Genomic DNA, 144179 nt, shown 5'->3' on the forward strand with positions numbered 1-144179 from the left:
ATATAGATAGATAGATAGATAGATAGATAGATAGATAGATAGATAGATAGATAGATATGGAGTTGGGAGAAGGCAGATGTTTTACCCAGCTTATCTGGTGTGAAGGCATGGGATGTTGCAACCTTGATGAAGCTAAGCTGGTCTAGGCCTGGTCAGTTTGTGGAAGGGTGACTACCTGGGAACCCCATGTACATTGATTCTTGCATTGAGCAGGGGGTTGGACCCGATGACCTTGTAGGCTCCTTTCAACTCTACTATTCTATGATTATGATTCTATGAAATTAGATAAAAGATGCAGGTTGAGTGTGGTCCAATCCACCCATGGAGGTTACATTTGTGCTTTTAATCAATGTGTTTTATTATTGTTCTAACCGAGATTTGTTTAAGAATGGAAGCCACCTTGAGTGCCATTTTTCTTGGTAAAAAGATGGGGTACAAGTCAAATTCATAAATAAATAAATACCATTAGCAAATAAATTCTGACATTAAACTACATCTTTAAATTATACTCTCTCTCTAGTTAGATAGGTTGTGTGTGTGTGTGTGTGTGTATTATTCTTAAATTGTGAATTTAAAAGTATATAAATTTATATATAAAATTATGTCTGTGTGTAAGAGTGTGTGTGTGTGTGTGTGCGAGCGTGCGCGTTGTGAGAGATCAGTTATAAAAATTTAACGTATATTATATAAATGAAGAAAAATCAAATCTCTGAGAAACACCAGCCTTTTTCATATCTTACGATGAGGTACAATTGTACGATGAGGTACAATCGTAGGTTCACTTGGCACCTACATTATATACCTTTAGATGCCAGGTGAAGACCTTTTTATTCTCCCAGCATTTTAACAGTCTATAAATAAATTTTAACTTGGTGTTTTAAATTTTGCATTGCTGGTGTTTTTATCTGGTTGAGCTTTTATATTGTATTTTATATTATGGTTTTATTTATTTATTTATTTATTTTATATATATTTTATTTATTACATTTATATACCGCCCCACAGCCGAAGCTCTCTGGGCGGTTTACAACAATTAAAAATAGTAAACATTAAAAGTATACAAAAATTAAAAAAACATAAAAACAGTATAAAAACAACAGTATCCATTTAAAAACAACAATGTTGTTTTATACTTTGAATGGTTTTAATTTTTGTGAACCGCCCAGAGAGCTCTGGCTATTGGGGCGGTATAGAAATGTAATAAATAAATACTGATCGTTCTCTCTCCTGTCTCCCGTGCGCATTCAACATAATACGTGCAAGAGCCTGCCTTTTCTCAAGTTCCCATTAACAGATATTATACTCATCCAGTTTATATGTCCCCATTAGTCACCCTTTTTCTAAACTCAAAAGCCCCAAACATTTCAGCCATTCCTCATAGGGAAGGACCTTCAGTCAGCCCCCTGATCATTCTGGTTCAGCATTGTCTTGGTGGTCGCACATTCTCTGCACCTTTATCCTTTTGGAAATATAGCAACCAGCACTCCATCGTCTTTCAAAGTGCGGCCTACACCCATAGGTTTGTACACATTACAAATACGACAATACAGTACGACAATGGAATCAGTTACCTAGGGAGGTTGTGGGCTCTCCCACACTAGAGGCCTTCAAGAGGCAGCTGGACAACCATCTGTCAGGGATGCTTTAGGGTGGATTCCTGCATTGAGCAGAGGGTTGGACTTGATGGCCTTGTAAGCCCCTTCCAACTCTGCTATTCTATGATTCTGTGTTATGTTAAAGTGTACAGTACGTTGAAGACGTACAGCTCTGTGTCTGTTTTTGTTTCAAATGTGGGGCCCTGATCCAGATTGAGGCCACAGGGCTATGGGGAGGGGGAGAGGGAGGTTTAATATTTTCCTCCCCAGTCACTTCCCACTCAGAATCCTCCTCCCTGTGCAGCTGTTAAAGGGGGTGGGCTCCATTTGTGCCAAGGATTCAGAGGAGCAGCTGGGAAAGGTGCACCTCCCATCTCTGTGTTTTGTTTAGAATAAAAGAAAAAAGGACACAGAGGTGTTCACAATGCCCTTAACATAATGTGTAGTTTGACTATAAGATACAAAAGTTGCTTCCACTGGATTCCATCTGGATTTAGAGTTCTGCATTTGCGGCATGCCTGGCCCATGGTGTTTTGCCAACAGAAGTGACCATCAAATGGTGCACCCTTTCTCCTACTTTCCAAGCTGTAGAGAATGGCCGGCAACTCACAGCTCTTTCTCCTCCAGCCATCCTGCCATGCCCCACAATAAGCTGAGCTGCAAGCATCTCACAGTGTGGCGTCATGTCATGGCCATGCAAGATGGCCTCAAAATTATACTGAGTCCATGGGCTCATCTACACCAAGCAGGATATTATGGGGCAAGATGGAAGATGGCCCTGGTTGGGCTCAGTTTGGACTCACCTGGGGTTCATCTGCACCAAGCAGGATATTCCACTATGAAAGGGGTATATAAATGGCAGGATCTACACTACTGCTTTACACTAGTACCGAAGTGCACTGACAACTGTTGGGGCCCATTGACACATACCATATACCACTTTCATAGTGCTATATCCTGCTTGGTGTAGATGTGTCACAGGCCCCAACAGTTGTCAGTGCACTTCAGTACCACTATAAAGCAGTAGCGTAGATCCTGCAGTACACTTCAATGCCACTCTAAAGCAGTAGTGTGGCTCCTGCCTTTTATATACTGCTTTCATACCACTTTCATAGTGGAATTATCCTGCTTGGTGTAGATGCGCCCCAGGTGAGTCCAAGCTGAGCCCAACCAAGGCCGTCTTCCATCTCGCCCCATAATATTTTGCTCTGAGGAAGGATGTACATGTCCTTCCTCAGAGTGAAGCATTATGGGATGCGATCTGAGATGGCACCAGGCCTAACTAAGGAAGCACCACCATCTTTGCATTGCAGAGGTGGCAAAAAGAAGAAGAGAAAACACCTGATTCCACCCTTCTTCTCATGACTGTCAATGTACCTGATCTTTCTAGGCCTGACTCTCTGACCTGCAGATCCACTCACAAACCTCTCTGAGTGGAAGAGTCTGACAGCAGTTTGCTGTGGCTCTGACTTTCGATTCCTGTTTCCCCGTTAAACCAGCCCCGAGATTTCCAACTTCAGTCCTCATCACCAGCATCTTTCAATTCTTGCCAAGTAATTAGGCTGCTCTTCCTGTCTTCTATCAACAGTAATAACCTTCAGTAATTGCACAATGCTTTCATATTTTCCTTCTTTTTCATCAGCCCACTACAGGGATTAGTTCCTCATTTGCATCTTTTTGGGGAGAGTTTAACCAAAGTCAATTTGTCATCTTTACCTCTCTATTTATTTCATTAAGTGTCAGGATAAAATGCAGTTCCCGGAAGGCCGTTCTTGGTCTTTCAAGTGCTGTCAGTGCTGAGTTTTTCCTTCTCTCATGCCGAGCTGCTTTTCCCCCAGGCAGTATGGGGTCAAGGGTCAAGAAACGAGGAGGAGGTAGGCGCACTGCAGGGTACCTTGAAAGTTACGATGTAAGGGCAGAAAAAGAGAGAGAAGTGATTCAAGCTTAAATTGTGCAGGAATCCAATGTTACGAAAAAATCTTAGGGCTCATCTACACCAAGCAGGATATTCCAGTATGAAAGCGGTATATAAAAGGCAGGAGCCACACTACTGCTTGATAGCGGTATCGAAGAGCACTGCAGGATTTACACTACTGCTTTATAGTGGCACTGAAGTGCACTGACAATTGTTCGGGCCCACGACACATCTACACAAAGCAGGATCTAACACTATGAAAGTCGTATGAAAGCAGTATATGGCATGTGTCAATGGATCCCAACAGTGGTCAGTGCACTTCAATACCGCTCTAAAGCAGTAGTGTGGCTCCTGCCTTTTATATACCACTTTCATACCACTTTCATAGTGGAAGATCCTGCTTGGTGTAGATGAGCCCATAGACTTATAATAGAGATGGGAGAGAAATGCATTCAATTCCACACTCTTGAACTACTATGCGAACCAAAACTCACTTATCCTTCGAAATTTGCACTTATCCGAATTTTCCAATGGATTTCTCCAGTTAAAATAAAACTGTACAAAAATGCATATATTGGGGAAATAACATAAAAATGCATTATATTAGGAAAATTTATTGAATAGTCTGGACCTCTGTTTATGCATTGTTGTTTTATTGTCATTTGTATTTAAATGTTTTAATATTACAGTGGGATTAATTATATTTTTAACTTCTGTATATTTCTATTTATGTTATAATTGTATATGTTTTAAATTTGCAAAGATGGCTTCAGTCCTAGTATTGGGGAAAAGGCAGGAAATAATAATAATAATAATAATAATAATAATAATAATAATCATAATATTGCTTGCAAAATATATATAGGGTGATCATATGGAAAGAAGGACAAGACTCCTTTATCTATAGCAGTTGTATAGAAAAGGGAATTTCAGCATGTGTCATTTGTATGCATGCAGCACCTGATGCAATTCCCTCTTCATCACAACAGTTAAACCTGCAGGAGCCCTGTCTTCTTATGTATCTGGTCACTCTAGTTACAGTAGAAAAAACAAAGCTCACAATTTGAAATGGACACGAGTTGGAAAAAGTTTTGATGTGGGATTCGGAGAAGCTCAACAACCTCAAGTTTGGCTTTATTCGCACATTGCTACTGGCAGGTGAGATGGTGGGGGAAATAATCCAGTTTCTGTGTTGATCCATTTCAGAGAAAGTGTGTGATCATAGGATGGATGCTCCTCCAAACATAGAAAAAAAATCAAATAAAAATCCATACATATAGAAAGCCTGTTGACCTACAAAGCTTTTCACTGTCTAGCTCCTTCCTATCTCTCCCCTCTCATCTCACACTATTGCCCCGCTCGTGCTCTTCGCTCCTCTGATGCCATGTTTCTCGCCTGCCCAAGGGTCTCTACTTCCCTTGCCCGGCTTCGTCCATTTTCTTCTGCTGCCCCTTACACCTGGAATGCTCTTCCAGAACATTTGAGAACTACAAATTCAACCGCAGCTTTTAAAGATCAGCTAAAAACTTTTCTTTTTCCTAAAGCTTTTAAAACTTGATTTTGTTCTGACTTTATACTGTTAGTTTTACCCTACCCAGTGCCGGTTTACCCTACCCTGTGCTTGTTTGCATTCTCTTCCCCTCCTTATTGTTTTATTATGGTTTTATTAGAATGTAAGCCTATGTGGCAGGGTCTTGCTATTTACTGTTTTACTCTGTACAGCACCATGTACATTGATGGTGCTATATAAATAAATAAATAAATAAATAATAATAATAATAATAATAATAATAATAATAATAATAATAATAATGTCAAGCAGGGTTGGTTTTATTTGCAGGGAATTGTATCCTTGGTTTGTTTGGAGGATTAGAAAAGCCACATAACCTAAATGGGCCCTGGCCAAACATTTAAAAACAGAGAGAGAAATGGCTGCAAAGGTCCTTGATGTCCTTCAAGCCCACACTTGAGTGACTCCACTTCAGCCCTTGGTGAATTATTGGTTTCAGTTGCATCACGACTCTTTGGAGTTTCCTATTCTGGGGTTCCCTGAAAGGCTGTTAAAGATCAAGCCTCAATTGCACAGCCATTCTTAGCACCTAAGCAACACCGAAAGCACATTCCCCGGGAGTAATCTCTCTTTGTCTGGCAGCAATTAGACCGCTTTCAGGTCAGACTACTGTGTGCCTGCTTGTTTGTTTATGTACACTACCGAAATTCTTGGCAAGCTTTGAAATTAATGGCAGCCGGTATTAGCTCAAAGGATATTTATGGGGCACCTTTCAGCGTGTATGATCTGGACGTGCTCGAAGCACAACAAAAGCTTTTCCACAAATAGCAGCTGACGTCATACGCCAGCGTCTGGACTGTGCCACTTTAGATGGCATTTGGGGGTGGGGGGTGGGAGGGGTGTCTCAAATCCTTGACTGCTCCCCCAAACCAACCAAAAATAAAATTCCATGAAAATAAAAACCAACCCTGCTTGATATACTAGTTTTCTACATGCATGGATTTTTATTTGATTTTTTTTTCATGGTTCGGAGGACTAACCCAGAAACTGGGGTGGAGGGATGTAAATCTGCCAGTAGGGATGTGCGAATCAGCCAAACTTGAGTCGTTGGTGTTCTCCGAATTCCACCTCGAAGCTTTTTCCAACTCAGGTTCGTATTGAATTCTGTGCTTTGCTTTCTCCTTGGCGCGGAGAATGTGGATAAGCAGACGTTTTTCTCCTTCTCTCATAATACTAGAACCCCATGGGGTCATCCCATGAAGCTGATGGGTGGGACATTCAGGACAGATAAAAGGAAGGAATTCTTCACACAGCACATAGTTATACTCTGGAATTCACTACCACAAGATGTGGTGATGGCCACTAATTTGGACGGTTTTAAGAGGGCGTTGGATAAATTCCTAGAGGAGAAGCCTATCAATGGCTACTAGCCCTGATGGCTAGGTGCTACCCCCAGTATCAGAAGCTGTAAGCCTATATACTAGTTGTTTGGGAACACAGATGGGAGGGTACTGTTGCACCATGTCCTGGTTGTGGGTTCCTGGCCAACGGCTGGTTGGCTACTGTGTGAACAGAGTTCTGGAGTAGATGGACCCTTGGTTTGATCCAGCATGGCTTTTCTTATGTTCTTTTTGCACTAAAATCCAGGTGTTGTTTTGTGCACATTTTTAAAAATTATGCAGTTTTCTGCCATTGATTAAAGTGTGTTTGTGCATATTTTTCACAAGTAGACTTTTTTCATGTGTTTTGGAATATGTGGATTTCAATCTCAGATCGCATTCAGATCAGTGTTTGGTTCTGAGAAGTGCAAACTAGGTAAATTCTAGTCCAAAATGGGCTGACACATATTTCTTATACGTGCCTACCTTCTGGTAGTGAGACCTAAATCAGCATGGTACAATAGCTAGAACACTTGGACTTTGACATGTTAGCACCTCCATTTTAAAGATTTAATGCACTGGGTGATGAGAATGATGTCTCCTTGAGACTCTGGGGAACTTTTGCCGATCAGTGCAAACAACACTGTCCTAAATCAGGGATTTAGTTACATCTGATAAGGCTAGAACCCAATGAGGTCATCCCATGAAGCTGATTGGTGGGAGATCCAGGATAGATAAAATGAAGTACTTCTTCACACAGTGCAATGCTAAACTCTGGAATTCACTTCCACAAGATGTGGTGATGGCCACCAATTTGGATGGTTTTCAAAGGGGATGGACAAATTCCTAGAGGAGAAGGCTATGAAAGGCTACTAGACCTGATGGCTATATGTTAACTCCGGAATGAGAGGCATTATGCCTATGTTCACCAGTTGTTAAGGATCATGGATGGGAGGATGCCATTGCACACATGTTCTGCTTGTGGGTTTCCCATGAGCAGCTGGTTGGCCACTGTGTGAACAGAATACTGGACTAGATGGACCCTTGGTCTGATCAAGCATGGCTTTTTATCTTCTTATGGGAGAACCAATGGCCGTTGAGATGCTGTTGGACTGCAACTCCCATTATCCCTGGTTGTTGGTCATGCTGGCTAGTGATGATGGTTGTTGGAGTTCAACAAAAGCTGGATGATCATGGGTTTCCTACCCCTGGGCTGGATGGACCAACATTCTCTGACTTGGCCTACTGTGGCATCATACATTCGCAGGGAGATTGCTCATCCTGGCCACATGCCTCCCTAAAACCACCTTGCTTTCTTGATCTGCATCTTTCTGTCTGCCTTTCCAGCTACGTAGAAGGCTACTCCCCTCCTTTTTCATGTTTGTGCCTTTCCAGCTACACCTTTTCCTGCAGGACTGAAGCCAGTCCAAGAGGCCAGACCAGGGTACAAGAAAATGGCCTGGAGGCCAAACAACGCCCATAAAACAAACCAGTCGGCAGAGAGCAAGGAGGATTCCAAATCCAAGTTAGCAAGCAAGGATACCCTGAGCACATGCAGAGTGCCAGGTTCTCTCAGTGGCACTGAAAATCCCCAGTAGATTTCTCTGTGAAACTGACATTAGAAGGCATGCGGGGGAGATCTCTCAAGCCAGTTTGAAAACCTTCCTCAGCGACATCGAGCATGGCAGACGAGTGCTCCAATTAGCAGGTGCAGCACTATCATCCTCCCCACCCCACCCGCTTCCCTGAGACACTGATGGAGTGTAGACCATGTGTAGGCAAGTTGTTCCTGGGACATCACGTGACTCACCACCACAGCCCTGGAAGGCGGGGCTTCAGTGGAGGGAGGGATCGTGTGAGGCAGGAGGAACTTTCCTTTCAGTGGCTCAGGGAGAGGGCAATGCAGAGGCAAGCATGGCTCTGCTTCGCCTCAGCCTCTTGCTTCTCTTGGGGGCTTGCTCAGGGTGCAAGCATCCCCTCTGCCGGTGCTCGGACAGGATGGCCTTCATCTGCCAGGAGAGCAGGGTGACCTCCGTACCCCGGGACATCCCCAGGAATTCCACGGAACTGTGAGTAAAGAAGGGGGAGCAGGCAAAGACACTGCCAAGTTCCACCACAGCTTTGGCTCCTGCCTGGGCTGATTCTGCTTTGATAAATAAATCCGGCCGGCCACTTTTTAGAGGAACTCCAACAGGGGTGGTTGACTCCTCCATGACCACTGGAACTCTTGACCATGCCTTCCCCCCCCCAAAAAAAAAACCCTACATTTTGCGATGGCTGAGGTCGGGAAAGATAAGGCGCTGGCTCTGATAAAGTTTTAAACTAAGTTTCCCTTGGTGGCAGCAAAAGGGTTTTCCCCCGCCCTCAAAGTAATTTATGTTAAAAAGCCTGGCACATCTTCCTAAAAGCGCTTGTTTAATGAGTGCAAGTAAAACTGAACAGAGTGTGGTTGCCAAAGAACAGCACACTGAACAGGAGAGTTGGAAATCTGGCAACATTTTCATCTGGGGAAAAAGAGCAAGCTACTAGCTTCTATGTAGAGATGCTATGTGTGTGTGTGTGTGTGTGTGTGTGTGTGTGTGTGTTTTCCTTCACAGCAAGAAGTTGGTGGTTTGCAAGTGTGCTTGCAGGGTACGCTGCGGAGTTTTTCTTAAAAGGCAGATGGGGAGGGGGAGTCTTAGATTAAGTTTTAAAAAGAAAACAAGCAAGCGGTCCTTATGGAGTGAAACAGAATGAGAACAGCTAATGAGAATAAATGGAGACAGCTCACTGGGTTAGATTTCTCAACTGCAAGTCAGTTTCTTAAAGTTCCCATTTATTTCACACAGACTGACACAGCCAGAGTTTTTTTATCGGATGTTCCCCCCCCCCCCACCAGTTCTGTAACACAAAGACTGCCACTGATACTTAACCATGTCATGGCTGAAATAAAACCATTGAGGTTTGTTCCTTGCCTTGAATGCACACTGCGGCTTCTCAGCCTGCCTATCAAAGTCATGTTAGTAAGAATATGGGCCAGTGTGATGCAGAAGAAGCTGGCATCACACGATAGACCTTGAAAAGGTACCTTGCAGTGCCATCCTAGACATGTCTCAGACGCAAGTGCCATTCAGCCCAATGGGGCTTACTCCCAGATATGTGAGTATAGGATTGCAGCCTTAATAAGACCACATCACTTAAGCATAATTACAAAGGATCTCCGCCCATGTCAGTGTAATTTTATGGAGATGGATTATCAGCAGTTTAACAAGGGAATGAACCCTGGCGAGCTGAATTTATTCCTCAGGTGGAAGATCTAGGCAAAGATCATATTCAGAAGCAAAACTCATTGAGGTTACATACAACAAAATGCATTTTACAGAATACATACAAAAAAGTTGTTTATAAAAAAACTGTCATTGCTCTGATAATATTAAATTGCGTAGCTTGGATAGCTCCTTTAGAGTTCTGGGTGGTTCTGATAGAAACCCAGGCCATTCCTACACCTGCTGTTTTCCCAAGTATCATCCCGGGATCATCCCTGTGCATGCAAATGACACACAGGGGATCCCAGGAGCAGACAAGGACGATCCCTCCATTTTCCTGGGATAATCCTTAGGTGTAGAAAGGGCCCTAGAGTGGATTCATTGCCCCCACTGACATCACAGCCACCAGCCTCCACTGATTCCTGACAATTGGCCTTGCTGGCCGGGGCTGAGAGGAGTTGGTCCAAAATGTCTGGAGGGCACTATGTTGGGGAAGTCTGCATTACATCTATTCATGTAAGAAAGGGCAAAAATAAACAGGTCGCTTGGTTTGTCAGAGAACTGAAAGTGAACTGAGAGAGACTTTAGCTCTCAGTGGTACAACCCAAACCTCTGCCTGGGTTGCACCACTTCAGACTGCAGGTGCGGGGCGGGGGTCTCACAGGATTAGAAAACTAGCACATCAGAGAGAACGCTAGGCTCAGTGAAGGCTGGTGGCTCCAATTTCGGTGGGGCTGTGAACCTATTCTGGGTTTCAGTAAGAATCAGCAAGAACTCTAAAGGCACTATCCAAAGTGCTGAATCCTAACCCCAAAATAGGTTCAACACCTTCGATATCGCCTTTAGAGTTCTGACTGGTTCTGACTGAAACCCAGAGCAGATTCGCAGCCCCACTGATATCGGAGCCACCAGCCTCCACTGGCATCCTATATACCAAGAGTGAACTTGTTTTTTGAGCACCGTCCTTGCCCAAGAGGGAAGCATCAGCAGTCTTGTCAGAATTCACCAGTTTGCAGAAGTATCTTATATATTTTTAAAAAATGTTAAGGGAAAAGTTAGGGTAAAACAGAACTAGAGAACATCCAAAATAATTCAATGGAATAAAGGGATGAGATCTGAGGATGCTGATTGGGGGGGGGGGGGTGTAGCTTTATTCCAAGAAGAAGCCCTATGAGGATCAATCTTTTTCAGCAATCTCTGCAAGCACTTATATTAAAACGAAAAACCAACCCCTGAACTGAAACACACAGGGCTACTGGCTCGGGATGAATCTACATATTTTTATCAGCTTCTTGAGACTTCATTTCTTTATTCCTGAGGAAAAAGTTTAAAATTCTAAAGGAGGGGAGCCCAAATTATCCCCATGGAGTCAAGCATGTTCAGCGGCCACAGAATACTGGCTTCCTGTGGGAAGGGAGGGGGAAGAAAACCGAGGGAGGGGAGTGCAATGGCATATCTTGGGAGAGGGCCTGGCTGGCCCGAACCCTGAGCATCCTGTTTGTTTTGTTGCAGGGCCCATGTGTACCCATGAACTTTTATTTTTCTATAAACTTCACTCTTCCTGATAATAAACCCCATGGATAGAAGAGATCTTTGTTTTCTTCCATTTGTGTGGAACCTGTCTGAGTCATTGCTCAGTGTGGTGTAGTGGCTAGAGTGTTGAACTGGGAGTCAGGAGATCTCGGTTCTAGTACTAAGATTGCAGTGCCTGAATTTGCTTTCCTTTTCCCCCTCCTCCTCCCTCCCAATCCCCTTTCCTTTTGTGTCATGTCTTTTAAATTGTAAGCCTGTGGGCAGGGACTGTCAAGAAATACTTTTGTAAGCTGCCGTGAGAGCCTTTTTTGGCTGAATGGCGGCATAAAAATGCTTAAATAAATAAATAAAATAAATAGTCCCCACTTGGCCATGGAAGCTCACTGAGTGACTTTGGGCCAGTCACAGACTCTGAGCCCAACCTACCTCACAAGATTGTTGTTGTGAGGATAAAACAGAGAGGAGGAGGAGGACGATTATGTATGCCACTTTGGGTTCCTTGGAGGAAAAAAGGAAGAATATAAATGTAATACTAATACTAATACTAATACTAATACTAATACTAATACTAATACTAATACTAATAATAATAATAATAATAATAATAATTCTCTAGTCCTGAGGACTGTCTAAACATCATCTTTACCTCATGGTGGCTGTGAATCAGCGCTGCATCGGTTATATGATGCAGCCGCTGATTTGCTGCCTCCACAGGGAAATAGACAAAGCTTCTCATTGAAAAAATCAAGGATTTACCCTGACTTTTCCTGCTGGAGCGAGGTCAGCACAGCTCTTCTGCCGTCTGTCCTTGCTCTAGTGTCGAGCTGGGGCCATTCTGGGGGGGGGGGCGACCTCTGATTGGCCGCTGGAAGCCGGGCAAGGCGCAGGGGGCAGGCCTGGCATGACCAAGGCCCGCTGGAAAACCCGCGCTGCCTCCTTCGTGGGGATTACCTGCCATCGCTGGGCAGCAGCAAACTTACAAGATTTAACGGCAGTGAAGCATCAAGGTAGCACGGTGACAGCAGACTAGTTTTGAAACATTTTCCCCCCTCAGATATTCTGCTTGAGGAACAGCCCACAAATTCTCTTCATGTATTGCTTTAGGCAAAATCCATGGACGGCCTAGAGATTCGCAGATCCACCAACACACACTTGCACACGCACACTTGAGGAAATTTCACTACTACTTACATAAAGTCCTTTGGCCTTCCTCTGAAACACCGTAGATGTTTCACCTGAGAAGGAACCCCCCTAAATCTGCTTCAGGTTTGGTTTGAGGATAAATTCCCCCCCCCTCTGTAAAATTAGTTCTCATCTGTTCCTCTCATCTGTTCCTATGTGAAACTAATCACTCAGCAATCCAAAATTGGAAGAAAGGCAGATGGGAGTGGGAAAGAGATAAAAAGTGGCCATTAATCAACCCCATTAATAAGCGGAGAGTCTCTGTGCCAAAAATATTTAGCAAAGAATGTTTGTGGGGGTTTTAGAATAACTATTTTAGCACAATGAGGGGATTGTGAAGAGCCATGTCACGCCCAGGCTATCCAAGTGGCCCTCGACCCCTGAATCTAGGAAGCAAATTGCCTTGCTGTGACATGGTTGCCTGCCAATAAGCCCAAAGCTAACGGAGGCCAGTCAGAACTCAAAAGGAGCTATCCAAAGTGCTGAACCCAATCCCCCAAATGGGTTCTGACTAGTTCTGACTAAAACCCAGAGCGGATTTACCACCCCACTGACATCGGAGCCACTAGCCACCACTGCACAGAGACACTTATTATTTGTCTATGGCCAAGGGATAGGCAACCTTTTGGGGCCATGGGTACGTCTGGCAATTTGAGAAACTGTCCTGGGCAGCAACACAAAATGGCTGCCGTAAGAGGTGTGGTAAAGGGAAAGTAACATGTCCAAAAGATTGAGCACAAGTCAGATTGGGTCTGAGCCTTTGAACGCACAGTTTCCAGCACCAACAAAAAGGTTACATCATGGCAATCCCAACTGCCAGTAAGAAAATGTGCCTTCTTTTTCTTTCTTTTTTAATGGAAGGGGAAGAGCATCTTGCTGGGTACCAAGAAAGGTATCGAGGGCTACACTGGTAGCCACGGATACCAAGTTGTCTGCCCCTGCTTTAGTCTTTTGACTAACCTTCCCAAATTTAGTGCCCTCCAGACGTGTTGGACTACAACTCCCAGCAACCCCCAGCCAGCCATGGAATTGGGCACCACTGCTAACATCTTATAATTGCAACTCAATCATAGAATAGCAGAGTTGGAAGGGGCCTACAAGGCCATCGAGTCCAACCCCCTGCTCAATGCAGGAATCCACCCTAAAGCATCCCTGACAGATGCTTGTCCAGCTGCCTCTTGGAGGCCTCTAGTGTGGGAGAGCCCACAACCTCCCTAGGTAGCTGATTCCATTGTCGTACTGCTCTAACAGTCAGGACGTTTTTCCTGATGTCCAGCCGGAATCTGGCTTCCTTTAACTTGAGCCCGTTCTTCTGTGTCCTGCGCTCTGGGAGGATCGAGAAGAGACCCTGGCCCTCCTCTGTGTGACAACCTTTTAAGTATTTGAAGAGATTGTTCTGTGAGATTGATCTCTAAAAATTAATAATAATGGGTAAATAGTCCCAGCCAAAGTTAAGCAGTTTTAAATAGAGATGGACACCCCAGTTGGGGGAAAGCTGGTGGAAAACCAACCTTTAGCCCTCCCTGAGGCCATCGGAAAGATGTGAGTGTGTGTTTCTTGAGCTAGAAAACAAGGTGGTCGCCCACCCATTTGCTCTGCGTCTTTCACCTGCCTTGCCCCAACCTATTCCTTCGTTTTGATTAGCTGACAGGAGCAATAGCCATACCCCTCTATTTTGCTCAGGATTTACATGTGTAGACTGGGATCCGAGCTGGCGGTGACCAAACAAGAAAGAGATCTTGGGGTCGTGGTGGACAGCTCGATGCAAATGTCCACCCAGTGTGCGGACGCTGTAAAGAAGGCAAACTCCATGTTAGGCGTTATAAGAAAAGGAATTGAGAGTAAAACTGCCAGTATCATACGGCCTTTATACAAATCTATGGAGAGATCACACTTAGGGCATGGCTAGACGAGGGGGGAAAGTAATATGTCCAAAAGGTGGAGGAGGAGGATCTCGCAATATGAGGATCGTGAGAGCCTCCCCCTCAGTCTACAAGCGGTGTGCGATGTCCCAGGAGGAAGAGGACATTGCGCCCGCCATTTTGTTTTTTGTTTTTTTATCGGAAAAGAGCACATGAGCATTCCTACAAAAAAGTGAGGTGTGTTTTTTTAAAAAAAAAACAAAAAAAACTCCCGCTCCCCCACCCCTCCCCCGATGGGCATGGAGCTCCTGAGGAGCTCCACGCCCCGTGCCCGGTCCCACACGTCCCACAGTCTCGGGATCACCCTGAGACTTCAGGAAAAGTTAGTTTTAAAGGGTAGGGCGATATCCCAGGGAAAGAGAGGGATCATCCCTCCCTGCTCCTGGGATCCCCTGTGCATCATGTGGATGCACAGGGATGATCCCCGGGGTATTGCCCCGTCTAGACATGCCCTTAGAATACTGTGAACAGTTCTGGTCACCACACCTAAAGAAAGGATATTATAGAGCTGGGGAAAGTGCAGAAAAGGGCAACTAAAATGATTAAGGGGCTGGAGCATCTCCCCTGTGAGGGAAGGTTACAGCAACTGGGATTGTTTAGCTTGAATAAAGGAGGCTAAGGGCAGACATGATAGAGGTGTACAAAATTATGCATGGTGTGTGGAAAATGCGGATAGGGAGACATTTTTCTCCCTCTCTCAAAATACTAAAACCTGGGGTCATGCCATGAAGCTGTTTGGTGGGAGATCCAGGACAAATAAAAAGGACTTCTTCACACAGCACATAGTTAAATTATGGAACTCATTACCACAAGATGTACCAATTTGGATGGCTTTAAAAGGGGGTTGGATAAATTCCTGGACAAGAAGGCTATCAATGGCTACTAGCCCTGATGGTTGTATGCTATCTCCACTATTTGAGGCAGTAAGCCTATGTGCACCATTTGCTGGGGAACATGGGTGGGAGGGTGCTGTTGCACCATGTCCTGCTTTGTGGGTCCCTGGTCGACAGCTGGTTGTCCATTGCATGAACAGAATGCTGGACTAGATGGACCCTTGGTCTAATCCAGCATGGCACGTCTTACGTTCTTGTGATCAGTGCACTGCTTTCTTTACTGGAGTTGGAAAGCTATTGATAGCAGTTGCGAGAGTTCCCTGCCCTCAATTAATTTGAAATATTCTTATGAGCTTCACAAGCAACCAAGATCTCAGGAGAAGGTTAGCCCTTTCTACCCAGTAACTATGTGTCTAGACAGGGATGTTGAGAAGCCTAAACAAAAAGGCGGAATGGATGACCCTGAGCGTTGATCTGCTTGCCCAGTTTTACCTCCAATAAATGATTCTTTTAAAACCCACCATCTTGTTGATAGCAAATCCTTTAAAGTGAATTATGCATTGAAAGGTTTGCATTCATCGCCCCGATATTTTTACAAGCAGTTTTGTTCAATTGTTTCTGCCCTTCTGTTCTCTGAAACATGAAAAACAGAGATGGGTACGTTTAGTTTAATTAAATTCCACACAAGTCTGATTTACCAACACATACCTCCTTACCGACCAAGGCCTTCTTAAAATATTCCAAACATTCACCTAAAAGTCCAAATAGGTTTACTTCTGGGAGGGCCCTCCAGCTGCTGTGGCAAACATCAGGTGGGGGCATTTTTAAAGGCATTAAATTCCCATAGTGTAAATCTTTGGGGGTATAGAAGACCCCACCTGATATTCTAAATCTACTTTGAAGTAGCTGCCCAAGCCTCCTCTATTTACTAAATGTTCTGTATTCAAAATTTGCAGGCTCTTGAGATTAGAGGTGTGCTGAAGCTTACCGCAAAGTTATGCTTCAGCATTTGTGGGGGGGGGGGGAGATGAAGAATGAAATTTCTTTAAGTTTGGTGGTGGGAGTGGCGAGAAAGTCCCATGAGTAGGATGACAGAATTGAAAAGGCCCTCTCCTCCATTGCTGCTCACTTCACTCCAGATTAGAGCTGTGCTGAATCTTTCAGAACAGTTCGATTTCAGCCATTTGGGGTGGGGGATGTTTGTGTTAAAAAAAATTTCCTGAGGATAGAGGTAGTGGTGGTGGTGTCAAAGATTTTAGATATTTTCTGAGATTGGGGTGATGTTGGTGTCAAAGTAGTAGTTGTTGTTGTTGTTGTTATTATTATTATTATTATTATTATTATTATTATTATTATTAATTTATTGCATTTTTATACAGGCCAACAGCCGAAGCTCCCTGGGCAGTTCACAAAAACTAAAACCTTTCAAAGTATAAAACAAACAGTATAAAAACATGATATAACATACACATTAAAAATTGATTAAAAACATCTTGATTAAATTGATTAAAAGTTCTTAGACATTTGCTGAGATTGGGGTGACGGTGGTGTCCAAGATCTTAGACATTTTCTGGGATTGGGGTGACAGTGGTTGCCACGACACAGGCTCTTTACAACAGGCCTGTCTGTGGACACTCCCTGCTCAAGCTAAGCGCTACCACTTTATGAGCCTGAGGTGAGGGACAAACATCACCTTTCTACAAACTATGTGGAGAAAGGGGTTAAACAGGAAAATTTTCAGGAATAAAATAATGTGCTGTGAATTATATGTGCTGATGGTGAATTAATGTCAGAACGGGTGTTATATGTATATAACTGCAGAAGATAAATGCCAAGGAGACACGTGGGACTTTTGTGGTAGTAAAACAAACTGAATAAAAAAATATTTCAATGTTCACAAACTTTGTTTCATAATAAAACTTTTCAGACCCTTGTTAAAACCTCTCATCCAATCCTTTCTCTCTTCTCATACACACTTTCGTTTCACTCACACCTTCACTCTTGAACTTTCTTTATTATCAGGATTGTTTAATATACACCAACTGACTATCTGCACACTACGCTCAAAAGACAACCCTCTTTACCCCGATCCTCTCATTCTCGCTCGAACCAATGTACTTTAAAAACACCCACCCCTATCACCTCAGTCATTCCTTTATATATCCTCCTCCCCCCTCCTAAGATATTCAATCTCCACCCAATCAGGTCAACATTCTAAACACAATAGATTTACCAATCCTAGACATACATTAGGGAACTGACTTCTGGGGTGTAATGCCACAGTGGTGTCAAAGCTTTTAGACATTTTCTGAGATTGGGGTGATGGTGGTGTCAAAGTTCTAAGAAATTGCATGGGATTGGGGTGGTGCTTATCAAAGTTCTAAGAATAGCTAATACCCTAGAAGACAGAAGCAAACTTCAAAATGATCTTGATAGGCTGGAGCGCTGCACTGAAAACAGAATGCCAAGTTCTACACATATGAAAAAGAAATCAAATGCACAGTTACAAGATGGGGGGATACTTGGCTTAGCAATACTACAAGCGAGAAGGATCTTGGAATTGTTGTAGATCACAAGCTGAATATGAGCCAATAGTGTGATGTGGCTACAAAAAAAGGAAACTCTATTTTGGGCTGAATTAATAGAAGTATAGCTTCCAAATCGCACAAGGTACTGGTTCCTCTCTATTCAGCCCTGGTTAGGCCTCATCTAGAGTATTGCGTCCAGTTCTGGGTTCCACAATTCAAGAAGGACGGAGACAAGTTGGAGCGTGTTCAGAGGAGGCCAACCAGGATGATCAGGGGTCTGGAAACAAAGCCCTATGAAGAGAGACTGAAAGAACTGGGCATGTTTAGCCTGGAGAAGAGAAGATTGAGGGGGGACATGACAGCACTCTTCAAATACTTAAAAGGTTGTCACACAGAGGAGGGCCAGGATCTCTTCTCGGTCATCCCAGAGTGCAGGACGTGGAATAAGGGGCTCAAGTTTCAGGAAGCCAGATTCCAGCTAATAATGTGGCCTTAGTTACAAGGCCATACTAGTGTACCTGGATATTTAAAAGTGATGAGGAGAAGGAGGAGGAGGAGGAGGAGGAGGAGCAGGAGGAGGAGGAGGATTATTACAACTACTACTCCTACCCCAACATCCTGTTTCCATGTGTGCACAGCAGCACATGAAGGCCATAGCCTCCCACTACTGTTTGCCATTCTCTCAGCAATTGGCATTCATTGGCAGACACAGTGGGTCTACGGCTAATAGCCACTGACAAATCCCTGCGCCATGAATTTATCCACTATCCTACTAAAGCTAGAGCTGAGCTGAACTTTTACGTATGTATGCCCTGGAATGACCCTAGGCCTAGGGCACTTGGGGGCATTTGAAATGGTGGCCAGGCTACCAATGCAGCTACTATTGAAACCACTTGCATAGCAGGGGTAAGAAACTCTTAGAGGGAAATGCCTTGTCCTGTATTCGGCTTACCTGGCCACGGGGATGCTGTGGCGGGGAGGGACAGTGGAGAGAGAGAGGCAGCAGATCGCCGTTGGTGGCAATCAGATGGTGCCGCCTGCTGCTGGTGGGGCTCACAAAGCATTATTAGCCAGGGGGGCGACTTCCCAGCATCTTCAAAGCACCCCTCCTTCCCTTCTAATTATTATTATTATTATTATTATTATTATTATTATTATTATTATTATTATTTCTTACCCACCTCTTCCTCTGGATCGAGGCAGGGAACAACATTGAATACAAAAATACTGTAAAATACAAAAATACAAAAATACTGTAAAATACAAAAATACTGTAAAATACATAAAACTGATTAAAAACGTATAAAACCAGTACATTATTAAAATCTTAAAATCTTTTAAGACATCTTAAAATTCGACTGGGTATGCCTGCTGGAAGAGATCAGTCTTTATGGCTTTTTTAAAAATTTGGAAAGACTGGCGAATCTCTCTCGGCAGGCCATTCCACAGTCTGGGAGTGGCAGAAGAGAAGGTCGTCTGGGTAATGGTTGTCAGTGTGGGCTCTGTTGTTCATCCCTTCGGGCGCCGAGTAAGAATTTTTGCCTAACAATTGGCTGGGGCTGTGAGTCCTTTTGCCTACATCCCACTGTAAGTGGGACGGGAGTGTCTTTGGGCAAATCTGGTTTAGGTTTCAGTTTTTAGGTCAATTGGTCACAGTTTTCCAGGTATGGTGGTAGGGGCAGGCACGGTTAGGGGCATCCAGGATGGTGATCCTTCTGAGGCACCATTTTGGTGACAGGCGATGCCTTCAGAGGCCTGCTGCTGAAGGTTTTGCGGTCCCAGTGGGGATAAATGTTACCTGTGAGGCCAACTCAGTTAGGCTGACCATATGAAAAGGAGGACAGGGCTCCTGTATCTTTAACAGTTGTATTGAAAAAGGAATTTCATTTTGTGTCATTTGTATATATGTGTCATTTGTATATATGGGGAACCTGGTGAAATTTTCTCTTCGTCTCAACAGTTAAAGCTGCAGGAGCTATACTAGAGTGACCAGATTTAAAAGAGGGCAGGGCACCTGCAGCTTTGACTGTTGCGACGAAGAGGAAATTTCTCCAGGTTCCCCATACATACAAATGAGACCTGCTGAAATTCCCTTTTCAATACAACTGTTAAAGATACAGGAGCGCTGTCCTCCTTTTCATATGGTCACCCTAGCCAACTCGCCTCACCCACCCAGCATTTCATGTCCTGGGGTGGGGTTATAGATGCCACCCTGCAGGCATAGAATGTTTTCACCTGATATTCCTGGCATAGATTAGTGGCCTGCCCAGGTATTTCCACCTTGCAGATTTTGAATAAATGTGGACCAATTTTCATACCATACACACATGTCTTGTCTCTTTATTCCCCCTTCCTTTCACCCATAAAAATAGAACCTGTTAATGATGAGCCTCAGCCCTGAGAAACAGTTGGAGAATTTTTCCTCCACATGGAGAAATTTGGTGAAATGGTCGTCCCCATCCACCCACATGGACACACACAATTTTGCTAACCACAAATAGGGTAGATAATTTCAATATGCCCTTTACGCACAGCTCTAATAAAGCCATTGGAGAATGTGGTTATCCCCGCATCTTGTGGTGGAGAATGCCACAATTCAATTATGCATTGTAGGAACTAGTGTGTTCTTTGGATTGTCCTGACCCTGTGAGTCTATTTGCAAAGTGGGCCTTAAGATGAAATGCCCACCCATATAGCAGGGATGCATTAACTACCTCAAGCTGAACAAATCCTGGAAATAACACTGATCCATTCTACAGTAACGAAGACTTATCAGAAATCTCAAGCACAGAGCTTCCTGCGTTCGCGACTCCGACGGGTGAGGAAACAAGGACGCCGTGTACTTGATGAAAGTTCCTTGAAACAAATGCTCAAGACAAATGGCCCCCAAAAGGAACAAACAGTTACTTAAAGACAGATAGAAAAGGCTCTGTAAACAGCATTATCCCCTTTCATCCTCAAGGAGGAAGGGTGATATTTGTTTATCTACTAATTTACTTATTGATTTTCTTTGGAAATCTTATTACGTGAAAAAAAAATGTGGCGCTTTTCTCTCCAAAGCATTTATTGTACGCTCGGGATTCCTCACTCATGGTAATTTGAGGGTGCTTTATATGAGGTTGGTAATGTAGGGTGACCATATGAAAAGGAGGACAGGGCTCCTGGATCTTTAACAGTCGCATAGAAAAGGGAATTTCAGCAGGTGTCATTTGTATACATGTCGCACCTGATGAAATTTCCTCTTCATCACAAAAGTTAAAGCTGCAGGAACTATACTGCAGCTATACTGTGACCAGATTTAAAAGAGGGCAGGGCACCTGCAGCTTTAACTGTTGTGATGAAGAGGAAATTTCACCAGGTTCTCCATATATAAAAATGACACCTGCTGAAATTCCCTTTTCAATACAACTGTTAAAGATACAGGAGCTCTGTCCTCCTTTTCATATGGTCACCCTAGGTAATGGAAGGTTAAGTAATGGAATATACAGAAGAGCAGAGAAGAAAACCCCTTGGGGATTCCAGCTGCTTATGAACCAAGCCTGCTTCTGACCACATAACGTTATATTGATGCTTTTTCGTCACGCAATAGAGTGACATGAAACACTAGGGGCTTACTTTCAGAAAGAGAGAGGGATTTGGAGCTCATCAATGGATAAAGCTTTAATCACCTCCATTATATAAAAGGTGCAATCCACCACCACCACCCAATTGATTCACCCACCCATCCTCTCCTTTCACCTGAAGCACTTGGAACCTCTCATTTTCCATTCTTAGTCTACTTTTCTTCTATTAGGTTTGCAAAAGGAAGAGTATTTCACCATCATGTTACAATCAGTAAATTTAAAAAGAGCTGAGGCACTCTCTCTCTCTCTCTTTCTCTCACTCTCTCATTTCCGCATTTCAATTACAGATAAATGTTAGATCAGTTATAGTCCCCAGGGTCTGCACACAGCATAATAATTTGAAACATGTTACAGTGCACGGGAGATGCTTCTGTACTAGTTTTGCTACTCAGTTCTGCTCTTCCAGGCAATTTGTGTGTGTGCCAATATAGTTCTAGAGTACAGCCTTCTAAAAGGATGGTGCTGGAATTATATTTTCTTTTCACACCAAATTGTTTGGAGGGACGGGAGGCTGTACTTGAGGAGGACACAGTCGATCTGCCCAGCCTAGCCAAAGCCCAAAGCAAGCTTTCCCACGTGGATATCCCGAAGCTGCATGAGGGGCTACAGACACACAAATAGGAGCTGAGTATACAGTTCCCTCTGTTTGCTGATTTACTGCATTTATATCCTGCTTTTCCTCCCAAGATCTGAGGATTTCCCTTCCCTCTCCCCATTTTAGCTTCACAACAACCCTGCGAGGTTGGTTGGGCTGAGAGATGGTGATTGCCCAAAGATCAACCAGTAGATTTTCTGGATCAATGGGAATTTGAAGCCAGGCTTCTCTGATCCTAGTTCAAGATTCTAGCCATTATACCACACTGTCTCTCCTCACGCCCAATCTAGCTACTGGGACTGTGCAGGTGGAGCCCTTTTCACAAAGCAACCCTGGCCCCGTTCAGCTGTTGAAGACAGGGCAGGGACTGAATTCAATCCTTTGCTTTCTCCACTCAACGTGGGCTTACTTAGATCAAGTTGCTGTTGTTGTTGTTTGGAGTGGGGTGGGAAGGCCAATGCTTTAGGACTATGAAGAGATGACACACAGATCAGCTGTTTTGGATGACAACTCCCATCATCCCCAGCTGAGGATGCTGGGAGTTGAGGTCCAACACATCTGAAAGGCCTCAAATTGGGGAAGACTAATACGCATGATGGATGATGATGATGATGATTACTCCAGAGAGGGTAAAACCCCAACCAATGGGGTCAAACTACAAGAAAAAAGGAAGACTAAGCGTTAGGAAGAATGTCCTGAAGGTGCAAGCTGCTCAGTAGTGGGAAAGCGTGCCTCAGAAGGTGGGGGACTCTCCTTCATCAGATGTTTTTAAGCAGGGGCTGGATGGCCACCATGCAGGGATGTTGTAGTAGTGAATTTCTTGCATCAGCAGGGGGTTGGACTGGATGACCTCTGAGGTTTACCAAGTCATTTTGCTGCCTGAGGCAGAGCAGCAAATGATGCCTCCACACACACCACAAGTCAAGATGCACACTATCCAGAACTAGATGAAGTGTTTTGGAACACGAGGCGGAAAATCCCACAAACATCTGTCTCCATCCCTGGCAGCAAAAATACAACAACAATAACCAAGTAAAGCACTAACAATTTGCTGCTCTTTTATGACACCCAAAACCTACAGCCCCAAAGGGCCAGACTAAATCTCCTTCTTTAATCGCAGCCATGCTTGATTGACTTGCTTACTTACTTTAGTGTAAGTGGACACGGACCCAATTCAGATCAGGATGATGGTAACTCAGCAAGGGGATTTCAGCTTCCCCCCACAACCATTTTTGGCCCCCAATCAGCCCCAATGTAATCCAATGAAAGCTGAGGGGGGATCCCCCAGTGAAATCCAATGGAGACCCCTCCACCAGTAGAATCAAACGACTGGATTCTAAACTCCACCCCTTGGGGGGGTTAATTTTGGGCAAAAAATGAAAGGAGGAAAACTGAAATCCCCCCTCCCAAATTGACATTATCCCAATCCAAATCAGGTCTGTGCACACTTACATGAAAGTAAGGGTAGGACATAGTTTGGCCCTGTGGCAACTGTGACACTCTGCCTTGTGGTAGGGCTGGACCTGCTTCCAGCTCTAAGCATCTATGATTCTGTCAGTCCTGAGACTCAGGATAAGGCTGTATGTTGCATGCAGTTCTGTGATTCTTCTTTTCTAACAGGTTTGCTTGCAACACTAGGGTGACCATATGAAAAGGAGGACAGGGCTCCTGTATCTTTAACAGTTGCATTGAAAGGGGAATGTCAGCAGGTGCCATTTGTATGCATGCAGCACCTGGTGAAATCCCCTCTTCATCTAAAGAGTTAAAGCTGCAGGACTCCTGCCCTCTTTTTCATATGGTCACTTTACGAAAGAAGGCAGGGCTCCTGTATCTTTAACTGTTGTGATGAAGAGGGAATTTCTCCAGGTGCTGCATGCATACAAAGGACACCTGCTGAAATTCGCTCTTCATCACAACTGTTAAAGACACAGGAGCCCCATCCTCCTTTTCATATGGTCACACTATGCAACACAAAATAGCAGTTGGTGGCCTCCAGACTGTGGGATTGGCTGAGAGGATCAGCGGAGAGACAGGGCTGCTCAACCTTTTCTCTCCCTGCCTTCTGCCCACTCAAAATGTCTCTCACACAGAGACTCGCTGCTTTCCCATTTGCACAGGCAAATGTAGAGTCCATTTCTTCAGTAGAGGCCAGTGATTCTGACACCACTGGGATGCTGAATCTGTTCTGGGTTTAGACATGGGCCATAGCTAGACCTAAGGTTTATCCCTGGATCATCCAACGGTCAAACCTGTTCACCTAGGTGACACACAGCGTATCCAGTGCTCAGGCAGGGGCAAACCCTGGATGATCCCAGGATAAACATTAGGTCTAGCTGTGGCCTGAATCTGCTCTGGGTTTAGACCAGTCAGCAGTCTAAAGGAGCTACTGGCTCTGACTGAAACCCAGAGTGCATTCACCGCCCCACTGAGATTGGAGCTACTATCCTCCATTCCATATCCTTCGTGTTGCATGGAGAAAAGCTGTGTCTGTGTGAAAAGGATTCAATAATTCCACACACATGCTGCCGCTCTGCTGCCTCCACACTCGAATTTGAAGCTATCCTTTGCGGCCTTGAGTGTATTTTAAAAATAGCCACCTTGGGTGGGGGACGGAACTGCATGTCACATCCACATGAAGTTTGCCCTCTGTGAATTGCAGGACGTTGTCCAATTTAGAATAAAATAGACTTTCGTTTGTTTCCTCTTTGTGATATTCATGAATTCTTCTGGTTCGGAGGGGGAGGGGAGCAGAATTCCAAATTTAAAAGCAGTCTTAATTATTAATGGTACAGATATATTTCTCTCGTTAAAAAAAAAAAAAAAAGAAAAGACTCCAGAACTATTTGCCTTCCATGAGAGGAAATGTTCCATTCACAGAAGTCGTTCTGCTCAAGTTGGGGGTCTCCCCCCTTTCTCCCACACCACAGGTCACCCCATTCAGCCGGCCTCCTGGCTTTCTCTGTGTGGCATTTTCAAGGGGCTGCAGGGGCTGCTATTGGGAAGGAAAAGGAGGGGAGGGGAGGTCCAGCTCAAGCAGTGCAGTTGATCCAGCACCAATCTGGATCCAACCCATGATGTGGCTTCCTTTTTCACCCTTGGAAGCTGCATGCAATAAGCCCAACATTCAATCTCTGCCTGATACCTCCAGTTCAAAATAGTGCAAAACAGGTGCTAGAGAGGAGCGCTCTCTCTCTCTCTCTCTCTCTCTCTGCCTGAATCCCCAGAGAACTGCTGCCAGTCAGGGTGGACAATACTGGGTTAGATAGACTAATAATCTGTTTTCAGTATAAGGCCACCTCACATGTCCAAAGGAATTAGGCGGCCACATTAAGAACACGTTTCTCCCAGCAGGCAGGCTAAACTGGCCTCCTTGCTGGAAACACAGAACAGAACGCCTTCAAGGAAACTCTCTTGCAGGTGCTGGAACAACCCCCGTGGCCTCGGTCCTTATTTTCTTGCTGATAAGACCCGGCTGCATTCCTTCAGCTTGGAGGACATCAAGCAGCCAGATCTCTCCCTAAAACCAAGGCTGCGATCATTTGGCAGCACATAGCTGGAGGAAGGGAGAAAGGAAAGAGGAGGACTAAGAGGAGTCTCAAAATCTTGAGCAAAGAGTAGAGATTTAGGCCAGGCAGAAACAGTGATTTGACCCAGAAATTGTGAAATCGACTCAGTAATTCGTAGGGCTGTGCATCACCACTGCAACCCACTTTGGAGGCCGATTCAGAGCTTCCAAATTGGCCTCAAACCATCTCGGCCAGATCTGGATCTGGTTCAACCCACTTCAGGCTGCTTCAGCCCAGTTTGGTACTGATCCAGATTTGGACCGAAGCGGCCCACTTCGGTTTGAGATTCAGATCTAGAACCGAAGCGGTGCACAGTCCTAGTAATTTGAGGAGGAATGTTTTTTTATGAAAGAGCCCCTCTTCCCCAAATAGTGCCTTCAAACACTTTGCTAAGCTCAGTGGGGCATACTTCTGATTAGACATGCTTAAAACCAGGGCCAGCCTTACTTATTCAGCAGAATGAGGTGGCTGCTTCAGGCGGCAGGAGCTATAGGGGGGGCAGTCATGAGGTGATGGAGAGATGTTGCCCCACTGAAGGAAGATTCACCTGCCAGGCTGGTTGCCTTTTGGGCATGGAATCTTCAAAGCACAACATTATGCAGCTACAGGGATAGTGGAGGACTTTTATCGGGTGCTTTAAGAAGGCAACAGTGGGTGAAATAGAACAGTACTTTCCCTTCCTCTCCTCCTCACTGCATCCTCCCATGGCCCGCTCCAAATCTGTTCTGGAGCGTCCCTCAACCCCCCAGAGCAGATTTTGAGGACTTGTCGAGGCTGCAGGGAGAAAATCACCTCCTCCCCATTCTTGTGATGGAACCGATTGTGTCAGCAGGAGGAGTTAATTGGATACCACCCAGCTATAGTTACGGGGAACGGAGGGGTAGAGCTTTGCATATTACAGAATGTCACTCAAGAAAAGAAAATATCTACAGTTTAGGGATAAACTTGGATTTACTGAGCAGAGAATCTCAGAGAATTATAAATTGCCACCGTGCTGCGATTTAGTTAGTTCTATTTATATCGCATCCTTCAGGGAGGGATGCTTTGACAATAACATTAAAAACAACCCACAATAAAATACAAGGCATAAGTATCTAATAAAACCAATAGATAATCAGTAGGAAAAACAAATAATCAACAGTAGATCCCTTCTTTTCACTGCTTTGGAAACGAACCACTCATAAATGCCTGAGTAAGCAAATGGGTCTTAGGCCACAGCTAGACCTAAGTTTTATCCCTGGATCATCCAGGGGTCAAACCTGTTCATCTAGGTGACACACAGGGGATCCAATGCTCAGGCACGGGTGAACCCTGGATGATCCCAGGATAAACCTTAGGTCTAGCTGTGGCCTTAGTCTGGTGCTGAAATGTTTGTTAATTTGGCACCAGACATACCTCTTGGGAAACAGCATACCACAGTTGTGGTGCCACCATGGAGAAGGCCCTGTCTCGTAACACCACTCAATGCAATTCCCCCAGTGGTGTGACAATGAGACCAACTTCCCCAACAGATCTAAGGACACACTGGTACAGGGAGAGGCATCCCTTAAGAATGTGTTCTGCAGGTACAGAACAGATCTACAAAGTCTCTGCAGTTTTATCTTCTTTTCAAGTGACAAAATATTTGCACTCAAAAAGAACAGGACCAATTTTTCAGAAGGTACTGGTAAAATGAGAGTGATGGTCAAGGAAGACTGCGGAATGAGTAGATTGTTAATTGCATGTTCAATCTACAAAAAAAAAAAGATCTGAACATTCAATACAATTGCATGTATGATTGAGACACCTGCCTCGAAGTTTAGATGTACTCAATTTTAAATTGAGTGCTTGCATTATTTGTTATTTCAGGAGGTTTCTTCAGCATATTCCTCTCTCATTTCTATTGTGAAATCCTTGACCGCCACCAGTAATTGTTTAAGAATCTCTAGCTAGAAGATCTGCTGGGGTGCTTCAAAGAGCACCAGTGTGGTGTAGTGGCTAGAGTGTTGGACTGGGAGTCAGGAGATCTGGGTTCTAGGCCCCACTCAACCATGAAAGCTTGCTCAGTGATTTTGGGCCAGTCACAGACTCTCAGCCCAACCTACCTCACAGGGGTGTTGTGAGGATAAAATGGGGAGGAGGATTATGTAAGCGGCCTTGGGTTCCTTGGAGGAAAAAAGGCAGAATATAAAATAAATAAATAAATAGTAAACTCTGATTGTAAGGGTGTATTAAACCATCATAGTATTATTAATAATAATAATAACAACAACAAAAACAACAAGGACAATAATATTAAGTGGAAGCTATGCAAACTAATTGTGTATGAGATTATGCAAACTCTACTTTTATTCTTCACATTCTTTTAATAAGCCTTTTTTCCTCTTTTGATACTCCAGTATTGTGTACTTTGGGTGATGTTAAGAGATTCAGTAGAGGGAGAAAAGGCAAAGGTTTGGAAAACTTCACATACTCTGCCCTGAATAATAGTTTTCTAACTCTTGCCTCCAAGGTGAGCAGTCAAGATAAGGTACTGGACCTGAGGTCATCTCATTATTTATTATTTATCGTTTGCCGTCATTTGGCAAAGTTCTCCACATCCAATAATCGTTATAGGGTATGTGTCACTGCTGGGGAAATAGGCTCTTTCTGGCTGAAAGGAGAATAACTTCTACAACCTGTTTGAATCACAAATGCCAATTTGTTTCTTGGGTTGAAATTTTGGCTGGGATACTGTCAACACTACGTTTCTACCAAAAGCAGAGTGAATTGTATTGCTGGCGATAAGGAGGACATTAGCTTGCCGCAGAACATTATGAAACGAGTTGCAGAACATTATGAAACGAATGAATAGAAATGACTTCTGAGTGGGGGAAATGTAAATGTCTGTCAAAGGTTCAATGTTGTGTTCTCGAAATTAAGCACCAGGCAGAGGAGGGGGCAGAAAATCCTGCTAGAAGCAGAGAGATAAAAAAGAATGTTGATGGGGGAATGAAGGCTGTTCTTTACCCTTACCTTGCCGACTTATCTATACGTCAGCCACAACATTGATAAGAACACTATATGCTATGTGGGCCAGTAATTCCTAAACTCTGTGCTCCAGGAGAACAACTCACAGGCCATAAGTAATGCATCGTTTAAATACTGAGAGTCTCCTTTGAGCCCTGAGTACCCAATCACAGGGAAGGCTCCCTACTGTGAAACCCTGACTCGTTGCTCTGGCTTTGCCTCCTGCTCTGCACAGGGACAGCCCTACCATGAGGCAGAGCGAGTCAGCTGGTTTGCCATGTCATGAAACAGCAGCAAATTATTAGTTACTTAATTTATTATTGTTGTATATTTACTGGAGGGGAGGGAGAGAGGCACTTGTGGGCTTTTCTGCATCAGGAACCAAAATAATATGACCAGTCTTGGGTACTATGTGTCTTGACCAGAGCCGAGTCCTGGAAGGAACCGGTTGGTCAATCAGGTGCTTGAGGAGGAAGCTATGATCATCAAGGCAAGGGTCTCAGTCAGTCGACAATTACGCCCAGTAAACAAGATTACAGCAAGGCAGAGGTTCCTAGCAGAAACGGAATCAAGGTCAAAGAAAACTGGAGAACATCTAAGGCCTTAGCTAGACCTAAGGTTTATCCTGGGATCATCCTGGGGTCCCCTGTGCGTCATTTACATGAACAGGGATGACCCTGGGACGATCCCAGGATAAACCTTAGATCTAGCTAAGGCCTAAGATAATTCAACGGAATAAAGAGAATAAAGAGACGAAGTCTATTGGGAAAAAAACATGTGTGGGCTTGTTCTAGGGATGGGCAAACTCCCCCAAGTTCTATTTGAGCTCTGTTGACTGGACTCATGCCAACTGCTTGACCCTGGTGTACATGTGGGGCAAGTTGCTAGATGGTCTGTGGGAGCCCAGCAAGAGCTCGCGTCTTTCTTTTCTTTTTGTCCACAAGCTGCAATTTGTACAAATTTGTGGCTGAGAATATTTACAGAAATCAAGATTTGCACAAAATCACATAAACTGCATAAACATGCAGCCGTAAAGGACTATTTATGCCTGCAATTTTGCACAAATTGTGCCATTTACGACTGCAAATTTGTGCAAATCGCAATTTCCATAGATGTTCACAGTCACAGATTTGCGCAAATCCAGATTTGCACAAATTCTAATTTGCACACACATGCACACAGAAAAACAAACAAACCAGGAAACCACAAGCTTGCCCAACTCCACACACCCCAAGTTGAGCCAGTTCAGGAATCCACAAGCTGGCATCCAGGGGGACAAGCTGGCAAAAACTTGCCAAGCTCCACCTCCAAAAACAGATTCCTCAGACATCCCTAGTTTATTCCAAGAAATAGCCCTATTTATTTTGGCCTTGAGTATGGGCTTTCTTCAGGGGTCAGTTTTAATATATATAAAGATAACTGCAGGGAGATCACAGCAGGCATTTATAAATGCTCTTCCAAAACATTTGAGAACTACAAGTTCAATCGCAGCTTTTAAAGCTCAACTAAAAACTTTTCTTTTTCCTAAAGCTTTTAAAACTTGATGTTGTGCGGACTTTATACTGTTAGTTTTACCCTACCCTGTGCCTGCTTACCCTACCCTGTGCCTGTTGGCATTCTCTTCCCCTCTTTATTGTTTTACTACGATTTTATTAGATTGTAAGCCTATGCGGCAGGGCCATGCTATTTACTGTTTTACTCTGTACAGCACCATGTACATTGATGGTGCTATATAAATAATAATAATAATAATAATAATAATAATAATAATAATAATAATATCTTGGGAGAGATCACAGCAGGCATTTATATTTATATTTAAACTGACCCCTGAAGAAGGCCCATACTCAGGGCCTAGACACTTAGGGCTACTTCTTGGAATAAAACCACATAGATATTTTTCCCAACATCCTGAGACTTTATTCCATTAGGAGTTACTAACACCTCAGACAGCCGTCTCCAGGAGCAACTAGGTTGGGGTAGCTCCTTGTGAGAAGGAGTTGTTGTTCCAGCAAGGAGCTTATAGCAATTGAGGCCCTGAGTTGTCTGGTCAGCTCATATCTCTCAGAAGCTCTGCCTCCTACTGGGTACTGACTACAACCTTAAAGGGCCCATGCTCATTTCTGCTGCCTTAAGTGCCTATGCAGCTGAGGGGAGCTGAGAGTCTTTGGGGGCTGAGGTTGATGGGAGGACCAAGTTCTTGGGTCCGGGGAATGCATCAGTGGTTCTGGAAGGTCGTCCTAGGAGTGGGAAGACTGACTGAGTAAGTAAATGGGCAGCCTGAGTAAGTCTTCCACACTATGTTACTGCACCTCCATTTAAATAATAATAATGTCTAAATTTGCATCTATAACTATAAATTATCATATGCAAATTTCATGCAAATTGGTGTCTCATTAAGTCCTCTTTTTTGGTGATTCACAAGTGACCACCTTACTTGGAAGACCAGGTGTGCCCCCATTGGTTTTTCTGGTCAGCTGACTGTATTCAGCCTAGAACTGAAGCTCAGAAGGTATCCTTGGATAGCCCTGTTGGATCAGGCCAACAGGCCATCCTGTTTTAATGAAATCTCCAATTCTAAATCAGTTGATCTGAATCATCAGCTGGAAATGTGATCACCACATCTTGCCAGGAAAGTTCCAAATCTTGGAGAAAGGGGCATCTTCCAATTTATGGGAGGGGGGAGATCAGCCACTTGGAACCCATTTTACAGTTTGACTTTTAGAGAGAGAGAGAGAGAGAGAGAGAGAGAGAGAGAGAGAGAGAGAAGGGAGAAAGAGCTGTGAGTTGGCTGAAGCATCATCAACTTTGGGGTGCATTTGTTCTCCTTGGGGATGTGGGAGCCTTTGCATCACCTTTCCAACATTCTTTAATCTTCTTTATATTGGTCCAATTCCCTATTCTGGGTCCTTAACAAAGCAGAAAAGAGATTCTTCAAACACATTCTTGGAACAGTGAAAAAGGACCAAGGTCTTTTGAACTATCATCTATTTCTGCTCTGAATTTGAGAAAATGGAAGGTTCTGAAGACCTCCATATCTGGAATGAGGAATGGTGAGACCTGCTGAATGTTCCCCTAACCCCATTAGCATTGATGGGATCAGCACGGGTTGTTGAAAAAGAACACAATAGAAAAAACACACCCATTGATTTGAAACCAATAAAGGAACGGTTTTAGGACCTTCTTTTCTCAGTGTGACAGTTGGTATTCATTCCAGTTATCTTATTTCACAGCACTGGGAGTGTGCGGTGATGACAAATGGATCTCAAGATATTGAGAGCTCAATTGCCAAGGTCAATCGTCAAGGGAAATGTGCATGGCCACAAAGAGAACTTTGCTGTTGCATATTTTATTTTAAAAGGGTGTATACAGTAGTTACTGGGGTTAATGTACCAGCCAGCATACGTCCCGGCATTTGTCAGTAATAACACAGCATCTATCACAAGGCAAGGTTAGCCTGCTTCTGTATTCTTAGGAACCACTCTATTTCGTAAATAGGGATTCAGTAGTCAGAAATGCATCTTGTTTGCTAATTCATGAGTAGCAAGTGTCATAATAAAGTTGAATACCCTGTATCAGGATGTTCATGGGCTCAGTCATAGCATTGCATCCAAAGATGTATATTTCTATGTTGCACATGTGCCACACAGATCTAGCTAGAAGTGTTTGGGATCATTTTTGTATCTACAGCTGGATGTTCCAGCACTCTTGAATTTAAATGCAGAAGGTCTTTTTATTATTATGAACTGGAAAGTCTCTCTCTCTCTCTCTCTCTCTCTCTCTCTCTCTCTCTCTCTCTCTCTCTCTCCACCCCCCTCTTTTGTAAGAAACTGTGATTTGGACTAGTTTTAAAAATCATTTATAAAAACTTCTGATAGAATCTACCTGTGTTGTGCCAGTACCATAGGTGTGCACAAGGGGTGTGCCAGGTGTGCCCGGGCACACCCTAATGTCTCAAGCAATAAGCGCTGAACTGAGGGAATCATTGAGTAAGGATCCAGATGCAGTGGGAACAGTTGTCCAGCCACCCTCTGGCTGCTCTGCTACCCCTGCCCCTGACAGCAAACCATTGCTCCCGGCAGCAGAAGTAAAAATGAATCACTCTGCCAGGAGCCACACTTCAAAGAAGCCAGGAGGAGGGCCCCTGAAGGCTAATATCACCTTGTAAGCCCCTCCTCTGGCCAGTATCACTACAAAGCCCCACCAATGCTGGGGCTTGAGGATTATCTCCTCAAACCCCCCCCCCATGCAATGGATCCCCCCCACATGCAATGATCAGGCAAGCTGAACACAGAGTACGACATCATACTCTACAGTGTTTAATAAATAAATGAATAAAAATAATGTCCTTTATGATTGAGTATTCAATAAATGTTGGCTTTTAAAAAAATGAAATTACCTGGGTGCACACCCTGATGAAATGTGCTGTGCATGCCTACGGCCACTACCTCTTTTATTCTACTTGATATGTCCATATGTATTATGCAGAAGGGAAGAACTGGAGTAGGATAATTGCTAAGAGGTTAGGAAACAAGAAAGCCCTCATTTGAATCCTGCCTTTGCTACTTTTTGCCAAAGTGCCTCTCCTTCTGTTCTGGGGATCGTAATAATGCCTAACTATGTACACAGTTATTGTAAAGATAATGAAGCTGAGTTTTTGGTATTCCTGATCAGACAAAGACTGATCATCTGTATAGTGCTGCTTTTATGAACCTAAAACACTGCCTTTAATTTTTAAAGCAGGTGGTAATTTGCCATTTTATGACGCTAGACCATTGTCCTTAACTTTTGAAGGACAATGCCATTTCTTTACCTGGGGCAGGATAGGAAAGCGGTATATAAGAGGCAGGAGCCACACTACTGCTTTATAGCGGTATTGAAGTGCACTGACAACTGTTGGAGCACATTGACACATACCGCTTCCATAACACTTTCATAGTGTTATATCCTGCTTGGTGTACATGTGTCATGGGGCCCCAACAGTTGTCAGTGCACTTCAGTACCATTGTAAAGCAGTAGATCCTGCAATGCACTTCAATACCGCTATAAAGCAGTAGTGTGGCTCCTGCCTTTTATATACCGCTTTCATACCACTTTCATAGCGCAATATCCTGCTTGGTGTAGAGTAGGCCTGGGTTTAGTCTCTGTCATCCTTCCTCAACCCGTTGCCTTTCAGGTGTGTTGGACAGCAATTGCAGAGGACAGGACTTGCACAGCACATCTGAAGGGCAACAGCTTGGGTCTATGTATACTGGGTCTTTGAAATGATATAGAATTTATGCAGGAGCGTTTTATCTACTGAAAAAGGTCTGAACACACACTTTGGGGATAGAGGGTACTGAACTAGACATGGGTCCACTCCTCTCTCAGTAGGCCCTGGTATGTTTACCTTGCTGCTGCAGCAGTATTCTGAGCAATGGTAAGTGAATGTGCCTAGCGACCTTTTGCATTTCCCACAATGCTGCAGACTGTAACACTATATCAGGGCCATTGTGGGAAATGAAAAGGGTGGCTAGATTCACCCACCTGTCACTATTTGGAGTGCTGAGCCAGAAAACTGCCATCAAGGGGGTATCAGCGCAGGCATTAGCAGGGTGGGGTAATAGCTGGCCTAGCCTAGGGCTACCTCTATATCAGGGACATTGTGGGAAATGAAAAGGGTGGCTAGATTCACCCACCTGCCACTATTTGGAGTGCTGAGCCAGAAAAATACCATCAAGGGGGTATCAGCGCAGGCATTAGCAAGGTGGGGTAATAGTTGCCCTAGCCTAGAGCTACCTCTATATCAGGGCCATTCTCCCTTGCCCAGGCTGGTAAGTACAACTGACAGGGCCTTTTCAGTGGTGGCCCCAAAACTCTGGAAATAGCTTCCACCAGGGGTTCATCAGGGCCCTTCTTTGCAGATCTTCAAGAAGCTTTGCTTTCAATATGCACCTGCTTTCATTGGCCTCCCAATAATCTGTTGTGTAATTTCTTTTATTGGTGTCATTTTTTTTATGGTGTGAATGTATATTATATCCTAGTTGCATATTTTTGTGACAAAAATATGACTCTGATGTACTTTCAGGGGTGGAGCTAGAAGAAGCCCGGCAGGGACAGGGGGTGGTGGAGGAAATTCCCCAAGACTCTCACAGAGTCAGCAAAGGACCTTCCCAGGGGCTTAAAAAAACACGAAGGCCATGCTCAGAGACTGTCTCCCCTACACACACATGGGAATGCAGCCTCTGTCGGAGTGGGAAGGAGCACAAGAAGTGACAGATGCAAGAGCTCACCCCGAGTTAAGAGGGAGGAGCTGAAAGGAGGTGGGAGGTGCTCCACCAGGCTGGCTGCCTATCAGAGGCTTTGTTGAGAGGGGAGGTGCTCAGGGGGAAAAAATCTGTTGAGCGTGGTGAGATACCAGTCCATTAGCTGAAAGGCAACTGCTCTGCTTTTAATAGCTTCCTTAGCAAAAGTCCCATTTAGCTAATTAGACCCTCAGGACAGCTCCTAGCCTTCGCAGATGCTTCAGGTGTGAAGAGGTGCTATTAACTGAATGAAAGCATTTTTCTGCATTACACAGCCGGTCTGTGTTGCCTCATACTCAGCCAGAGGGCTTGGAAACCTGACACTTTTCTATTTATGTATTTTTATCCTGTATGTTGCTTTGAGATGGTTTTACTCTTAAAGATGGCCTAAAAGTAATCTTACATAACTAGGGTGTCCATATGAAAAGGAGGACCGGGCTCCTGTATCTTTAACAGTTGTATTGAAAAGGGAATTTCAGCAGGTGTTATTTGTGTATACGGAGAACCTGGTGAAATTCCCCCTTCATCACAACACTTAAAGCTGCAGGAGCCCTGCCCTCTTTTATATCCAGTCACTCTAGTATAGCTCCTGCAGCTTTCACTCTTGTGATGAAGAGGGAATTTCAGCAGGTTCTCCATATATACAAATGACATGTGCTGAAATTCCCTTTTCTATGCAACTGTTAAAGATACAGGAGCCCTGTCCTCCTTTTCATATGGTCACCCTAACATAACTACATAAATATGTCATTTGCATAACAACTGTCCGCCCCTAAAATTGTAGGGATAAACATATTCTTTTTTAAAAAAAACCAAAAAAAACCCAAACTGTAAATGCCGCTCTTACGCAAAACCTTTTTAAGTGAAACTGAAACTTGGCAGGTTGAATCCCCTCAGAAGGGGCAACTATTCCTTCAAATTTCATCTAGTTTTGCCAAGAAATGAAAACGTTATTGGCAGTTCTTTTTTTTTTTTTCCAAAATGATGTAAATGGGTGTAGCACAAACACCCCTGTACCTATTTGTCTGATATTTGGCAACCGCATTCCTCTCATAACAGTTTACTATGCTTGCAAATTTCATTCAGTTCTAACAAATGGGGGAGGGAGGCAGGGACACGGCCAGCAATAGTCAAAGTGAGGCACAAAGATTTAGATTTCCAAAATGAGATTTGGAGGTGCAGGGAATGCTTATCAAATTTGCACATGACACAAAATTGGGTGGGATAGCTAATACCCTGATTCATGGTTTAATTTGTTTTTAGCTGCGTATATTTATTGTTTTATATTGTATGATTTTACCTGTACTCCACCCTGAGATCCTAGTGATATAGGGCGGCATACAAATGTTTTAAATAAATAAAATAAAATGATACCCTGGAAGACAGAAACAAACTTCAAAGTGACCTTGATAGGCTGGAGCGCTGGGCTGAAAACAACAGAATGAAATTTCATAGGGATAAATGCCAAGTTCTACATCTAGGAAATAGAAACCAAAGGCACAGTTACAAGATGGGGGATACTTGGCTCAGCAATACTACAAACGAGAAGGATCTTGGAATTGTTGTAGATCACAAGCTGAATATGAGCCAACAGTGTGATGTGGCTGCAAAAGAAGCAAATGCTATTTTGGGCTGCATTAATAGAAGTATAGCTTCCAAATCACATGAGGTACTGGTCCCCCTCTATTTATTATTCATCAAAGGGCTGTAATTTGTGGTGGGCCGAAACCTTCCCTGTATTTTCAGGAACTTTCTCCCTGCAAAGAGGCTTTTTTCCTGCCTCTTTCACAGTGGGTTGGAAATTTGGAGAATTTTCTCCTTGTGGGGGGGATGGGTTTTCTACAAACCTAGGGGCCTTCTTCCTATTTTTTAGTTTTGTTTAAAAAAACAAACCCCGTTCCCCTGGCATTCAGAGCAGCCCAGCGGTTCTTAGTGAATGCATGTTGGAGACCATGTGACCTCACCCTCTCCTATAAGAATTCAGGAAGAACTCCTGGGCTTCTGAAAATGCCGGGGATATTTTTAAAAAATAAAAAGAAAGAGGACCCCTCAACAACTGGTTACATTTAAAAAGGTATATCGAAATCCTGTTCCCCTTCCCAAGGAGAAAATTCTTCAAAATTCTCAACTCTCCCAGCATCTTTCACCCAAGTTTTCATATATTTTTCCCTACTCCCCACAAAATGCTGAAAACGGAATGGTCAAAATTTTCAGCACAACACTAGTTGTAACAATGTCTGCAGAAATTATTTACAATGGATTGTCTTGTGTTTATACACTGGCAACTAGATCATAAACACAAGACAATCTGTTGTAAATAATTTCTCCAGATATCGTTACAATCCCCTGAAGAAGAAGGTCTAATAAAAAGCAAGAGGCTGAAATGTAACGTGCTTTCCCACAGAAACAGAGAAACCAGCAATTAATTGGTGGTTGAGGAAAAGGCTGTGGGGCCTCTGAGGAATCCAGGAGGGCCAATTTGGCCCACAAACCTGAGGTGCTCCATCTGTCCTGTAGTACTTTGCTGTCTGACTTGTCTGGTTGCAGTGGCAGCTTGTGCCCACTGGGTCTGGTAGGGCAGGGGACAGGAGGAAATCATGGGCAGCACTTGGCAGCCATGTTAAGACGTGGCTTTTTAACAGAGCCTTTGATGGCTCAGTCCACCAGCCTACACACTGTCTTGTTTTAATTGGATTTTACTGTTTTAAAATTTCATATTGGTTTCATTTGTTTTAGAAGTGTATATTTATTGTTCTATTTTAGATGTATGATTTTATCTGTATGCAGCCCTGAGATCCTTGTGATATAGGGTGGGATATAAATGTTGCAATAAATTAAAAATAAATAAATCTATCTGGTCGTGATGGGGTGTCTCTGCAACAAGTAGGTGGGGGAGTCACTCACCCACTTGCCCCAATATAGAACCGGCTCTGCCTCATTGTTTGTTCCACGCATGCTCCACAGTCAGAAGTAACTCAGTTTACTCAGAAGTAACTCCCATTACGCTCAGTGGGGTTTATTTCCAGATAGCCATAAATGATGAACCAGAGAAAAGCAAGAATCATTGGAGGCTGGGAGCTCCGACATCCATGGGGTGGTGAAACTGCTGTGGGTTTCAGTCAGAACTCTAAAGGAGCTATCCAAGCCATTTGGGGGGGGGGGTAGAGTTCAGCACCTTGGACAGCTTCTTTAGAGTTCTGTCTGGGTCTGGCTGAAACGCAGTGTGGGTTCACTGCCCTACTGATATCGGAGCCACCAGCTTCTACTGGAAAGCATAGCTATTACCAGGAGTCACTTGGAATGGGGGAAGCCCAGGTCAGGCATGCTCAATGATTTAAATTTAAATGTATGAGACTGCTTTCTGCCCAAAAGACCTTCAAAGCATCTTACAAGATGTGAAAATGCACAGGTACAATCAAGCAAGGAGACAGATAGATAGATAGATAGATAGATAGATGTTTTAAAGCAGTATGAAACTAGGACCAGAACAGACATAACAATCAGAGCTGTATAAAAAGGAGTGGAGCCAGCTAATAAAAACAAAAACAAAAACAAAACACACAAAGGAACACAATAATCTTGACAAGATGTAAAAATGCCTGTGAGGAAGGGGCCAAATAAGTCTCCTGGGGAAAGAAGTTCCAGAACCTATGTGACACAACCAAGAGTTCCCTGTCCTATGTACCCACCAACTCTACCTCTGATGTTAATGGGTCTGCTCCTCACTGGGTGGGGGTATTAAATCCTGTTAACTATTAGTTTGAGTTTGGGGAAGTTTGTCCTGCGTGGGACTCGGTAGATAGAAGAAGAGCTTCTACAGACACGTGGGTGACTGGGCTTCTCACGGATGTTTGCAGGTCATTTTGATGAAACGGTGATCCTACTGTGCCTATCCCACTTCTTCTGCTCTTTTTTCCGTCACTAAATAAGACCCCAAAAACTCAATTTTTCTGAGCTATATATTTCCTGCCGTGTGCAAGAGAAGCTGCACTATAAAACACCCACTAGAGGGCACTGTCCCAATAAACTGTACAGGTCATGTGGTCACTGCTTTCTTCCCCATGTGATTCTGCTCGTCCCTGTTGTGGAAGTGAACCAGGCAGCAAAGCGACGGCAAGGAAACACAATTTCCCACCCATCTGAAAATCCTCAAAGAGAAACACGGTGGAAGGAAGGAGTACTGCAGTTATGGCTGGGAATGGCACTGGAGATATAAATGAGGGGAAAGTGTCCTTTGGAAATAATGGCATTTCTTGCTTATGTGGGGAGGGGCAGACACAAAAATGATGATGAAGATTGGATTGAAAGGTATGATAAGCCATTAAAGGCTAGATCATCTGAGAAAAAAGCTGTCCTTGAAATATGCTGGTCGCAAACTGGTTCGCTTCCTGATGCCAGAATCTTGACCCTGGTCTGGGACTTGGGAATGTGACTTTTAATTTAATTCTCCCCACCTCCACTCTTGTATATTGTACACTCATGAGCAAAGCATCCAAGCAAAACAAAAAGCCACCTGCTAGCAAGAGGAAGTATCTTGTTTTGTATGACTCTGTGCGGGGATCTCTCCAGGACGCTGCCCTAGGATGGTTTCATCATAACAATACACCTCCCTTATAACAAGCTGGGGCCAGGGTTGCAGGCAGTGGGTGTAAGCTCACATAATCATAGCTGCTGTTTGACATACCACATTTCCCACAAAGACATTGTCCTCAAAGCAGTTCCCAGAAAACAAAGAGGCAATAATAGCACACTAGCCAAAACACATCATAAAAATAATGATGCACCAGGATAATTAATAGCTCGTTTAAAGCACGTCAAAAGTTCAAGTGAGGATAAAACATACCAATGGTTCAATTAACAACATTGAAATAAATCAACGTTATGGCCGTCTTAGGCAATTCTAGCTATATTTTACTCGGGTGGAAGGCTGACCGAGCACAGCAGAATAGACATGCAGAGGACTGCAGATTAATAGACCTGGCAATAAAATATCAAGCCCAAATCAAACTAGCTATAAAAGCGGGGGAAATGCAACTAACAAAATTGAACAGCCCTTTGCGGCAGCCTCCAACCCAAATCAGACGAAGCGTCCAATACACCAGGATGGGGAACCTGCGGTCCTCCAGGTATTGTTGGACTGCAACTCCCATAAGATCATGCCATTGTGGCTAATGGTCAGGGATGTTGGGAGGTGTAATCCAACAACTTCTGGAGGACTACGGGTTCTCCCTTGCTATGAACAAATAAAGACAAAATATAGAACTTGAAGCTGTGCTCTTGTCCCAAATGAGCCTCCCCTTCTCATCTTGTCCTCCAGCTTCTTCTTGAGGCCCCATCCCCTTTCCTTGCAGGGAAAAGCTCTTATCTCTGATCAGCAACAGATCAGAGATAAGAGCTTTTCCCTACAGTGGAGATGGGGCAGGGCCTGGGGAGGAAGCTGCTGGTGATCCAGTCCTGCTTCCTTCTGAGGTTTATCCTACATACTTGTGAGCAGACATGTAGGCCCCTTCTACACCTAAGGATTATCCCAGGCGAATGGAGGGATCGTCCCTGCCTGCTCCTGGGATCCCCTGTGTGTCATTTGGATGCACAGGGATGATCCCGGAGGGAAAGGCAGGTGTAGAAACAGCCGTAGAGTCTTGCCCTTCCTATTTGTGAGTACACCTGCTGCTTATGCTCACTTTTGAGCTGACATGCAGAGGGATGGATGCCGTTTGAAAGAGCTGCTGAGTAAATCAGTGCTGCTTACTTCTGAGAAGATCTGCAGAAGCCCTGTCCTGCCAAGTAGGCTTAAAATCAGTAATAACTATATTTTGGGCCCAGCCCCAAATCTTTGGCCACAGCTACTTTGCTTTTGTCCCTGCCCGCATCTGGAATGCCCTCTCCGAGACTTTTCCTATTTTGGAATTTGGCCATCCAGCTGAAAAAGTTCCCCCACCCCTTCTCTAGGCAGCGAAGCACTAGGGGAGACAAAACGGAGAAAGTCCCTCCCCAGACGGATGTCCTCATGGCTGCTGCTGTTAAAGGATATAGGGACAAAGGCAGCAAAAGGAAGCATCCAGAACTGCTGGTCTCCTAAGCTCAGTGGTGTAGCAGTACATTTCGAACTGCAGGTGGCCATCATGACACTCCTCGTAGCCACAGTCCCAAAGAGAGTCTAAGCACTTATTTTGATCCATATCAACAAACCAGTTCTAGCAGTTTTCATCCCCACAAGGAGCAGGTCTTTTGTAAAGCTAATGGGTCACCCGGTCAAGATCAAGCCAGCCCCAAATACTTCATATTACAACAACAATCCATTCCCTCCCCCACCTACTGCGAGGATTGCAGCTAAACTGAGAAGGAACAGCAAAGTCTGAAGGCGGTGGCAGATGACATCAGCACCCCTGCTAATAAAAATGTGCCAGCGTTTACATCCCAGCAAGCCTCGCCTCCACTACACCACCACCTAAGCTACCTTCCTTCTTAGATGTGCACACCGGTCCTCCATTTTTGCAATCACCTTTCATTTCCTGAAGGGGAATTAAAAGCCAACTCTTGCAAAGCAAGCATTCAATTGAGGCTAGTGGTGCTGGGAACAGCATCTCTCGCCTTAGTTTAACTGCCCATATTTGCGGCCTTGATAAACTCAAGTGGACCGGTTCTGTGTGGTGGGAGACAGTGAATTCTTTGTCCTGACATCCTTTTTCTTCTTCTTCTTTTTCAAAAGGGTATCGTTGTTGAGACTGAGAGCATTATGTTTTGGTGACTGACTCATCACGTTGAAGGGCACGTTGGTTAAAGTGTTTTGTGTTGTCCTAGATTTTTCCAGAGGGGCCAGCAGAATGGTCTGCTTTTTTTCTTTCTGTCTCTCTCACTCTTTAAACCATTAATTAACCAGCGAAATTTCTTGTCACTCCGATGGGTGACTGTGGGAGGGGAGACCGTGTCTTTCACGGAGCCCCTGGGAGCATGTGAGGGGATGCAGGGTGTTTTTGCATGTTCCTCCCACAAAGACATGATGCCCCACTCTTGCACCGAGTGGTTTCCCTATCAGGGAAAGCAGCGGAGGACAGATTTTGTGCCCACTTCAAGAATCGCTAAGTGAAACGTTTTTCTTCCCCCTGCTCCGTTCACTTATTTGAGAAAAGCAAAGGGGTGGCACTTGAGAACCCCACTTAGATGGGCCCAAAACCAGCTCTAGACACAAGGACACCCTGGGCAACTTTTAAGTGCCTTGTTTTCTTTTTACTACATTTGCCGTCTTTGATCATAGAGACAGAAGAGACCGTGGAGGTCATCTAGTCCAACCCCTAGCTTACTGCAGGATCCATACTGCACAATGCAGCTATACTATTCCGGACACATGACTGTGCAGCCTCGTCTTAAATACCTCCAATTAAGATGGACCCACCACCTCTCGAGCTGGTCTGCTTCATTGCTGTGGAGCAATTCCCATTGGGAAGTTTCTCCTAATCAACGGAGAACGATGGCTCCGATAGATGAGGTTAGGCCTCATCTAGAGTATTGTGTCCAGTTCTGGGCTCCACAATTCAAGAAGGACGCAGACAAGCTGGAGCGTGTTCAGAGAAGGGCAACCAGGATGATCAGGGGTCTGGAAACAAAGCCCTATGAAGAGAGACTGAAAGAACTGGGCATGTTTAGCCTGGAGAAGAGAAGATTGAGGGGAGACATGATAGCACTCTTCAAATACTTAAAAGGTTGTCACACAGAGGAGGGCCAGGATCTCTTCTCGATCCTCCCAGAGTGCAGGCCACGGAATAACGGGCTCAAGTTAAAGGAAGCCAAATTCTGGCTGGACATCAGGAAAAACTTCCTGACTGTTAGAGCAGTGCGATGGTGGAATCAGTTACCTAGGGAGGTTGTGGGCTCTCCCACACTAGAGGCATTCAAGAGGCAGCTGGACAATCATCTGTCAGGGATGCTTTAGGGTGGATTCCTGCATTGAGCAGGGGGTTGGACTCGATGGCCTTGTAGGCCCCTTCCAACTCTGCTATTCTATGATTCTATTATTATTATTATTATTATTTATTTATATAGCACCATCAGTGTACATGGTGCTGTACAGAGTAAAACAGTAAATAGCAAGACCCTGCTGCATAGGCTTACAATCTAATAAAATCATAGTAAAACAATAAGGAGGGGAAGAGAATGCAAACAGGTACAGGGTAGGGTAAGCAGGCAAAGGGTAGGGTAAAACTAACAGTAGAAAGTAACAGTAGAAGTCTGCACAACATCAAGTTTTAAAAGCTTTAGGAAAATGAAAAGTTTTTAGTTGAGCTTTAAAAGCTGCGGTTGAACTTGTAGTTCTCAAATGTTCTGGAAGATTCTATGATTCTATGATATCAAAGGGGTGGTGAAGCACAACCCTATCATGTTTACTCGCCTTTTCTCAAAGCTAAACCATCACAGCTGTTGAACCTTTCCTCATAGGGGAGCTGCTCCAGCCCCTTTATCATGTTAATTGCTTTTTCCTGCACTACAATATTAAAGGGGCACAGGAGCCCCTTTAGTTAAGGTGAGTCACCAATAAAACAAAAAAGATTCCGCCATTCTAAGCCTCAAAATTCTACTGCTTATACAAATGACACCTGTCCAGCTAATGATGTAAAACCTAGCATCCTTGATGCATCTGATGAGGACTACAATTGTGCACAATTTCAAACCAATCTGATCAAAATTGCCAGCAGTACAGCAAGTAAAAATGTGCTGGAAATTGATGCATTTATACTTTTTTTGCTCCATGCTACGGCTCGGCATTATCATATAGCTCTTTCAACTTTGGGTGAAAACTATGTTATTCCAGTTTGTTAAGGAGATGTGCCTGTCACTGGTTCGGTGAAGTTCTGAGCAGTAGTTCAAAAGTTATTAAGGTTTTTCTGCCCTATGAAAGACTGTTGTAGCGACTGCTATCAAAGTTATGTTAAGCATGCTGAGTTTCACTTTGCAGCTAGCATGCTGCCAGCCCTCCCAGGTTTATTACAGTTTTTCATAGAATCACAGAATAGTAGAGATGGAAGGGGCCTATAAGGCCATCGAGTCCAACCTCCTGCTCAATGCAGGAATCCGCCTTAAAGCATCCCTGACAGATGGTTGTCCAGCTGCCTCTTGAATGCCTGTAGTGTGGGAGAACCCACAGATGTTGAGATGACACATTTCTACATGAACTGGTACCCTAGCATGGGGAGGTAGGGAGACTTCAATCCTTTCCACCACCATGGCTGTGGTCCCAATCTGGATCAAGCCCAACATGCCTCCAATTTACATGGCCCAAGAGGCATTTCATTTCAATCATTAAATTTCTATACCACCCTATAGGCGAAGTTCTCTGTGGGGTTCACAAACATTAAAAAAAATACATTATACAAAGTGCAAAACCATTTACGTAAAAACATATAGACAGACAGCACACATCCAGATAACAGATATCTTAATCAACATCATCATCATCAACAACAACAACAACATCAACAATCAATCATCCCCAAAGACAATCCAAGACCTGATTAAAAAGTCATGATATGCTGCCAAATGCCTGAGAGAAGAGGGCAATTTTAACAAGGCAATGAAAAGATAACAATGTTGGAACCAGGCGGGCATCATCAGGGAGATCATTCCGTAGTTGAGGGGCCAACACCCAGAAGGCCCTGTTCTTTGTTGCCTCTGAGCCTCCCCCAGAGGAGACACCTGGAGGAGGGCCTTAGATGCTGAACTTAGGGCATGCTGGCAGAAGCACGACTTGTGTAGCTTATTTAAAGTATCAAGACTTGGGTAGCTTATTTAAAAGAACCTTATATAAAAGTGAACAATCTTAATAGTCAATTCCTCGTGCTCATATAATTTTGAAGCATGTAGTTCATTTAAAAGAAGTCAATGTAAAAGAATAATTTTCTCAGTAATATTTCTTGTATCAAAGCCTGTTTCGCTTATACAAAAGAAAGTCAACTTACTGATCAATTCATTGTACCTATACATTTTTGAAGTATGTAGTCTATTTAAAAGTAGCTTGTGCAAAATACTGTTATTTTGATTTTTCATTCTCTGGGGTGACATAAACCTGTATCTATTATTATTTCCTTCCAGTAATTCTGAAGAAGCAAACAGTGAAAACAGGATTAATTCACACCGGTAGCCTGTTAAAGCCTATTGAAAGAAGCTTATATCAAAAAGCCTATTGAAAGAAGTTTATATCAATTTTTTTTTAAAAAAACTGTTGAGATTTGTGTTTACATTTTGTGATTTTCTAATGTGTACTATGACCATTTATGGTTGTTTATTATGTTATATAAACTTTTGTTTGATATAAGTGTTCACCTACTTTTTTAGTAATTAGTATATTGTATATTACTATAGTAGTTGTGTGCCTTTGACACTCGTTGGTTGCTATCATTCATATCAACTACTGCCTTCTCTAATTTTGGGCAGAAGCACTCCATCAGGTATTGTGCCATTGTTATGTAAATTGTGGGCATAGGGTAAAGGGTTAAAGTCCCGCTACCTATTCTCTGGACCCTGATCTAGATGAGCTCCCATGAGCGTACTCCATGACTGTTCTTGAGGACGCTGGTGTTTCCTCACCTCTTTGGCCTCCTCTGGCAGCAACGGTAGCTAGGAAGCACCTCCAAGATGGTGGAAGGGGGGGAGCTCTGCAAGAAACCAGAGGAGGCTGGTGGCTCCAGTTTCCATGGGGCTATAAATCCACTCTGGGTTTCAGTCAGAACCAGTCAGAGATCTAAAGAGCTATCCAAGGTGTTGAACCGGGGGGGGGCTTCAGTTCAGCACTTTTGATAGCTCCTTTAGAGTTATCTGGCTGATTCCTGGAGTGGACTCACAGCCCCACTGAAATCAGTGGCACCAGCCCCCCCACAGCAAGAAACTCTGAGCTATTGTACTGCATTGAAGGTGACTTCCTGGTGGGTGTCTGTGGAGTGAGAGGGAACATGGGGGTGGGAGGCAGGAGTGGGGGGGTCATTGCACCCCTGCCCTTAATAAGACATTGTGCCTTATTCCAGGTATGGACATTATCACATTAGGACAGCTGTCTCAACCTGGTGCCTTTGAAATGTGTTGGACTATAACTCCCATCATCCTGGTTGGTGATGATGGGACCTGTTGTCCAACAGTCCAGGAGAGCAGCCGGTTGGGGAACGCTGCCTTAGGAAATTTAACAACTCAGCAAATATCTACTTCTGACAAAATACCCATTGCCTCAGAGGCTTAGAAAGCGATAACATCACACTAATACTTCCAAGATGAAAGCAAAACTATTCTTCAAAATCCTTTCATAGTTATTGCTTTGGAACAGAGACTAGTGACTTAGGATTATGGGTACCGTATCTCGCTGAGGTTTTAATTTAATTTTTTTTTTAAACTACTTTATTGTGGTACTTTACATAAGTTATAATGTTTAGAAGAGGTGATACAATCAGGCTAATATCATGACTTTGCATTTTTTCCTGCGAGCAAAAGGGAATAATTTGACAATGCAGGTTTTCTGATTAACGACGTGTAACTTTCAAACGGCTGAGATGAATGAGTTTGAAAGAGCGTTTTGCAAAGACGTAAACAAAATTTGGCAATATGAGCCGTGGATCAGAGATGCCCTGCTAGTACAGCCAAATGGCTCCATTTCCTAGATTCTCCAATTCTGGAGCAGAGCTCCAGTGCAAAACACCTGCAGGGTGTATGTACATGCACGCACACACATATGTGCACACACGAGTGCTAGGACTGGAAGATTGATCTGTTGCAGGTGCAGCCAGATGAGCAGCACCGGCTGGGGTTCATCCCTCAAGGGGGCACCCAATTTCTCTCAAACATCTGGCAGAAGCTCTGACTGGTTACTAATTTCTGTCTGCACCTTGCTGTACGGTCATCCACAGAAACCCTTTTCAAGTGCCTCCTCATTCTGAGGCTTGGAGGATGGTGACAAAAGAGAGGGCTTTTTCAGTGGTGGCCCCCTGGTCCTGAAATCCTCTCCCAAGGGAAACTCAGCTGGTACGCATGCAGCTATCTGCCCAGTTCAAGACTTTTCAGTTCTCCCAGGCTTTTTAAATGTTTCGCATTTTCAGGGGTTAAGACCTACTATTTGTTTATTTATTTATTTATTTTACTCAGAAGTAAATTCCATAGTGACCATTGGAGCTTACACCCTAGTAAGTTTTGGTGCTCTGTGGTTATAGCATTCAATTATAAGTAACATTCCAAACTGTAAACTGGTATTGTTATAAATGATGTTGTTTTAATTTGTCGTTAGGCATCTGGAGCTCTTGAAATGAATAAATGAATAAATAAAGGTGATTAACCACTGCTGGAGCTATGGCCCCCTCCCCTTGAAAGGATTCCTTGACACTAAGTAGGATGTTTCACATTCTAAAGGAGGAGGAGGAGGAGGTCAGGTGGAAATGGGACTTTTCCCCTGCAATGGATACCAGCTAACTCCACCCCCACCCAGTTCTGTACCACATGGTTCACACATGTTTGCGGCTAACTCCCAACAGGGCTATCAGAAATCGCTCTCTTTTTGCCAAGGTCTGTCTGATGCAGAGAAAAAACAGGCACTATCAGTTTAAAATCTATATCGCTACCTCCTTTTTTTTCAGATGCATAGCTATGGACATTCAGTAGGGATGACTGGATTTTGTGAAATCCATTTCAAGTGTGTTTTGTAACCTTTCCTCATAGGGAAGTTGCACCAATCCCTTGACCATTTGAGTTGCCCTTTTCTGTACTTTTTCCAGCTCTACAATAACTTCTTCAAATAAAGAACATAAGAAGAGCCCTGCTGGAGCAGACCAAGGGTCCATCTAGTCCAGCACTCTCTTCACACAGTGGCCAACTTGTTGTTGACCAGACAATCATGAGCAGGACACAGGTGCAATAGCAACATCCCACCCATGTTCCCCAACAACTGATGCACACAGGCTATCTGTCTCGAATACTGGAGATAGTTATGTGGTCAACAGAACTGTACACAGAATCCCATGTGTGGTTGCCCCATAGATTTTTTATAAGAGCAATATGGTATTGGCAGTTCTGTTCTCAGTTCCTTTTCTAATTATACTTAACATAGAATTTGCCTTTTTCACAGCAGTTGCACCATGGGGCAACATTTTCATTGAGCTGTCCACCACAACACCAAGATCTCTTTCTTGCTGAGTAACTGCCAGCTCAGATCCCATCACCGTAGATACCTGAAGCTAGGGTTATTTGCCCCAACATGCATAACTTCTCACTTGCTTACATTGAGCTGCACTTGACATTTTAATGTCCATTCTCCCAGTCTGGAGATCTGCCTCTTGAATGCCCAAGACAACGGAGTGTTCTCATACCACTTAACCGTGGCTTAGCGTTAACATCCGCCATGTCCTTAAACGGGTCCAGAAAGGCATCGAGTAATGAGCGCACCTTGGAATGACCACACAAGTTACCCATCACATGGTTTGCAATGAAAACAAATAGGTGCTCACAACTGGAAGCGGCCTTCTGATTTGGCCCTTATCCAGGACTGGTTCTGGGTCCTCTTGCCTCCAGAAGTGAGCATTTCCCTGCAAAGCCGCTCATAATACAAAGATCATATCACCATCTAACTACTTTTCACAGTCTGCTTCCCCTTAGGAGTGACAGCTAATTGTTTCTTGAATTACTGCAGTTCTTGCCTCAGCAGTCTTGGCTGATAGATGAATCTTCACTTTTATCTCCTAAGAGCACAGATTTCTTTCCTAATAGCAATTGTGAATCAACTTTTCTTTCCAATATCGCTTTAAAATTCTCTTTGCTTTTGCATCTCCATCCATTTTCTGCTTAAACCTGTGTGGGGTGACTGAAACTTGAACATGGGGCTGTTTGCCGCATAAAAATACAGCTCATGCCGGCAGTCGTTGAACTAAACTGGGGCATGGAACGAAACTGGGGCATGTACTCTGATGGCTGAGTATCATAGAATCATAGAATAGTAGAGTTGGAAGGGTCCTATAAGCCCATCGAGTCCGACCCCCTGCTCAATGCAGGAATCCGCCTTAAAGCATCCCTGAAAGATGGTTGTCCAGCTGCCTCTTGAAGGCCTCTAGTGTGGGAGAGCCCATCACCTCCCTAGGTAATTGGTTCCATTGTCGTACTGCTCTAACAGTCAGGAGGTTTTTCCTGATGTCCAGACTGAATGTGGCTTCCTGTAAATTGAGCCCATTATTCTGTGTCCTGCACACTGGGATGATCAAGAAGAGATCCTGGCCCTCCTCTGTGTGATGACCTTTCAAGTATTTGAAGAGTGCTGTCATGTCTCCCCTCCATCTTCTCTTCTCCAGACTAAACATGCCCAGTTCTTTCAGACTCTCCTCATAGGGCTTTCTTTCCAGACCCCTGATCATCCTCGTTGCCCTCCACTGAACCCCCTCCAGCTTGTCTGCATCCATTTTGAACTGTGGTGCCCAGAACTGGACACAGTACTCAAGATGAGGCCTAACCAGTGCCTTCCGTGATTTGCAAGCTATATTTCTATTAATGCATCCCAAAATAGCATTTGCTTTTTCTGCGGCCACATCACACTGTCGGCTCATATTCAGCTTTTGTATGTATTTCTAGAAACAATTTCACTATCAGAATGGAGGGTCCTCTATCCCTGTATTGATAAGCTGTATTTCTACGTTAAAAAGGTGTTCTCTCTCCATGTTGAATAGCCTGCAGAATCAAAACGGTCAAAAGGAAACTGTCAAACTTGAATTACCATGTGACAAACATGCTTCTGTGTTTTAGTATTGTGTTCTTATCCAAATCCTACATGTGTGTTTTTAAATCAATTTTAAAAGATAACAAGAACAAAGAACAAACAAAAAAGTGAAAAGAAGAAAGAAACTTCAGTCCGCAATAAAAAAAAATTAAAAAAAACAATGCTCGTATCCTAGATGTATACTTTAGTCTAAGTGGTCTATATGTCTGAATAGGTAGCCAAACTAGATTGCCAAGTACAGGATATAGCTGTAGAGAAATCAGGAAGTTCTTCAAACTATTGAATATAGTTTGTTTCCTTCACAGGATATCAATTGCATGAGAAAATGAAAGGATTATCCTAAATCTCAGGGCATTAAGGAAATGTTCAACAGCAAAGCCAGGTCTATGAACCTGGCTCCCTACAAAAGGCTTGTATCCAATGGATACACAACCAGTGTTTAAGTCCCGTTCACTTCAATGGGTCTACTCTATGGGTCTACTCTAATAACTATTAATAAATAAATAAATAAATAAATATTAGATGGTGGGTGTTTATCCTTCCAAGCTTGCAGTATAAGCCTTTTCACAACCGCAATGGCCTTCTCTGTCCACTATCCGCTAGCCCTTACGCTGCAGAATTATAATTCAAAAGTACTTGGGCACCGACAAATATCAAAGATTACAAAGTTCTATTTAGCCCAGGGGTGGACAATTTCATAGGCTTCAGGGGTCAAATTCCGACTTCACCACTGCTGCAATTCCCACTCTGAGTAGCACTTTGGTTTAAAGTAAAAAATGCAGCTTTCTTTTGGTCCCTGCCAAATTTTGGCTGCCATTTGGCAATGGGATTTTGGCAACTGGGGGGGACAGCTGACAGGGGCTACCCCACCCAAAAAGAAAAAGAAAGGAAAAGACAGAGGGTGTGTGTGGCCCACGGCTTATGTGTTGCCCACCAGTGATTTAGTCTATAGCCCTACCTTGATTCAATGGCCAAATGAAACTTCTTGGAGAAAGACATTGGTCTGGGAACCTGAGTTGCTGTTGAACAGCTGTAAAGAGGCAGCTGAAAGGTATGATTCGCAAGATAAAAGCAGAGGTGGCAGGGGGCTGTGTATAACCCTCCCTTGCCTTGTGCCTCTTCCATGCAACATGGCAAAAACTTGTGTGGAGTGACAGGGGGGCGGGTAAGTTTGCAGGAGGGAAAAGCTATGGGCAGGGTTAGGGTTAAGTATTCCCTCCATCCCGTTACTTCTCTGTTGCAAATCACACCCACACCAGTAACACTTTGAAGCTTTATATCGCATGTCAGTCCTACTTAGAGTAGACCCACTGAAGTGAACGGGACTTAAACACTGGATGTGTATCCATTGGATACAAGCCTTTTGTAGGGAGCCAGGTTCATAGACCTGGCTTTGCTGTTGAACATTTCCTTAATGCCCTGAGATTTAGGATAATCCTTTCATTTTCTCATGCAATTGATATCCTGTGAAGGAAACAAAGCTGCATGTTACAGGTAATGCCTTAAGATACCTTGGACAATTTAGAGCAACAGCTATATAGATATTGTTTATCTTTTATTCGTTATCTTATTTATTTATTTTTATTTTACCAAAACCGCATCGCTCAAAACGTGCACGGTACCAACAACTGATAATAAATATTTATTGCTATGTCTGCAGCTGCCTTCCCTTTTCCCCCTTCTTTCTTTGAGGGCTCCCCTGTTGTTCCGGCAACTCTAACCTAGGACATGACATGAGAAATGGCTCTTGATTTGAACCTTTTTCGCTGACTAAAATTCAATGTGAGGATTAAGGGAGTGAAAATGCATCATTGCTGCAGTCCTAGCAAAGGTGAATGCGGACTCCCATATTTCTGCCTCTAATAATCTCCTGTTCTGTTAAAATAGCATTTCCCTCCAGCCTCCCTTTATGCCTTCCAGACTTGCTCACCATTCGGGTGGCCACTGTGTAAGAGAGAAAACGCATCATGCAAACAGAGGACAAAAGAGGACATAGATTTGTGTGTTATTTGCATATGCTGATTTTACATCTATAGAAGGAAATGTATAAATAATGACTCAAATCAGTGGAGGTGGCAGCTCCGATGTGAGTTGGGCAATGAATCCCCTCCAGGTTTCAATTGGAAACAATCAGAGCCCGTTTTGGGGATTGGCTTCAGCACTTTGGATACCTCCTTTAGAGTTCTGGTTGGTTCTCACTGAAATTTGGAGCGGATTCACCGCCCCAGTGACATCGGAGCCACGACTCCCCATGGACTATAATTTCTATAGAAATTATAATTTCTATCTATAGAAATGCACATCTCAGGATAGTGGGGGTAGATGTTGAACAGGTGAGCTGTTTACCTGCTCAGTCTGTTATATGTAGCCCAGGGCCATCCCAGTATGTTTTATGGCAGAGTAGAGTTGAGAAATATGGCTAACTTTACACACACACACACACACACACACACACACACACACGTATTATATAATATACAACATACATTATATATGGGAGCAAGTAAAGTGGTTTACAGATAGGGATGCTACCAAGACAGGGATTAAATTAGTGTTAAATAGTCTTTTGCTCCTTGTGACTGCCGTGCACTTCAGTGAGAGAAACGGCCAAATTTGCTATGGCCACTCAGATACGTCTCTCAGTAGGGATGCTAACGTGTGTATCCAAATGGGCCCTGCATTGTTTATACCTGCTTGGCATTTTATGTTGTTGTGATCTCTTGATCAAACATTAAGTTAATGGCCATACTACACGCAGCATGCTATTTAGGGTGACCGTATGAAAAGGAGGACAGGGCTCCTGTACCTCTAACAGTTGTATTAAAAGTGGAATTTCAGTAGGTGTCATTTATACGCACGCAGCACCTGGTGAAATTCCCTGTTCATCACAACAGGTAAAGCTGCAGGAGCTATACTAGAATAACCAGATCCAAAAGAGGGCAGGGCTCCTGCAGCTTTACCTGTTGTGATGAAGAGGGAATTTCACAAGGTGCTGCATGCATACAAATGACACCTGCTGAAATTCCCTTTTCTATGCAACTGTTAAAGACACAGGAACCCTGTCCTTCTTTTCATGTGGTCAGCCTATCTAACTACTCTGGGAGAAACTGTAGCATTGAAGTCCTTCTCCTGCAACTTCTCCAACTGAGACTTCTCCAACCGAGGGGATGGCAGGAAGTGGTATAACTGTAGTGCCAAAAATGTGTTACTTTGATGGTGCATCAGGCTTATCAGAATGACACCATCACAGAGAGGTGTGGGATTGAAATAATGCTTTAATGTGCCTTCTTCCAAACTAAAGTAACTTTACTTGAATGAAGCAGACTGGCATCAAAATGTAATGAATTTATTTCGAGTAGTGCATTTCTTTGGCATGGAAGTTCAGTTCCTTTTGGCCAAACAGCAAGCCAAAACTAATTATTTATTATGCTATACTTAATACATAAAATATATATATATTTCTTCTGCTTTCAGGATATTTTTCCTCACCAAAATAAGAATCATCCCCAAAGGAGCTTTCTCGGGCTTTTCCGAAGTTGAAAAAATGTATGTATCTCCATCTACACTCAGTATTTCTGTTTCATACAAGGTTTTCTATGCCTCTTGCCTGGTTTGGGGTTATCCTTTCTCTCTCCTAGGCCTGTACTGTGCTTTAATTAAGCTATCAGATCCCATAAGGACCATGCTATTCATCCAGTTAAAGATCTGTGAAAGAGTGAAATAAAGAAAGGGAGGCAGGGAACCGATCTTCCAAAGCAGTGCTGTCACCGTTACATCTGTACAAAGTAGGTTTTTCAATAACAGAGTTGATCAGAACACACTTAAGAACCAAACACCATCAGAAATCATAACATAAGTGAACAATAATGAGAGCTGACCAAGCACTGACTTCCACAGTTAAATCTTGCTTCATTCATTCAGGGGCAGTTCCAGGTTTGAGAGGGTCCTGGGAAAAGTAACTTCTGGCGGTCCCTTCTTACACAGACAGAAGCCCCTAAGGCTTATTTAGCAATGGTGGTAGCAGCAGTACTCATAGGAAGCTTGGAGCTGCCATTGAAATTTCCCACAATGCATCTTGGCATACCAACACTCTAGGGCATTGTAGGAAATTAAAAGGGAGATTTATAGACTCTGCTGCCCAACATGGAGGGTCTGGGGCAGGTTAGGAATACAGGAACATAGGAAGCTACCTTATACTGAATCACACCATTGACCCATCTAGCCCAGTATTTTCCATACTGACCCTGTTCAGATGAAACGCTAAGCCACGGTGGTTAAGAATTTAGAGCTAAACGTTATGCCTTAGTGTGTCATGTGATCCATGACTTAGCGTGTTGTGTGAACCATTCCTAACCATTGTGGCTACATAACCACAGTTTAAACATGCTCAATAACCATTTGCTGCAAAAGGGTTAGCGGCATAACCTAAGGTGACCATATGGAAAGGAGGATAGGGCTCCTGTATCTTTAACAGTTGCGTAGATAAGTGAATTTCTGCAGGTGTCATTGATGTGCATGCAGCACCTAGTCAAATTCTCTCTTCATCACATCAGTTAAAACTGCAGGAGCCCTGCCCTCTTTTGTATCTGGTCACTGTAGTTTAGCTCCTGCAGCTTTAACTGTTGTGATGAAAAGGGAATTTCCCCAGGTGCTGCATGCATACAAATGACACCTGCTGAAATTCCCTTTTCTATGCAACTATTAAAAGATACATATGGTTATCCTAACCCACCCCTTCACAGCTTGTGTGGAAAGTACCACACCAGCTGGCCTCTGAGGTTGGAAAATCAACCCCAGAGAGGAGGAAGATGGGGGCTTCCAGAGGGTGGGAAGGGGAGAAGAGTTAGCGGCATAATCCTGGGTTACAAGCTATCCTAAGCCTCTTCTAGTCTCCTTCTCTCCTCCTGTGAAGCGCCGTCGCTAGACTGGCAAAAAAAGCCCATCTAGCAAAAAAAAAAAAGCAGGACAAGGGGATGGGGAAATGAAGATCACCTCCACCTTTCCTCCCGCCTTGCCATCTTCAGCCTAGCAGGGCACTGCATATATGGAAGCCTCCGATTTCGGAGACTTCCGTCCACGCAAGCTGCAACCCAAAGGATTGTGCTCTGTGGCACCCTAGTTCATGGGAGTTGCACTTCCACGAGGGTTCAACATTTCACCCCAGACAGCTGCCTCCCCCACCCCCACGCATACATCCCTCATAATATAGTGCTGCTGCAGACCCCATGGAAGAATCGGCTGGAATGGGTTTTTCTTTCCAATGCAAAACCTTTTCTCTCCACGGAAAAGACATTTCCGCTCGCGCAATGAAGTTTTCGATCGAACCCTCTTTTCCGTCGATCGGCGCTCCAAGTGGGTCCTTGAGAGCCTATTTGAAGTCATCCTTCCCTTTCACAGACGTGAAATTTTTAATTCACTAAACTTCTGCAGCGAATAGATCTGTCGTGGGAATATATATATATATATATATATATATATATATATATATATATATATATATCGTATTCCAGCTATGCGCTAACACAGTGTGTTGTATGTGTATTGAAGTATCTAATTTGTATACTCTCGGCAAAATGCATTTTACCACATGGAGGCATCACATTATTAATAGCCGCTTCCTTTAAATAGACAACCGTTGACTTTAATCTTGGTTTTGTGTGTGCCTGATCTTAAGGGGCGGAGGCAAGGCGCTCACACAAGGGGCCTCCTGTTTTATATGCAAATATTTCACTTGATTATATAGTTTGTGTCCCTACATCATCATGAATATTTCCAATGAATGTTTTATGGGTTATATTTTTGATTTGTGAGCCATTTCACATTTCATTGCTACTTCTCATCTGCAGACGCCGCCGATGCTGATTGGTCTCATTTGCATATTCATCGCACATACACCCCGTTTTCATAGCCGCCGCCGCCTAAACTGTTTCCCCACAGAGTTGCCACAGCACAGCGCAATATTTTCAATTGAAAGTCACTTCTACTGTTTAGCGTTCGGCTCGGCTTTTTGTCTGCCGGTTAACAGCCTTTGTCAGTTTTGTCACAAAGCCCCCTCCCCCGTCAACGCTCCCTCTCTTTCACACATTATGCAAGGCGGACATATGGTTTCCAGGTAATGAAAGACACTAGAAACAGTTTACAGGTGGGCTCAGCAGTCCTCTTTACACTCCAGTGAGCCTTGGGGGGGATTTGCAGTAATGCCAGTGAGCCCAGGCGTTGGGCTGCCTGAGGCAGTGTAGCAAATGGTGTTCCTCCCCTAGCCAAGGGGAACAGTACCACCCAGCTGCCCCAGCCTCACTTCCTCCTCAAGCTCGGAAAAAGACACAGATGGAGAGGAGGCGCCTCTTGGGGAGTCATTGTCGCCTGATTCTGGAACCTCCAGGCCAGGCGACGCTCCTTTCACAGACTTCTAAGATTCAAAAGGTAGGGTGACCGTATGACAAGGAGGACAGGGCTCCTGTATCTTTAACAGTTGTATTGAAAAGGGAAGTTCAGCAGGTGTCATTTGTATATATGGAGAACCTGGTGAAATTTCCTCTTGGTTTAATCTTTTTATTATTTCCAAACACCAATAAATAAAAGACACTACAGAGCAAAAAACAAAACAAAAATGAACAAACAAACAAAACGAAAATGAAATGTTCTTCCAATATTCTCCCCAGCAAAAATATGTAACGATGTTGTTATTATTATTTTTCTTACTCTATCACTGTCAAATCCAAATCTCTATTTCTCTCTTAACATTTTCTACATTATTGGTTGAATCCACAGATATACAAGTCTTCTTTTTCTCGTCCCTTCATAAAGTTTAGAAAAGGTTCCCATTCAGTTATAAATCTTAAAGTCAATTTTTCTCTCATTATTGCCATGAGTTTTGCCATCTCCGCTAGCTCAAATATCTTCAGTAGCCATTCCTCTATTGTGGGCACTATTTTGCCCTTCCATCTTTGTGCATATAGTAATCTTGAAGCAGTTGTCATATATAAGAATATAGTCCCATGGTTCTTTTTCATCTACTCATCCATAAATCCCAAGAGAAACTATTCCGGCTTCAGTTGGATATTAATTTTTAGGATTTTTTGGATTACAGAATGAATTAGTTTCCTCTTCATCACACCAGTTAAAGCTGCAGGTGCCCTGCCCTCTTTTAAATCTGGTCACTCTAGTACAGCTCCTGCAGCTTTAACTGTTGTGATGAAGAGGGAATTTCACCGGGTTCTCCATATACACAGATGACACCTGCTGAAATTCCCTTTTCTATGCTACTGTTAAAGATACCGGAGCCCTGTCCTCCTTTTCATATGGTCACCCTACAAAAGGCACAATCACAGCCCCCATTGTCCAGTGAAAGCAGGTGTATTTACTTATTTCAAAGGAAGAAGATAAGGGACTTCACTTCCTGGTTGGTTACAATTACTTGGAGCATCATCACACAAAGGAAAATCACATTTGCTTACCATCGCTTCTCCGCCCGTGCATTTGTCCCTCATTACTTCCTCTTTTGAAAGAGGAAGTAAACCACGTGCACGTGGCCCATTCCGTAGGCCTTTTTGATCACGCTGCTTCTCCTGCACACAACAAGAGATAGCATCAACTTCCATCTTTAAAAAAGAGTCAGACTTACTGGGGTGCTTTTTTGCACAAAGAAGGCTAGAAGGGGCGGGAGGCACGTGGGAGACAGACGATGTTGTGAGAGGGACCCGCAAAGATCCGTGAGTGCCCAATAATGAGCGTGCAATGAAACACTTATCTGATGGAGCTCTTGGAAAGCCCCAGTGAGCATAGATTACTCTGGCATTGATCAGCCTTTGGATACAAACTTTGGCCTTGTCCAGATGGAACTCTAATATAGCTCAAGGTGGTTAAACTCTTGAGGGAAAAGGAGATAATGAGGAGAGTGAATGGTTGACAAAGCCATTATTAGGTACCTTGTAGCCATGCCCCCTCAAAAAAAAAATGCTCAAAATTAGAATTCAGAATGGACAGCCCTGCCCTCTTTTGTATCTGGTCACTCAGGGCAGCTTTAACTGTTGTGATGAAGAGGGAATTGCACCAGGTGCTGCATGCATATAAATGACACCTGCTGAAATTCCCTTTTCTATACAACTGTTAAAGATGCAGGACTCCTGTCTTCCTTTCCATATGGTCATCCTAAGCCCTGCCCTCTTTTGTATCTGGTCAAGAGGGCAGGGCACACCTGCAGCTTTAACTGTTGTGATGAAGAGGGAATTGCGCCAGGTGCTGCATGCATACAAATGACACCTGCTGAAATTCCCTTTTCTGTGCAACTGTTAAAGATACAAGAGCCCTGTCCTCTGTTCCATATGGTCACACAACCTAAACTGGATCACTGTCTTCTCTGGGAAAATAACGTTCCTGCCTATGCTGCTGGAGTAGGCCAATAAACATCATCATCATCATCATCATCATCATCATCATCATCATCATCATTTCTCTTTAAGAACTCTAGGATAGAAATTATTGTTGTTGTTGTTATATTTCTATATCGCCCCATAGCCAAAGCTTTCTGGACAGTTTACAAAGAAATGAAATGTGAATGTGCTGGTCTTCTAAGAAAAATATGTAACATGTCCCCAAGGTCATGTAATAAACATATAAATATAAATAAGGTCAGCCTCTGTACCCAAGGACTAGGGAATGACCAATGTAATTTTTTTTATTTATTCATTCATTTCATTTCTATACTGTCCATTAGCCGAAGCTCTCATTCCACGCCTTCACACATTCATTAAAGTAGCCCTTCCTGCTCTGTTTTAACAAGCCTTTTCAGTTGGACTGAATTTCTTTAATTAGATTGGTATTCAGAAACGTCTTTTTCTTTAATACCACAGCTATGACCCAAATATTGAAATGCACATGTAGATGATGTGGTGTCACACTCTCAAGGGTATACTCTCACGGAGCAACAATTTGTGTGTTACACTCTTAATTTACATTACTAGAGATTATGCACAGCTCCCTTTCTGTCTTGGGGCCAATGAGCAAACTCCTGAATTTTCATGACTCTACATATGCATTTTCTCTTGAGCAGCAGAGAACAACCTTTTAATGCTTTTATTATTCTAAAAAATAAGTTGGCACCAAGAAGGGGGAGGGTGGGAGAAAAAAGACAGTGTGAATACCAGATACAAGGCAGCCTGTGCCGCAAATCGTTGGATGGTCAAATAGCACCAGGCAGATTGAAAGGGGTGGCTCTCCCATTAGCCAAAATGAGCCATGTGGCTCAGGCAGCAGATCAAGAGAGGTGGTGGATCACTCCCCTTCATCTGCAGCTTGCAGAGTCAATCCTACAGCGGCACTCCTGTTTTGCCACTTCAAGAAAGCCGTTAGTCATGCTCCTGCAGGACTATCCAGAGCACACCTCACCCCATGCCACTCATTGTGAAGAAAGGGGCGTTCCTCCCAGAAAGGCATTGTGGGCCCCAGAGTCTGCCTGTGCCATGGCTGCTGCTTTAAGAACATAAGAAGGGCCCTGCTGGATCAGACCAAGTGTCCATCTAGTCCAGCATTCTGCTCACACAGTGGCCAACCAGCTGTTGACCAGGGCCTTGTCTTCACGGCACCACCTTCCCCCCAAACCCCATGGATTTTCCTACCCAGAATCCCAATGTCAAGGAGGGAGTGTGGGGTTTCCAGCAGGCATCCGGATACCGGAGCTGCCCTGGTGGAAGGAGACCAATCACTAGTTGCCTTCCACCAGGACTGCCCCCTGGATTAGCCCCAAAGTGAGGTCAGATAGCAGAAGACCTCACTCCCACCAATGTTTCCAATGTGCAGCTTTGCAGGACAGCCCCACAGTGGCTGCAAATCTGCAACTGCATCATATAACTGATGCAGCGTAGATTCACAACCACTGCGCAACTTCCCCTGCATATACAGCACCCAGGAACCCACAAGCAGGACATGAGTGCAATAGCACCCTCCCATCCATGTTCCCCAGCAGCTGATGTACATCGGTGTTGTGTCCACAGTCCTGGGATCCTTGGAAGTAGGAAACTGGTTCCGCACAAGACTTAGGAGATAGTCATTTATTTTAGCATTCTTTCCTGGCAGGCAACCACAGGCAGACTTGCCGTTTGCCTGGACAGTCTGGTACCAATCCTGGGATGGATTATTTGTGCTTTATCCAGGTCATTCAGAAATCCTGGCCTAGCTCAAGGAATGGGTATATCACAAACGCTACAATAGGCTTAACGGCTCTTCTACTAGAGATAGCACATAGCTATCAGGACTAGTAGCCATTGATAGCCTTCTCCACCAGGAATTTATCTAACCCCCTATTAAAGCCATCCAAATTGGTGGCCATCACTCCATCTTGCTATAGCAACTTCCATAGTTTAACTATACACTGTGTGAAGAAGTACTTATTTTTATCTGTCCTGAATCTCCCACTAAGCAGCTGCATGGGAAGACCATGGGTTCTAGTATTATGTAGGGTGACCATATGAAAAGGAGGACAGGGCTCTTGTATCTTTAACAGTTGCATAGAAAAGGGGATTTCAGCAGGTGTCATTTGTATATATGGAGAACCTGGTGAAATTCCCTCTTCATCACAACAGTTAAAGGTGCAGGAGCTATACTAGAGTGACCAGATTTAAAAGAGGGCAGGGCACCTGCAGCTTTAACTGTTGTGTTGAAGAGAAAATTTCACCAGGTTCCCCATATATACAAATGACACCTGCTGAAATTTCCTTTTCAATACAACTGTTAAAGACACAGGAGCCCTGTCCTCATTTTCATATGGTCACCCTAGTATTATGAGAGAGGGAGAAAAAAGTCTCCCTATTCACATTCTCTACACCATGCAGGATTTTCTACACCTCTATCAAGTCTCCCCTTAGCCTCCTTTTACCCAAACTAAATTGTCCCAGCTATTGTAACTTTCCCTTTGCTGTGATAACAGCAAATAATGCTTAAAGTTTAACTTACACTTGTTGCACACAGACAACTCTTCCCTTCGTCTTTTCTAAGACTAAAAGTCCAAACATTCTGAGATAAGACAATAAGGCCTGCACATGCCAGCTGCATTTTCATTGGCTCCCAGCGCTACCCAGAATGCAATAGACATCCAGGCCAGCACTCGCGCCAACTGCCTTTTCATTGGCTGCAGGCTCCCAGCAATACCCAGAATGCAATAGACCTTTGGCTCAACTTGTCCTATGACTTTGTCAAGTCCCCAAGACATAGCAAGACGGAACGTAGGTTTCAAAGGTGTGGGGGTTTGCCAGAAATATCCCATCGTACCCAAAAATATGGCCATGGGAGAAAAGTAAGCCCACGTCTTCTGTGGGAGCACAGGTGGTGAAGTTGTGCCCTGATGAAGCCAGAACTTGGCAATGCAAGGCCGTGTGTGTTTGTGTGTGCAATGTGTAACCAACAAAGGCCCAGTAGCTTTGTTTGTTTTGTTCCTTCCAGCCTGCAAGCACCTGGCTTTTTATCACCAAGGCCTATCAGTGGGAGAGACCTTGATCATTGTGCTACTCATACCATTCCTTGAAGAACTCACAAAAAGGAGCCAATCGCTCTTGCCAGGAACTCACAGCTGCTGCCGAAGAGCAGGGTTTGCCCTATGCTTGTTTCCAAACATTTAGAAGGAAATGACCAAGAGCAACCGTCCGCAGAAAGACGCTTACGCATTTAGCCAGGCCAAGGTGGCCAGAGTTTCAAAGCCAAAGTCCTTACACTCAACACCACGCTTACCCTCAGGCAAAGTGAGGCAGCTGTCTCTGTCAGGTGACTTTGGGGTGTCATGCGAAGACAGCAAATTGTTATTTAATTGAAGTGCTCTATTTTATTTTATTTAAAAAACTAGGGTGACCATATGAAAAGGAGGACAGGGCTCCTGTATCTTTAACAGTTGTATTGAAAACGAAATTTCAGCAGGTGTCATCTGTATATATGGGGAACCTGGTGAAATTTTCTCTTCATCACAACAGTTAAAGTTGCAGGTGCCCTGCCCTCTTTTAAATCTGGTCACTCGAGTATAGCTCCTGCACCTTTAACTGTTGTGATGAAGAGGGAATTTCACCAGTTTCCCCATATATACAGATGACACCTGCTGAAATCCCCTTTTCTATGCAACTGTTAAAGATAGAGGAGCCCTGTCCTCCTTTTCATAAGTAAGAACTTTGGGGAGCCTTTTCTCTTTGGGGAGCCTTTTTTGTTGGGAAAACTCCCCAGCTTCTGCTATTTATTACGTGGGCATCCAGCTGCACCAGTCAATGTGGAAGCTTCCCACCTTAGCTTCCAAGCAAGTAGAATAAGGCTAAAGCCATAAGAACATAAGAAATGCCATGCTTGATATTTGTACTCAACAATTATTCAATATGTATGAAGCAGATATTTGATGTATTTCTTTTTCTTATTGTGTTTGTTTCAATTATATTTTGGAAATGTTCATTTATGTTTATATAGTGTTGAAAATGAATAAAAATTATTAAAAAAAAAAAAAAAAAAAAAAGAAATGCCATGCTGGATCAGACCAAGGGTCCATCTAGTCCAGCACTCTGTACACACAGAGGCCAGCCTTGGACCAACAAAGCACCTCCCACCGATGTTCCCCAGCAACTGGTGCACAAAGGCTTACTGCCTCAGCTACTGAAGGTAGCACATAACCATTAATGGTGATCCCTTACCTGCCCAGTGATAGGGCGACCATATGAAAAGGAGGACAGGGCTCCTGTATCTTTAGCAGTTGTATAGAAAAGGGAATTTCAGCAGATGTCATTTGTATGCGTGCAGCACCTGGTGAAATTCCCTCTTCATCGCAACAGTTAAAGCTGCAGGAGCCCTGCCCTCTTGGATCTGGTCACTCTAGGTGAAGAGGGCAGGGCTCCTGCAGCTTTATATTATTATTATTATTATTATTATTATTATTATTATTATTATTATTATCCCCTCTTTTGCCCAATACTGGGCCTCAAGGCGGCCTAACAAAATTTAAAACATATACTTTTTAAACCTAGGAAAAGAAATGTACATTTTTTTAAAAAAAATTACAATATTAAAACATAAACATTTAAAATACATGATAATTTTACAAGTCCTTAACATAGATGGAAGACCAGATTATTCTCCAAAGGCCTGCCAGAACAAACAAATTTTTGCCTGCTTCCAAAAGCCCATCAAAGAGGGAGCCAGTCTAGCTTCCCTGGGAAGAGAGTTCCAAAGCACTGGAGCAGCCACCGAGAAGGCCCTCTCCCATGTTCCCACCAAGCACGCCTGTGAAGGTGGTGAGACTGAAAGGAAGGCTTCTCCAGAAGATCTCAAAGCACGGGCAGGCTCATAAGGGAGAATATGGTCTTTCAGATAACCCACACCTGAGCCATATGAAAAGGAGGACAGGGCTCCTGTATATTTACCTGTTGTGATAAAGAGGGACTTTCACCAGGTGCTGCTTGCAAAGAAATGACACTCACTGAAATTCCCTTTTCTATACAACTGTTAAAGATACAGGAGCCCTGTCCTCAATTTCATATGGTCACCCAACCCAGTGAGACAGAATATACTTGAGAAGTTTGTGTATAGTGGGCCACCTATTCATAACTTTTATGGATTGTTCATATTTTGAGAGATCCATTGAAAATTTGAAGAAAGTTTGGGTTTCTCAGCTCCAAAGGCAACGCTCTGACTCATCCCTCAGTACTCAATGGGGGCCATCGAGAGCTGAGCCGGCCATTATCTACACAATGCTCACTCTAAAACTGCTGAAACCCGGGAACTGGCTTATTTTATAAATAGATGACAATGATTTCAGTAACCATAATTTGCATTTGGATGTAGATAAAGAATTCAATGTCTTTGTTGCTTTTAAGAGCTCAGGCACCTTTTCCCACGTGTGTGTCCACCTGCAATACTGCTATTATATTATTAATTCTTATATGTGTTTTTATTTAGTACATTTTTAAAAAAGAAAGAAAAAAGATTACATTTTTGCCCCCAAAGAAAATTATTCAATTGTCCACTCCTTTTCCTTGCTATTCCTGTTTTGCCATAGCCTTTTAACAATATCCATACTATTTGTTCTACAGTTGACCTTGTCTAATCATATCGACTGTAAGCAGCTGAAGGCTAATTGGGAGGCAAGTTGCTATGGTAATTCTTGGGTCATGCACCAAAAGAGACAATACTGGGTATTTTTAAAACTGTTTGTGGAGGGTGGCTGAAAATATGTCGAGGCTTTCAAAATTAAGAGATAATTCATTCAAATTAATTCTAGAATGCAACTAAGGATGTGATAGGGAACTGGGAAACTTTTTTCCCCTTGCTGCTACTCTTGTTTCTTTTCTCTTTTTTTTCCCCAGTCCTCTAAATTGTACAAAACTTTGGAGTCAGTGAATTAAAAAAATATCCACAAGAGATTTTTTTTCAAAAAAAACCTTTCCTCTTCTCTCTGGAGGAGCAGCGGTAAAGTAGCTGCAAATTCCCAATTAATAGGCAGAACCCTGAACAGGCACAAGTTATAAACCATTGGCAGAGGAGTTGCTATAAATCAACATGCAAAGGTCCAGCTGAAAGATCGTATTCTCCCTTATGAGCCTGCCCGTGCTTTAAGATCTTCAGGGGAAGCGCTTCTCTCAGTCCCACCACCATCACAGGCATGCAGGAGAGGGCCTTTTCAGTGGCTGCTCCAGTGCTCTGGAACTCCCTTCCCAGGGAAGCTAGACCGGCTCCTTCCTTGATGTGCTTTAGGAGGCAGGCAAAGACTTTTTTTTTGTTCCGGCAGACCTTTGACGAATAATTGGGACCTCTGTCTGTGTTAAGGGCTTTTAAAACTGTCATTTTAAATGATTTAATGTTTTAATATTGGAATCTATTTAATATATTCCAATATACAAGCATCTGTCAGGGATGCTTTAGGGTGGATTCCTGCATTGAGCAGGGGGTTGGACTCGATGGCCTTGTAGGCCCCTTCCAACTCTGCTATTCTATGATTTTATGATATTTTTAACTTTGTATATTTCTATTTATCGGTTTAAAATGTATATGTTTTAAGTTTTGTAATGCCACCTTGAAGCCCAGCATTGGACAAAAGGCAGGATATAAATATAATAATAATAGAGGGCACAAGGAGATGGGTGTTGCTTGCATTCCTCTTGTGGTACTGTGGGGTAGAGGGGCAGCCGTCAGGCTCATAGCCTGGGAGAAGGGTGATGGAGGGGAAAATAAGGATCTGTCTGCAGTTAGCAACCAGGAGCATTTCCAGGGATCCTTGGAACCAATGAAAATGGGGGGTGGGGAGGGACATGTTATTGCATTTGTTTCTGTACCAGCTAGGGTGGCCACTTAACATATCCACCAAAACAAAACAGAAGCAAAAAGGGGATGCAGGTTTGCAAAAACAAAAACAACAACAACAACAACAACAACAACAACAACAACAACAACGCATATGAAACATTGATATTAGGTGAAAATGTAGAAATAGCTGCTATAATGTCAACAGAAATACCATACATCTCATCACGGGGGTGGGGGGAGGACTCATCATGTGACGAGTCTGCTGTCCAGGTGCTAGTTGTCAATGGGCAACTTCAAGGCCCCTGATCTCCCTTCTTATGGTTCTCCCATCTTTTAACCAGGCTTTGTATTTATTCCACGCATTTTGTGCCCAACCTTTTTGTCAAAAAGGTTCACAAAACAGCTTACAAAGGTCAGTAGTATGACAGTCCTGCTCTTCAGACTTACAATCTAAAAGACATGATGTAAGGTGGGAAAGGGTTGGAGGAGAGGGAAGCAAGCTCCGGCACCAATTCTTACAGTCAAAGTTCTTATAGTGACCAGCTGGGATGGAAACAATTCGGGCAACCAGATCGAATGGCTGCTGCTGGGTGACAGTTAAAGGAGAGCCATAGGCAACTGGTGTCTCAGCAGAGACGATGGAAATTTGGCCTGGACAACCCTTCAGATGAAAGAAGCCTTCAAAAAGCAGAGTGTCCTCTATAAAGTCGCACTTCATGAAGAATTGGTTTGATAGGACCCTTTCCTAAGAGGCTTGTAATCTACAATAGATACAGAAGAAGGGATTTGGAGGGAGGGGTCAACAAAGGAAGAATAGTGATTATACTAATTGAAAGTATGAACATAAGAAGAGCCATGCCGGATCTAACTAAGGGCCCATCTAGTCCAGCATTCTGTTCATACAGTGGCCAAGCAGGAGCCTACATGAAACCCACAAGCAGGACATGAGTGCAACAGCATCCTCCTGCCCATGTTCCCCAGTAATGGGTGTACATAGGGCTTACTGCCTTTGATACTGGAGAGAATTCCTGCTGTTGTGATTGACAACTAACTGTTGTTTTGGTGGGTAACTTGCCCTCCTTTAACCAGTTCTACTAGGAAACAAGTCCCCAGACACAGCAAGGCAAGATACAGAACATGGGACAGCCCCACCTATTGGTTGGAGGTGTTGCTTATCTAATAAGTACAGGTGCAATGGAGTGGTTTTAGGAAAGAGAAGGAAGAAAATGGGATAACCAGAAATCAAGGAAGGGATAGCAGTGGAAGATTATGACAGAGGAAGACAACTATCTACTAAACGGTTAGTTCCTTTCTCCTAAATTAGCAGGGACCAAAAGGGAGATAGTTGTTTGTGAAGTGCTTGGGGCCAACACCCACCCATGTAATCTACAGTAAGTCTGCCTGAAGATAACTTCTTATCAGCTTAGGCTGATATACCAACTGTGCCCTTATCTGGACAGAAATAGCCTTGCTACAGTTATCCATGCTCTGATAACCTCTCATCTGGATTATTGCAATGTGTTATACATGGGGCTGTCTTTGAAAATGGTCTGGAAACTTCAGCTGGACCAAAATAGGGCAGCAAGATTGTAAGCAGGGACTGGCCAAGGAGTCCACATTACACCAGTACTCCTCCAGCTGTACTGGCTGCCAGTCCAGGTCCGGGCTTGTTTCCAAGTGCTGGTATTAACATTCAAAGCCCTAAACAGCTTGGGGCCAGGTTATCTGAAGGGTCGTCTCCTCCCATATGTACTTGTCTGAACCCTAAGATCATCTTTAGGGGTCCTTCCCCATGAGCCCTGCCAAAGGAAATGTCGTGGGTGTCCACCATGAGAAGGGTCTTTTCTTCTGTGCCCCCCCCCCCAGCTGTGGAATGTGCTCCCCAGAGAGGTTCACCTGGCACCTATGATGTATTCCTTTTGGTGCCAAGTGAAGACCTTTTTTATTTTCTGAGTATTTTAGCATCCTGGTTTTTAGCTCTGCTGTTTTAAATTTATATTTTAAATCTCTGCATTGCTGGCTTTTAAATTGTAGCTTTAAATCTTCCTTATTTTATATTTTGTGCTGAACCTATGATTTTAATTTTGTTACCCACCCAGAGAGCTTCATCTATTGGGCAGTATAGAAATGAAATGAAATGAAATGACAAGAAAACTGATAAAGTAGAACTGATAAAGAGCAATATGGCCCTGTCTCTTGTTTCTAGAGTTGTAACAAAACTTACCAGAAGCCATTTTTCTGAGAACATTTCTGAAATTCTTCTTCTTTTTTCCTCCCCCTCCCCAGAAAAAGTCCACTTTACAGAAAGTTCTTTAGGGAATTCTCTGAATATTCACCACCACTTTTTAGGGCAGTCACATTTCTCACCTATAAAACCCTGGAACATTGCTAACTCCAGGGCATTGTAAAATGGTACCCAGGGCAATGAAAAATGGTAGCCAGCCTGCTAACATACTTGATGCTGGTTGTCTTTGCAGTATCAGTATCAACACACACACACACACACACACACACACACACACACACACACACACCCCTTAGGAAAAAAGAAAGATGTTGTGCTACTGTGATTGCTATGGCTAGACCAGGCCTATATCCCAGGATTGTCCTGGGATCATCCCTGGGCATCCAAATGACACACAGGGGATCCTGGGAGCAGGCAGGGATGACCCCTCCATTTGCCTGGGATAAGCCTTAGGTCTAGCTAAAGCCATAGTCCCACTCTGAGAAACTGTGGGACAATTTCTCCTCATACTGAAATTGGGTGAAATGACCCACCCCTCCATCGCCAATTCCTCTACCCACAAATCGGGTGGAAAATTTCAAGAAGCCATTTTGTGCACAGCTCTACAATACAGTGTTTTCAACCTCCAGACGATTCCCTTCCTCCTGCTAGATAAATTACAAGATAAAGCTAATAATCACTTGAAATCTAGCATGGGTCGAAATAAAAATGATCCCTTTAAGAGGACTTTGTATTCACAGAGGTAGGAGTTGCATCTACTTGTTCAGCTTGGGTGAACTGCAGGAGACGGCTCATAAACTTAAAAGAGACACATTTTTTATATAGTAGATGGGCTGGTGTTGTTTTTTAAGATTTGTTTAATATACCATTTGAGGGTGGGTGGGTGTGCATTTTTTTAAAAACACCACTGAAATATTCTGTGTTGCTATAAAGCACCTGCTGTTCCCAGCTTCATCATAATGTGTAATGTAGTGGAATTAGCAATAGAACTTCCCCTTAATGGCATTTCTTGGTGTGAGTGGGCAATTTATATACAGGGTTGTTGTTGATTCCATTTTCTGCTCAACCGCTATGTTGTTTTTAAGGTTAGTTAGAATGTGCTCCTTCTCTTCCACCTCCTCCATCCAGAAAAAGAAAAAAGGTTACCAGCCTAATTCATTAGGATTGTTCACACATCTCGACAGCCCACCGTGGCTTAATTTAAAACAAGCCTTGGGCCAGATGTACACCAAGCAGGATATAACACTTTGAAAATGGTTTAAAAGCTGTATTTGTAATGTGTCCTGGGCCTGAACAGTTCTCAAAAACATTGTAAACTGTTATAAAGCAGTAGTGTAGATTCTGCCCTGGGTTTTTTTTTTTTTAGAGTTGTCAGGTTTGCCAGGCATGACACACCATGGCAAGCTGAGCGCCATGCAAAACTGGCACTCGTGGGCACCCAGCACAACACAATAGCCCCCGTGGGTAAATTAAGCCATGGTGGGCTGTTGTTTCATGCGAACCAAGTCACTATGAGATCCCAGTCCATAAAAAGCCATATTCATATGACAACTACATGGAGAAGCAAAATGGATGACAGATAGATTAGCCAGTTAAAAAAGAGGACATGCGTTGCAAAAAAATAAAATAAAATAAATTGGAGGATTATGCAGAGCCCCACCCCTTCGATTCGGAGGCTGATTGGGAGCTTCCAAATAGCCCCGATTCAACTCTTGGGCAGCTCAGCACCATCCTGACCAATTTTGGATTCGGTTCAATTAGGTCAATTAGGAGTCCATAGGACTCCCCTCCTGCCTGCCCCCACTCCCCTCCTGCTCACCTGCAAGATATACCTGAAGCCTCATGGAGGACAAGTGGCTCGCCGGCACATGCAAAGGCTTCATATAAGTCCAGCAGATGGGAAGGGAGGGGACGGCGTCTGGCCATTGGGCCAACTTGGGCCAAAGTGCTTCATCTGCTTCAGGCCAAGGCAGCCCAATCCGGTCTTGAACTGGATTTGAGCTGAGGCGGGCCAAATCGGCCCGCTTTGATTCGGATTCAGAGTCTGGGACCAAGGTGAAGCACATCCCTAATAAATTGTTTGTGCTAATTGAAATATATAAAGAGAGAGAGAGAGGTTCAAGTGTGGAAACACTGAGTGTAATTTAAATAGAAATACAGGGTACCTTACTGTGGCATTACCCACATTTCTGTTCCCTTAGGTATGTCTGAGTGAGTGTGTCTAGATCAGCGTTTCTCAACCTGTGGGTCGGGACCCCTTTGGGGGTCGAACGACCCTTTCACAGGGGTCGCCTAAGACCATCGGAAAACACATATTTCCAGTGGTCTTAGGAAACTGTATTGACTGAACTATGTCATGTATCATCTTTTGTATTATTAAAGCTATTGTTATGTATTATTTTCATTAGAAAACCATCCCATGACAATGGATTGTGTAGAGAAGAACGAAAATAATTTTATGGTTGGGGGTCACCACAACATGAGGAACTTATTAAAGGGTCGCGGCATTAGGAAGGTTGAGAACCACTGGTCTAGAGAGTGCAGCACATTGGACTGAGTGGGTGTGGCTGGTGATGCTGTGGAAACGAGGGGAGGAGTCTATATGAGTGGTCTGAGGGGCTCGGTTGGTGATTGGGTTTGGAGGGTAGATGTGTTTAGCTGAGTGATTTCTTGTCAAGAGTTGTGTGAGGAGTGAGTGAAAATAAGATCATAAGGACTAAGGATTGTTTTTATTAGATTTGTTTCTACCAGTATTCTTAAGAATAGGCAGGAATTGAATAGAATTTGAAGGAACTAAGAACTGTAAACAACAACAAACATTGTCTTTATTTTGCTACCATAAAACCACATGTCAGTTTGGCTGTGTCTCCTGCTCTATTGGTTCATAAATAAACACATTACATTAAACCTTCAGCCTGCTATATTCACAGAAAAGCCTTTTCCAAATCTCCTTCCCTTTTCCCTCTGCTATAAGGGAAAGGTTATATTTTTATTTTTACCCCTTCCTCAGGTATTTAAGTGGTGGTGCTTAGCCTGAGGGAGGTGTGCACGTTAAAGCCTGGTGTGTGAGGTGGTGGTGTTGCACTTACCATAGAGGGAAAGAATGTGACTGCTCAGTCTGCTGACCAGGGGGTGACTCCGGGTGGACAATTTCCCCTGCTCTCCCTTCTTGTAGTTCTTCATCGCGAAATGGGACCTGGACTGGGCATCCTTTCAAACAGAGGATGTGTTCAAATAGAGGACTATCCTTTGGCAGAGGACACCTGGGCATCCTAAATGACATCCACATGCCCCACTCTTGACTTCAAAATGTTCAGCCAAAGGTCAGAATTAGGGATGTCCAAGAAATCTGGAATGGAATCAAATGAGTTCGGATTTCTATGAATCCTCAGTGGACCAGTTTTTCCCAAGTCACTTGGATTCCATGGACTTGTGGACAATTTTTATTTTTTTACTTTCTGGAATTTTATGCAAATGTAGCCATAGAAAAATACATCCTTTTTTTAAAAAAAATGGCCGAAAATGCCAATTTCCCCCTTTGGCTTAAGTATGAAGATGCACATTTGGGGGGAATTTGCACATTTGTGGGGGGATTCATGCATTTGTGGCAGTGTAAATTTGTGCAAATTCAAGAAATTGGAGGGAAAACCACAATTCTGCTAACAAGCAAACGATAGAATGAAAGGCAATCCTGACAATCCGTGAAAGGCAGATGGAGTGGATTTCACAAAATCTGTACATTCCTAGTCTGAATAGAGCCTAGGCGCCTATGAATTGTATTCATGAACCTGCCTGGGCCCACCTTTAAAGCCTATCGGATTGGCAGGAATACCTTGGACATCGGCCCTGGTTTAGTAGTAGATCACATGCTTTGCAAATACAGTCCCTGATTCAAACTCCGTAATCCCAGCTGAATGGTTTCGTTGGTAGTTAGCTGATAGTGAGAAATACACAGCTAGCCTGAGGCCCTGGAGAAATTCAGTGGAATAGTTTTTCCCCACTCCACTGCATTTATCTAGGTGGAGAATTTGAAGAGGCCATTTGGGCATATGGCTCTAATGTCGCTTTCAAGAAATAGTGAGGCCACCTTGGTTTATGTTTCCACTTCCTCGACAGAGAGATCTCTCAGAACGACGCCTTGGAAACCATAGAGTCAGATGTGTTCTCCCAGCTTCCCAAACTCTATGAAATGTGAGTAAATAAATGGGTCTGGAGGGTGGACGTATTATCAGACTGAGCTGATCAGTGATAAACTGGTGTGTGAGCTGCAGCTTTTATGTATTTGTGTACATTGAGTGCTAGCACGGTGCAGTGGGGGGAATTGAAAGGGAGGGCAAAGAAATGAAGAAAAAAACAGGACAAATTTTGGCTCCTCCAAATGAGTGATTTATTGCACACTTATAACTGTCCACTCATGAAAGTTTGTGGGGGGTTTAAATGACGTTGTGAACGACCAGGACATATTCTGTGGCACCCATTGGACATTCCATCATGAAAAGCACCACCTTTCAAGTGGTAACATCCTGAAAAAAGGTGGGATCTTTCGCCACTAGATGGCATTGTCTCAATGGAACTGAACTGAACTGAATGTAGGGGGAGGATGCAATTCAAACCACATGGTGGTCCTCTCTGCCCATGTAATACAGCCCATAACAATTGCACCAAAAGGGAGCACAAACATCCCAAGTAAGCAACGTGATTTGCCTTTAATGTAAAGATACCCTCTGAGCAGTTAGGCCAGTGTCCCTCTGGAGTGGGAAGAGTATTCCAGTAATATGTCCCTCTGTTAACAATTTAATTGGGACCAAGTTTATAAAGAACACTGGGAAACTAGTAGGGGACAAGGCAAATACAGATTTGCAGAAAACGTCGCTTACCCCATTCACAGAATTTCATTGTATTAGAAAACAACACTCTAGCCTTCATAATTAGAATTCAAATGGATGCTTTCTCTTCTCCTTTTCTTCCACAGAAGAATTGAAAAAGCAAACAACCTGGTGTATATCGACAGATTCGCTTTCCAGAGCCTTCCCAATCTCAGATATTTGTAAGTAACTTTGGGGCTGTACAATTAGTTCCAACAAATGTACTTTCATGGAATCGTTTTGTGCTTGTTTTAACATGAGAACCACACAGCTGATTTTCTTGCACAGAATTCGGATATCTTCCTTCAAGATTGCTCCAGTTGAGGGGAATACAGGTGTTTCCAGAGCTCAAGCAGCATTATTTTGTCACTGGCAAAATAGTTCCTAAAGTAAATAACTAAACCTGCCGCTAGTGCACCCATTGCTGTTTGTGAGTGCTGGGGAGAATGTGGTTGCATGAATGCAATGGGCCCCTGCCTTAGATTTTTACCTGAGGCATCATTTAAGAACATAAGAAGAGCCCTGCTAGATCAGGCCAAGGCCACAGCTAGACCTAAGGTTTATCCTGGGATCATCCAGGGTTCACCCCTGCCTGAGCACTGGATCCCCTGTGTGTCACCTAGGTGAACAGGTTTGACCCCTGGAAGATCCAGGGATAAACCTTAGGTCTAGCTGTGGCCTAAGGGTCCATCTAGTCCAGAACCCTGTTCACTCAGTGGCCAACCACTTGCCCATGAGGAAACCCAGATGCAAAACGTGAGTGCAACAGCACCTTCCCACCCATGTTCCCCAGCAACTGGTGAACATAGGCATCCTGCCTCTGATTCTGGAGGTACCATAGAGGCATCAAGACTCATAGCCATTGATAGCCTTCTCCTCCAGGAATTTGTTTAACCCCTTTTAGCCATCCAAATTGGTGCCATCACAATGTGTGTGTGTTTTTGGCAAACTCCATAGTTTGACTAGGCACTGTGTGAAGAAATACTTCCTTGTGAAGTGTGGCAGTATTTCCTTCCTCTCCATCCCATGCCTGCAACATGTTATGACTTTGAAAACATTTATCCTTTCCAATTTTAGGGTCTGAGCATTCCTCCATTATAAGTAGAACTAAAGCTAACAAGGAACAGGGACTTACTACCAGAAAATACTTAAAAGTGGCAAGGAGCAACTTTAACTTTACCTTTGCTGTAGCAATGACTAAGTACTTAAGGGACTGTCTGGGCTTTAAAAAGCCCTTAAAACGTACTCTGTTGAGTGAGTTCGTTGAAGGCTGTGTGCTCTCCCTCCACCATGCCAGAGCAGACACCGAGCCCTGCTTTTGATTGCACTATGAACCAACAGCAATAAGCCATAAGCCAACAGCAAAACATACCTCCTCTCTTCACGACCCAGTCTCTGGCTGCCCCCATGCCAGCTGTTGGGATGGGGATGCACAGCTTCCATATGCATCAAAAGGCTCATTCGGCACATTCAATGGAGCCTCAATGGGCACCGCGATGTGGCTGGAGATTCACAGCCAGATGTGCACTTGCACTGCATTGGCTATGCATCAGGGAGTGATTTTCAGCAAAATGGTAGAGCGCATGGTTTGCGTGCGAATGGTCCCAGGTTCTGTCCCTGGCATTTCCACTGAGAAGGACTGGTGTTTGAAGGCCTGGATAGCTCTTGGCTGGACCAATGTTTTGACTCTGTATAAGACATGGAAAGGGGGCCTTATCACAAGATGTTGTGATGGCCACCACTTTGGATGGCTTTAAAGGGGGCTTAGACAAATTCCTGGAGGAGAAGGCCATCAATGGCTACTAGGCTTGATGGCTATATGCTACCTCCAGTATCAGAGGCAGTAAGCCTGTATATACTAGTTGTTGGGGAACATGGGTGGGAGAGTGCTGTTGCACTCATGTCCTGCTTGTTTGTTCCTGGTCGACAGCTGGTTGGCCACTGTATGAACAGAACACTGGACTGGGTGATCCAGCCTGGCTCTTCTTATGTTCTTATGTAGCCTGTTGCACATGGGCCCAATCCAGCCTACAGAGCTTCCCCACCTGCTATGGGCGTCCTTCCTAGATTCCTCCCTGGGGCAGGGCTTGACTTCCAGTGGAGAAAACCCAATGGAAAGTTCCCAGTGGGAGAAGCCAGGATCTTGGGCAATGCACTGCCCACATGGCACATTGATAGGAACCAAATTACTTCAATGGGTCTGAGCCCACTCCAAGACATCATTCAGCCCATGGAGGCTGAGTGGGGAGGGTCATCTAGTTCCCCCACCCTAATTTAAAGTTGCCCAACCCTGGTAGAAGAAAACTTCCTATGCTTCCTGTGTTTCTTCCTCATGTGGACCACCCTTGTTAGATCACGGTTCATGACATCTAGATTGGATATAACACTGCTATCTTTGGGATCCAGACTTTGAACTATTGGATGAAGGGTAAAATGTGGATGACATATTCACTAATAGTTTAGGGAAGTGCTTTCTCCTCCACCCCTTTTCTCTTCTCCCACCTACACAATGAACATTTAAACTCTACAGCCTGTCGGCAATGGAAAGCCATTCGCCACGGTTTCCATTTATATGCAGTGCTGGGTGATAAGACGGCTTTTAATCAGAATGCATCTGATCATCACACTTAATTCCACATTCATTTAAATAGCATTCTTCCCAATGGATGTAGGTCTCATGATATGCTTGCCACATCTGCTCCCATGGGGTTTCCATCATAATTCATGGATAATTAAACCCATCCTTTGAATAAAGTATTACCCCCAAAATAGTCAAGCTGCTCTTAGCATCTGACCTAAATCTGACTGATAATATATCTTCAGTTGTGATTAAATAAAGGAAATCTAATAAAATGCAGCCGACTCTTTTAAACAGGAAATGCAGGCATAGGGCCTTTCCATCCCTCACCCCTGATTTTATTCTTAGCCCTTGTACTAGGTGTCAAACTACACATTACATTAATTGTGTGGCCTGTAGCTGAGTCTCATCTCTCTCTTTTTTACTCTGGAGTAAATGTATGTGGCCCCAATTTGGATTGAGACCACTGCACACCTGGAGGGGAGGAATAAACCTTCACATACACACACACACACACACACACACACACACACACACACCATTTGCTTCCCAAAATTCCTTTCCCTGTCATGTGCATTCAGTGGATAAAAAGTGAAGGTCTCCATTGGCGTCAACTGAGATAATAATTTTTTAATACACCCCCATGCAGGAATGGAAGTTCAATCCTCCCTTCCCAGTGCACAATGGTCCTAATTTGAATCACAGGCTGTGTGCACTCAGTCTACAGTGAAAAAGAAGCAAAAGAAAAAGCCTCAGCTACACAATTAATATAATGTGTAGTTTTACTCTAGGAGCTTCTTGACACGAGCAATTTATTCCACGTTCATGATTGGTCCTTCACCGAAGTTTGCGGTTCCTTTTCATGAGATCATCAGCCTCCAATGATATCATGATATCGTCAACCTCCCACCATTTTCAAGCAGGAATCCATCATTTTATAAAATGCTGAAAATGCAGTAATAAATGGAAAACACGCTATAAAGCAGCACCATCTGCTGGCAGAATTGAAACAGAGGGTGTGTATTGTGAAGACTCCAGAGGGCTACGGGATGTTTGCTGAATGTGGAGAAGCTCAAGCGCTAGCCCTGATTCCGCCCAGCTGGAATGATATCCAGTTGCTACGCATGAGATCCTTTGCTGCATAGGGGAGGGACTGGCTGCAAGAGAAAGCCTTTCTGCCATTATTCATGATGTGCACCACTGCATCGAGGAGGAGAAATGCTCAGCCTATATATTTCATCCTATTTTAAAGGGAATCAGAAAGCTAAACCTCTAACAAAATGGTAGAGCAGGCATCCACAAATCCATTCACCAGTAGCGAGTGCACTGAACCTATACAGAACTCTACCCGAGAGGTCTAATTTCCACTACAGTACTTGGAAAGATAAGAAACAGCAGGAGAAACTCCTGTGCTATCTTGTTTTTTTCCATACCTTGCACAATGTAGAGATGACCTTGCCTCTCTCCTAAACCCTCAGAGCAGTGGTGTATGTGCAGATGCTCATTATAACATTCCCCATAACCAAAACTGTGGCCACCTCTGTTGATCTATATCAACAAGCCAGTTCTGGCAGTTTTCATCTCTCCCAGGAGCAGGTCTTTTGGAAGGTCTTGATTGCCCATTTGAGACCAAGGGCCTTGCTAGACCATGCCGGATAAGCTGGCAGGGAGGCGGGGCGACGGTGCGCTAACTTTAGTGTGCGCCGCCTCGGCTCCTACACGCACGACGCACAGGGACTCCAGAAGCCCTGTAGCGTCGGCCATTTTTGTTTTTAATTTAAAGGGGCCATGTGCGCCCCAAAGCCGCCGGACTAGGTAAGTGCCTTTTTTAAAAAAAATTAAGCAACCCCCCCCCGCTCCTGATCCCCCCCTGTCATCCCCGATACCTCCCTGCCCACTCTTTCCCCACCCGTCCTCCCTCTCCCCGATGCCCGTGCCGCCCATCCTCCCTCTCCCTGATGCCATCCCGTTGCCCGGCCTTCTCCCCCCCCTCTCCTGCCGGGTCCGGCCTTCCCCCCCCCGGATCCCCCCCCTGGCCCGATGGGCACAGCGCTCGTATGAGCACTGTGCCCAGTCCATGGGCGAGTAGCCACAAAAAGCCACGGACCTTGCTAGACGTTCCGCAGCCCCGACCTCAGGCCGGGGCTGCGGAAAAGGCGCGCCATAAGTGACGTCGCTTATGGCGCGTTAGGGGAGGCTTCAGCGCGGCCTGACCCCGGATTCCCCTGTGCGTCATCTGGACACACAGCAGGGAAACCGGGCCTCACAGCAAGGCCCCAAAATGCCCTAAGATATTTCACTTTACAATAGGGAGGGGGAATCCATTTCTTCCACCAGCAACTCAGGGGATTGCAGCTAAGCTACAAGGGAAGTCTGAGGAAGGCAAGGTAACAAGATGATGTCTTTGTTGCTAAGCAAAACATCCTGGCATTTCAGCCCTGTGAGCCTTTGCTCTGCTGCACCCCTGGGGAGGGGACATGTGGCAAAATCACAAGGAATATCTGGGCAGTAAGCTGAGCCCCTTCACTTTTCTTTTTTTGGAAGGACTTTCACTCCCTCTGTTGAGGCTTAAATTGCAGGTAGCAAAGGGGAAAACAAACATGTCCAACCACATATTTCTCCATCTTCTTTGCATGGTCAGATGTGATTCTTCAGATGGGCAGCTTTATATGTCCGACATGTGACATGGCAAATGAAGGTTTGATGCAGGCCTAAAAATAGGCTGATCATATGGAAAGGAGGACAGGGCTCCTGTATCTTTAACAGTTGTATAGAAAAAAGGACTTTCAGCAGGTGTCATTGGTATGCATGCAGCACCTGGAGAGATTCCCTCCCCATCGTAACAGTTAAAGCTGCAGGAGCCCTGCTCTCTTGTCCAGATACAAAAGAGGGTGCGGCTCCTGCAACATTAACTGTTGTGATGAAGAGGGAATTTCACCAGTTGCTACCTGCATACAAATGACACCTGCTGAAATTCCCCTTTCAATACAACTGTGAAAGATACATGAACCCTGTCCTCCTTTCCATATGGTCGCCCTACCAAGCACACATTTCTTCATCTTCTTTGTATGGTCAGGTGTGATTCTTCAGATGGGCAGCTTTATATGTCCTCCGAAGGCCTAAGAAAGGATGTGGGTGTTCAGTGGCGCTTTGTAAAGATGTTGTGTCTTTAATGAGTAGATTCGAATCTTACAAGCATTTGAGTGGGGTAGCGCATATTCTCTTATCACGAGCTTGGCTAGTCTAGCTGGCATGCATAAGAAGGGGAGAAAATCTTCAAGCTTTCATCTTCCAAGACAGAAGTTTGATGGCAACCATTTTCTTCTGCCACCGCCAGTGCTGATGGAGCTTCCCTGGTCCTCCACTAATTCATTGAGTGGCACAGGAACTGGAATGGTCTTAGGAGATCCATTGGGGGGGGGGAGCTGTGACAAAAGCCATTCATCATGTCACCTCCTAGAAGCTGGGATCTACACCTGATACCAGTTCTGCTGTGCGATTCTGTATTATTTTTCATTTCGGCATGGTAATGTATTTACAAACGTTGCGCCAGGTCGGCTCTGTCCCCAGCGTTGTTTCACACTGATCAGCTGATGGGATGGAAAGGAAAGACAGAGAAACCCGTGCATTTCATTACAGCACTGCACACTCCACTGAGAACCCTTGAGTGGCTTTTTAAAAATCACGAATAAAGGCAAGGCACTTAAGTCGCAGAAACAAGCGTAAGTTTGGCGATCTGGTTCTTTGTTTCTTTTCCAGATCCCACATTGCTTAACAAGCACTTTACCTTAACTTCTGACTCCAAACACTGGTGGTACAGGTGTGTGTGTGAGAGAGATTATCTACTGAAGAATTGACATAGGTGTGCACAGCACATTTCATTAGGGTGTGCAACCTGGGATATTTTTTTAAAGGCAAACATTTATTGAATACTCAATCATAAAGGAAATTATTTTTATTAATTTATTTATTAAGCACTGTAGACACTGATGCCTACTCCATGTTTGGCTTGCCAGACCATGGGAGGGGCATATCAGGTGGGCTTCCTGGTAACACTGGCCGAAGGAGGGGCTTATGAGGTGATATTAGCCTTCGAGGTCCCTCCTTCTGGCCTCTTTGAAGCATGGGTCTTGGCAGAGAAGCTACCGGCAAAGCGATTCCTTTTCACTCATGCTACTGGGAGCAATGGCTCACTGTCCGGGGATGGGGGTGGCAGCAGCAAAGCAGCCATTCCTGCTGCATCTGGATCCCCCTCTGGTTCCCTACTCAATGCCCCCCTCAATTCAGCACTTATTGCTTACAGTGTGCCTCAGCACACTCAGCACACCCCGTGCGTATGCCTACGATCTTTGAATAAGAGCCACACAACAGCCCCTTAGCCTTCATTCCAGTTGCAGCAATTGCGAGTCAAATAGAGTTTTCCCATTTTCCATTTATTCCTTAAACCGTAGTACAGTTGCAGCAGCTGTTTTAATTCTTCCTAGCTATCCCAACCCCCTGACAGATGCAAAATCCCAATTCTAATGCTACAGCTTTTACCCTTCTTCATTCAGCTATTCTATCTAACTTCCTTAATACATAGGAATTCCAGGGGAACTGATAGGTCTTGGGCTCACGCGCGCTTAACATCTGCACCTAACATCTGCCTCATTTTCTTAATAGCATTTCTATAGCTTTTCCTGTTGTCAGGTTATTATGCCCTTGACTTCTTCGATGTGATTTTTGACTCCATAATGAGACTTCGATCACAAACTATTTATTTCATTTATAAAGTTTCTATGATACCCATCAATAAAATAGTCTCTGGGCGGTTCGCAAATAAAAGTTAACACCGTCAAGTATAAAGTAAAACCTATACTTAAATCTGAAACAGTTAAAACAGCATAGGCAGAAAATGAGCAAAAGAACATAACGATAGATGAAAGAACTTAAAAAGAATTCCACCTAAAAAGCTTTAAAAAGGGCTAGGATATATATATATATATATATATATATATATATATATATATATATATATTCTATATCCTAACCCCACCCTTAAATGTTTTTTTAGTGTAATTGTAGCTGTTATATGTATTTTTGTTGGTATGTATTATGTGTGTTTGTATGATGTGTGATGTTTGTTTAGATGTTGTTGGAAAAAATAAAAATGATGGGGGGAAAGAAAGAAAAAGGGCTTTATCTAGCACCCAAAGACCACAACATAGGTCTGGGGAGGGGAATTCCTGAACTGCGGTACCACCACTAAAAAGGCCCTCTCCTTAATAGCCATACACCTCACCTCATAGGATAGGGTGTAGGGAAAAATTACTGATAGTCTTTTTACTTGAGAGGTACTGGACATAGGTTGCTTGGAAGTAGAGGTTCCAATACCTTCAAGTTGCACCCCACAACAGTAGATGAAACCTCTAGAGATAAGTACCAGAATGATTGACTTCACGCAGACTCACAAATTCAATGCAACTGTTATAGCTTTAAAACATTTATTAAAACAATTTAAGAAAGTTAAACAGACACACAAACCTCCATTAAGCAAAGCATTTTTTTTAAAAAAAACTCACAAGTCAAGCAGATTCTGGAGAACAAGATCTTTGCTAAGACGAACACAGACAAACACCAGAAACTCCACCCCGATGACATCACCGGTGTTGGGCTCTTTACACTTCTCAAGAAAGACCATGGTACTAAACCTAGCAACTAGGCTCAAGCCAGTGCTAAAAAGTCAGCGTAGGTCCTGATGGTTTGAAAGAAGAAAGAAAAGTGTCCTCTTTCTGTGTGTCCCTTCCTAAATACTCCTTTTTATGTCAACAAGTCCTCCTTCTGATGTTCTCTAAACGTTTGAATTCATTGGACCACACTATCAATGTAGACTAGCCTTCCTCAACCTGGGGCGCTCCAGATGTGTTGGACTACAACTCCCAGAATGCCCATTCTGGGAGTTGTAGTCCAACACATCTGGAGCGCCCCAGGTTGAGGAAGGCTGATGTAGACCAGCCTCTTTCTAGAATGTTCTCTCTTTTCTGACGCACTTGTTTATCTCTAAACTGGACATTACTTCTGCTTTTCATGTGGTCAACTGTCTGGTTTACTTCTCTGTTCTTCTGGATTTTCTAAACTACAACTCTACCTTTCCACCACCTTGGACCTTTCACCTAGTTCCTTTAACAGGAATTCATACAGTTCGTACAAGTCACAAGTTCTTCTGACGAATGTCTTTGAACAATATCAAATCATATTTCATCAGGCTTTATCTACACCAAAGCATCTAACCATTGATACAGTGTTTTATGTGTATGCCCACTTGAACCCTTACTATTAAAGCATCCCTTCTATATGCCCCCAAAGCTTCCTTCTCTATGCTATGCCAACAAACTCTTATGACCCTACATGTACACATTTGCAGTAAAATTTCAAATGAAGAAAAATCCTTCAGGGGGACCCAGAGAAGGGTCTCCAAAGATTATCTTTATGTCCAGACAGGTGTATATAGTAGAAGACAATCCTTCAGGTACCCTGACCTCAAGCCATCTAAGACTTGAAAAGTTCATCCCAGCACTTTCAAAGGGACATTTTGGCAATGTGTCCTTTATATTTGGGGGACATTGACCTTTAAAGCATGGAAGCACTCATAGCTTTTCTACATGAGGCATTTATTGTGCACTTCTCATTCCCTACTCACAGTTGTTTACAGGTTCATTAGAGAACATTGTGGCCCTCCAATTTGCTTCTGTTTCTAAAGAGCACTTTTGGTGAGTTTTTTTAAAGCAGGGGAAATGTGGTATTGTTTCTGAAAGTGAAAGAAAATGAGTTTTTTTTCCAATTGTGCATTTGCACAATTTTGCTATACCACAGTGCCCCCTAGAGGTTATGTAGTAGAAAACCAGGAAATGAAACACTCTTGTGTAGTACTCAGATCTCAGTTCTGCAACAAAACTGAAAGTAGGTACAACGGATTAACAATCTCATGTAAGAAAGGCCTCAATGGCATAACACTGTTACTAAGATCTGCAGGAGAAGCTATCTTGAGGATACCCCAAGATTTGGGACTCTTACTGAAATTTGTTTCTACTGGCAACAGACAACTCCATACACATCCATACCCTGCCTGAAGTTTTTTTCATGTTTCATGGCCACTCCTTGACAGGAGAGGGGGAGAAGGTCTTTCCAAGGGTGGTGATGGAGATTACCCTGTTCTTAATTTACGCCCATGCTGATTTCTTTCCGCCCTGCAGGTTCCCTTCCACAAGTGGTGGGTCCCACCAATTCCATGACTCAGCACTTGTACAAGAGAGATTTAGCGCCTTATGCAAGCTCCACTGACCAGCCTCCTTCCAGAAATGAGCATTTCCTCTTCTTTGGGGTTCCGCCGGAAGCACTAAATTCCTGTTGTGCAAGCAGTGGGGGCAGAATCGGTAGGGCGGCAGAGAATCACCAGGAGCAGAAGCGCCGCATTGGATTCTGTCCAAAAGGCCTAATTAATAAAGCGTGCGTGTCAATTAAGAAAGCATTCAAACTGAAAAGTTGGCCAATAACTACTTTATGCATCCTTTGCTGAGTGATGAAAGTACATAAACACGATTAGAGTCCAATTAAGTTTGTTCGGGGAGCTTTTTAAAGAAAAAAAGGGGGGAAGAATGCGTGCCCTTGACTTACTTCCAAAGATTTTTCAACTGGAGGATGAAGTTGTTAATTGCTCCTCTTGAGTGCCAAATGGACAGTCTGTTTCCAAATGGTAACTTGTTGCCCTTTTCAGCACATACAAGCCTCATTAAAGCCGGAGAGTAAGTGGAGGCATCGTCTCCTGGATAGGATGGCTTTGCTTTTTAGCCGTTCGCACCATTGGGTTCGTTTGTTTCCAGAATTAGCTTTCACTTGTAATCTAGATACTAGACAGCCTTATCACAACAGGTACATCTCTTCCCCCCTCACCCAGGTACCCGTTCTAATTTAAATGGGAAGGTAAATTGAAATGCAATGTCCTCCAGAGCAGGTCTACCTATAAACATTTCACAGATGAAAAGAAGGGTGCTCTTGTGTGATTCTTAGCACCTCTGTTCTCTGACGGAGGATCGTTGTCTGAGCAACTCTCCCCACTTGGCTGTTGCGCTGTGTCTCTGCTTTGCGCTGGGTTCATTTCCTCTCCAACGCCAGCTTTGCAAGAAGGTGTCTTAGTAAACTACTGGGATGTTTAAACGTGCAAAGGATCTGGTTGTACTTATTATATCAGCTTTTCCCCATGCGGGTGCCCTCCACTAGGGATTTCGCGAGAGCCCGACTGAGTCCGGAAGTCCGATGGACTCTCTACACCCAGGCCCAGTTGGGCACCTGTGGCGCAAGCACGGATCCGCGCTCAAGCACTCTCAAGACCCCGACGAGCGCTCAGCAGCTGTCCACCTTTATTGCTGAAATTGCGCACTTCCCCCCCACTGCCTCAACGGCAGCTGTAAAGGCCCCATTTACGCAAGGGTAAAGGCGCAAATTGTTCACTTCTTCCCCCCTGCATTCCAGCAGGCCTATCCAGTGAAATTTTAGAATATTTTTAGGATGTTTTAAGGATGTTTTAATCGTGTATACTAACTTTTTAATCAGTTTTTATGTGTTTTATATTCACTGTTCTTCTCCGCCTCAATCCAAGTGGAGAGGCAGGTAAGAAATAAATTATTATTATTATTATTATTATTATTATTATTATTATTATTTATCACAGTTGTAAAGGCCCTGTGGACACAGGAGGAGGAAGGGCGCCATTTCAGCAGTGAGGGCGGACAGCTGCTGAGCGTTCGTCTGGCCGAGCCCAGCCTCAGAAGAAGCTGGAGTATTGCGTGGCCATGCAGTTAGACCTCCGACATGTGCGTGGTACAGCCATATCCACCTAACACCCAATAATCTGTGCTCTTTTCTTTAATTAAAATCCCTCACCCCAGCTGCAGGGGACTTATGGGTACCAACCCCGCTCTCCCCAGCACTTTGACATCCCTCTCGTAGCATTAAGGTTCTGATCCAATTCAGCTCCCTGCTGCTGCTAGCTCATGGTTGCTTTAAAAGCAACAATGACCACAAAATACCCTAATTGCAAATCAGATAGTTGTTTATGTAGGCCAAATTAATTGTTTACACTGAAACTATGTATGTATCTATTGAACTGAATTGAAATATAGGTGGCATGTGATCTGAAATATGCAGGTCACGCTTTCTTGCCCTCACCCCCCCCCCCAAAAAAAAGCCATATATGAAGGTTTTGATGCTCCTGCCTGCTTAAAGCCAAGTTGTGTGGGCCTTTCTTGGTGTTCCAGTATGTGAGCTTCTTGCACTGTTGTCTGCACCCGTGCCCACGAGCTCATGTGGGCGCTGCCCTAAGATCAGATCAGCTTGCCTTCAATAATCTTCAAAACCAGGGGCGTTGAAATTCAGCCCGAGAGCCGGATTCCATTTCCTGAAACTTCTCAGTGGGGGGACTGCATACTAATTTGTGAACGCAAAAGGGGCGTGCCCAAAAGTCCCAGCCTATTGTAGCTTAAAGTTCTTACTGCCAGTAACTAAGCCTTCGAAGAGGCATTTCAACCTTTAGGAATGGTCGGGAGGAGGGAACGTGCAAGAACCAGGAAGCCACGGAATGATTGGTGGTCAAGGGAAAGGGGTGGAGTCAAGGGAAGGGGATGTGGACGTATGGGAACATAGGAAGCTGCCTTATATTAAGTCAGACGATTGATCCATCTAGCCCAGTATTGTCAACACTGACTGGCAGCAGCTCTGTAGTGTTTCCGGTGAGAGCTCTTTCTTTGCCCTACCTGGAGAAACCAGGAGGGGATCCGCACGTCACTCCCAGAGCGTTTCTATGCGACTCCAGTGCACCCCGAAAACGATAGTCTGACTTCCCTGTAAAAGAAACGACGAAGAGCCGTCCATGCCGCTGCCGCCGATGATGACGACGAGAAGAGCTCTCCGCCGGCGAGGAGAGCTCGGCAAAAGAAGGCAGGGTAGAGAGCTTCTTCCGCTCTTCACCCCGCCTTCTTTTGCCAAGCTCTCCTCGCCGCCGCCGGCAGCAGAGGCGGCATGGACGGCTCTTCGTCGTTTCTTTTACAGGGAAGTCAGACTATCGTTTTCGGGGTGCACTGGAGTCGCATAGAAGCGCTCTGGGAGCGACATGCGGATCCCCCCCCCCCAGGGATCGAAGCTGGGACTTTCTGCATGCAAAGCATGTGCTCTATCACACTGAGACCAATCCCTGTTCTCCCACGTGACAGGCAGGGGCTGAGACCCCAAGAGCGTCACATTTGGCCCAGGGTCTGAGGTTCTAAAAGTCGATGAATGGAAGTGCACTGAATTACAACCAGGGCTTCCCACAATGCCATGGGGCAGCCATTCCTGTGAAGCACAGTCGGTAAGATAAGTCACGTCCTGCTGTACCAAATGAGGCACGAGGCTCCCTTCCTTCTGCAATGCAGCCATTTCAGAAATTCATCGTTTTCATCACATGCTTGCAGCCTGGGCAATTTCAAGCCCTCCTTCACATGCTGTTTTGCAGCAAAGCAAATGCTTGGAGGATATGAAATGAGACAGATAATGAGCCCTTATTTGAATCTGAATGGCCAAACTGAAACTGTGCGGAACGTTTTGATACTCATATTTAGATACCTTACGTGAGAGCTCACTTTGGAATGGAAACGGCTTTTCCATTCATCCCGACGTCAGCTAGGATGCCCACAAGAATGGTTGATGGGTTGCCTCAATGCCCACATGGTTGTGTGAATACGTGACGATTTTTCCTTGCGCTGTCAGAAACAATCTGGAATTCTACCCGAAGCACAGTTGTGAGGGTGTCACTTCTTTTCACATGCCAGCGCTGCACCTGAACCCCGCTTGGCAAGACTATGCCAAAGAGTTTATTAGAGGCAGGAAATGAGTCGGATTAGAGCATCCCAGGATATAAACAAGGGCTGTGAACAAGCAGCCTCTCAAAATTCTCCACCTTATTTATCAGTAGAGGAACTGAAGAAACAATTTCACCGTATTTCTCCAGGGGGTGGAGAAATTCTCCAACGATTTCTCACACATAAGCATCACCATTGGCAAGTGTTGTAGAACAGTTCCTTTCTTCTTCTTTTTTCTAATCGTTGTGAGGTGGCTGAGGGAACTGTCTGTATTTTCCTCTCTATTACACATTGCACCATTGCTCTACTGTCTCCCAGGCTGACTGCACTTCCTGACCTGAAAAGGCCCAATGGGAAAAATAAATGTATGAATATCTTCCCCTGGGCAGGAAGCCAAGGAGGCTGCAGGCTGTCAGAGAGATTACTGTACAATGAATGACAGGACTCCTTAGTCACCTCATAAGTAAGCGCAAGAACCCTGAACCACTCCCATGGGAATTTCTCTGAATTTTTTTCTCCTTTGAATTTCTTTTCGAAACCAATTTCTTTTCTATCAAATTGAATGAGAATGGTTGAAATTTTCAAGGGAGAAATTTTCAGCACAGCACTAACATAAAACCACTTTCATCATTTGCACTTTCCCAAATTTTGTGATGCCGTTGTTGGCCTAAAAATGGTTACCGAAATGTGTCTTAAAATGTGTATTTTGAGATAAACTATGTATTAAAATGTGTATTTCAAGGAGAAAATATATTTAGAAATCTGTAATATGAGAGAAAAAGATGTTAAAAATGGATGTATTATAGATGTATTTAAATGCACATTTTTGAGTGGATTTTTCAAAGAATCACAGTTAATGCAGAAGCAGAATGGAATCGATTTATGTGGAAGTGGCATGGACTAGAAATACACTGAACTGTCCACCCCAACATCAAACAGTACCCAGAATTCAAAATATTGGGGAGGGGATCAACAATGTGGGACCAGGATACCTGAGAGAGCGCCTTATAGAATCATAGAATCATAGAATAGCAGAGTTGGAAGGGGCCTACAAGGCCATCGAGTCCAACCCCCTGCTCAATGCAGGAATCCACCCTAAAGCATCCCTGACAGATGGTTGTCCAGCTGCCTCTTGAAGGCCTCTAGTGTGGGAGAGCCCACAACCTCCCTAGGTAGCTGATTCCATTGTCGCACTGCTCTAACAGTCAGGAAGTTTTTCCTGATGTCCAGCCGGAATCTGGCTTCCTTTAACTTGAGCCCGTTATTCCGTATCCTGCACTCTGGGAGGATCAAGAAGAGATCCTGGCCCTCCTCTGTGTGACAACCTTTTAAGTATTTGAAGAGTGCTATCATGTCTCCCCTCAATCTTCTCTTCTCCAGGCTAAACATGCCCTTCTCCCTTAGCAGCCTGCCCAGTCACTGAGGTCATTGGAGGGCTTGCTCCTGGTGGTTCCACATGGACCTTTGTCCAATTGAAGTCCACCAGGAGAAGAGCCTTCAGTGTGGTGGCCCCTTCTCTTTAGAACTCCCTGCTGCTGGAGGTCAGGAAGGCATCAACACTAGGATGCTTCAATCACCTCCTGAAAACAACTCTTTTCCAGAAATCCTTCCTCAGCTGCCACTGTTTTTATTGGTCCTTTGTTTTAAATTGAACCATTTTTCTGTTTCATTCTTATGTGCACCACTCCAGAACCAATTTTAGATATGGAGTGGTATATAAATATCAACAAGAATAAAAATAAGAGTGGCTCTGACTGAATTTTGTCTGTAACATTTTCCTCCTCAATTTTTTTTCCAGACAACCAGCGGGCAATTGTGTTCCAGCATTTCTTCTTCTTTTTTCCCCATTGATCATAGCTAATTATATATCTATTACTTCCTCTTCTTTTAGGATGATATCAAACACTGCCATCAGGTTTTTTCCGTCCGTTAACCAGGTTCACTCTTTGCAGAAGGTTGTGCTGTAAGTTTTTACTGGATTCTTCTGATATTTTGGTGTCTGAACACATTATGTGTGTGAAGAAGAGAGAAAGACAGAGTGGAGAAATTATTTCTAATTGAATTAATCTGTACAAGAGCTGAAACAACTGTTTGGGTGGGGGTGTGGAATCAAATCCAAATTCTTGTACTTGAAATTTGCGTTTTAAAAAACCTGATACATTAATGATGTTTGTATTCATAGGATAATTACAAAAGCTTGAAAGAGCCACTATGGCTTCAAAACTTTTAGGGTGATCATATGGAATGGAGGACAGGGCTCCTGTATCTTTAACTGTTGTATAGAAAAGGGAATTTCAGCAGCTGCCATTTGTATGCATTCAGCACCTGGTGGAATTCCCTCTTCATCCCAACAGTTAAAGCTGCCCTCTTTTGTATCTGGTCACTTTAGTAAAGCTCCTGCAGTTTTAAATGTTGTGATAAAGAGGGAATTCCACCAGGTGTTGCATGCATACAAATAACACCTGCTGAAATTCCCCTTTTAATATAAAGATACCTGTCCTCCTTTCCATATGGTCACCCTATTCAAAACCAAAAGGCAAATTAAACAAAAAGAACCTTCTCTTTTCAAATCATTTCTCTAGATTTAAAATACTCTTGATTTAAAGTCGATAACATGATTTTGTGCATGGAGAAAAAAACAGTCTTGAGATTTGGGCCTGGGTTGGTTTTTCAGAATAAATTGGGTTTACAGTCAGGAACAAGGATACATGAGGGAACATCAATTTTGAGAGCCTGCTGCTGGTTGCAATATTTATTAGACTGGTGGTCACTACAGACAGAGCTTTCTCTGTGGTGGCCCCAGTTTAGGGTACCTTCAGAACTTTACTGTGTTTGGAAACTTGGCCCTTGATAACTAATCTCTTTATTCAGGCTTCCCATGGCTAATATGTTTTAGCCGATATTATATTATTGATACATGCTGCTCAACCTTTCATTTCATTTGATTATATTGGTATTGCATGACACTTTTATGCACAAGAGAGAGAGAAATGAAAGATACATATTTGATGCCTTGTATGCCAACAACACATCATATAGATGCATTTTTTTAATTGTATTTTTTTTCTTGTAAATCTCAGAGATATCCAAGACAACATAAATATACGCAAAATTGAAAGAAATTCTTTCCTGGGCTTAAGTTCTGATCGTGTTGATATGTAAGTAAGATCTGGTCAATACAGTTGTATTTGTGGGTGGGCAGGTGCATAGAAGTCTGGCTCTAACTTTAAATGGAGGTTTTGAAATGAAACTCGCCAAACTGATATTATTAGGTATTTTTTCTATACCTAGAAAAGATAGGAAGGAAGAGATCCCACTGTAATTCTCCCTCAACCTTCCTAGAGATCCCTGGCAGATCCATCTCCTGAGGTCAGATCTCCAACCTCAGGAAGGGAGAAAATGGGTGTGTTGAGGCCATGGATTTGCTGGATCCAAAGACTTATCAGCCCCCGAATTAGAGGGGCTCAGGGACTGTCTAATGAAAAGAGTTCTGAAGGAGGATGGAGAAGCTAAAAGCTAAACAAACAAACAAACAAATAAACAAACAGCCTCCATTATTCCTCCCACCATGCTGACAAAAGCCCAGCAGGGTTTAGGATGGACGGTGGTCTCAGCCATTCGAGCCCACTGTCCTTTGGGCATCTGGCCAATAGGACTATGCTCTAAGGCCCTTTCCACGCCTAAGGGTGTAGAGGGATGCAGGGGAGACAATCCCGGAATTACCTGCTTCCGGGATCATCTCCCCTGCGTCCAAATGCCCGTGCAACTTCCCAGAGGTTGTGCCCGTCACAGATGCCATTTTTTAAAAAAAGAAAAAGAAAGAACAGGTGCTGGGGTGCACTTGTGCTCCAATGAAAACTAAGGTAAGAAAAAAAAGCCCCAACCCTGCTCCCCCCCTCCCCGATGTCCCTGCATTCCTCCTGTCCCAGCTCCTTCTCTCTACTGACCCCAACTACTCAAGGAGAGGAGGGGAGAAGCTGAGACGGGTGACCACACCTCCCGCAGTCTCGGGATGATTCTGAGACCACAGGAAGATTCGGGTTTTCCCAGGGTTTTTTTGCCCGCCCACCCACCTGCCCTGCCCTCGGGAGTCCCTGTGCATCATTTAGATGCACAGGGACTCAGCCGTGACCAGCCCAGACTATTGGACTGGTGTAGACACAGCCTAAAACAGTGTTTTACCTAAGGCAGGTCCCAGGGAATAAGGCCTGTTGGTGCATACGGCATAAAAATCACGGTCGTTTTCATCTGTCGCTCCGCATTCCCGCTCAGCCTCTTTTCCCAGGCCTTTTCAGCATTTGTTTCCCACATGGCCGGCATATCGCTCCTCTCTTCTTCTTTTTTTAGCATCTTCCTCCTTCCCCAAGCCCCTGCTGTTTATTCTGCATTTGGGAGTTGGAGCCACAACAGCTTTCCAACTGATTAGGTTCTGCGGACATGAAGACAGGGGCCACGCTGCCAAGCCGATTGGGTTGCCTCTCGCTTCTCCCAATCAGCGATTTCCCCTTTTCTCTCTTGAAAGCATCGCAATGTGGAGCAAATTTAAAAATTAATGATGCCCAGGATGGTCTCTCTCTCTCTCTCTCTCTCCCTCTCTCTTTACCTTTGCCAAGAGAGTCCCACATCATTCAGCTGCGCTAAAGGACAGGAGGGCCGTACCGTATTTCCACTTGGCTGCAGACATTCCGTTCCTCAGGCAAACAACGGGTGGAGCAGCTAATAATGTGATACATTTGTGCATAATGTTAATATATCGTTACAGGCTACTTCACAGGGCGGTGTCATGCTGCGTGCGTAGAAGCTTTCTCATTGTGTGGGAACAATCATGTTTCTTAATGAACCAGCAGGCATCGTTGATTCCTCTCTCTCTCTCTCTCTCTCTCTCTCTCTCTCTCTCTCTCTCTCTCTCTCTCTCTCGTGGGGTGGGCATATCTGAATATGTGCTCCAAGAGATACCTGCTCTCCTTTGCTGTTATCATGACGAAAGTCTATCCTTTCTTTCTGCTGTTTTGGAAGGTTCCACGAGCCTCGTTCACAGACAGCCGAAATGGATCCCTGGATGTTCAAATTATGCACAGGGACTCCCAGGGGCAGGAGGGAATGGATACAGGTTTTCCCAGGGATAAAAAACCCTGGGGAAACCCGATTCTTCCAGCGGTCCCAGGATGATCCCGAGGACCACAGGCAGTGTGGGCGCCCATCATGGCTTCTTCCCTCCTCCCTACGAGTAGCGGAGGTCAGCAGAGGGAAGGAGCCAGGCTGGGGGCAGTCCAGGGACATTGGAGTGAAGGGCAGGGTCGGGGCTTTTTAAATCATTTCTTGGCCACCTTCCAGAGCAGAAGTCCTCACAAGGCAGCTTGCAACAATAAAATACGTAAAAACATGTCATGTGGGGAGTACTGGCAAAATAATGAACGGTGAGTGTGCTATTCCCCCCTCTGTTGCCTAATATGTTGTCCGAACCAGGCCACTGAGAGAGGGGGCCCATGGAGGGCCCAACAGCCCTCAGAAACCTGGAGCCGGCCCAGTTCCTGGTTCCTGGATCAGAAATAGTCAGCTCTCTCTCGCTCACTCGCTCTCTCTTGCTCTTCTTTTTTAAAAAAATGAAACATAGAAATTAGCTAACTAAAAGTGATCAGGATCAACTCACCAAAGCAGCTTTCATGAGGGGGAAAGATGAGGCAGGCCCACACCTACACTCCTGGCATCGTTTAAGCCAACATTGCCTCTTTGCCATCCACACAAATACAGGTTCACACAACACGCTAACCCACCATGGCTTGTCGTGTTGTCTGAACACAGCACATTTTCCGCAGGGTGGGTTAATGTGTTGTCTTGATGCAGCGCAATTTCCGCAGGGTGGCTTGCTAGCCATGCAATGTGGTTTATTTTTCTCGAACAAGGACTATTGTTGGGTTGTTCAGAGTGATGAACAAGCCACGCTGCATGGTTAATGAGCAACCCCTGGAAAACATGCTGTGTTCATACAACACAATAACCTACCCTGCGGAAAAAGCACTGCATTCAGACAACACAATAACCCATGGTTAACAACAACCCACAGTGGGTGGGTTAACATGTGTGAACACAGCCACTGGAAGCTTCTTTCATAGGCAAAGATGTTCCTCTTGGGCCAGGACAGCTCCCAGAAGGGGAAATTCAAACTGACCAATCAATAGACTGGGAGAACTATTATTATTATTATTATTATTATTATTATTATTATTATTATTATTATTATTATTTACATTTATATCCCGCCTTTTTTCCTCCAAAAACCCAAGGCAGCCTACATAATCCTTCTCCTCTCCATTTTAACCTCACAACAACAACCCTGTGAGGTAGGCTGGGCTGAGAGTCTGTGGCTGGCCCAAAGTCACCCAGTGGGTTTCCATGGCCAAGTGGGTACTAGAACCCGGATCTTCTGAGTCCCAGTCCAACAGCTTAGCCACTAGACCACAGTAGCTCATAAATCCTCAGGGATCTCCTGCGGTTCCTATCTATCATAAGCTGAGTCAGAGTTGGGGTGATTTGGTTCTCTCTAGATGTCTGGGCAGGTCGTTTGTTTGGAGCAACTCTAATAAAGAAGGGGGAGGTGATTCCTCACATGGGCCCAAGACAGAACCCTGTGACCCTCCACCTGTCACTTCTCTCGAGGCATCTTTGATGAGCATTGTTCTGGCCTGGTCTGGAAAGCCCTGTCAGCAAGTTGTGGTAAGCTGTAGAATGGCTTTCCTGACTGAATCTCATCTCAAAGACCGGAGGCTAGGCCTTCGGGGGTCCCACATCTTGATTGATTCTCCCTCCTGAGTGCCTCCACTGGCTTCTCACAAGCGCTCATGCCAGGGGGCCTGGCTGTGAGGCCATATCTCTCTGGTTTGTCACCTCCGAAGGCGTCATGGGCGGTTTGCTGGTAAGCCGTGATCCGCTCTGACATCCCTCGAAGAGGTGACACCACAGGGCATGGGCCTTTCACAGTCAAAAGGGTAATCTCTCCAACCATGACCGTAATTGATTTCCGTGTCAACCTTAGCCCTCCCTCCTCTCGGACCTTAGATAAGCGTATCGCTTGAATGGGCAGCTTTCGCTGTGGATTAGCGGCCGAGTGTGGCGGCTTTCTGACAGTTTAATTAAATGATTCATTGTCAACCCATCACTCAGGCCTGCCAGCCTTGGTTAAGAGTGGATGAACTTTGGCGTGTCACAATAGGAGTAGAGAGGAAGCCAAATTATGCGGCGAGAGGGATAAATACAACCGACTGTGGTAGATTGTTTGGGACTAAGCAAGGAGGGAAGAAAGGAAGGAAGGCACATTAACTCTCATTGTGCCCCAGGGGGAGAAAAAATCTTCGCAACCTTTGAGATTCCGAATACCGAGTCCCCGACATTGCTACTATTCCATCATTTTAGGTAGTCCAGAGGAATTGTGAGTCTTAACCCATTAAATGCTTCCCTTCCCCAGTCCTCAACCAGACTGGGGAGAGCGTGGTTGCGATTTACATTTTTACGGAGTAGAAATGGGGGCTGTTAAATGGTATCTTTTTAATGTTTTTAATTTGCAAATACAACAATGACAAACAAACAAAAAAACTAAAAAGGGGGAGAAGCCATAAAACAGAAGTGGGGGGGGGGAGAAAGAACATATCATAAAACATATTGAGGCACAATAATCCTATATCAATTTCTGCTGGGTGGTTTTACCCTGGTTGTGATTTTTATATTGTATTTTGTATTGGGGTTTTTAGATTGTTGGATGTTTTATGACGTTCTTAATGGTTTTAATTTTTGTGAACCGCCCAGAGAGCTTCGGCTGTTGGGCGGTATAAAAATGTAATAAATAAATAAATAAATAAATATCTATAAGGAAGGATTTAACACTTCCATTTCGAATATATACAGTAATAGAAGCAGTTCGTATATCTGAATAAGCATCCGTATGAAATTGGCAGCTGTAGGAGATGCAATGAAATGTAGCGAAAGCATAAGAACTTGAGTGCGTCAACTGGATGCATAGGAGGGAAACCGGGCCTGGTCTAGCAACAACCTGAGCAATAACTAAACTTTGACTAGGTTAGTTTTAAGCGTAGGTGTTTTTTCATCCCTTCATGATTTATTTACAGGCTGTATGTCACTGACATAGGATTGAACTTTGGCCTGCACCTGTGTTTATAAAGGTGTACAGAGACTTCTTTTGTGTTCAGATTTCATTTTGCTCCAATTTGCAATTAATTATGGTTGTTTAATTATACTTGTCTTTTTTTAATCTTAAAAATAAAACTTTATATTACATTTTTATAGAAGAGATGACATAAATAAACTCCCAAATTTGAATTATAAAGCAAAATAACTGCTGTTATTCGTGAAATCTGCATGTCAAGAGCTTTCCAATGAAGTGGGTTTCATGAGAATCAATCAACAGGAAGGCAGTCAAAAAGGGATGACCAACTAACTCCCAACTTTGAATTATATAGATATAGATATTTTGTTGTTTAAACGCCATACGTCACCAACGTTCTCTCATCCAAAAAAAAAAAAAAAACTTGGGTGGGATTGCCCTGGAAACTTGGGAAAAATGCAACAGGTATTATTCACCCGTAGTCGTGACACATAATAGGATTGCCCCTTTAAACAAGGGAATCCCAACCTTGAAGAGGAGGAATCTCATTGTTAAAAACTGGATTTTTAAAATTAATGTCATCCTCCCATGTGCAGTGGTTGGAGTGTTGGACTTTGACCATGGAAACCCAAGTTCAACCCCTCCCCAACTGAAATTCACTTGGTGGCCTTTGGCCAGTCACTGGAAGGGATCGCCAACCTTTTTGGACCACTGGGCACATTTGGAATTTTGTGAGAGCATGTCGTAGGTGCTCTCACAAAATGGCTGCCATGAAGGGGACTTTCCATTCTCAAAATGGTTGCCGTGCTGAGTTTGGTCAGTCACAAAATATACATAGGTCAGAAGGCATACTTGTGAGGCTAAAAGAAAATTAACTTGCCTAAGAATCTAAGTACAAAGCTACCAAAACACAAAACCATTCTTATGAACCCAGTTTTATGCTCCAACGCCTATTTCATGGAAGGCACACTGGGCTAAAGCCACCCAAAATCTTTATTTTCTAAGAATATCTCCATGGGCCCTTTATTCTTATAAGTTAAGATGGAGCAGGTGTGTAGGGTAGCACTTCAGCTTAATTTTTAAATTAAAAGTTTTTTAAAAATTCAAGCAGGATAGGGAGCCTGGCCAGCATCAAGAGAGGTGTCCATGAGCACCACGTTGAGCTTTCATTCCAATAAGTCTTCTCTAAGTAGGACTAACATTAGACACAACCCTAACTCTGCTATTCCACTTTGAGCCCTTTGAAGGAGGGATAAGATATAAATGAAATACTTTTCCCCTTTCAGATATCTTTGGTACATTTTGATCATTCTCTCCTTTTATTGCGCAGCAGAGCACATAGCAAACTCTTTGTACAGCTTATGGGAAATTGCAACTCATTGAATTTGCATCATTGTGTCATGAAATGTGTTCTCCGTGGTTTTCTGCAGGAGTTCCAGGAGTAGAGAGCTTTTTTTAAAAAAAAAATAACACAACCTCTTTTAAAAGTTTGTGTTAAAAAAAATAGTCATTGTCTATTGCAGAAGGCTGAATAAAAATGGAATTCGGGAGATTGAAAACCATGCCTTCAATGGGACCATCTTGTCCGAGCTGTAAGTGTTCTTTTTTTTCCTTAAAGTTTGGGGGTATATTTTCTGAGAAATATTTACATTCGTTTAGCTTTTATTGGTAGTATAGCTGCTGTTCCTTTCCCATGGTTCCTCTGTCGGCTGTTCTCATACCTTGCTCCTAAACAGAGCCCACTGTCCCAAAATATTTACGACTTTTTCTGTGAAAGCTTACAGTGGATTGTACCCTGAAATCATGAATTCATTTCCAAATATTCTGTAATAAAGGATTCCCTATTCTTTGTAGAAATTCCTTGGTAATCTTATTAAAACAAATATTTTCTAATTCCATTTCTAATTCTTGTGTTTCAGTTTCCAACCAAGTCCTTTCACCTACTCCCAGAATACCCTCCACCACATATCTTATTTGATTAGCTATATAATATCCTTTTAGATTTGGGAGACCTAGTCCTCCTGTCTTCTGTTGTTTATACCAAACTCTCTTGTTTACCCTAGCCTTTTTATCTCCATTGCAGAAATTATTCAACATTTTGTTGTTGATAAAATTTAATAGTATTTGTTGGTCCCGAATAGTGTCCTACATCCCCTCCCCCCTCTTCCTGACCCCCCTCCCCCCCTCCCCCCCACACCATCCATACTCCTCTCCCCCTCTCTCCTCCCCGAGGTGGTTAGCCTCGTTCATAGATCAATCAGATCCACGGGGGGGAGGGGGGAGAAGCTTCTCCACTCTGCTGCTAAGATCATCTTCTTGGCTCGCCGCTCTGACCATGTTACTCCACTTCTGAAATCTCTTCATTGGCTTCCAATTCACCTCAGAATCCAATATAAACTTCTCCTGTTGACCTACAAAGCTTTTCACTGTCTAGCTCCTTCCTATCTTTCCTCTCTCATCTCACACTATTGCCCCGCTCGTGCTCTTCGCTCCTCTGATGCCATGTTTCTCACCTGCCCAAGGGTCTCTACTTCCCTTGCTCGGCTCCGTCCATTTTCTTCTGCTGCCCCTTACGCCTGGGACGCTCTTCCAGAACATTTGAGAACTACAAGTTCAATCGCAGCTTTTAAAGCTCAGCTAAAAACTTTTTTTTTCTAAAGCTTTTAAAACTTGATTCTGATCTGACTTTTATACTGTTAGTTTTACTCTACCCTGTGCCTGTTGGGTGCATTCTCTTCCCCTTCTTATTGTTTTATTATGATTTTATTAGAATGTAAGCCTATGCGGCAGAGTCTTGCTATTTTATTGTTTTACTCTGTACAGCACCATGTACATTGATGGTGCTATATAAATACATAAATAATAAATAATAATAACTTGGTGCCTCTAGATGTGGAAGACTGAAGACGGAGATTGGAGTATTCAGGAATGACAGCACTCTGAAATTGACAGAGTTAGACAAGTTTGTACCTCTGTAAATGAATGAATGAATGAATGAATGAATATTATTTTTAAAGTGCATGCACTTAGAAACCCAGATCTTATTTTCCTTCAGATCATAGAATCATCTATATAAATAAAAATGAAAAAGACCGTTCGTTACTGTCGTTATATCTCCGAAAGTTCTTCACCAATTGCTTTGAAATTTTGACACAGCGTTGCATGCGAATACGCGAGTGTTGTTATGTAACTATGTTCTCTATGGGGTCAAAGGTTTGTCTTAAAATCGAAGAAATAGGCCTCCTCAAAACCAGTCCTGCTGATCATTGTGACATCACCAACCAGTAGGCCAATCCACTGCCTCTGCCTCCTCTCCTATTTGCATGTTCTCTCCTATTTGCTCTTATAGGTCATTGTGGCATCGCCAACCAGTAGACCAATCCACTGCCTCTGCCTTCTCTCCTATTTGCATGTTTTCTCCTATTTGCTCTTATAAGTCATTGTGACATCACCAACCAGTAGGCCAATCCACTGCCTCTGCCTTCTCTCCTATTTGCATGTTCTCTCCTATTTGCTCTTATAAGTCATTGTGACATCGCCAACCAGTAGGCCAATCCACTGCCTCTGCCTTCTCTCCTATTTGCATGTTCTCTCCTATTTGCTCTTATAAGTCATTGTGATATCGCCAACCAGTAGGCCAATCCACTGCCTCTGCCTCCTCTCCTATTTGCATATTCTCTCACAATTGGCTGAGTGAATATAGATGTCACACCTGTGACAGTTACACGTTCTGAAGAAAGGTAACTGCCAGGAGTTTCCACTAACCTCCTCACCGTAAAAACATCCTTTTTAAAAAACCAAACAATCTGCTTTACTTCATCCAAATAATGCCTCGCAGAAGATCACACTTAGGTTGTCGTACTCGCAGAGTGGAAGCACTGCGACGAGAAATTGCAAATCAGACTGAGGAAGAACGGGCATCAGCAAACGAGAAAAAAAGAAAAAGAATGCCTCAAATACGTGCCAAGGAACCAGCCAAGCAACGTTCAGCCAGACTTGAGGATGCACGGTTGCGAGCACGGCAATCGCGTTCTACAGCTTCAGATCTGCTTTGTTCTCAACAGAATGAACGCGACAGGCTGAGAGTGGCTGAAAGACGTCAACGAGAAACAGCACATCAGCGTCAAACACGACTCCGTGGTAAACAATCACATGATTACAATCACCTTGCATTCCGGTACAACCCAGCTGATGATTATAGTTTGAGGTGGCATGTTCTCATCGGCACTATGACTGAAGTGTGTCCTTATTGCAAGGCTCGTAAATTTAATGGAGAAACAAAAGGAATGTGTTGCGCTGCTGGAAAAATTAAACTGCCTCAACTTGGAGAACCACCAGAGCCATTACAAACTTTGCTTGCCGGATATACCACAGAATCAAAGCATTTCCTATCTAACATCAGGAAATACAACTCATGCTTCCAAATGACGTCGTTCGGCGCAGAAATCATCACAGCTCTATTTATGCCAACTTTCAAAGTCAAAGGACAAATTTATCATAAAGCCGGCTCCTTCCTTCCGTTTCAAGATAGTCAACATAAATTCCTACAAATGTATTTCATTGGTGATGGCAATGATGAATTGAATGCACGCTGCGGAATTTATACCAGCATAAAAAGGTCCATCGTTTCAAAACTGCAACAGCTACTTCACGAAAAAAACAATTTAGTACATTTGTTCAAAACAGCAATTGACATGATGCCATCTGATACACACAAGATTGTTATTCATGCTGACAAAACGCCTGCTGGAGAACATGTGCGAAGATTCAATGCTCCAACTATAGACGAAGTGGCAATTGTTATAGTCGGAGATCAATCTTGACAGGACCTTTCAAAGGTGAAGATGTCCTCATTCCTCGCATTCCTATGATTCCAACAGATATGCCATTTCAATTTAAGAGATTGCAATTCCCAATTCGATTGGCGTTTGCAATCACCATCAACAAAGCTCAGGGCCAATCTTTAGAATTGTGCGGTTTAGATCTAGACACAGATTGCTTCTCACATGGACAATTATATGTTGCGTGTTCTAGAGTCGGCAAACCAGACAATCTCTATATCTACACAGACAATGGAACAACTAAAAATATTGTATATCCACAAGCATTGTAAAATTAAACATATTAGAAACATCCGCTTTGTCTTTTTTTTCTTTTCAGTTTAACCAGACTGAGCCACAGCAACGCGTGGCAGGGTACAGCTAGTAGAATAATAGTTGAGAGGGGCCTATAAGGCCATCAAGTCCAATCCCCTGCTCAATGCAGGAATCCACATTAAAGCACACCTGACAGATGGCTGTCCAGCTGCTTCTTGAATGCCTCTAGTGTTGGAGAGCCCACAACTTTCCTAGGTCATTGGTTCGATTGTCGGACTGCTCTAACAGTCAGGGAGTTTTTCCCGATGTCCTGCCAAAATCTGGTTTCCTGTAACTTGAGCCCATTATTCTGTGTCCTGCACTCTGGGAGGATGGAGAAGAGATCCTGACCCGCCTCTGTGTGACAACCTTTCAAGTACTTGAAGAGTGCTATCATGTCTCCCCTCATTCTCCTCTTCTCCAGGCTAAACATGCCCAGTTCTTTCAGTCTCTCCTCACAGGGCTTTGTTTCCAGACCCCTGATAATTCTTGTTGTCCTCCTCTGAACCCCCTCCAGCTTGTCTGCATCCATTTTGAAATGTGGTGCCCAGAACTGGACAAATACTCAAGATGAGGTCTAACCAGTGCGAAATAGAGGAGAACCAGTACCTCGTGTGATTTGGAAGCTTTGCAGTCAGAAGTCCTCCTCTTTTGATTGTAGATTGTCAGATGAGTTAGATTCAAGGGACAGTGTCCCAGAGCTCTGATGCCCCAAGAGGCTAAAATGCCACACTTTCAACCCTGCACCCACCCCCAAATTCTGCAGCCTCAGTGATCACTTTGTGGGCCAAAATTGGCCACATACATGGTCCAAATTCCTCCCTCAGGCCAAGCCAACCACCCATATTTGATGCCATGGCACAGAGCAAGACATCACAGTGGAAAAGGGAAGGCAGGGGAGACATCTGCTCCCTGTCACCTTTCCTCACTGCAGTGCCTTGCAGGACCCTAATTGTTTTAGTAATTCCTTCACCGCTCAGTGGTAGACTAGAACATACTTTTCATGCAGAAGGACCCAGCTGCATCTCTCTGGGGCTTCAGACAGGAAGGACCCTGTCTGAAGCACCAGAGAACCACTGCCAGGCTGATGCTAGATAGACCAATGATCTGACTCCATCTAAGCCAGCTTTCTGTCTATGTTATGATCTCATTTATGATTTGCACAATTTACACGATTATTTTAATGTATTTTATTTTTTGGTAAGTTTATCATTCTTTCGTTCTGGTACATAAGTCACATAATAAGTCATACATTTACAATCCATTACAGTTTCGATTTCCACCTGGTTTTAATATTGATATCCATTAACTTGGATAATAATACACTTCGTTTCATTATTCCCCACTCTTAAACCCTGGATCACCCATTTACAGACTGCATTTTCTGTCAAACAGGTTCAGAAAGGAACCCCCTTTCCTTAGTCCTACGCTCTCCATAGCACTGTATATGCAGATGGAGACGTTCTCCCACGTTCTGTTTATTTACATATTCATTTCCTCCACACCCCTTCAAACTTGTCGCCATCTAATTGTCCTCAAGCAACTTTTGAGTCAATTTCTCTAAGAGAGCAATTTGCCAAACTCTCTGATACCAGTTTTCAATCTTAAGCCTTTTACCAGCTTTCCAATGCTTGGCTATCAACCATCTTACAGAACTTTATTATGCTATGTATAGGCGTGTGCACATTTCATTAGGGTGTGCACCCAGGGATTTTTTTTTTTAAAGGCGAACATTTATTGAATACGCAGCCATAAAGGATATTATTTTTATTCATTTATTAAACACTGTAGACACTGATGCCCTACTCTGTGTTCAGCTTGTCTGACCACGAGAGTCCATTGTAGGGGGCAGGGGATGACGAGATTCTCCTCAAGCCTTAGCAGTGGTGACATGGACCAGAGCAGGGGCTTTTGAGGCGATATTAGCCTTCAGAGCCCTTCTCCTGGCCTCTTTGAAGGGTGGCTTCTGGCAAAGAGGCTCCCAGCAGAGCGATTCCTTTTCACTCCTGCTGCCCAGATCAAAGGTGCTCTCTTGGAGGCAGCAGTCCTTCAGCATGGTGGTGGAGCTGCCAGAGGGCAGCTGGGGAACCATTCCCACTGCATCTGAATCCCCTTCTGGATCCCCACTCAGTGCCTCCCTCAATTCAGCACTTATCGCTTGAGACTTTAGGGTGTGCCTGGGCATAACCGGCACACCCCTTGCACATGTCCCTGGTCAGCAGAAAACCACTCATAGAAAATCTTGCAAAATCATGTTATTTTCAAAGCCAATTTAAGATTGGTTATCTTTTTAAAAATAATTATAAAAAAAACCACAATAGCATTTAACATCAATAGATTTGAAAATTATCAAAGATAAAAGGTGATGCTGATCACGGAGGTTGTAGAGAGTACATTCGTAAGCTTCCCTGTTTGGTCAGGCTATAGCAGAGAGAAACAGTTATATCTATCAATGTCTAAATTATATCTATCTCTCATACAAACAGTGAAAGTATACCAGGCATTGGAAAAAACTAGTGGTTTTTAGACTTCTGTCTCTCAGACAAATATATTCAGTTATCTTGGTCATTTCTGCTACCTTCCAGACTTTTCACAACCATTCTTCAAACCTAATTTAAAAGTATCTGGGTGGGACTCTTGGGAATTTCCTAGCTGAGGATCACCACCATTATTCAATGTATTAAGGTTATTTTCCAAATAATATCATTTGTATCAAGGCCATTTAATATTTTAAATCATGGATCAATTAAAGGATAGTGATTTTAGCAATCCAGTTAATTGATTGGGTCAGGGAGGGATCATGAAATGGTAAGAACATAAGTGCCATGCTGGATCAGACCAAGGGCCCATCTAGTCCAGCACTCTGTTCACACAGTGGCCAACCAGCCATCAGCCAAGGATGAACAAGCAGGACATGGTGCAACTGGTGCAGACAGGCTTATTGCCTCGAATACTGGAGATAGCACCCAACCATCAGGGCTAGTAGCCATTCATAGCCTTTGCCTCCAGGAATTTATCCAACCGCCTTTTGAAGCCATCCAGATTGGTGGCCATCACTACATCTTGTGGTAATGAGTTCCATAATTTAGCTATGTACAGTGTGAAGAAGTACTTCCTTTTATTTGTCCTGGATCTCCCACCAGGACAAATAATCTTTCTAAACTTTTATTTTTCATTCATTCCTAACAGAAATTTGAGTGGCAACTACCACCTTGACAAGTTACCTAATGAAGTTTTCCAAGGAGCCAATGGACCTGGGTTTTTGTAAGTACTAATCCTCATTTGTTGCTTGTTATTGTATTACGATGTAAGATAGATGCTCACAACAAACAAGGTTGACTCTCAGTGGATGGCTGAGAATAGAATGGTTGAATGAATTTTTAAAAGCACGTGTCTCGCTACAAGTGTCTCGCTACAAGTGCCTTCCAGCTCCAAATTCTATGCATGTATATTTATTTTTGATATCCCACTCCTTCTAAAGGGCCTGGAATAATGTACACATGGTTCCCAACACATGATTAATTTATAGAACTTTAGCCGCCTGCAGGCTTCTAAGGAACTTAAGAATAGGAATAGACAAATCTGTCAATTTTAGCTTCTTTCAGTCTTAACTGCATTTCATCCCTTTCCCACATTGGTTTGCAATTTTTCAAAAAAGACTGCATGAAAATTTGTACATCTTTCTGTTCGCATTTCCCCTAATATATGGATTTTGCAAGCAATTTTCCCTAATATAATGCATTTTTCATAGTCCCCCCCCTTAGTATACACATTTTTGTGCATATACTCTTCCCTTAATATATGCATGTTTATGTACATTTTTGACTGGAGAAGTGTGAGCTGCAAAATCTAGAGGACTGTGAATACCAAAGGATTACTGTGTTTCACTCTGTGTATTGGTTCAGAAAGTGAGAGTTCCCCGCCACCGCACTCCATCCCAAATTAAGAAATGTACTTCCTTGAGATGTATCAGTGGGCTCAGGCATTGATGGGGGTGTTGAACGCCAAGTCCATGGGCTAAATCCAGCTTACCTGGGGTCCAATTCTAGAGTGGTTAAGCATCATGGTGGTGAAGTATTTTGAGCTAAACGTTATGGCTCAGTGTGTTGTGTGAACCATTTCTAACCATGGTGGCTACATAACCACGTTTTAAACACGCTTACTTACCATTTGCTGCAAAAGAGTTAGTGGCCTAACCATGGCTTAGTGTGTTGTCTGTACAGGCCTACTGTAGGAAAGAGGACGTTGGACTAGGTGGTCCCTTGGACTGTTCCAGGATGGCTTTTCTTATCACCTTTTGCACCCTAGTTGTGGTTGTGTTTTGGATATTACTCAAAGGGGAACCCATTTTCCCTGTTATGACACATTTAGGGTTTTGCTCTCTACCTCTCTAGGCAAAACCTCAGATTTAACTTGTTGTTTCCACTTTGGGATTCTTTTAGATCAGACATGGAGACTCCTTCACAGTGGAGATGTAGGGTTCTGTATATGGAATGGGGAGAGGGGCACCATCTTCTCCTTCACCATAAGCCTCAAAATTTCTTGAGCTGGCCCTGCCAACTCATCCACCATTTTGAAAATTAAGTAAGTTTCTGACATCTTAGAACTGAACTACACAGACAGTTATGGATATCACGGGTGCCAAACTGGGTCTGGGAATCCAATGGACTCCCCCACAACCCAGCTCACCAGCCCATAACACATTTTCAGGCCCGCACTTCAAGCGCCCTCCCAAGCTGACGAGCACACAGCAGCTGTTCGCCCACTTCTGGAGCTTCCATTGCTGTGCACAAGGGAGAGTCCATAAATTGCGCATTTTCTAACTTGCATAAATGGCAGCCGTAAATGGCCCCTTTACACAACGTGGGAATTACGCTATTTCCAGAACCTCCATTGTTGCACACAATAGCGGCTCCGGAAATTGCGTATTTCCTACCTTGCATAATTAGTGGCCATAAAGCCCCATTTACGCAAGGCGTGAATGCTCTGGTCACACTTTTAATTTTGTGTTAATGGGACCTTTACGGTTGCCATTTATATAAGGCAGATGATACACAATTTCCAGAGCCTCCACTGTGCACAACAGTGAAGGCTCCGGACCAAGGCACATGGATTTGCAGCCTCATTGGGCACTCACCGAGCCATGAGCGGGTGCGGGCGGCGACAGCGGATTGGTGAGCTTCTGCCCGAGCTAGACGCAGGTGAGTCCGTCCATCCCAACAGATAGTAGATCGATTTGGGCTCTTCCTGGATGTAATCATTTCAGAAATGTATTGCAGATGAGGGTAATACAACATAAAAAACCTGCCTGCACATAGTCTAGAATTTCAGGGAAGAAGGCTCAGCTGGACATGTGCGTTGCATCACTTATGCAAGCAACTTTGTAACTTGGCATGTGGCTGCAAAATCTTTGGAAATACTGACTCTGTATCCTTTTTGTGAACATGAATTACCCACCACTGCTAATTGTCACCTGAGTGCAGACTCAGGAACAACAAGACTTTAGACAACCTGTTTTGCCATTTCATACAATATCATTCAGTGTGCTGGTGAAGAAGAAGAAAAAAGAAAGAAGAAAAGAATTGATTTAGGCAATTCTGTTTTTACCCAGCAGAGATGTTATTACGGGTCAATCATTCTTGTAAGTGAAAGAACATTTGGGTGTACATTCCAGTGACAGACGACTAGAAAAACTCTCTTTCATGATTTTGGCCAGGATATATATATATAAAAAAGGCAATTTACCATCCACAGAATGGTGTAATAGAACAGAATAATTCTCATAAAAATAACTCAGTGCTTGAATTTGAACTATCGGATGAATCTGAACTGCAGTGAAATCAATTTGATAACCCATCAGAATGTGATTGTGTGTGGCCGCTGCTTACAAAGGCATCACGTTAACTTTTCACTACAGGAAATGATGGCGTGTAGGGATGGGCTCCCCCCCCCCCTCAAAGAAATGTTTATTACTTGTCTGCTCAAAAGAAGCTTCAGTAACAGCCTTATCCAAATGAGAAAATCATGGATAAAACAGAATTGGTATCCTGAGCAGGGGGGAAAGAAATGGGGACATAAACATTATCAGGAACACAAAGGACAAATTTGGAAGATCGTGATTTATGTAAGGTTAGTGACGCTGTGAGACTCGGAGGCCTTTTCCCACACACAGAAATGCAGGGATCTGGTTGAGATAAGCCCCATAAATATGAATGCATGATCAAGTCAGGCAGGATAATTAGATGAATCACAGGGCACAGATCTTGCTGGCCTATAGCACATCAGACAGCAGCTGGAGAATCACATATTTAAATCACAGCTTTCCCATGTATAAAACCAAAACAAGACCTCTTTTCCATAAAAAGGAAGAATAGGGAAAAAAAGTTCTCTCTCTCTCTCTTCTTTTTATAGATTTCAAATAATTTTGTAATTCCTTTCTTTTGTAATAAGTTATTTGTGTTCAGTCCATTTGGATTTTGTTCATTTCTCAGATTTCAGTTCATGTTTTGGAAATCCAAGAAACCGGCTCTGTCTTCTGCTGCCTCTGTGTTTTACGTTTTACATAGTAATGACATGAAATGTGCAGGCTTTTGAGTCATCCCTCTTAGCATCATGCCTTCCAAACGTCCCCGTTTTAGAGGCAATTAAGATAGGGGTGGCGTCTGATAAACTTTCCATTATTCTATCCAATGGGAGACCCAATCTGTCTTCTGCCACCTGTGAACTTGGTGTTTTAAATCTGAATTGCATGACCTTGGCTGGCTCCACAGAACTCTGCAAGAGCTTCATGCTTGCCAGATTTCAAAAAGATCAACCTGCAGGATTGGCGTTTTTTATCATTTGGTGTAGGCAGGAAGAGAGGGGCACACCTGCAAGGTTGGCGTTTTATCACTGGGAGTGCAGCTTGGTTTACCGTCTTCCTCCTTACCCTACCTGCATTGATCTGGCTCTCAGTCTTGAGTTGCCTTGTCCCATGTATAGACAGACTAGTGGATAGACCCAGCTTCGCACAGCCTGGAATTTCCTTTAGGTTGATACAGAGAAGCCTTCAAACAAACTTACACAGAGTTTCATAACAATCAAATGATGTTGAATCAGTACATCTTTTTTTAAAAAAAAATGGATCGGCTGCCATTTTGTTTCGAGATGGGGGGACAGAATTGTCACTACATCTAAAACCATCCCAGATAGAGGTAGAACAAATCCTGAAAGCTTCATAACAATCGGATGAATGGTTTTTGAGTCCATAGAGGACGTATGGACAAACACTTCCGTAGATAGTTAAAGTTAAAGGAAGCCAGGTTCCAGCTGGACATCAGGAAAAACTTCCTGACTGTTAGAGCAGTACGACAATGGAATCAGTTACCTAGGGAGGTTGTGAGCACTCCCACACTAGAGGCATTCAAGAGGCAGCTGGGCAACCATCTGTCAGGGATGCTTTAGGGTGGATTCCTGCCTTGAGCAGGGGGTTGGACTCGATGGCCTTGTAGGCCCCTTCCAACTCTGCTATTCTATGATTAGATAGATGATAGATAGATAGATAGATAGATAGATAGATAGATAGAGATAGATAGATAGATAGATAGATAGATAGATAGATAGATAGATAGATAGATATTCAAGTATCAAAAAACCCCTGCCATTTCAAAAGATCAGAAGTAAAGCTATCTCCACAAGCTCCACAACTCCACAAATCCAGGAAGCTAAGGCTGATGACATATCTGACATGTGCCGTGATCAGTCTTGATGTTATGCAATGTCACAATTTACGCTTGGTTACAACTTACCTTCCATGCAGTCACACTTTTCCTGAGTCTTTCAGTCCCAAATCCAGGCCCAAACTTTTTTTGTGGTTGTGGCGGTAAGACCTTTGTTTTAAAAAATGAACTTATCTGAACCCCACTTCTGCCTCAGAAGTGGAACTCTTGGGTCTTCATACCTCTGCAGCAGACTCATATATATTTTTTCTCAGTCTTGGTCTTGCTCTCATGCTGATCCTATCCAAATTGTCAATTTTCAGCAATGAATACAAGCACTGGAGCTTTATCCTCTTTCAGGCCCTTTAAGCTGCAATCAGGTTTCACACTTGATCAGTTTTGTGTCATCCTCCAATTCTCGCTCTCTTTGGTTTCTTCTCTCCTTCAGACCACTAATGTAAAGCGAAAGCAGTGCTGGACCAGATGCCAAATGCACTTGAATTCTCTGCATGACATTTTCCTGACACACTGATTTGCATCCATTTATCGTTGCCGTTCAACAATAGTGATTTGTGTGTGTTTTTAAAAAATCCATAGAACTTCAGTGTAAATACCCAATTGCTAATGCTACAAGAAGTTGCTTTCTCATGCTAGTACAGAATCCAAATAGATTGCTTATTCTTGCCTCCTCTTTGTCAGTTCTTACTGCTGTTTTCTTGCAGGATGGAATCATGTCTCCTCAGTGCGGCTTTCCTCTTAGAAAGCTGGGCTCATTAGCTATATTGACATCCTTAGCTCTGTGCAAGTCTCACTAAAAAGCTTAATTCCAACTATTGCCTATCTCCTGCAAGCCACCTATCCATTCAACAGCTGATCTATGATGGACGTGGAATGTTCACAAATATTCTAACATCTCAGGACAGATGTGTCAGCACTGTAAAATTTTGGTAAACAGTGCATTGGCTTGTAGAATCAGCTAACAGTATTCAAGGTGGGAGGTCACCTGAGTTTCTTTAGGGTGGAACTGTAGCCTAGATGCAATATTTTGTGAAGGGGATAAGGTGTTAGAGGCTGGAGATCCTGGATCAAGACACACACAAACACACACCCCTCAATGCTTTACAATAACCAACCAGATCTTTGGCTGCTATAACAAAGGTCCGCATAGTATTCCCCGTAGTAACCTATGGCTGAGAGAGCTGGACCATAAGGATAACCAGGCTATCTGAAGGAACGCCTCCTCTCGTATGTACCTGCCCGGACCCTAAGGTCATCCTCTGCAGTCCTTCTCCGTGAGCCCCTGACAACGGAAGTGAGGCAGGTGGCTACCAGGAGGAGGGCCTTCTCTGCTGTGGCACCCGGCTGTGGAATGAGCTCCCTAAGGAGGTTTGCTTGGCACCTACATTATATGCTTTTAGATGCCAGGTGAAGACCTTTTTATTCTCCCAGCATTTTAACTGTCTATAAATAAATTATAACTTGGTGTTTTAAATTTGTAATTTTGCATTGCTGCTGTTTTTATCTGGTTGAGCTTTTATATTGTATTTTATATTATGGTTTTATACTGTTTTTTTATACTTTGAATGTTTTTAATTTTTGTGAACCGCCCAGAGAGCTCCAGCGGTATAGAAATATAATTAATAAATAAATAAAATAAATAAGGCTGAGCGAAGGAAGATAGATGCTTTTGAACTGTGGTGTTGGAGAAAAATTCTGAGAGTGTCTTGGACTGCAAGAAGAACAAACTAGTCCATACTCCAGGAAATAAAGCCAGACTGCTCACTTGAGGGAATGATATTAAAGGCAAAACTGAAGTACCTTGGCCACATAATGAGAAAACAGGACACCCTGGAGAAGATGCTGATGCTAGGGAAAGTGGAAGGCAAAAGGAAGAGGGGCTGAGCAAGGGCAAGATGGAGGGATGATATTCTGGAGGTAATGGACTCGACCTTGGGGGAGCTGGGGGTGGTGACGGCCGACAGAAAGCTCTGGCGTGGGCTGCTCCATGAAGTCATGAAGAGTCGGAAGCGACTGAACGAATAAACAACAACAACAAATTTAGCACAAAGGTCAGACTTTATCAATGAGAAAGTATGCATTCCGCTCAAGAGTGTTTACTTGAAGTAAAACCCACCGAGTTACTGAGTTCAATGACTTCCAAGCAAGCTTGCATGGGATCATGCTATCCTATTTTTAGTAATTTTTGCTTCATTGTTTATTTTAAGTTGCTAATGAAGGAGGTTCTAAAATGTTTCCAACATTCCAGGTATGCAGTTAATTGGATGGCTTAGAATCCAAATTAATCGCATTTCTTTTTAAAGGGATATTTCAGAGACGAGGATCAGCCAGCTGCCCAGCATTGGACTTGAGAATATTAACAAGCTCATAGCCAAATCTACCTACAACTTAAAAAAGCTACCTCCCTTGGACAACTTCCGTGCCTTGATTGAAGCGAACCTCACCTATCCAAGCCACTGCTGTGCATTCGCAAACTGGACCAAGCAAAAGTGAGTAGCTCCATTTGTTTTGCATTTAGAGTTTAAATTTATTTGAAAATCTTTCTTGATTTAGGCGGTACCTATAGCTTATGTGCAATTTCCCAGGCCTGCCACCTTCATGTTAGATCACCTCTACAGTATGTTCCTCAACCGAGTGAGAAACCAGTCAGTTCACATTACAGCGGTCAAGTATAACCATCTTTCCATGTGGCTTAGACAGCAATAGGCTACCCATTAGAATAGGGGTGTTTAACCAAATTCCCAAGAGCCAAATTCCATTTCATAAGAAGAGCCAATGCTGGATCAGACCAAGGGTTCATCTAGTCCAGCACTCTGTTCACACAAGGGCCAACCAGCTGTCGACCAGGAAACCACAAGCAGGACATGATGCAACAGCACCCTCCCACCCACGTTCCCCAATGACTAGTGTATTCAGCCTTACAATGCAGGAAAACACAGAAAAACCAGGAAACCAGCAAAGGATAGGCAGTCAAGAGGAAGTGGGAGGGGCTTCTGGGGCATGGCCATTGGCGGAAACCTGGAGGGCTGGATTAGAACCTCTGGCAGGCCAGAATTAATGCCCCAGCCTGAGGTTCTAGACCCCTGCATTCGACCTTGCACCCAGGGGGAAGCTAGGATTCAAGGGAAGTTTCCTTGCTTTCTGGCCTTCTTTGTATGGGTGTGGCATGTCAGCTGCGGCAGTCAAGATTGTCTACAGTAGCGCCCATGAAAGAAGGAGGGGATTGGCCTGAACGTCTACAAATTGGGCTCTGAGGGCCACCATGCTGAAGAAACTCCTCTTCCTTCTTGCAAAGGCTTTTTTGTTTGTTTGTTTCATGCTGGTAAGGCAGAATAGGCTGGAGAGGGCCCAACCATCATGAAAAATCATCACCATCTTCATCATCATCATCATCATCATCCAAAATCCTGCTGGATGCCTTATGGCTTTTGGCTGTATGACCATTTTAGTACGTGGTTGCATTGTCTTGTTCCAGGGCACGGTTTCAAGGCACATGACTCAGCCACCTTGTTGAAGCTAAACAGGTCTAGGTCTCATCAGTGCGTGGAGGGGAGACCACCCAGGAACCGCATGGAGCCACCTTGAGTTCCACAATGGAAGAAGGGTGGGATATAATTGCAATAAATACATAAATAAATAAAACATTGCAAGCATCCTCTTTGGATATGCATAATGTCACTCTCTCTAGGTTTTGGGACTAGCCTGATAGATAGTGCTGCCTCAGTCACCTTTGTTGTCCAAGGGCTCCCAGTTCATGGAGAGGCTCCCCCTTGCTTGGGTGGCAGTTCACAGAAACACTTGGGTTGTTTTGAATGCCACCGGCAAAAGAGAGAGAAGTCTTGAGTCTTTGCAGCTGGCCGAAAGGGAATCAGGCTTTGGGTGGAGAAGTGACATGCTGTTTGCTTTTGGGGTACGGCCTCCCATCACATTTTATCTGAATGCCCGATTGCTCTGCCCATGTGCAACATGTATGTAAAAGAACAGATATTACAAAACAAAACCAAAAAAACTGTAAATCTCCAGTCCTCTTCTCACAAAAGAAAGACGTGTCCCCCATAAAATCCTGCACCTGGAACTTCCTGTAATTGTAGGTGGGGAGAATATAACAGGCCGAGACATTTGGGCAGCTTGGGGACAGAATAGGAATGGGCATAATATAATGGATATCCACTGTTGTGCACTTATGTCCCTGATTTCTGGAAAGGTTCATTAATACGACCCCTGTGGAGCCTTCACTGGTTCTAATTACAGGGTCTTCTCAGCCTCTTAAATCAGACTTCCTTGCAACTGATTTGCCATCAGTGGGCCTTCAAGCATCAAGGGTCCTTCTCTCACCCTCCGTCTTTTCAAGTATTCTTTGAGATTTGCACATTGATTGATTTAATTAACCCTAAAGCTCTGTCTGTTTGCTATGCTGATAATGCTTTTAACTGCTTTACAGTTGAATGTTTTACAGCAGGGGCAGGATGGCTTCATTCTTGCATAATCTACTCCTTTTGGTGCTTGAGAAGCCCCCTCAAGGCTCACCACTGTGTATCTCTTTGCAGAGAAGGCATAACCAGACTGTTTTAAGTGAGCCTGAGTACACATTCTTGCTTAAGAAGAGCTTTAAAGCCTCCTTTGCACACACACACAAAATATCCCAGCATCCATCTAGTCCAGCGCTCTGTTCACACAGTGGCCAACCAACTGTCGACCAGGGACCAACAAAGCAGGAGCTGGTGCAACAGCACCCTCCCACCCATGTTCCCCAGCAATTGGTGCACACAGGTTTACTGCCTTGGATACGGGAGGTAACACATACATCAGAGCTAATGAAGTATACAGCAGGGGCTAGGAAACAAAGGGATCTGGAAACAAAGCCCTATGAGGAGAGACTGAAAGAACTGGGCATGTTTAGCCTGGAGAAGAGAAGATTGAGGGGAGACATGAGAGCACTCTTCAAGTACCTGAAAGGTTGTCACACAGAGGAGGGCCAGGATCTCTTCTCGATCATCCCAGAGTGAATGTAAGCCTATGCGGCAGGGTCTCGCTATTTACTGTTTTACTCTGTACAGCACCATGTACATTGATGGTGCTATACAAATAAATAAATAAATAAATAAATAAATAAATAAATAATGACATGGAATAATGGGCTCAAGTTGCAGGAAAGCAGGTTCTCACTGGACATCAGGAAAAACGTCCTGACTGTTAGAGTAGTCTGACAATGGAACTAATGACCTATAGAACATAGAATCATAGAATAGCAGAGTTGGAAGGGGCCTACAAGGCCATCAAGTCCAGCCTCCTGCTCAATACAGGAATCCACCCTAAAGCGTCCCTGACAGATGGTTGTCCAGCTGCCTCTTGGATGACTCTAATGTGGGAGAGCCCACAACCTCCCTAGGTAACTGGTTCCATTGTCATACTGCTCTAACAGTCAGGAAGTTTTTCCTGATGTCCAGCCGGAATCTGACTTCCTGTAACTTCAGCCCATTATTCCGTGTCCTGCACTCTGGGAGGATCGAGAAGAGATCCTGGCCCTCCTCTGTATTTGAAGAGGTTGTGGGCTCTCCCACACTAGAGGCCTTCAAGAGGCAGCTGGACAACCATCTGTCAGGGATGCTGTAGGGTGGATTCCTGCATTTAGCAGGGGGCTGGACTCGATGGCCTTATAGGCCCCTTCGAACTCTACTATTCTATGATTCTATGAGAACTGTTTAAGCTGCTGCCCTCTGCAGACTCTACCTTTGCCCATACAGAAGAGCTCCATGTCATGTAACATTCCCCCCCCCCTTGGCTTCAGAAATAGAAATACCTTCTCAGCGCCTTCTTGCCAACAAACTCTCCCACTCAGAAGGACAGTTGGCTCTGAGGAGGCATTTCTTTTTCTGAAGCCAAGAAGGAAAACGTTACTTGACATGGAGATCTTTTGCCTGGGCAGCTGGTGCTGAGCGGTTATAGTTTCCCACTTGGCATCAAAATGCAACATCTCTATCCCAGCCTCTGGTGCAGTCATCCGGAGAGTTGCTTTATTTGCTTGCTCCGAAGCTTTGATGAAACGAATCAAAGCAAGAAAGGTGATGATTCTTTCATTGCATGGAGTTCAACCGCAGAGACTCCACTCAAGCTTTTGGGTTCAGAATAGTGTGTGTTTGTTTTCTTCCTGGAAGAAAAGAATGAGGTTGGGGTTGTTGTGCGTCTTTTAAAAAAATATAGCCATCACGCCTTCATTTTTTTTCCCTTTACCAGCCAGTTTGAGGTAACCCACAGTGATAAAGCAACATTAAAAAACACTTTATATATAAAATAATATACTGCATTATATGCTGTATTTTGTGATTTTTGAAAACCAACTTCAGCTATTGGGCGGTACAGAAATCTTCTTTGTTTGTTTGTTTTCCTTTTTATTGTGAATATCAGCAAAACAGATCAGAAAGTACATCGAAGAAATGTAATAAATAAATTAATAAATGATACATAAGAATACAAAAAACCAATCACACAGCAGTGAAAGGCGTGGGACATGTCTACACCAACCATTTATCCCGGGATCATCCCGGGACCATCCCTGTGCGTTCAAATGACACACAGGGGATCCCGGGAGCAGGCAGGGACGATCCCTCCATTTGCCTGGGAAAATCCTTAGGTGTAGAAGGGGCCATGGAGAGAGTGAACAGAGATAGTCTTCTCTCTCTCTCTCTCTCTCTCTCCCATCACACTAGAAATTGGGGTCAAAAGGACATAAGAACAGGTTGTTGTAGTGCAGCATTTTGTTCGTACAATGGTCAACCAGCTACCCCCGTGAAACCCACAAGTAGGATATGAGTTTAACAGCACCCTCCTTACCATGTTGCCCAGCAACTGATGAATGTATGCTTACTGGCCCTGACACTGGAGGTAGCACATTGTCATCAGGACTAGTAGCCATTGATAGCTTTCTCCCACAAGAATTTGTCCAATCCTCTTCTAAAACCATCCAAATTGGTGGCCATCACTAAGTCTTATGGCAGTGGACTCCATAGTTTAACTATGTGTTTTGTGAAGAAGTCTTTCCTTTTATCTGTCCTGAATCTCCCACCAATCAGCTTCATGGGATGACCCCCACTGGGTTCTAGTATTATGAGAGAGGGAGAAAAATGCCTCCCTATCCGCTTTCGCCACACGAAGCACCGTCTGAGTGTGCAGCCAGCTTGTCCTCTCCACCACCTTCCACACGTGAGGATGATGAAGGAGGAGGGAAGTAACAGAAGTGATGAGGCTTCCGGGAGCATCCTCGCCTGGCCTGTTGGGGTCCCCTGTGCCACAGTCCCGGCCACTGCTCAGGGTCAGGATCATGACGCTGACCCAGATCAGATGACATGCTAAGCCACGGTGGTTAAGCACTTTGAGCTAAACATTATAGCTTAGTGTGTTGTGTGAACCATGACTTAGTGTATCATATGAACCATTCCTAACCATGGTGGCTACATAGCCACAGCTAAAACACACACTCATTTACCATTTGCTGCAAAAGGGTGAGTGGCCTAATGATGGTTTAGCGCAGTGGTTCCCAAACTTTTTCAGGTAACCACCCCCTTGGTTCCACAAACTCATGTCCAGTGCCCCCTACCCTACACTATAAAAATCATGATTCAGAATAGCAGTTTTCAACAACCCACTAAGGAAGATAATAACAATAAACTATAAAACAGTAGCAATTAATTGAATATTTATTCAAAATCCGAAGCACTCGCCACAGGCTTGCCAAGGGAGGGAGGGAAAAGAGAGCGACCGCCTCTGTTTTGCAGCCGGCATGGCGGGGCATACCAAATAGGGTATGTGTCTTCATTAGCGTTTTGGTGCTTTGGAAACATTTCAATTCACCGTTAAAAGGACTCTTCTTAAATACATGTCTGGATTCTTCCCCTATATGGCTTGGGACCGAACTACCTTCTCCCATAAAAATGTCCCTAGGTTTTAAGACCTTCTGGAGAGGCGCTTCTCCAAAAAGACCACCTCGAGCACCCCCCTGCCACCCCTTTGCTTCTTAGTGCCCCCCTGCTGCCACCTTGCCTCTTAATGCCCCCCTATGCAATCCCACCGCCCACTTTGGGAACCACTGGTTTAGCGTGTTGTCTGAAAACGCCACTGTCAACATAATTACCCCCAACCCTTTTCTTTAAATCACCCCTCAAAAAACCAACAAAATACCCCATATCATTAAGGGGAGGCCAATTTTGGGGAGCCAATTTCTCTCAGCCTTACCCGTGCCCCTTCTGCTTCCATAGCCAAAATAGTCTTACTGATGTGCACCTGTGTGCAGATCTATTTGCTTATTCTAAAGAGTCCGCAATGGCTTGAGGAACATTTTCAGCTCTGCTTTGATGGAGCCTGATCAAGGGTTCCACGTGGGACGTGGCAAAGAATTCTTCTTCTTTTAATCTCAAGGTGGCTTCTGATGTTCCTCAGCTTCGTCATGTATAATTCCATGACCCCCCTCAGGAAATTTCAGAGGTGGATGGAGAGATGAGCACTTTTGAGGTGAGCTACCTGGGTGTAGCCTGAAATGCTTCAAAGTGACCTCAAGGAGCAACAGGGAATATGGTACTGAGACCTCTTCCCTCGCTCCTTGCCTCCTGGAAAGCTTCTGATTTGAGGATGATTGGGATTTACAAATGTTCACTTAAGCTTTGCACACACAAAAAAAAAACGATAGAGCAAGATGAAAGCAAAGTACTGTGTGAGGTTAGCTTCTCTAGAGTGACCATATGGAAAGGAGGGCAGGGCTCTTGTATCAATAATAATAATAATAATAATAATAATAATAATAATAATAATAATAATAATAATTCTTACCCGCTTCTCCGTTTGGATTGAGGCAAGGAACAACAATAAGTATAAGTACATAAAATTGATTAAAAACATAGTGCACATTATTAAAACATCCTAAAAACATCCTAAAATTCCACTGGGTAGGCCTGCCGGAAGAGATCTGTCCTGATAGCTTTCTTAAATGCTAAAACACTTTTAAATTGACAAATCTCCTCCAGCAGGCCATTCCACAGTCTGGGAGCAGCAGAAAAGAAGGTCCTCTGGGTAATACTTATCAACCTAATTTTGGCAGGCTGAAGTAGATTCTTCCCACTCCTGGCCGTTCTATAAAGTTCTACGCAACTTTAGCAATTGTATAGAAAAGGGAATTTCAGCAGGTGTCATTTGTAGGCATGCAGCACCTAATGAAGTTCCCTCTTCACCACAACAATTAAAGCTGCAGGAACCCTGCCCTCTTTTGTATCTGCTCAATGTCTAGCATCACTAAAACAGTCAAACAGGCAAGTAGAATCAAGAATAATAAAGATGACAGTTAAATGGAGGCCACTCTAAACAGTACGGCCCTTAGCCATGTTGGCTGGGAATGATGGGAATTGGAGTCCAACACGTCTGAAGGGCTCCAGGTTGGGGAAGGCTAGTTTAAAGTGTGGGCCACAGATGAACTGAAACGCTTCTACTTTATCTGCCCGGGTGATCAGTGGCTGATTGTCTTTTGTCCTCCTGCCTATGAGATACAATCTGCATGTTAAACTTCTAAAGCTGCCAGAGTCTATTATGAAATCCAGTCAGCTTTTTTTTTCTTTTTTTGATCCTGTCTGATGTAAAGATCTGTTTGTATCCTAAGCAATCGTGTCACTGCAACTTCCTCCCTGCATTTCTTAGGGCTTTTTCGTGCTTTGAAGGGCTGTCGCTCATGGAAGTAACATTCTGAATATATCGGCGTCTTTGTCTCAGGAGAATTCCAGATCAGCATTTGGGGGTCTTGGTTGATGGCTTCTCCTGTGTTTATATAGTCCAAATCAGAGCCCATCTAGTAACCCCAGCTACAAGCCCTCTCTTGAATGGCTTGTAGCTGGGCTTGTAGCTGGGGTTTTACATTGAATGGCAGCCTGTCATTCAATGTAAAAAAGAGACCACTTAAACAAAGACCACATTTAAATCAATTTCCAACAACAATACAGCAGTCAGACAGCCAAGTGGAGTCAGAAATAATAAAGATGACAATTAACAGAAACCTTGGATTGTGCCTGGATGCTTAGAGATATAGCTCTATGTAATTTATTTATTTTATTATTTATTTATTTATTTATTTATTTATTAAAACATTTGTTTTATCACTGGGATCTCAGGGCGGCGTACAGATAAAATCAGAACAATGTAAACATAAATCATTTACACAGATAAAACGTATTAAATCGTTAACAAATTAAAACCAGTAGAAAAAATATTAAAGCAATAAAAAAAAGTTAAAAACAATTAAGACTATGTGTAGCCATAGAATTATAGAATCATAGAATAGTAGAGTTGGAAGGGGCCTAAAAGGCCATCAAGTCCAACCCTCTGCTCAATGCAGGAATCCACCTGCATGGAGAATTTAGCCCTCAAAGGCTTTGATAAAAAGCCATGTTTTAACTTGGTGCTGAAATGAAGTCAGTGTCGGCACCAGTCAGGGCCTTCAAGGGGAGGGCCTCGCACAAGCGGGGTGCCACCACAGAGAATACCCTCTCCCACGTCCCACCATAATGTATATCTCACGTTGGTGGGATGTGGAGGAGGGCTTCTCCAACAAATCTCAAATCTCTGGCAGGCATATATAATTTACCCAAAGAAAAATTGCAAGGGGTTGTATCATCAATTCTTAATGTAGAGATACAATCAGGGGGGGGGGTCTTTTTGTTATGTAACTGACTCTGTTTTCTCTGCCATGTTTCCCAGGCTCTGACTGTATTGTTTTTCGCCCGTTCTAGTTCTATGTTGCACCCCATCTGCAATAAGTCCTCAATCAGAGAAGATGAAACAGATTTTGGCCTGGATGAAAATGATTACTATCACACCCTGTGTAAAGACGAGCTTCCAGTGACTTGCTTCCCTGAGCCCGATGACTTCAACCCATGTGAAGACATCATGGGCTACAATATTCTCAGAGTCCTCATATGGTTCATCAACATCCTAGCAATCATGGGGAACCTTGTCGTCCTCATCATATTAGTCAGCAGCCAATATAAGTTCACCGTCCCTCGGTTCTTAATGTGCAACCTTGCATTTGCAGACCTGTGCACGGGCATCTATTTACTGCTGATTGCAATCAAAGACATAGAGACGAAAAGTCAGTATTACAACTATGCCATAGACTGGCAAACTGGTGCTGGTTGCAACGCGGCTGGCTTTTTCACTGTCTTTGCCAGTGAACTTTCTATATACACGCTGACCGTCATCACTTTGGAGCGATGGCACACCATCACCTATGCCATGGAATTAGACCGCAAAGTCCGCTTCCGACATGCGATGGCCATTATGCTTGTGGGATGGGTTTTAGCCTTCGCCGTGGCCCTCCTTCCCATCTTTGAAGTCAGCAGCTACATGAAAGTTAGCATCTGCCTACCCATGGATATAGAAACGCCCCTTGCCCAAGCGTATATCATGTTTCTGTTGGTACTGAACATCCTGGCTTTCCTCATCATCTGCACCTGCTACATCAGCATCTACTTCACTGTAAGGAATCCCAACGTCTTCTCCTCCAACAGCGACACCAAAATTGCCAAACGCATGGCCATACTGATCTTCACGGACTTCCTCTGCATGGCCCCAATCTCTTTTTTCGCCATATCGGCATCACTCAAGGTCCCTCTCATCACCGTATCCAACTCAAAGATCCTCCTTGTTTTGTTCTACCCCATCAATTCGTGCGCCAACCCGTTTCTCTATGCCATCTTCACCAAGACTTTCCGCCGGGATTTTTTCATTTTGCTGAGCAAATTTGGCTGCTGTGAAATGCATGCCCAGATTTACAGAACGGAAACTTCCTCCTCTGTTCATACCTCCCATATGAAAAATGGCCATTATACACCAGCTCCTAAAATCAGTGATGGAACAATATATTCATTAGTCCCTCTGAATCATGTGAACTAAAGCAGAATGTCCATAGATTTATGCCAAGAGTTATCAAAGGGAAGTCCAGGCTTACCCTAAGGAGACATGGGCAAAAGAATACAGAAGTTTCTCCAGGTTCTCATCCAGCTGCAAAATGCCCAGAGTTAAGTGTTCTTCAGTCAATTGAGTTAGGTATGTATTAGGCCAGAGTGTCTTGATTTGGCCAGGTGCTAAAATGCCTTGGGTGGGATCCAAGTCGTAGTCAGAATAGACTCATTGAAATCAATGGGAGTTAAATTAATCATAACTAAATTAAGACCTATTGATGCCAATGGGTCTACTCTAAGTATGACTAAGTCTGAATCCCTCTACATGGACAGTACAAATGCAATACAGCCCCAAAGTGTATTGGTTTTCAGTGCTAGTAAAGCAGGGCTGCAAATTTCTGTTTTTGCTTAACCTGCTGTCCATCCCCACAAACTGTACGCCAGGGATGGTCGAGAAATTTGTCCGATTCACATTTGTATGCAAACATACCTAATTTTGCACCTTCAGACCAATACGCAAACTGAAATTCAGTTATGCTTTGAAATTTGCACCTCTTCGAATTTTTTAACGGAGTTCTCCAATCAAAACATTTGCACGATGATGTTTATATTAGGGGAACATGCACCTCAAAATGAATATATTAGTGAAAATAACATTTAAAATGAATTACATTAGGAAAATCGCTTGCAAAAAAAAATGTGTATCCTAGGCAAAAATTGCATATAGCAATGCATGTATTAGAGGAGAAACCTGCAGCAAATTGTGAACAAATTTTCATGGAAACTTTTTTTAAAAAAAATATAAAAATCTCAAAGTTTGGGATGAACTGAATTTAAGACTGGAAAAATTCTCAAACTTTGGGATGAACCCAATTTAAGATTGCAAAAATGGGAAGGTGAGAAAAATCAAAATGGACAGATTTTTCCTTCCCTAGTGCAGGCTTGTTTAGTTAACATTGATGAAACTGCCTTAGAACAAGTTGGACCACAGGCCTGTCTGACCTAGTACCATCTCGCCTGGTAGTTCTGCCACCTGAGATCTGTTACATTTGTTGTTGTTGTTTTAAAGAGAGATGACAGGGATTGGACCATTTGTATGTACACTCTGTCCTCTATGACTTCATTATGGCTTCTCTACAGAGTTGTTTTGTCAATAAATCTGAGTAATTGTGGCTTTTAATCCAGAGGGCCAATAGATGAAGCACCAATTCCTTACTCCCTCCGCGATCCAGATAGCCGATCCCTGCTTTCCCCCACTTTTTTTTTTCATCTGCTGGTCCCCATCTGCCAAAGCAAAGGTAAAAGAGATTGCTCCCATACAAGCTACCCAATCTGTTTAATGCAGTGATGGGGAACCTCCAACCCTTGGGCCAAATGCGGACCTCCACATCCCTCAGTCCAGACCTCTGGACTCTCCCCAGACCACACAACCTTACCAGTTTGTTCCGGGTTATTCATATGATTTATAGAATCATAGAATCATAGAATAGCAGAGTTGGAAGGGGCCTACAAGGCCATCGAGTCCATCCCCCTGCTCAATGCAGGAATCCACCCTAAAGCATCCCTGACAGATGGTTGCCCAGCTGCCTCTTGAAGGCCTCTAATGTGGGAGAGCCCACAACTTCACCAGGCAACTGATTCCATTGTCGTACTACTCTAACAGTCAGGAAGTTTGTCCTGACGTCCAGCTGGAATCTGGCTTCCTTTAACTTGAGCCCGTTATTCAGTGTCCTGCACTCTGGGAGGATCGAGAAGAGATCCTGGCCCTCCTCTGTCGAGGCTGGTGGCTCCAGTTTCAGTGGGGCTGTAAATATCTTCTGGGTTTCAGTTGAAACCAGCCAGACTCTAAAGAATCTATCAAAGGTGCTGAACCCATTTTGGGAGTAGGGTTCAGCACATTGGAGAGCTCTTTTAGAGTTGTGGCCACCAGCCTCCGCTGGATTTACTCAGGCCCCCAACTATGAAGCTGATGGAGGGCGTGGGGTAAGCAGAATGCCTGGGTGCAAGTGTCTTTTCTCATGGCATACTGAACTAAGGTAAGAGTCACATCTGTAACCCTGCCCACTTTGGGCTCTGTGCCAACACACATCTGAAACACAGACACACACCCCTATGGGTTTTGACTGCAGTGATAGGACCTCAACAGAAAAAAAGACTCCACATCCCTGATGTAATGTCTGGATATGTTTGGGGAGGCCGAGGGTTACACTTTACTACCTGTGAATTTAGATTAGGAAAATAGTATAGTGAAAGAGCATTAACTTCCTTTCCCCACCCCCCACACTAAGATCCTGATATGAAAGTCTCAGATTTGCTTTTAACTTTTAAAACACGTGGGAAAGCCTGATCAGATATCTCCCATGCTTAATCACCTTGCAGACTCTTCACCTGGGTGGTCTACTAAAACCAGGGCCTCATCTACACCAAGCAGGATATTGCGCTATGAAAGCGGTATATAAGAGGCAGGAGCCACACTGCTGCTTTATAGTGGTACTGAAGTGCACTGACGCATATCATATACCGCCTTCATACTACTATATCCTGCTTGGTGTGGCTCTTGCCTTTTATGTACTACTTTCATACTGCTTTCATAGTGCAATATCCTACTTGGTGTAGATGAGGCCAAAGTTTGCAAACTGTTGAGCTAACCTGGCAGTGGGACAAAGACTTGTATTTGAATGTGAATTAATGAACCAGTTTTACGGAGTGTGTATTTTTCATTTTCTGCTGTGGGTTTTTATTTTCATAAATGGCCAGCCTGGATGCCACATCAAAGAAAACCTTGGTTTGTGGAGTACCTAGCCTCAGGATTCTGTCTCTCTTTTCCAAAACAGGGAGGGTGGGTAGGTGGGTGTTGGAATTGGGTTTTTAAAGTTTTGCTAAGCCTCAACTTTTCATTATTATGGAGGACTATAGAGAGATCATGAAATAAATGTGTGAAGTCTAGCTCCCACACCACTAAGCATAAGAGGAGGAATTTCGTCAAGGTCAGTGTAAAGCAGGTGTGGGCAACTTGTAGCCCTCCAGATGTTTTGACCTACAACTCCCATCTTCCCTCACCATTGGCTATGCTGGCTAGGACTGATGAGAGTTGTAGGCCAAAAACATCCGGAGGGGGACAGCTGCGGAGTAGAGCAATACCAGCAAAGAACCAGAGAGGCAAGTATGAGTTGGGGACTAACTAGGTTTGGGCCAAGACAATATATTCCCTGAGGTGAAGGAGAAAATGGCAGCCCCAGATGCTGACCCAGCTGGCAGCTGCGTCTTGGGCTTGCTTAGGTAGTACAGAGGGGAGGGTGGTGGCTCCTATTTCAGTGAATCCGCTCTGGGTTTCAGTCAGAACTCTACAGGAGCTCTCCAAGGTGTTTAACTTATTTGGGGGTTGGGGTTCAGCCCTTTAGATAGCTCCTGTACAGTTCTGACTGAAACACCCAAAGCAGATTCACTGCCCCACTGAAACAGGAGCCACCAGCCTCCACTGGTGGTGCAGGACAGCTCGCATGGCACACACGGCTCTGTCTCCCAACACCTCGTCACTGCTAGACACTCCTCAGCGTCTGCTGCCTGAGGCGGCCACCTCACTCTACCTAGTGGTAAGGATGGTCATGACTCACTGGGTAAGTAACAGCAATTCCATCAAGGATCTAGGGGTTACAATGGATAAAAAGCTGGACGTTCTGGTACCAATGGTTATGAAATGCTCCTTATCCAAAACTCCCTGGATGCTGGAGCACCAAATTCCCTGGTCTCATTTCTAAAGTGAAAGCAATGTTTTAGGAACCCTCCGCTGTTCTGTTTTTAATAAAGGAGAGCAAACTTTCTCAGAAGACGTTTTTCTGATACAAAATTATGAGATTTTTCTTTTTTTCAGCCCAACCTTATAAAAAGGTTACTATTGCAGCATATTTTCTCAGTTTCCACCGTGTGTGTGTGTGTGTGTGTATGTGGAGAGAGAGAGAGAGAGAGAGAGAGAGAGAGAGAGAGAGAGAGAGAGAGACCATTTCTACACCTGCCTTTTTTCCAGGGATGGTCCCAGGATCATCCCTGTGCATGCAAATGACACAGGAGATGGGCAGGGACAGGAGATGGACAGGGAGATTGTCCCAGGAGCAGGCAGGGACAATCCCTCCATTTTCCTGGGATAATCCTTAGGTGTAGAAAGGGAGAGAGAGAGAGAGAGAGAGAGAGAGAGAGAGAGAGAGAGAGAGAGAGAGAGAGAGAGAGAGAGAGAGAGATGTGCCACCATTTCTCCACCACAATGTGCTGGAATTATATTAGGTCTGGGCAATTGTGAAGGATGGAAAAAGTGGCTACGTTTATTTATTTATTTCATTTATATCCTACCTTTTTCCTCCAAGGTATCCAAGGTGTCATACATAATCCTCCTCCTCTCTATTTTATCCTCACAGCAACAACAACCCTGTGAGGTAGGTTGGGTTGAGAGTCAGGGACTGGCCCAAGGTCACCCAGTGAACTTCCATGGTCAAGTGGGGACTAGAACCCGGATCTCCTGACTCCCAGTCCAATACTCTAACCACTGCACCACACTGGCTCTCTAAGTTTCCAACATAGTTGCTGCTACTACCATTTGTAGAGGCAGCAACAAAAAGAAGCCATGAAGAAATGTGATGAAATGGTTTCCCCAATGTGTCTTCTCACAAATAGGGTGGAGATTTTTTAAGAGACTGTTTGCGCACTTTTATTTCCCAGTTGTATAAAGTGAGCTGTACATGCACAGTTTGCTGAAGGTTTCCATTCCTTCAGTTCATCTGTGGTTTTCCCCCCTCCCTTTACCTTACCAGTGTTTGCGTGTGCGCTGATACAACGCTACCGAAAACGTACACTATATTGGCAATCTGTATAAGACCTCTGCACAATGGGCCCTTATTAGGATCCCTACATTTCAGATGGTGGTGGGGGGTGGCAGTGTGTATCTGAGACAGAGAGAATGACGGCTTGCCTAAGGCCACCTAGTTGCGGCTAGTCTGAGTTCTGAACCAGAGCTTCTCAGCTTACACCCTTTTCCGCCATCTTCATCCGCTCAATGCTCCACCCATCTCAACAGCAGCTCCTCATACTCAGCCCCTTACAAGTAGACGGAGCGCCCCCTTCAGCTGTCAGTGGGGGAACCCATGTGAAAGTGGGAGATCTTTTTGTTATTTATTGTATTATCAACATTTATCTTCTGCCTTGTTTTGCTTTAAAAGGCAGTGTGCAGCTCAGAACTCCCCGCCCTCCTTGTTGGATCGAGACATTGTTTTCTTTAAACCAGGGGTGCACAACCACAACTCCTGAGGGGGGGACGAATTTGGCCCTCCAGGTTTCCCCAGATAGCCACACCCCTTTCCCCTGACCAGTCATTTGTTGATTTCCTGGCTTTTTTGTGTGGTTTTCCCCCATTCAAGAAGGCTTCCTCATAGAATCACAGAAGTGTAGAGCTGGAGGGGGGCTATAAGGCCATCGAGTCCAACCCCCTACTCAATGCACGAATCCACGTTAAAGCATCCCTGACAGATGGCTGTCCAGCTGCCTCTTGAAGGCCTCTAGTGTGGGAGAGCCCTTGACCTCCCTAGGCAGGAAGAGCCCTATGCTAAAAGATGCTGACATTTTTTGTATTTTGGCCCTGCCCACTTTTCCCATTAGCCCCGCCCACCACTGGAATGTGCCACACACACACACACACAAGAGCTACTCCAAAATGGAATTTGGTCCTGGGGCTGAAAGCATCCGAATTTTGGATGCTTTAAAGCATCTGAAATTTGGGAGAAGAGAGAGGATTCATAAACTGAGTGATCTATGTCTCTTCATCTAGGTGGAATGTTGGCACGGTAACAGGAAATTCAAAAGCAACGCTTTTATTCACAGATAAGCAAAATGGGGCCGAATGCCTTCTCAAGAGCTGCCGCCAGCCGTGGCAAATGACATCAGCAGTCCCGTCGGCGCCTCTAGCACCTCCGGACAGCCTCATTGATATGGATTGCCTCTCAATTATATGACACGGTGCTCATCCTTCTTAAATCTCCTTTTTGCCCAGACTAATAACAGACAGAAATAATAAACAGCCGTCGAGGACGACTCGACGGCTGAGGAGGGAGTTTGTTGATGAAGCCTGCAGTAAGTGTTATCACTTATCTGCAATTCCATTTATCTGGTGCATCCTCTGAAGCTGAGGTCAAGGTGACCTCTGGGAGGAACTGGCCCATTGCAAATCGAAAAAACAAAACTCCGAAAACACACACAAGGCAGCCACGGAACACTCAGAGAACACAGCATAAGTGTGCAATTGAGAAAACGATTCGGGGAATAGGCCTGTGCCACTGGAAAAGGCTCACTCGCATTGCACCTCATGTAGAAGATCCTGCACACGGCGGTGCAGCCAGGTAATTTGAGTCCCTGCATTCCATGGTCCTATGGAAGGGGAGCAGAAACTCATGCCCAGGGGGCGGGAAGTAAATCCTGGGTTCACCCAAGGACCAGGCCCCCTTCTTCTGCCCCCCCCCCACTTTCCCCTGAGGGTGGATCATCTGGTTGTTCCCCAGCTTTTGCATGGTTTTACCTCATTCTAAAAAGTTGAAGTGCCTCTTTTACGGCTTAGTTACTGGCAGTAAGAGCTAAAATGTATGGGCATTTTTTTGTATTTGGGCCAGACCATAGAATCATAGAATAGCAGAGTTGGAAAGGGCCTATAAGGCCATCGAGTCCAAACCCCTGCTCAATGCAGGACTCTGCCTTAAAGCATCCCTGACAGATGGCTGTCCAGCTGCCTCTTGAAGGCCTCTAGTGTGGGAGAGCCCACAACCTCCCTAGGTCATTGGTTCCATTGTCATACTGCTCTAACAGTCAGGAATTTTCTTCTGATGCCCAAACAGAATTGAGCTTCCCGTAACTTGAGCCCAATAGTCCATGTCCTGCAGTCTGGGGGGATCGAGAAGAGATCCTCCTCTGTGTGACAACCTTTCAGGTACTTGAAGAGTACTATCATGTCTCCCCTCAGTCTTCTCTTTTCCAGGCCAAACACCTGTGCCTTCGGCCACACCCACCACTAGCATATGCAGCCCACCAGAGCTACTCCAAAATTAAATCCAGCCCTCTGGCGGAAAAAGGTTCAACACCTCTGTCTTACAGGGACCCCAACAGATGGCCAGGTTGTATTAGGGCACAATCTTCTCAGGATGGCCATAGACTTCCAAATTCAGATGCTTATGGCCATTCAATGCGGAGCTCTGCGTTTTGGCCAGACATATGTTTTTGTCCATCAGGCTGGGTCTCTGCAGAGCAGGAAGGAAGGATGCTGGGGAGGCCTCAGAACACATAGGGATGTTGCCGGCACCTGACTGGGTCTGGCAGTCCGATGCATTCCCCACATCCACCCCCCTGGACTCAGTCAGGTGTCTGCGGCGCATTCACAGGCCCACAGGTCAAGCGCCTGGCAGCCGTCCGCCCTCGCAACAATGGAGGCTCCATGAATTGTGCACTCTTGTGTAAATGGGGCTTTTACGGGCGCCATTTACGCAGCGGAGGAAATGATGTAATTTCCAGTGCCTCCATTGTCGTGCACAATGGAGCGTCTGGTTGAGGGCGGATGGCTGCCTGGAACAAGACAAACAGACTTCTAACCCCGCCCTGCCCATAATTCCATGCTTTCCACCTGCTTCCACATTCCTAATGTGTTAGAGAGGGGGGGACGCTTTCCCAACCCTGATTTTTTTTTAAAAAAAAAATTAATATTCTAAGCCTGTGAAGATTTGCACGTTAAATTTACTTCCATCGTAGCACCATCATCACTATGGAAAGAAAATGGAGTTTGCTTCTGCTGGCCTGATGCTAAACACATTGTCTTTGGATTAGGCACTATTGGGTTGTAACTCCTGTAACAACAGACCTGCCCAACTAGCTGCCCACCCTAACTGCATAATGTTTTTTAAAAGAAGAAGAGGAGGAGGAGGAGGAGGAGGAGGAGGAGGTGATGCTGTGCTGAGCCCCACTGACATCGGAGTCACCAGCAGTACAGTACTGTACAGTTTCCACCTCTTTTTTTCCTTATCTTTAACATCTACATGGAAAAAAGGTAACATCATAGTCCTCTCTATACTGGGAATAGCTGTGCTACTGAATTTCACCACGACCGATGGGTGAGAATTTGGTTTTGGTATGTTTTTGGGAAATAACCTGCCAAAATTCGCAGATTTCGTCATACATATTGGATGGAACAAACTTGAGATTTTTACAAATTCGAATGTGGAGGAAAGCGAAAGTTATCCGTCCTCACGTGGATGCCCTCTTTCCCATCTGACATTGGGTTTTGTCCCACTTTAGACCTACTTTGAGCCGACCCACTGAAATGAATGTGATTTAAGTTAGGCTAATGCTGGATCCAATCCACTGGGTCGTGTGTGAGCTGGCATCTGTGCAGTGTGTTTTCTCATAGATGACCACCTCCTTCGCTCGATTCATCGTTTTCTCAGCCGTCCATTTCCCTGCCAACCCAGGAAGGGAGACATTCGAAGAATGAATGCCAGACAGCCCTCTCCCACACACAGCTGCAGAATCCGTCAAGTTATGTTTAGCTACATCAGGTTGCAAGAGGAGTACAAACTGTTCAGGCCCATTTCTGCTGGGTGCATCTGGGACACCAGGAACAGCAGTCCATGTATTCAGGGACACTTCAGTAAGAGGGAATTAATGTTCTTCATCTATCCATCCATTCCATGGCACATCTAGTATACAACTTTATCTATAATCCTCATTGAACTTGCCTTCAAAACATCTGTTGTGTGTGGCGTGCCTAGAGAGATGAAGGCCTGGGGGGGGGAATAATGAGGGGGTGAGGAATTCCCCATTTTTCTCCCAAGGACTTTTGGAAAACTTGGAGAAAAAGCACACACACACACACACACACACACACATCCAATCTACCTCACACACACACAAGTTATCACATCTCTACCCATGCCAGGAGTATCTCCATATTACTGGGGGGGGGGGGAGTAGGAGTATGCACCGCCTCAATCCTGAATTCCGAATCTGAATCAGGACCAGATTGGGCCTGAATCAGTCAAAGTGCTTCAGGCTGATTTGGCCCAATGGGTTTTCAGCAGGTGCCATTTGTATACATGCAGCACCTGGTGAGATTCCCTCCTCATCACAACAGTCAAAGCTGTAAGAGCCCTGCCCTCTTTAGCTAGAGTGATGAAATACTAAAGAGGGCAGGACTCCTGCAGCTTTAACTGTTGTGATGAAGAGGGAATTTCACCAGGTGCTGCATAAATACAAATAACACCTTCTGCAGTTCCCTTTTCTATGCAACTGTTAAAGATACAGGAGCCCTGTCCTCCTTTTCATATGGCCACCCTAGTTATCTTCCTTAAAGAGGGCGGCACTCCTGAAGGATGGGCGGCTCACCACCATGACTGGAGGCTTCAGGTAAGTCCCGTGGGTGGAGGGCAGCAGTTTGCCAGGTTCAGGGGATAAGCGGGACAGGAAGGGAGCCCTATGGAGTCCGGGTCAGCTTCATGCTGGGGACCAAATCTGAACTGGGACAGGGTGCTTCTGAGGTGCCCCAAATTGAATCGGGGCCGATTCAGAAGCTCCTAATCAGCCTCTGAGACGAATCCGGGGGGAGCTGTACACAGCCCTAGGAAAAAGAGGCTGAGAGAGGCAAACTCTCAGGTGCTCAAGTCTAAGTGCTGGCACTGTGGAGAGGAAGTACATGTTTGTAGGCAGTCAGTGAGCCTGCAGAGGCAGAGAGAGAAACGGTGGCCTCCTTTGCTCGCAACACATTGCCCTAACCATGGAAATTCAGCAAATCTGGGAGCTTTGTAATGTGAAGGGGCAGCAGATGGAGGGGATCATCAGATGGGCGTTTTATAGCACACTCATTACTGGGCACTCACAGATTTTTGCAGGTCCTATTCATGAAGCTGTCTGCCTCCCATGCATCTCCCACTCTTTCTGGCCTTCTTCCCATGACAAAAAAAAAAAAAAAGACGCCGATAAGAACAGTTTGGTTTTAAAAACGGAACTTGCCGCGATCTCCTGCTCTGTGCAGGAGAAGCAGCACAATAAAAATGTCCACAATGGGCCACGTGGTCATTGTTTACTTCCTCTTTCTTCTCTGTTGAGAAAGAGGAAGTATTGTGGGATAGAAACGGGGGCGGAGAAGCGACAGTAGGGAACCATGATTTTCCCCTGTCTGATGAAACTCTGTCTCCAGGACTGCCTGATTTTGAGGACCAGCAAAAATTCTGGTGTCAGCAGCCCAGCTTGATCTGCCTCTGGTTTCCTCCTCTAGTCCGCTGACCTGGCACTGCACGGATATAGAATTGGCACCTGAGCCGCCTTGCAGCCCCAGACCCAGAGTTTAAGTGGACTTAGACTTGCACTGGCTGAGATCCTTGATCTGAACGCACTGGTATATTTCCAGCCTTTTAAATTATATAGTTGTTTTAATGTTTTCCTGTCCTTAATGTTCTTGTTTCTTATTGCGTTAAGGTTTTATCGCTTTAAATTGCTGCATGCTGCCCTGATGGCTTCTTAGCAAACGAGGCAAGGTATAAATGCTAATAATAAATAAATAGATAAATGAATCCATCTAAGCCAAATCATATCCAAAGTAATGGGGGCTGGGACGACGACATTTAAGCAAAAGAGAGCACAGAGGAGAGGAACGGAATCGTTCATGTATCTGCCACTTACTTCCCCATAGTCCCTGCCTGCCTGCCCCCACCCCTGTGTTCTTTTCTCTCAGTGAAGCTCACTTCCAGTATCAGAGCTGAGCGGAGGATAAAAGTCTCTGGAAGAGAAAAGACTGTAGGGAAATAAGCTGTGTGGAGAAGGAGAGGGATCTTTCACCCTCTCGTACATTCCTGCCCTTTTTGCTCTAAAACTGGCCACCTAAGAACATAGGAAGTGCCATGCTGGATCAGACCGAAAGTCCATCTAGTCCAGCACTCTGTTCACACAGTGGCCAACCAGCTGTTGACCAGGCACCCACAAGTAGGACACAGGTTCAACAGCAGCTTCCAGCCCATGTTCCCCAGCAACTGGTGTATATAGGCTAAATGCCTTTGACACTGGAGGTAGCACATAACCATCAGGGCTAGTAGCCATGGATAGCCTTCTCCTCCAGGAATTTATCCAACCCCCTTTTAACGCCATCCAAATTGGTGGCCATCACCACGTCTTAGAATCATAGAATCATAGAATAGCAGAGTTGGAAGGGGCCTACAAGGCCATCGAGTCCAACCCCCTGCTCAATACAGGAATCCACCCTAAAGCATCCCTGACAGATGGTTGTCCAGCTGCCTCTTGAAGGCCTCTAGTGTGGGAGAGCCCACAACCTCCCTAGGTAGCTGATTCCACCGTCGCACTGCTCTAACAGTCAGGAAGTTTTTCCTGATGTCCAGACGGAATCTGGCTTCCTTTAACTTGAGCCCGTTATTCCGTGTCCTGCACTCTGGGAGGATCGAGAAGAGATCCTGGCCCTCCTCTGAGTGACAACCTTTTAAGTATTTGAAGAGTGCTATCATGTCTCCCCTCAATCTTCTCTTCTCCAGGCTAAACATGCCCAGTTCTTTCAGTCTTGAGATAGCGAACTCTGTAGTTTAAGTATGTCCTGTGTCAAGACTCCCACAGCCACTGTTTTGTATGTGATCAGGGCATGGGGGTGGGGGGGTGGAGGCGTTTCAAGGTTTGTTTGGTGTTTTTTTTAAAAAAAAACTTACTTGTGGTGGAGTGCAATTGCGCTCCATTTCTTGACGGGGGGAAGGAATGGAGCCCACAACATCCCTCTTGATTTCTGGGATGACGCGTGGGCATGTGAATGCATGGGGACCATCCCAGAAGCTGTAAAGCCCCCTCCCTCCCAGAAGGCTCATAGGTGCAGATGAGCCCTAAGAGTGTGGGTGATATCATCAGTGTAGAAAACAGTCTGGCCAACAGACAGAGGGGAAAGGGGGGTGGCATAATGGTCTTGGAGCTAATAAGGGTATCGTTATCTCTTGATCTGGCACTTTTTTGAAATGGGAAATCTTAGGATGGAAGTGTGCACAGGCCTCCTTTTCGACGCTAACCAGGATTGCCGAGGGTGGGGGGGGGTGCAGTTAGATTATGGGTAACTGGACATTCAGCAAGAGAGAAATGGGCTGCGGGTTATAAAATATGCAGTTGGCTCAGGGTAATCATGAGTGCCTCCATAAAATATCTCTGGACTTTTGACAGCCAGAAAAGTTAGCTGCTGAAATAGTGCTGCTATTTTGCCACTAAACCTGCATAAGCAACTGTTTCCAGGCAATATTGTCCATTATTTAGAGTTACTAGCAATCCTGTCCCCTGCACCATACTAAAATGTGTACGTTTGGCACCTGTAACTTTCTCCCACAAAGGAATATCAGCTTTGGGTGGGTGGGTGGGGGTTCAATTCTGAAAATGGTGTTGTGGGGAAGGCTAGCCCTGCTTCATGTTCCTGATCCAGTCCCGTCCCCTCGCTCCCCACAGTTTGTGAACATAAGGAGAGCTGTACTGGATCAGGTCAAAGCCCCATCTAGTCCAGCATTCCATTCACACAATGGCCAAATAGCTGCCCCAATGAAAAGCCCAAAGCAGGACATGACCATAACAGCATCCTCCTCCCTTCAGTTGCTATTAACATCTTTTAGAAGTGTTATGTCTAGTTTAGCTCAAAATCAGTTACATAAACAGAAGGCAGGTTAGGGTTATTGCAGCAATGTAGAACAGTTAGACCTTGACTTAGCTCTAGACAAGCTGCAATCCCATACTCTCTTACCTTGGAGTCAATCTGTTTACTTTCAGGTAGACATGAATAGGATTGCACTGTTAATGTACAAAGTTATTTGTCCAGGAACATCTATGGGGCTGCATATGTGAATGTGTATCCCATTCAAAGCAATACAGTATTTTACTTTGGATGAGCTTCTCTACCTTTTAAAAACAAAATCCTGCTGCCTTACCGGGGCTTTCTGCTTCCACTTTCTTTCTAGAATTACAATCAGCTCAATTACACAGGTGGCCATGTGGTTTGAATTGAATACTTCCTCTCTCTGCATGCTCCTTTCACTAGGGCTGTGCTGTGCTTCGTTTCGGTTCCCCGAATCCAGAGCAGAGAGACCCAATCCGCCTCCGCCAAATGCGGATCTGAATCGGGTTGGGGGAGCTGCAGATCAAGGCGAAGCAGTTCGCCTCAATATGAAGCTCCGGACACAGGTAAGTGGAGGGGCTCACCTGGCGGCAATGGCGCAGTCCGTGCGGCAACAGCAATGGAGCCACGTAAAGGGGCAGGGGGGAGGGGCGCTTACCTGTATCCATCGCAGTCCAGCGCCGGCTTCAACTGAGGCCCAGGCTTCAAGCCGGAAGAGGCTGCGGCCTCTTCCAGCTTTATTTATTTATTTATTTATTTATTTATTTATTTATTACATTTTTATACTGCCCAATAGCCGAAGCTTCAAGCCTGGGCCTCAGTTGAAGCCGTCAACAGACCGCAACGGACACAGGTAAGTGGGGGGAGGGGCTTACCTGGTTCCACCGCCGCTAGTCCATGCGGCGACGGAGGCAGGGGGGGTTATTCAGCTCCCATTTTGTCCCCCCTTCCCCCCTTCTCTGCCTCCACCATCCACTGTGGAGGCAAATAAGTGAGGAAGGGGGGCAAAATCTCGATCCGGCCCTCCAGATCTCACTCCGCGGAGTGGAGCGAGGGAGGGTCGGATTGACCCAAAGCGGTTCGGGTCCAATCCGGAAGTTCCGGATCAGCCATGAAGCAGTTCGGGGGGGGGGGGTCTGTGCACAGCCCTACCTTTCACATCAATGAAACAGCACCATCCAGTTGTGGGATTATAGCACAGTGCCAACTTTACACAGGACTGATTTTGTGGTGTGTGTTTTTAAAAATAGCTGATTATTTCCATGTGTTGTTTAAGCAGGATAAGGGGAAAGTATAGAGACATCCTGGGCCAATAACCAAGCAGGATATTGTACTATGAAAGCAGGAACCACACTGCTGCTTTATAGTGGAATTGAAGTGCACTGACAACTGTTGGGGCCCATTGACTGCTTTCATACCACTATATCCTGCTTGGTGTGGCTCCTGCCTTTTATATACCACTTTCATACTGCTTTCATAGTGCAATGTCCTGCTTGGTGTAGATGAGGCCCTGGAGTTTGATGATGTCATCTAAAGAACCCACAAACCTCCGTGAGCGGCCAATCATGAGCATGCAATAAATTGCTCATTTCCTGCACTCGATGGCCTTATTATAGGCCCCTTCCAACTCTACTATTTTATGATTCTATGATTCCAGAGAAGCTTTTTGACCCACAGATCTGGTATCCCTTCCAAAACTATGCCAATGTGGTGTGCTAAAAAATAAACATATCACCCCACCTGCAAAGATTTATGCCAGTTTTGTGATGTTTTGTGCTAGGAACCCCCAGTTTTTTTACCACCAACCCAGGTGTGAAAATGCATATGGGGGGCATTCCTGGTAAATGCTAAATATCCAATATCATCTTTGCCCCTCCAAAACTATGACAAACTTCAATTTCCTGTTTCAATTTTGAGGTGTCTTTTTTGTGTTTTAGCATCAGTTTGGGGGAGATACCAGATTTGGGGAGGTTTGAAATTAACACACCTCTTCAGGTGTGTGTTTGGATTTTTACTTACAGTTCCCAGTCCAGCACGTTAAATGTGCGCATATCAGCACAATCCTGTGCATATTTCCTCAGAGATGTCACACTGGGTTTACTGGAGCTTTGTCACTGGTGAGTGTGTTTAAAATTGCAGCTTAATTCTACTTCCAAAACATGCAAGTCGCATTGAATTTCTGTGGGACTTGTTACTGAGCAAAAAGCCATTGGATCAAGCTGTTTGTTTTTTAGGATTTCTAAGCCACCTTTCTGGCATGTGGCAAAACGTGGAAGCTTGAAAATAATTAAAATACAAAACCGTGTAGGGCGACCATATGAAAAGGAGGACAGGGCTCCTGTATCTTTAACAGTTGTATAGAAAAGGGAATTTCAGCAGGTGTCATTTGTATGCATGCAGCACCTGGGGAAATTCCCTCTTCATCGCAACAGTTAAAGCTTCGGGAGCCCTGCCTAGCATAACCAGATGCAAAAGAGGGCAGGGCTCCTGCAGCTTTAACTGTTGTGATGAAGAGGGGAATTCCACCAGGTGCCACATGCATACAAATGACACCTACTGAAAGTCCCTTTTGTATACAACTATACAACAACTGTTAAAGATACAGGAGCTCTGTCCTCCTGTCCATGTGGTCATCCTACAAAAGAGATAAAATATCCCATAAACACATAGCTTCCCCCAAATTGCTGGTTCACCACCAGGCTGCCCTCCCGATGAATTGGTCAGTGCTATTTTGGGGGATAGTAGTGAAAATGGCTTGCTGCATTTGGAGGGGGGGTTAGAAAGAGGATGCTTAGAGATTTTATTGTGGCTGCAGGAAAAATTCTCCCACTTACTCTTTTTTTACACTTGCAAAAAGACATGTAAAGCATAGTTCTGTCTTTACATAGGAGTCATCACTCTGTAGGAAATTGGGCAAGGACTGGAATTGGGTTGAGACACCCCCGCCATTTATTTATTTTCCATTTCCTTTTTTGCTCAATAACAACAATACACATCCATAAATTTCTCCCAGGAATGGGGGAAAAGGCTCTTACTTACTGCAATCTCAATCAGACAAACCCTACAGTAGGACCAGCTTTGGGGGGTGGGGGTGGAGGAAGCATTAATGATGCATTAGCACACCAAAGAATGTTGTTCTTTTTACTTACAACATGGATTTCTGGATTGGCTTTGAGGATGTAGAGCAACCACAGGAGGCGGAATGTGCTGAATACAGGAGGTTATATAAGGATTTTCTTTTTCTTTTCTTTGTCCTTTTTCATCTTCAAATATTAAGCATCATTGTGTCTCTTTAGCCTACTCACTCTTTCCAAGAGACAAAGGGGCAGGGAGGTTCAGGGAGAAAGAGAGGTTTGGGGAGGTATCCCTAGATTTCTTGTTCCATGAGACTGGGGAGAGGTGGGCCTTTAAAGGAGGCCTGCAGAAATGTTGCCCCAGGGGCCAAATCTACCTCTGCAGGGTTCCCCAGATGCCCCCCCATCCTTTCCCCCCCCCCGACCACCAATTGTTTAGTGGTTTCCTAACTATTGTATAGGTTTTTCCCCCTTTCTGAAAAGCTAAATTTTATTTATTTATTTACAGTATTTATATACTGCTCCCCACTGAAAATTTCAGAGTGGTATACAAGATAAAATAAAATAAAAACAGAACGGTTTTTGTGAACCGCCCTGAGAGCTCTGGCTATTGGGCGGTATAGAAATGTAATAAATAAATAAATAAATAAATAAATCGCTTAAGCAAAATGTACAGTAAACCACTGGCTAGTCATTAAGGAAAGGCTTCCTGGAATAATGATGTTTTCAGTAGGCGCCAAAAGGAATACAAAGTTGTTGCTTGCCTGACCTCCAGAGGCAGAGACTTCCATAGCAGGGGGGCCACCATACTGAAGGCTCTTCCCTTCGCGGATGCCAATCGGAGGATGGGCTTATGTGGAACCACCAGGAGCTTGCCCTCGGATGACAGTGACAGGGCAGATTGGTAGGGGAGAAGGCCCTCTCTCAGGTATCCTGGTCCCAAGTTGTTTAGGGCTTTGTACACAAGTACAAGAACCTTAAACCTGGCCTGGTAGTGAATAGGCAGCCAGTGCAGTTTATTTATTTATTTATTTATTTATTTATTTATTTATTTAAGGATTTTTATGCCGCCATTCAGCCAAAAAAGGCTCTCATGGCGGCTTACAAAAGTATTTCTTAACAGTCCCTGCCCACAGGCTTACAATCTAAAAGACATGACACAAAAGGAAAAGGGATTGGGAGGGGGCGGGGGAAAGGAAAGCAAATTCAGGCACTATAATCTTAGTTGCAAAGTTCAGCAGTCACAGTTGACAGCAGGAGGGAGGGGGCTCTCAGCTGGAGCTGGACCCAGGCACGGTGGAGAGGTGCCTGGCTGCTGCTTCCTCCCTCACTGGTGGCCTCTGCAGGGACAGTTGGTAGCAGGAGGGAGGGGGCTCTCAGCTGGAGCTGGACCCAGGCACGGTGGAGAGGGGCCTGGCTGCTGCTTCCTCCCTCACTGGTGGCCTCTCCAGAGACAGTTGGTAGCAGGAGGGAGGGGGCTCTCAGCTGGAGCTGGACCCAGGCACGGTGGAGAGGTGCCTGGCTGCTGCTTCCTCCCTCACTGGTGGCCTCTCCAGAGACAGTTGGTAGCAAGAGGGAGGGGGCTCTCAGCTGGAGCTGGACCCAGGCACGGTGGAGAGGGGCCTGGCTGCTGCTTCCTCCCTCACTGGTGGCCTCTGCAGAGACAGTTGGCAGCAGGAGGGAGGGGGCTCTCAGCTGGAGCTGGACCCAGGCACAGTGGAGAGGTGCCTGGCTGCTGCTTCCTCCCTCACTGGTGGCCTCTGCAGAGACAGTTGGCAGCAGGAGGGAGGGGGCTCCCAGCTGGAGCTGGACCCAGGCACGGTGGAGAGGTGCCTGGCTGCTGCTTCCTCCCTCACTGGTGGCCTCTGCAGAGACAGTAACAGTTGCCTCAGCAGAGGAGTTACATGCTGGAAAGGGGCAGCTCCGGACAACAGCCAAGCTGCATATGCCTCTTCTCAAGCTTAGTTATTGGCAATAAGAGCTTTAAGGCTAAAATAGGCTGGATTTTGGGGGGGGTCTACCCCCTTGGGGGGCCCCACCCACCTCTGCAATACAGCCCCCAAGAGCTTCTCCCAAATGGATTTGGCCTTCAGACCTAGGCCATAGCTAGACCTAAGGTTTATCCCTGGATCGTCCAGAGATCAAACCTGTTCATCCAGGTGACACACAGGGGATCCAGTGCTCAGGCAGGGGCGAACCCTGGATGATCCCAGGATAAACCTTCGGTCTAGCTGTGGCCCAAGAGAGGTTGTGCACACCTGCATGAAAGCAGGGAGGTGCGACACACTCATGCACACGCCCCCAAATCCTTTCTATGCAAACCTCAGCTTCCGGTTAAAATACATCCACACCAACATCCAGAAAGCATTCATACTTGTTTTTGTTTTTTAATTTTTTTTATTGACTTTTACCTACAACAATACAGATAACTAAAAAAATAAGAACATAGTACATAAACACAAAATAGCCTTTGTAACATATATTCAAGCTTAATCTATTAAACATAATCATACTCAACATAAAAGTGCACCCCCCACCTCGGGATCTCATTCCTGTTTCCAGAAACTCATAGTTTCTTCTGTTGGTGGTTTCCCGCTTCCCTTAGAGAACACAAATACTAGGAACTTTTTCCAGATTCCCTCAAAATCATTCGTTTTTACTATACCTCTTTTCATTTTAATATTACATGTCAATTTATCATTAATAGCAATGTCCCACACTTCTTTATACCATTCTTCAATACAATAATCCCCTTGAATCTTCCAGTTCCTAGCTACGATTAACCTTGCAGCTGTCAGCAAATTCGTTATCAGTTCCTTAATTTTTTTACTACATTTAAGATCTTCTTGCATTGAGAGTAATGCAATTCTTGGTGTATCTTCTATTTTCATTCCAACAATCTGCTCAATCTCGAAGAACACCATCTTCCACAACTTTTGCACATATTTACAATCCCACCACATATGTAAGTACGTTCCTTTTTCACCACAGCCCCTCCAACAATCTGCTGAATGCTGATTATTGATCTTGTTTAATCTAACCGGAGTTAAGTACCACCTCCATAAAATTTTATAATAGTTCTCCTTTATTCTTACTGACATATTTCTCAACACTCTCTGTTTCCATAGTCCTTCCCAACTCTGCATTCATACTTGTAACGTGCTCAATTGTCAGGAAATTCCTGAATCTGTAAAAGCCCGTCATGTCCATCTAGAAAAACTGACATGAGCGGGACAGAAAGAAGAAGAAGGAGGAGGAGGAGGAGGAGGAGGAGGTGGAGGAAGAAGTTAGGATCAGCTGCATATATGTAGCTAGTAGTTAGCCCTATCATCTTTAAAACAAAAAACAAAACAAAAGCCCTAAAGCCTTCACTATTGGGAAGGTTTTATTTTAGTGTCCCTTTTCCAATTTCCTCCCTTTAGGATACGCTTATTGAAACAGGGCAAGCAGAACTGTACACGATCTTCCGAATGGGTATTTGTTGGTCGAATGTGTCGTTTAGGGTCTAATGGATGGATGGATGCTGGAAGAAGCCAGGCCATGAATTGAAGAAATGGGCCGTTCAGTCAGGTGTATCGCTTTGGTATCTCTCATTTTCAGTTTGCTCATCATTCTCCCATCTGCTATTTATTTATCCCCAAAAGCACAAACGTACATTCAGAGCAAGAGGAGTGCGAAGAAACATTCATCTGCGAGTAATAGGCAGGTTTATGAGACATGTGGATAAAAAAAGAGAGAGAGAGAAGGAACCTCTGATGAAAATTTAACAGCTACATATCTGCCAAAAGTGGATAATTTTAAAGTATCCGAGAGCACTTCGAGAACATACATTATTCAAGGCGCATGCTCTTTATTATTATTATCGCATTCACATGGGAGAAACGCACGGCTAGCATGCGCTGTATCAACAGCAAGTGCAACTATTCCCCGTTTGGCATGCTATGCTAACAATGTGTAATAATGTCCCTACTGTAATGGGACTGATATACCTTCGTAATGCCTTTCTGCTTGCAGGCTGTTGTAAGGAACTAGTGACAGGGAAAGACAAGAGGGACGTTCTTCTAATGGAAACTATATTTTTCATGTCTCCATTTCAATTCCTTTCCAAAGAGAAGGAAGGGGGGAGGGTAGGGAGACAACTGAGATCTCGGGCGGGGGCGTTATGGATCCTCCATTGCAAATTTCTATCAAATATCAGAAGCACAAAAAAACAGAGATACCTGCATTGAACTATTTGGGCATGGGGAGAATCAAAAATCCACTCCTTCGTGGAGGATACGGCTATCAATGGGGTGGTTCACACAACACACTGACTAACCTACACTCAGCGGTTGAGTGTGGCTGAGCATGGTGCCTGAACCCAGGACATTTTCCACAGGGTTTGGGAGGCAGAAAATGTAACATCCTTTAAACTAGGCATATGCTCCGCTCCGATTAGAACCGGAGAATCAGAAGTGAATTGGCCTGCTCCGCCTTGCCCAGAGGCGGAGTAGAAGCGGACCGTGGACCCCTAGAAGCAAGGCGAAGAGAAGCGCCCATTTTCGGAGCGATCCTCTTTCCGCGGACCGATCTGATCGCCATTTTGAAACATTTCGCCCATAGGATTGCATTGCGGAAAAGAAAAGGGGATAACTGTGTTGTTTTTGAAGCTATCTTTCTGAAACTTCTTGTGCTTAGAGAGTCATGGCTGGGGGTCATTTTGAGCCTACTCTCAGCTCTCTGCATGGTGCGGTTCGCTTGCTATAATTTTTTAAAAAGTAGGGGAAAGGCGGGGGAAAGATTACCTTTTCGATTGCTATGGGGCAGAGTCAACTCCCGGTCATGATCACATGATCCCAAAGTTGGAGGAGGGGATAGGCAAAACGGGTAACTTGGGATTCTGGGAACTTCTTTCTTAGTCTGAACGGACTTTTCCCAGTGTTTTTTAAAACAGTAGCCCCACCAAATGCACAAACACAACCTGAAATCATATACTAAGCCAATAATAAGAGATAGAAAAAACACAGCACTGCTACCCACCCTAACTTTGGGGAACAACTGAATAGATGTGGTGCAGGGGGATGAGCTCCCCTAGGGCATGTGGACGTGCCCTCACTCTCCTGTACTTGGAAGGCCATCAGAGCCCTCCAAAGAGTAACCCAGTGAAGCAATGCCTATCATGAGTTGAAGTGAGCGTTTGCTTCTTAAAGACTTGTACCTAGACAGGACCAGTCAAATTGGCAGATGATTCCCCCTTTGGGCACGTCCACCCACCCCCCTATTACTGGTAAAAGACAGACATAGCCTTTTTAAAAAAGTTCTTCTTGTTGTTTATTCAGCAACACTGCTGCTTTTAATTCCACCCCTCCTTTGTTTATTTATTTATTTATTTATTCCATTTTATATGCATTACTGGCTTATCCTTGGCTCACTTCCTTATGCCCCCAGAAATGTCTGCTGCCTGCCTGCCTTCCCTCCCTTCCCTTCCCTTCCCCTGCCCACCTCACAGGGATGGTTTGTGTCTGGCTTTGACTCGGGGGAGAAGTCCTTCCAGCGCTCACTTAGAGTTTTGGAAGTTCCAAATCCATTTTTCAAGTGTGGAAGAAGATTCATATTTAGGTTGATCTCTACTCCCCAATTCATGGCATGTTGGGATTTCCTTTGAAATGGCTCCATTGAGCTGTCTGCAGGTTTAAGCCCCGCCAAAAATCAGGGGATGATGGGATTGCCTTGTACCTTGGCATGATTGTGGGTCTAGATGGCATCTATGAGTGTGCCCACTTCCCTTTTTTTTATCTGTCCAAATGTCAGAGAACAGTCCACATCTGCAAATGGGGTGCCCAATTTTCATAAATTCCCCAAAAATCAGGGAATGATGGGACTGCCTTGAGTCTTCACATGCATGTGTATCCCTGGATAAGCTATCATGGTGCCGAGTTTGAGGTTTCTAACGTGCAAATTGACGGAGCTATCGAAAGGGGTGTGAATGGGGTGCCCGATTTTCATAAATTCCCCAAAAATCAGGGGATGATGGGACTGCCTTGAGTCTTGGCGTGCATGTGTATGCCTGGATAAGCTATCATGGTGGCAAGTTTGAGGTTTCTAACGTGCAAATTGACGGAGCTATCAAAAGGGGTGTGAATGGGGTGCCCGATTTTCATAAATTCCCCAAAAATCAGGGGATGATGGGATTGCCTTGAGTCTTGGTGTGCATATGTATACATCCATGAGGTGTCATGGTGCCAAACTTGAGGTTTCTAACACAGGGCCTTGCTAGACCTGCCGGGATAAGCCGGCAGGGAGGCGGGGCGACGGCGTGCTAAGTTTAACGCGCGCCGCCCAGCCTCCTAGACGGCCGACCCGCAGGGACGACGGAAGCCCTGCAGCGTCGGCCATGTTTTTTTTTTTTTAAAGGGGCCATGTGGGGCCCGAAGCCGCCGGAGAAGGTAAGGGTTTTTTTTTAATTTAATCCCCCCCATCCGCCCCCCTCGCCGTCTCCTTCGTCGCCCTCCGCCCCCCCACCATCTCCTTTGTCGCCCTCCGCCCCCCCACCATCTCCTTCGTCGCCCTCCGCCCCCCCACCATCTCCTTCGTCGCCCTCCGCCCCCCCACCATCTCCTTCGTCGCCCTCCGCCCCCCCACCATCTCCTTCGTCGCCCTCCGCCCCCCCACCATCTCCTTCGTCGCCCTCCGCCCCCCCACCATCTCCTTCGTCGCCCTCCGCCCCCCCACCATCTCCTTCGTCGCCCTCCGCCCCCCCCACCATCTCCTTCGTCGCCCTCCGCCCCCCCACCATCTCCTTCGTCGCCCTCCGCCCCCCCACCATCTCCTTCGTCGCCCTCTGCCATCACCTCATCGTCTCCTTCGTCGCCCTCTGCCATCACCTCGCTGTCTCCTTCGTCGCCCTCCGCCATCACCTCGCTGTCTCCTTCGTCGCCCTCTGCCATCACCTCGCTGTCTCCTTCGTCGCCCTCTGCCATCTTCCCCCCCCCCCGGATCACCCACCTCCTGGCACGATGGGCACAGCGCATCGTGCCAGGTCCGTGGCTTTTCGCGGCTCCTCGCGAGTAAGCGAGGAGCCGCGAAAAGCCGCGGAACTCTCCACACTTTCCCCAGCTCCGGCCTGAGGCCGGAGCTGGGGAAAAGGCGCGCCATAAGCGACTTCGCTTATGGCGGGTAAGACCAGGCCTCAGCGCGGCCTGTCTGCGGATTCCCCTGTGCGTCATCTGGACGCACAGCAGGGAAGCCGGGACAGAATGCGCGCTAAGGCCTCGTCTAGGAAGGCCCTTAAAGAGAAAAAAGTTGTATACTTTTTTAGCTTAATGCAAGCCTATGGGGGGGAAACGGAGCTCCGATCCGGATCCGGAGCTCCGCAGCGGAGCGGAGCGGAGCAGACATAGGCGGAGCGGGGGCGGAGCGAAGCGGCCCGATGCGCAAATCACGGATCTGGAAGAGAAGCGGAGCGGGGGTTCCGTGCACACCCCTACTTTAAACACCTCCTGAAAACATATATTTTCACGCAGGCTTTCCCTGGACTATAACCAGTTCGGTGTAGTGGCTATAGTGTTGGACTGGGAGTTGGGAGATCCAGGTTCTAGTCCCCACTCAGCCATGGAAGCTCACTGGGTGACTTTGGGCCAGCCACAGACTCTCAGCCCAACCTACCTCTCAGGGTTGTTGTGAGGATAAAATGGAGAGGAGGAGGATTACGTACGCCGTCTTGGGTTCCTTGGAGGAAAAAGGGCAGGATATAAATAAAATAATAAATAAGTTTTGGTTGTATATGAGATTTTTAAAGTTTTTAATTTTGACTTGTTGTATGTCATGGTTTTAATTGTAAACTGCCCAGAGAGTCTCGGTTATTGAGCAGTATAAAAATGTAATAAATAAATAAATAAATTCTATGTGACCAGAATGCTAGACTAAATGGACCCTTGGTCTGAACCACCATGGCTTGTGTTATGTTCTATGTATACAGTAGGGCAATGTGTTTATTAGGGTCAACTGGAATGCATGATGCTCCCACCAAAAAAAATTAAATCAACATAACAGATCCCTAGTGGATCAGACTGAGGGTGGCATCTAACGTCAGGCAAGCAGGCTTTGACTCACATACACTCCCAATCCTCTGGAACGGATCTGAGGGGCAGATGGAGGGCTGTAGGCGGAATCCCTTTTGCCAGTTCATTCCGCTGGAAGGAGGAGACTGTTGGATTTCAGCGTAAGGGTCCATTCTGTCCGGCATCTTCTTTCCATCACTGGTCAGCCAGACATCTCTGGAAATCCCCAACATCTAACTTAGGGCCGATCTACACCAAGCAGGATATAACACTTTTAAAATGGTATGAAAACTGTATATGTATTCTGTCCTGGGCCTGAACAGTTGTCATAACCCTTATAAACTGTAATAAGCAGTAGTGTAGATCCGGAAACCAGGAAAAACTTCCTGACTGTTAGAGCAGTACGACAATGGAACCAATGACCTAGGGAGGCCATGGGCTCTCCCACACTGGAGGCATTCAAGAGGCAGCTGTACAACCATCTGTCAGGGATGCTTTAGGGTAGATTCCTGCATTGAGCAAGGGGTTGGACTTGATGGCCTTATAGGCCCCTTCCAACTCTACTATCCTATGATTCTATGAATGTAGTAGCAGTGACTCTGCCAAGCCACACACCTTCAGCCCAACCTTGCTAAAAGAAAAGGTGGGTTTTAGCACAAGGTATTTCCACCGCCGGCACAATGTAAGGCAGCGGTTCACTCGGCAATGTCCTCTTTGTGAGCAGCGCATTACGGTTTGATTGCAAACAAGCAGCAACAGCACTTTTCGCTTCATGCTGAATTTTATGTGAGACAGGAGGTGGCTTGGATGTGTTCAGAAACTAGCGTTCAGGAGACAAAATCGGAAAGCACGCCTGGCACGCAAACGGTTTCCTATCGTGGCACACAGCGGCACAACACATGTTTTCAAAGCTTTAACAAGAAAAAGAAAACAATCCCCACTGTCTCATTCCTATTTACACAACAAAAGAAAGGGGGATTAGCAATGCATACAAACATAAGAAGAGCCCTGCTGGATCCAGCACTCTGTTCCCACAGTGGCAGCTTTCGACCAAGGAATCACAAGCAGGACACATTGCAATAGCACCCTTCCACCCATGTTCCCCAGCAACTAGTGTACACAGATATACTGCTCCTGATACTGGAGGTAGCACCTAGCCATCAGGACTAGTAGCCGTGGGTAACCTTCTCCTCCAGGAATTTATCCAACTCCCTTTTAAAGCCATCCAAATTGGTGGCCATCACCACATCTTGTGGTAGTGAGTTCCGTAGTTTAACTATATGGTGTGTGAAGAAGTCCTTCCTTTCATCTGTTCTGAATCTCCCACCAATCAGCTTCATGGGATGACCCCTTTGGGTTCTAGCATAGGCCAGAAGGCAGAGGTAAACTGGCAACCCCTAGAGATTCAAGCTCTTCACTTTTATCCCAGTTCTAAACCTCTGTATGGAGTACCCTAAGGCAAAGTTTTCCACTGTTTATCAGTTTGTTTATGGGCACTGGCTCTAATCCAGTGGTGTAGAGATCTATGTTGAAGTGCAGGCGCGCATTGGGACTGTCGCCGTTGCCATGCCACCAAGGAAAGCTCAGGCAATTCAATATGCAGAGAGTTCAAAATTCTAAGATAGTGATCTAAAACACGGCTAGCAGTTTTCACCTTCACCAGGAGTAGGTCTTTTGTAAAGCTAATAGGTCTTGATTGCTCATTCAAGACTAAGGCTGTTTCTGCACCTGCCTTTTTCCCCAGGATCATCCCTGTGCATCCAACTGACACACGGGGGATCCCAGGAGCAGGCAGGGACGATCCCTCCATTTTCCTGGGATAATCCTTAGGTGTAGAAAGGGCCTGAGACACCTCAAAATACTGAGCATTACAATGGCGAACAACATATTGACTGGGATCACACGACAAAAGGGTTGTTTATTACCCCATAACCCATGGCCAATTCTAGGGTTGCTGGGTGGTTTGTTAGCCAACCTACTCCCACCTACCCTACCGGGTTTGGACATCACAACAACCCACACCTAGGCCATAGCTAGACCTAAGGTTTATCCCTGGATCGTCCAGGGGTCAAACCTGTTCATCTAGGTGACACACAGGGGATCCAGTGCTCAGGCAGGGGCGAACCCTGGATGATCCCAGGATAAACCTTAGGTCTAGCTGTGGCCCTAGTGAGGGATGTTAGGTTAATTGGGGGCATTAACCGGCACCATGGCTTCTTAACCACCCTCGTGTCATGCAGTCTAGCTCACTGCTGCTGGGAACATTCAT

General features: G+C 44.4%; 1 protein-coding gene across 2 annotated transcripts; it reads left to right on the forward strand.

The window, feature by feature from the left end:
- The first annotated feature begins 8313 nt into the window (after positions 1 to 8313).
- On the forward strand, positions 8314 to 118419 carry FSHR (follicle stimulating hormone receptor). Of its 2 annotated transcripts, XM_063125530.1 has the most exons (10): positions 8314 to 8468; positions 52898 to 52969; positions 71046 to 71120; positions 71902 to 71976; positions 87135 to 87206; positions 88324 to 88401; positions 94883 to 94951; positions 101684 to 101758; positions 108513 to 108698; positions 116973 to 118419. In XM_063125530.1, exons 1-10 carry the CDS (start codon positions 8314 to 8316, stop codon positions 118132 to 118134), a joined length of 2019 nt encoding a protein of 672 aa, XP_062981600.1. In that variant the 3' UTR covers positions 118135 to 118419. The 2 variants fall into 2 exon arrangements, with proteins under 2 accessions (XP_062981600.1, XP_062981601.1); XM_063125531.1 differs by lacking the exon at positions 88324 to 88401.
- Positions 118420 to 144179: the final 25760 nt, after the last annotated feature.

The sequence above is a fragment of the Elgaria multicarinata genome, chromosome 4 (assembly GCF_023053635.1).
Source record: "Elgaria multicarinata webbii isolate HBS135686 ecotype San Diego chromosome 4, rElgMul1.1.pri, whole genome shotgun sequence".
Classification (NCBI taxonomy): Eukaryota; Metazoa; Chordata; class Lepidosauria; order Squamata; family Anguidae; genus Elgaria; species Elgaria multicarinata.

Coding starts and splice junctions, on each gene's coding strand:
- FSHR (XM_063125530.1), top strand. CDS start 8,314: ATGGCTCTGCTTCGCCTCAGCCTCTTGCTTCTCTTGGGGGCTTGCTCA. Junction 71,121..71,901: donor CTTCCCAAACTCTATGAAAT/GTGAGTAAATAA, acceptor TTTCTTCCACAG/AAGAATTGAAAAAGCAAACA. Junction 87,207..88,323: donor TCTTTGCAGAAGGTTGTGCT/GTAAGTTTTTAC, acceptor TGTAAATCTCAG/AGATATCCAAGACAACATAA.